At 37.3% G+C, this 144,179-nt stretch overlaps 2 protein-coding genes and 1 pseudogene across 3 annotated transcripts; 2 read left to right on the top strand and 1 right to left on the bottom strand.

Moving 5' to 3' along the window:
* Positions 1 to 41,322: 41,322 nt before the first annotated feature.
* Positions 41,323 to 41,983, bottom strand: LOC122673847 (annotated as a pseudogene).
* Positions 41,984 to 48,928: 6,945 nt separating this feature from the next.
* FAM126A (family with sequence similarity 126 member A) lies at positions 48,929 to 138,852 on the top strand. 2 transcript variants are annotated; one of them, XM_043871858.1, is made up of 12 exons: positions 48,929 to 49,114; positions 88,447 to 88,525; positions 94,026 to 94,127; positions 98,416 to 98,595; positions 99,458 to 99,538; positions 100,061 to 100,176; positions 100,555 to 100,650; positions 113,845 to 113,961; positions 116,909 to 116,996; positions 117,470 to 117,629; positions 132,836 to 133,955; positions 135,135 to 138,852. In XM_043871858.1, the coding sequence occupies exons 2-11, from the start codon at positions 88,475 to 88,477 to the stop codon at positions 133,408 to 133,410; spliced, it is 1,566 nt and encodes a 521-aa protein (XP_043727793.1). In that variant the 5' UTR covers positions 48,929 to 49,114; positions 88,447 to 88,474; the 3' UTR covers positions 133,411 to 133,955; positions 135,135 to 138,852. The 2 variants fall into 2 exon arrangements, with proteins under 2 accessions (XP_043727793.1, XP_043727794.1); XM_043871859.1 differs by lacking the exon at positions 135,135 to 138,852 and adding an exon at positions 131,744 to 132,039 and having other exon boundaries at positions 132,836 to 132,971.
* On the top strand, positions 133,958 to 135,083 carry LOC122673962 (28S ribosomal protein S22, mitochondrial). The gene has a single exon (XM_043871860.1). It carries the CDS (start codon positions 133,971 to 133,973, stop codon positions 135,048 to 135,050), a length of 1,080 nt encoding a protein of 359 aa, XP_043727795.1. The 5' UTR covers positions 133,958 to 133,970; the 3' UTR covers positions 135,051 to 135,083.
* Positions 138,853 to 144,179: the final 5,327 nt, after the last annotated feature.

The raw sequence follows: 144,179 nt of genomic DNA, 5'->3' as shown, positions 1-144,179 counted from the left end.
TCCAGCCCCTGGCCAGGCTGTCCATCCTGAAAGCACTGTGGGATCATCTATCCCATTGCCACAACAGGTCCCATGGCTAGCTTCTGGCTCCCAACTCTGTGTCCATGTCATGGGTACCACAGCAGGTTTTGGTGTGCAAATTAAATTCTTTCTCTTTCTTTCTCCCAGGGAGGGACCTCAGCACTGAGGCCTCCTAACCTGTTGAAGTGGAGCCATTAGGCATAACTCTCCCAGAATCCCACATGGACAAGAGTATGAGTTTCTCACTGTCCACTTTCCCTTCCTCTGATCCCTCTTTCCCTTCTCACCATCCCCCAGGCCATAAGGATGGTTTTCTTTTACTTCTTCTCTATCACATCTTCTTTCCACCCACCTATAGAGTAAGAAGTTTCTTGGCACAGTGTTTAAGCAAAATAGGAAAACCTCTATGATGTGGTTTGCCAAGTCTAGCTCCTAGCATGCTAAGTAGGAGTCAAAGAGAAGTAGAAAAAAAAAAAAAATTCTTCACCTTGACTGTTTCTCATTGTAAAATCCTAGCTTCCATGTCAGAAGCTGCCTGTTATTTCTTTCATTCCTAATTACCACCCGTTCCCAAAGATGAATGTTTAGCTCTTTAAAGAGAAGGTCGTGACTAGAAAAAGCAAAAGAGAAGAGTATGTGGATTTTTCAAAGTTCAGCTGCTGTCACACTGACCCTTTGCTTGTCAGTACCCAAGTTGAATAATATTTTAGCAAATCAGATTTGCATTCCACTCTTAGGTCTCATATATTCTTAGACAACATGGTGGAGCACAGTTTAGGATATACATGACCTGAAGGTTGACATTTACTTTTAAGTGCCTGTGTGCTTTGAGGTTGGGTGGCAGCCAGGAGTGATGAGGCTTATTCAGGAATACGAAAGAAAAGTTAGCTATCTCCAAATTACTTGTCACTATAGGCTAGGCAGTAGGAATCATTTTCATTTATCACCCATCCTTAATCTCTGATCAAAAGAAGTCTCATTCGCATTATTATGTTTCCTGTGCGGTTTTATTATGTTTATTATGTTTATTATTATTATGTTTATTATGTTTCCATGGCGGTCAGACTCTGGGATATACAACTTTAGGACAATGAGTTGCCATACTGTGGCATTTGTCATCTCAGAAGGAGATACTGCCTAATCTCCTGGTTGACAGACATCTGGGAAGATTAGAAGCACTGTTCTAACAGAAGCCATATGGGGGGTGTGTGTGTGTGTGTGTGTGTGTGTGTGTGTGTGTGTGTGTGTGTGTGTGTGTGTGTGTGTGTGTGTGTATGTGCGCGCGCGCGCGCTCAGTCGCTCAGTCTTGTCTAACTCTTGGAGACCCCATGGACTGTAGCCCACCAGGCTTCTCTGTCCCTGGAATTTTCCAGGCAAGAATACTGGAGTGGATTGCTATTTCCTACTCCAGAGAATCTCCCCAGCCCAGAGATGGAAACTGAGTCTCCTGCATCTCCTGTATTGGCGACCAGATTCTTTACCACTGCGCCACCTGGGAATCCCAATAGGAGCCATAACTCACAGAATTAATCCTGCTCCTACTCTTCAGGGCTTTTAAGAAATGGAAATCACTTCATACAGGCTCCTATCCAGAGATGAGTGTTGTAGAAACTCCTAGAGGAGTTTCCAAACCAATTTCTAACTCCATCAGGACTTGATAAGATCTGGGAAATGAACTGATTCCTCCAACGAGAAAATGCTACTGTGTCTGTTCCATTACTGTGCTGGCACCCAGGGTTAGCAGAGATACGTTGATAAAAAAAAACACTTTGATAGCATCATGTCCTGTGGAATGATACTCTGAGGGTTATAACCTTCTTGGTAGAATATTTTCTCCCTTATCCATATCTTTGGGCCTTTAAAATCCTTTCAAAACTCAGAATCATATTGATATAGACTTTATGGGAAAATCCAGACTCAGATTATCTAGTCAAGAGCAGAACTGCAAATATTTTGCAACCATTCTAGGCAAAATGAGAAACAGCATTCTAGGGACTGGTCTCTGCAATGTGAACTCAGTTGTCATGACCATGAAGCCAGTGAGGATAAAATTATGTGTTCACATCTCCAGTCATTTTGACTCAATTTCATGGCTTTATATGAGCATTCCAACCCCAAGATGTTCCTGATCATAGCAAAAGGAAACAATGGCTGAGATGATGTCTCCAAGTTCAGATCTTACTGATCCCTTAGACAGAGTCTTTCCTGTTCTAATGACCTAGGGAACCCTAACTTACCATGGCTGAAGAATCTCAGCATTTTCAGTTTTGTTGTAAACCTCATTAAATTCAGCTACCGGTTACAGCTCACCAATGTTAGATATTATATCTGGGCAGAGGTCTCCACTGATCCTTGATCCCAGGTACCAAATCTGAGTGGATTCAAACATGCTTGGGCCCCAAGAAGAACCTCGAGAAGATTGAGTATTTTTTATGAATAAAACAGAGCTTCCCAGGTGGCTCCGTGGTAAAGAATCCGCCTGCCAATGCAGGAGACACAGGAATCGTGGGTTCAGTCCCTGAGTTGGAAAGATCCCCTGGAGGAGGAAACTGCAACCCACTCCAGTATTCTTGTCTGGAAAATCCCGTAGACAGAGGAGCCTGGTGGGTTACAGTCGATGGGGTCACAAAGAGTCCAACACGACTGAACACAAGCGCAAGCATGTATGAAACAGTGATCTTCCTCAACTACATAGGGAGTGGGCGTTGCCCCTGGAAGGAGTATTAAACAATTTCCAAGAGAAAATATTCATTTATAACATTCATTTAATAGTATAATATACCTTGGGAACTGGATATTGAATGAACATTTCCTGTTATCTCAAAGTTTTAGCAGAAGCTTTGCAAGGGAGGAAAAATTGTTCTCTAACCTCTGCAGTTCTTTCAGCTGGCCTATCAGCTAAATTAACATAAGAAAGATGAATAGGAGATAACCAAATATAATTACATATTATGGGAGTCCCACAAAGACAGTGAGATGTTCCTGACAGTTAGACAATTGAGGTTTTGATGCCTTTCTGAGCTAAGAAGATGCGGGTAGGGTCCTGGTACTTCTAAGGGAAGGAAAACAATTCACCAGAAGATGGCAAGAGCAAACGTTAGGTAAACAAATGTTTGCCTTGCTATGCAGTTGAACAAATGGGCCCTGCCGAGTTCCTCCCAGCCCATCACACTTAGCCCACATTCTTTGTAGTTACCTCTGGTGATGGTTTTCTTCCTGGATCAGGTCCTTTATCTAAATTCTTTTAGGCAGATGAGGAGGGAGAGAAACTCTTCCTAAGTCTTTTGAGCCTCTGTTGTCTTCAACTCAAAATAGTCCATTGGCCACACTGGCACATTTTGGGGAGGCTTGTTCTGAATCCCTTCAGTTTCAAAGGCCAAGAATAATACAGCAGGTACTAACAACTTTCACACCCTGAAGAAAAGACAAGGCTACATTAGTATGGCTACATCAGTATGCTGCCATTGCCCATGTCCCACTTCAGGCTATCACAGAAAATGGGGGCCCTCAAGTTTGAAAGAGATTTGGGAGGAGGGTGGAGTTCTGTACATTTCTTCTTGCCTCCAAGAAGGAGGGATGAAGAAGGGAGAGACTGAACCTTCATCTGAAGCCAGCACAATAGTGGAGCCACTTGAAGAACTTGGCATATGTCCCTGGAGTTGGGGCACAGACACAACGACTGATGCTGGACTCACACCTGAAAATTCTGAAGTTGATGGTTGCACCTGGATTTGACAGGATAGACAGTGTTTCAGCAGGTCAGAAACACAAGCATGTTTCCTCTGGGCTAGAGTGGATGCTGCAGATTAAATCTGGGCATGGGTTATTATCTTGAAATTGGCCATGCCCAAGAAACCTCCTGATAAGGGAGAGGGAACCAAGATGGGAAGAAGCTACAGATGAACTTTCAGATGCGGAAGTGAGAGGGTAACAGGCAGGAAGGCCAGGGGTCTCCAAATGGAGGAAATAGGCTGCAAGTATCAGACGTTTTTTCTCTCTCTCTTAAGTGGCAGGAGGAAACAAACAAGTGTTAGATTTTTTTCCCCTTCTCTATACAAATTTAAAGAGGTTTCTCTTAAAATTCTGGGTTTTAAAATGGTTTTAAGATGGGTTCCATCATCATTGCAACCCCGGAACCATAAGTCGTGGTTCCACCTGAACTTAATTAACTTTTCTCAGCCCTTGAGCTAACCAATGCATTTTTCTTATGGAAATGTTTGTCTTAAGCTCTGTTAGTGAACTATGTACTTAACGTTCCAGCTAAGACTCAGAACTGCCTTGACAAACTAGTATGTTTTGCTCATGCAAATATTCTCTTAAGCTATATTAATGAGACTGTACTTGCTTGGAAACCTGCCTTTCTTCAAGATTCATGTCAATCGTTTTATGGCCCGGGATGACTAACCTGGTGCCAATGTTATCTCAAAATGCATGTTGTGGATGAGGGGCCCATGCCAGTCTCTGAGTTTTGAGACATCGCCTTTCTGTAATTAGCGGACTGTAAGTCAAGGCTATGGTTTTTCCAGTGGTCATGTATGGATGTGAGAGTTGGACTGTGAAGAAAGCTGAGCACCAAAAAATTGATGCTTTTGAACTGTGGTGTTGGAGAAGACTCTTGAGAGTCCCTTGGACTGCAAGGAGATCCAACCAATCCATCCTAAAGGAGATCAGTCCTGGGTGTTCATTGGAAGGACTGATGCTGAAGCTGAAACTCCAATACTTTGGCCACCTGATGCAAAGAGTTGACTCATTAGAAAAGGCCCTGATGTTGGGAGGGATTGGGGGCAGGAGGAGAAGGGGGCAACAGAGAATGAGATGGCTGGATGGCATCACCGACTCAATGGACATGAGTTTGAGTAGACTCCAGGAGTTTGTGATGGACAGGGAGGCCTGGTGTGCTGCGATTCATGGGGTCGCAAAGAGTTGGACATGACTGAGTGACTGAACTGAAGTAGCTATATAACATCGGGCTAAAGACTAGTGGGGGGCACTCTTCCTGCCCCCTTCTGATATCTATGTCAGAAGCTTTCTCTCTTTTATACTTTAATAAAACTTTATTACACAAAAGCTCTGAGTGATCAAGCCTTGTCACTGGCTCCAGATTGAATTCTTCTCCTCCAGAGGCCAAGAATCCCAATGTCTTTTGTGGTTCAGCAACAACCTTTCAGAAGCAAAGTCAGGGCCATCTGAGGATGCATCACCTACAATAGATGTGGAGACAGCTGGTCCCAGATGTAGGTGGGTGCAGAGGAGGTAAGGGTGCGGCTTCACCAGAGATCCCAAAATGGTGCCCCAGAGGGAAAGAGGGTGCTTTTGAAAATTAGCACAGTCAGATTAAAACTACTGGTCAAGGACTGTTCCTGTGCCTTATGTTTCTCTTTCACCCCTGCTCCAAACCTTTAAGAGATCTTATATGGCAGCCAGCAGGTGGAGGAAATGATGTGAGACAGAAGAAGCAGAGGCATTACTCCTGCAGGTCTTGATTCCATCCTAGCAGAAAGGAGGCAAAAGAGACGTTTTCAATTGGATGAGAGTTTAAAGTTTTGATATTTCATTCAATTGAATTATTTAAGACCTGAAAATAAGGAGAACATTCTTTTCTTACCAAGAATGGCAAGAAAAAGCTTTGAGATCTGCTAAAGGTTTTATCCAAGGGACAGAAAAGAACAATCAGAGAGGATTTGGAAGGGCAGTGGGGAGAAAAAGACTATATTGTTCTTTGCTTGCCCCCTGTGGAGTCTGGGTTCAGTTGTAGTTGTTCAGTTGCTCAGTACGCTGGTTATAATTTTAAATTTTAATATATATATTTTATATATTTTTCCTAAAGCAAATTACAGAAAGAGTTGAGATACTTATTGTGGTGACGCAAGAAGGAAAGAGCAGATAAAACCAAGGAGGGTCTTAGAATGCAGGAATGGAAAAACCAGACCCTTGACATCCTTCCCTCCCCCATGTTGTAACTATTAATGGAACACTATAACCTGTTTCCCCTCCTACCCCATAGGGAGAAGGTATTTGCCCTACTCTTCCCCTACCCAGTATTACATGCCTCATCCTGGAGGAAACAGACAGAACAGGCTCCATCTTGAAAGCAGGACTCCATCTTGGGCCGGACTGTGGACTTTGAGCTATATGTCCAGTATCTGTGGAAACAACATGCCAACTGGAAAACCAGACAACCCCCCCACCCCAGCCCATGGAAGAGCCCCAGGGCTTGTACCTAGACTCTCCATCACCTGAAAGAATACCCTTATTATTTGTGTAACCAAATAGAATCATAAATTCTATTATGCTTATTGGGGTATGACCACAGGCCTATTGATAATTGTCCACTGTTAACTACCTAGACCTAAGGCATATGAATCATGGGTTAACTTTGTATCTTTCTTTCCCTTTGTTCAGACTAGTTTCAGGGAATTTGGAGAGGTGGGTTTGGGCACATACACTTAGGGTTTATAAGGTTTTCACAAAAACTGGTCAGGGTCCTTGGCTAAGAGGAGACTCTGCCTTGGGCCCGCCAGTGTAATAAACTACACTCCATTATCTGCAATGGCCCTCTGAGTGAGTTTGTTTCCTGGAACGCGTGGCTACAACAATTCAATTAGCAAATGACCGGCAAGACCCCTATCCCACTCCTTGTACCCTGGCTATAAAAGTGGACTAAGGACCCCTGTTCAAAATCAGATCTCTCTTGAGCTGGCCCGCTGTCCTAACACCGTATCCCACTCTAACATACTTTATTTCCCTCTCATTCTCTCACATCTGGAAATTCTTTTCCAACCTGCTCTGGGACCATGACACTTATGTATATTAAAGGGGGCATGATATAGTGAACCACTAAACACAGTCCTGATTTAGATAACCTACTATACAACGGGCTTTCCTGGAGTCTCAGATGGTAAAGGATCTGCCTGCAGTGAGGAGATCTGGGTTTGATCCCTGGGTCGGGAAGATCCCCTGGAGAGGGAAATGGCAGCCCACTCCACTATTCTTGCCTGGAGAACCCAATGGACAGAGTAGTCTGACAGGCTACAGTCTGTGGGGTCACAGAGAGCCAGACATGCCTTAGCGACTGAATAGCAACAATGTGCCAGTATCCGCATGGTCAGAAGAGAGAGGCTCAGAGATGTTAGATACACTGCTTAAGATCACACTGCTGTCAAGTGATGGAATCCATTCAAGTCCATATCTGTCTCATCCTAAAATTCATTTTCTTTTCATTCTTTTCCTATCCTAATGTATGAGGAATGTTTGGGATATTTATTATAAGCCAGAGTTAATTGTTTTATTTATTTCCCCATAATACATCACTTTCACAGAGAAATTTAGGGACTCTTCTAACTTCACCCATAAATTTTAGTTTAGAACCGAATGGATTATGGTTTGAATTAATTAGGAAGGTTTTGGTTGCAAGTAATGGGAATAACTGGCTAAACATGGCTAAACAATGGAAGTCTGTTATCTTATATAAAAACTCTAGAAATGGGAAGTTCCAGAATTAATAATGCTTGAGCTCTTGATCAGCTACACTGCAATTTTCTTATTTTTCTCCTCATGCTCATAAGATAATTGCTAACATTCTAAACAGTATGCCCTCATCAGACATGAGCAAAAGGAAAGTGTTTTCTTTTCCTTTGACTCTGTTGCAGCCACATGTTCTGGGAAACAAATTCACTCAGAAGGACAATGCAGATAGTGGAGTGCAGTTTATTACACCGGCGGGCCCAAGGCAGAGTCTCCTCTTAGCCAAGGACCCTGACCAGCATTTGTGAAAATCTTTTATACCCCATGTGTATCTGTCTGAACCCACCAGCCCAAATTCCTTGAGACTTACATAAACAAAAGAATGGTAAATACAGTCCCAATAACCCCATCATTCACGTCCCATGTGCTTAGACAGTTAAACAATTAGCCAATAATCAATAAGCCCGAAGTTACACTCCGATAGGTACAGAAAATTTGTGGCCTGTCTGGAGGAAGGGGTGATTAGTGTATGTGTTCTCTTAGGTGAGGAGTAACCTGGATATGATCTTCAAGGGTCCCCCGTCCGGAGGGGGTCTTACCCTTCTGTTGTCGTTTCCATTGGCACTAAAGACAGAGTTCAGAGTCCATTGGAGAGGTGGCCGAGAATGATCAGCATGAACAGGCCTAAGATGGAGCCCAGGTCCTATGAATTCCTTCTTCAACTCTTTTTTTTTTTCTTCTTTTTTTCCCTTTCTCTCTCTCTTTTTTCTTCACCTCTTTTATCAGAGAATTTAAAAAATAACCTTCAGTTGATTTTCCATTATAATTAATTGACCCCAATTGTGTCACTCTTTCATCCTTAAGCCAGTGAACTTAAGGGAAATAAGATTATCAGTACTGGCTTAGGCCAATTATGATTGATTCCCAGAGGCAGAATTGAACTTCCCTGAGCATTTTGCTGCCTGATGCTTAATGGAGTTTGGCTTTCTGGTAGTGATGGAGAAAGGAAGAAAGGCAGCTGGACCCACAGTGTCTGCTACAGGGTCGTATGCTGAAGTCTACTACCAATGAATGGCTCTTAACGGTGGATCTGCATAGGCAGTGTCACTGCTGAGTCACTGTTGCTTATGGGCTGGAGACGACACTCCTCAATAACTACTGCTTCTCTGTCATCCCTGATCTGTTCGCTTAATGCAAAAAGTTAAGTTCAAGTTTCTGACTTTGCACTTGTGAGAAATAACTGTCATTCTTTGGTATATGATGTTTTTCCTAAAGCATATTATTATTCCAAATTCTTGGTGCTTTGCTTCAAATGTTTTTGAAGAAAGAATAATATGAGTCATCTTTCCCAGGGTTGAAAATGTGAATACCTTCCTTTGGAAACAGCACACAAATATGTAACTGAAAATGGCAAGCATTCATCGTTTTGTGTTCCTGGTACAGTAGTAGAGCAGTAATATAATCACAATAGTAGTGATTAATAATAATGATAGTTACCATTTACTGAATGGTGCAGCCAGTCACTGGGCTGAGAATATTTTCACACACATACATTTTTTTTGGTTTTTGATTGAAGTACAGTTATAATTGATTTATAATACTGTGTTAATTTCAGATGTACAGCCAAATGATTTAGCTATATTAATATACTTCGTACATATATACATATATATATTTTTCCAGGTTATTTTCTGTTATAGGTTATTATAAGATATTGAATATAATTCTCTGGGCTATACAGTAAATCCTTGTTGCCTATCTATTTTGTATATAGTGATGTGTTTCTGTTAATCCCATACTCCTAATTTACCCCTCCCCCCTCTCCCCTTTGGTAACGATAAGTTTGTCGTCTATGTCTGTGAGTCTGTTCCTGTTTTGTAAGTAAATTCATTTGTATTAATTTTTAGGTTCCACATATAAGTGATATCATACAGTATATTTCTTCTCTGTCTGACTTACTTCACTCAATTTGATATTCTCTAGGTTCATCCATGTTGCTGCAAATGGAATCACTTCATTCTTTTCTATGGATGAGTAGTATTTCGTTGTATATATATGTACCACATCTTTATTCATTCATTGTTGTTGGATACTTAGGTCACTTCTATGTTTTGGCTATTACAAATAGTGCTGCTATGAACACTGGGGTGCATGCAGACATGCATTTTTAATCTTCATAACAATTATGTGAGATAAGGTAGAACATCCTCATCTTACAGACAAGAGAGGTTCTGAAACATGCCCATTTCTACTCAGCCGGGAGTTAGGCTTTGAATCCCATCAATGACTCAGAGCGAGCCTGCTAAATGCAGGTGGTGTGAGCTCTCACTAAACTCACCAGCTACAAGTGAAGAATGAGAGTGTGGAAAGGAAGTGGGAAGCGAGACATCGTATAAAGGCTGAAACTGATCACCATGGGGGAAAATTCAAAATTCATTTGTAAGAAGACAAATCTCAAGTCGGAATTTTACAGAAACATTACTGTATTGTCAAGGCTGTCTGTGAATGCTTAGTTGCTTCAGTTATATCTGACTCTTTGCGACCCCATGGGCTGTAGCCCTCCAGGCTCCTCTGTCTGTGGGATTCTTCAGGTAAGAATACTAGAGTGGGTTGCCATTTCCTCCTCCAGAGGATCTTCCTGACCCAGGGATCGAACCAACATCTCCTGCATTGCAGGAGGATTCTTTACTGCTGAGCCCCCAGGGAAGGTTCAGTTCAGTTCAGTTCAGTCACTCAGTCTTGTCCGACTCTGCGACCCCATGGACTACAGCATGCCAGGCCTCCTTGTCCATCACCAACTCCCAAAGTTTACTCAAGCCCATGTCCATTGAGTCGGTGATGCCATCCAACCATCTCATCCTCCGTCATCCCCTTCTCCTCCTGCCTTCAATCTTTCCCAGCATCAGGATTTTTTCAAATGAGTCAGTTGTTCCCATCAGGTGGCCAAAATATTGGCATTTCAGCTTCAGCATCAGTCCTTCCTATGAATACTCAGGACTGATTTCCTTTAGGATGGACTGGATGAATCTCCTTGCAGTCCAAGGGACTCTCAAGAGTCTTCTCCAACACCACAGTTCAAAAGCATCAATTCTTCGACACTCAGCTTTCTTTATAGTCCAACTCTCACATCCAAATATGACTACTGGAAAAACCATAGCTTTGACTAGATGGGTCTTTGTTGGCAAAGTAATGTCTCTGCTTTTTAATATGCTATGAAGGTTGGTCATAGCTTTTCTTCCAAGGAGCAAGCGTCTTTTAATTTCATGGCTGCAATCAACATCTGCAGTGATTTTGGAGCCCCCCAAAATAAAGTCTCTCCCTGTTTCCATTGTTTCCCCATCTATTTCCCATGAAGTGATGGGACCATATGCCATGATCTTAGTTTTCTGAATGTTGAGTTTTAAGCCAACTTTTTCACTCTCCTCTTTCACTTTCATCAAGAAGCTCTTTAGTTCTTCGCTTTCTGCCATTAAGGGTGGTGTCATCTGCATATCTGAGGTTATTGATATTTCTCCTGGCAATCTTGATTCCAGCTTGTGCTTCCTCCAGCCCAGCGTTTCTCATGATATACTCTGCATAGAAGTTAAATAAGCAGGTTGACAACATACAGCCTGAAGTATTCCTTTTCCTATTTGGAACCAGTCTATTGTTCCATGTCCAGTTCTAACTGATGCTTCCTGACCTGCATACAGATTTCTCTAGAGGCAGGTCAAGTGGTCTGGTATTCCCATCTCTTGAAGAATTTACCACACTTTGTTGTGATCCACACAGTCAAAAGCTTTGGCATAGTCAATAAAACAGAAGTAGATGTTTTTCTGGAACTTTCTTGCTTTTTCTATGATCCAACGGATGTTGGTAATTTGATCTCTGGTTCCTCTACCTTTTCTAAATCCAGCTTGAACATCTGGAAGTTCACAGTTCACCTACTATTGAAGCCTGGCTTGGAGAATTTTGAGCATTACTTTACTAACATGTCAGATGAATACAACTGTGTGGTGGTTTGAACATTCTTTGGCATTGCCTTTCTTTGGGATTGGAATGAAAACTGACCTTTTCCAGTCCTGTGGCCACTGCTGAGTTTTCCAAATTTGCTGGCATATTGAGTGCAGCACTTTCACAGCATCATCTTTCAGGATTTGAAATAGCTCAACTGGAATTCCATCACCTCCAGGGAAGGTTATCTGGGATCAGATCCAAGCTTAACCATTTACTAGCTGCAGAGCCTGAAGCAGATTATTTCTGCTGTCACTGTCTCAAGGGTCTTCATGTGTAAATGGAGATAATAATAGTCCCTACTTCATAGAACTACAGGGATGATTAAATGAGTTAATGGACACAAACCATGAAAACAGTGACTGAAATTTAATGAGTCATTGAGCAGATGTTGTAATAATGGGGGAGATAATGTGAGTCAGATGAGCTTAGGGTCTGAATCCTGACTCTGTTACTTAGCAATTGTGTGACCTAGGCCAAAATATCAGACTCTCAGTATCAAATATATGGCTTATGTTAATAAATAGTTTTTAAGAATATGACCTGTTTTAGTAGTATGTCTACAATATTACCCCTTTCTCTATAATCATTTCTTCCTATTTTGATAAGTCTAATTAACAACAAGTGACTTATTAAAATCAGGTTGATGCTGCTTTGAGTATAGCAACTCAGATTTCTCTACCTTAAAGATAAGCAGATAGTATCTCAAATTAATGTCTGGCCAAAGGACTTTCACAAGGTAAACATTTAGTGCTGAAAGGAAGGGGAAAGGTTAGTAAAGGTGCCAATGATCTCGGCGAGGAAGCAGTGAGCAGTGGTGTGAAGTGAGATCCAGGAATTGAACCTGGGTAGCCTGGATGGGGCTTCCCTGGTGGCTCAGAGGGTAAGTCATCTGTCTGCAATGCGGGAGACCTGGGTTCGATCCCTGGGTTGGGAAGATCCCCTGGAGAAGGAAATGGCAACCCACTCCAGTATTCTTGCCTGGAGAATCCCATGGACGGAGGAGCCTGGTAGGCCGCAGCCCATGGGGTCGCAAAGAGTCGGACACGACTGAGCGACTTTGCTTGCTTTGCTAGCCTGGATGAAAACCAGGAATCCTAGTCACCAGATCAGCAAGGGTTAGATGTTAGAAGCTATTTTTTCCCTGGAGCTTTGTCCCCAGTAAAACATGCATTATTCACAGAAGCAGGTACAGTAAACTGTAAAAGCAGGTACAGTGTTTATTATTAGAGACAGCACAACAACCGTTGGGAGAACACACAGAGAAAGGGTTTTTTCAGTTAAGACAGAGCGAGGCAGAGATGCACACCTGGAGAGAAAGGGTGTGGGTGTCCTCAGTGAGGAGGAATGCAGTGAAGAGGCAGTAAAAGTCATTTATGTAAGTCAGTTCTTCCGGGTCTTTGTCTTCTTTCAGGCCAATTATCTGGTTTCTTTCTCTAAACCTTAGCTACTCTGAGACCCTCCCCTGGCTGCTCATGCAGCCCTCAGCCAAGACTGATCTGGAAGTAAAGGCTTCTGGGAGGAGCAAGACTCATCATGGTGGCATTATACCCTGACTTTGACCCACAAGGAGGTTTCTGCGCATGTATAGTGTCTCCCTTGTCCCAGATAAGGGGAGAGCGGAGATTCCTTAATCCTTTACCCAAACAGGGTTTTGCCCCTCTTTGTCCTTGCCATGACTATTACCTTAAGGTGTTTACAAGAGACAAACACTGGCTATTTACCTTGTTTCTGCTGTTACTTCCATTTTGCAGAGCAAACAGGAGACTGGTTGTAAATACCTTAAAGTGGAGCCCACCAATGTCTTGTCTCAGAAAATGCTAACAGTTTTAAGTATCCAGCCTGAAGCCTTCTTCTTCGTGCCCGTGAAATGTAAACAGGAGGCCAGTTGTGAATGTCTAACCTGAAGCCCATCTATCTCCCACATCACTAACAGTTATCTACTAGGTATTTCACCCTCTGAATTTCTCAGCAAAGGAATCTAGATACTGAGTAACAGGCAAACACACCTGCCTAGTTGCTGTTGCAGATTGTAATAAATACTTTTAAGCAGAAGTGCTGCTGTGACAGTGCTTTTGGGCAATTCCAATACTTTCTTCTTCCAAAATCATTCCTCCTTCCTATCTTCAATAGATATGTAAGAGCACATTAGTTTCTTTAGAGTCCTGTTTTTTTGACCAGAGGCTATAAGAGTGAAATCTGACAGATGAATTCGTTCCAGAGTGTTATAGAGAGTGAGCAGAAAGAACTGCAACTAACAAAACAAGATAAATGCATTTCTAACAGGAGTCTGGGAAGGTAGAGATGTTAATATAGGTAGAGGTCTTAAAGGAGACTCTCTGAGGCTGGTCACATCTCATGAGGTCTGCTCTCCATCAGAAAGCTTCCCTTGGCCCTGGTGGACTAGACTTCTGTATATACACACCCAGCAAGCTAAGCACAAGCTAGGACTCCAGTGGGAGAGCAGAGATCCACTTCCTTTGGCTTTATCTCTTCATTTGGGGGCAGGGTCTTTTCCTTAGACACAAACCAAGTACATTTAGTCACAGCAAAATAATATCTTTACACCTAAATAATATGAGCAGTTATAGCTATAAGCTTAATTTGTGTGCGTGTTCAGTTGCTCAGTCATGTCCAACTCTTTGTGACACCTATAGACTGTAGCCCACCAAGCTCCTCTGTCTGTGGAGTTTTCTAAGCAAGAATATTGGAGTGGGTAACCATTTCCTCCTCCAGGGGATGTTCCTGACCCAGGGATCGAACCTGCATCTCCCTCATCTCCTGCATTGCAGATAGATATTTACTGTTGAGCCACCAGGGAAACCCAAGCTTATCTTACTATTATTTACTTTTCCCCCGGTTACCTAAGGTTAGGCCTGCTCCCTGGTGAAGACATGAAGGTATTTTGGGAAAAAAAAAAGACCCAAACTTCAAGTAATTCAGGCCAGAAGACAAACTTCTGTTTTGAAATTGCTCAAGCTATGGCCCAAAGGTTCACCTCCCTTTGAAATTTATGGGGAAGGATTAAAAATATTTCTACTTTGGTAAGCACCAGGGGTTCAAAAGAGGACTTGTAGGAATCATGATTTGCTAGACAGCTATTCTGCTTTCTAAGATAAAGTGAAGATCAATTTTTAAGCCTAAGACTTTTTACAATGCAACTGACAGGCCAAAAGCAATTTTCAGTTTTTCACAAAGATCCAGGGAGTAATACTCTCTACCACACGATTAAACATTTCTTGGCAACAGCTTGCTAGATGGGCCTGAGAGCTCTTGGCGGAAGCCATCATTAAATCATCCTTCTTCCCTCTATCACATCAGCAAACCACAGTTGATTTACAGTACTTTCTGAGAAAGGCAAGTCTCAGTCCGAAGGGATATCAAAATGAAAAGCACACCAAATGAAGTGTTTAATTTCATCAGCCCAAGAATTAAGTACAACGTTTTTTTCTCTGTAGTGTTTATAATAGCCTTCTGTTAGACAGACTTGATTACACGAGTATGTAAAAAGTAAACTTTTTGCATAGAGTATGTGGGCTCCCCAGGAAGATCCACTGGCGTAGGAAATGGCACCCCACTCCAGTATTCTTGCCTGGAGAATTCCATGGACAAAGAAGCCTGGCAGGCTACTGGGCTGCAAAGAGTCAGACACGACTGAGCAAACCCCGCTACCCCAAAAGATTATGTATCATTTAAAATTGTAGCAGAGAATAACATTAGAAGGTAGACTTGTTCAATTCATCCCTCATAGGACCACATGCACTTTCTTCACTGTAACAAATCATATGTCAGTATGACAGTTTATTTCTTCTTATTTTTTAAATTAATAAACTACTTTTTCTTTTCCTTTTTTTAATTGTTGGGGCATAATTGCTTTACAATGTTGTGGTAGTTTCTGTTGTACAACACAGAGAATCAGCTATACGTATACATATATCTCCTCTCCCTTGAGCCTCCCTACCACTCCTTCAGACTACTTTTTCTTACAATTGTTTTAGGTTTATAGAAGAATTAATCAGGAAGCACAGAGCTGCTATACACCTCCTTCACTGCCTTCCCTTCCCTCGAGTTTCTCCTACTAATAAGATTGTGCATTAGTGTGATACACTTGTTGAAATTGAGCCAATAGTCATCAACTATTATTGATTCAAGTCCATGGTTTACCATACTATTCACTCTCTCTGTTGTCCATTCTCTGGGTTTGAATAAATGTATAAAGATAATGAATGACATACCCATCATTACAGTATCCTACAGAATAGTTTTTTGCCAGCCCAAAATATCTCTTGGGCTTGTGGTTTATTTTGAGCTGAAAACAATCAAGGCCAGAGAGACTTAGGAAGAAACTTTGACCCAGGTGGCACTAGTGATAAAGAACCCACCTCCAATGCAGGAGACCTAAGAGACGCACTTTTGATCCCCGGGTCAGGGAGATCCCCTGGAGAAGGGCACGGCAACCCACTCCAGTATTCTCGCCTGGGAGAAACCCATGCACAGAGTAGCCTGGCAGGCTACAGACCACAGAGTCTCAAAGAGTCAGACATGACTGAGAGACTTAGGATGCATAGCATGCATGCATTCGTTGCCTAAAGAATTTAAAGGGTCTGTTTCCAGACTAGAGATATCACTAGCAATATATGAAAAGAACATGGGTGAGATGTGATGGGGGAAATTTGGCAGGGCCTAAAGATCAGAGTCCACTCTGTGTCCCCTTGCCATTGAGTGGTCCAGCATACATTTGTTTACCAAATATTTGCTCTTCCAACTTTATGTGAATTGCCTTCCTCTGCTTTCAAGTCCCAAATTACTACCCCCAATATACTCTTGTATTTAGCTGAAGACGACATTTCAGTGAGGGTTTCAGTCATTTTGCAGAATTACTCAGTTTTCCTGGGTCTGTCCCATGTACACGTTATTAAACTTTTGTGTGATTTTTCTCCTATTAATCTGTCTCATGTCAATTTAGTTCTCAGACCAGCCAGAAGAACCTAGAAGAACATAAGAAATTTTCTTCATCCTTAAGGTTCATCCAAGTCTTTGCATGACTTAACAGTTTATTTATTTTCATTGCTAAGTAATGTTTCATTGCACAAATTCCAACCATTTGTTTATCTTTTGTTTGTCCATTCTTTATCGCTAAAGGACATCTTTGTTGCTTTTGGAAATTATGGATAAAATTGTTACAAAAATCTGTTTGCAAATTCTTGTGTGAACATAGGTTTTTAACTCATTTGGGTAAATACCAAGGAGCATGAGTATTTGGTCATACATAAACGTATGTATACATAAACGGGAGAAACATCAATAACCTCAGATATGTAGATGACACCACCCTTAATGGCAGAAAGTGAAGAAGAACTAAAGAACCTCTTGATGGAAGTGAAAGAGGAGAGTGAAAAAATTGGCTTAAAGCTCAACATTCAGAAAACTAAGATCATGGCATCTGGTCCCATCACCTCATGGGAAATAGATGGGGAAACAGTGGAAACACTGTCAGACTTTATTTTTCTGGGCTCCAAAATCACTGCAGATGGTGAATGCATTCATGAAATTAAAAGATGCTTACTCCTTGGAAGGAAAGTTATGACCAACCTAGATAGCATATTAAAAAGCAGAGACATTACTTTGTCAACAAAGGTCTGTATGGTCAAGGCTATGGTTTTTCCAGTGGTCATGTATGGATGTGAGAGTTGGACTGTGAAGAAAGCTGAGTGCCGAAGAATTGATGCTCTTGAACTGTGGTGTTGGAGCAGACTCTTGAGAGTCCCTTGGACTGTAAGGAGAGCCAATCAGTCCATCCTAAAGGAGATCAGTCCTGGGTGTTCATTGGAAGGACTGATGTTGAAGCTGAAACTCCAATACTTTGGCCACCTGATGTGAAGAGCTGACTCATTTGAAAAGACCCTGATGCTGGGAAAGATTGAGGGCAGGAGGAGAAGGGGATGACAGAGGATGAAATGGTTGGATGGCATCACCGACTCAATGGACATGGGTTTGGGTAAACTCCGGGAGTTGGTGATGGACAGGGAGGCCTGGTGTGCTGCGGTTCACAGGGTTGCAAAGAGTCGGACACAACTGAGCGACTGAACTGAACTGAACTGAAACGTATGTTTAGTTTTATAAGGAACTGCAAAACTGTTTTCCAAAGTGACTGTAACAGTTTACTTTCCTACCAACAACGAATGAGAGTTCCTGTTGCTTCACATATTTGTTAGTCTTTGGTGTTGTCCATGTTTTGGGTTTTAGCCTTTCTAAAGGTACATAGTGACATCTGATTGTTTTATTTATTTATTTATTCATTTATTAGTCTGCACTGGATCTTAATTGTGGCACTTGGGATCTTTAGTTGTGGTATGTGGGATCTAGTCCCCTGACCAGGGATTGAACCTGTGCCCTCTGCACTGGTATATGTGCTGCCGAAGCGAGCACTGCCCTCTGCGTTGGAATCAGAGCCTTAGCCACTGGACCATCCGGGAAGTCACTCATTGCTGTTTTAATTTGTCCACATTCATATTGAAGTATCTTAAAGCATATTGCTCCCTCCTGAACTGGGATTCTTAACCTGGAGGTGAGAGATGGGATTCAGGACCTTTGTGAAATGGCTTGTAAAATTGTATGTGAATTTTCTGGAACATGGGATCTATTTTTATTGTTAGAATTTATGAGCTTTATCAATCACAAAGATGAAGGGCTACCATTGTATTCTATTATTTTAAAAAAATGTAAATCACTGCTACAATATTATCAGATTTCATGCTTTTAAAAGGTTGTGAAAGTAGTGAAAGTGTTAGTCACTCAGTTATTTGTGACTCTTTTTGACCCCATGGGCAGCATCCCACCAGGCTCTTCTGTCTGTGGAATTTTCTGGGCAAGAATACTGGAGCAGGTTGCCATTTAAAAAGGTTACTACCAGCGATTACGTTCATGATCTTCCAACACATTTGTGGAGCATCTTGTGAGAAGCACAATATTAGGTACCAGAGAGTCAAAGATCAAAACCACATGAGCTTTGTTCTTAAGAAATTCTGGCTAGTGCAGCTCATGTTATCAGTCAGTAATCATAAAGGAAAACTCAAAGACTGCTATGTCGTATTAAAATTACCTCTGGATGTTCAGTCCTACTTGTGCCAGTAGATGTCATTGTAGTCTAGGCCAGCTCACTGATCAGCTACCTCAAAGACAAGGAATTCAGATTTTTTTTTTTGTCTTGATGCATGAGGTACATACATAAAAGTCTTCATGCAGATTTCTCATGTAGATTTCTTTCTCTTACTGACACATAGAACTGCCCTAAGTACAAAACTGTGGTTATTTTGAAAGTTAAAGGAGATTTTAAAGCCTAACTAAAAAATATTTCTGCAAAAAGAATATACCTAACCAGTACTATTGTAACGCATAGTGTAATGTGTATTTTGAGACTATTATGCTTTCAATATGATCTTGAGGCTTATTAAAGCTTCCATAAAAGAAAGCAACAATTATTATTACTTACATTTAATACAGTTTGGCTATTCTCCTGTAAAACCCAAAGACAAATGGAATAGTTCTAGCAAAGTGAAAGATTTAAATTTTAGTATTTATGACATATATGTTGTTTCAGAGAGTATTATTCTGTTCTGAAATAAGAGTTATGTACAAGGAAAAGCTGTACAAAGTGTAGCTTTTTCTAGTGCTCATTCATTCATTAAATAAATTATGCTAATGCTCAAGATTTTCCAAGCCTAGCACTAGCCTTGCAAATACAAAGATAATAAATTATATGCCATGTCCATAAAGAGATTATATTCCAGTGTGAAATAATTTTTTTTAAAGCAAAAATTAGGGTAGCAATTACAGAGACGCAGACAATTATATTTAACATGTGTTTTTTGGCTATTCTCAAGCCAGTAAGAGACAAATGAGGTAGGTATATTAATATACAACTGTGCTGAGACTTAGAATCTTTTCTTTTATACTAAGTGTCTGAGGTTCTAGATTCAGTTAATGAACCAATGAGTATGTCTACCTTACTGCTTGTCATCCATATCCTAAAGAAGCTTTGTTGATGCACACTATTTTTCATATAAGGAGTCACTATGGGGGACTTACCCAGCAGTCCAGAGGTTAAGATTCCGCCTTCCACTGCAGGGGTTCAATCCCTAATTGGAGAACTAAGGTCCCACATGCTGAAGGGTATGGCCAAAAATTTAAAAACAGAGAAAAGGGAGTCGCTTTGAAGAGGCTGTTTTGTTTTTCAATGTTCGTCAAGTAAGTGGGTATAAATTGAAAAGCTGTCTAATTTGTACTGGGATGGTTGACATAGGAAATGGTTTTTATGAGGTCAACGTTATCATGATACTGAAATCAGACAAAATCATTTTAAGAAAATAAAGCTATTGACTAATATTGTGCATAAAATTCCCAGCAAAGTATTGTCAAATCAAATCCAACAATATAGATAATGCATATCCAAAAAGGATAATGCATCTTGTTTAAGGAAGTTTGTCCCAGGAAAGTGAGTTGGCTTAATATTGTAACAAAATCAATGTAATTTACACTATCAATAGACTAAAGATGAAAAACTGTATGATCATTCCGATGGGTGCAGAAAAAGCATTAAACAAAATTTGACATTTGTTCATGGTATAAACTCTAAGCAGACTAGAAATAGAAACTTACTCAACTTAATAAAAGATCTATGAAAAAGCTATAACTAACATACTTAATGGTGAGAGACTGGGTGTTTTCTTCTGCTTTCAGAAACAAGGGAAGATTGTATACTCCCATCATTGCTATTTACTGCCCTATTGGAGGTTGTAGCCAGTGCAACAAGGAAAGGAAAAAGATGCAGAGATTGAAAAAGAAGAAATTAAGCTGTTTCTATTTGCAGGTGACATGACTGTCTACATAAAAAATCCCAAAGAATTTACAAAATAGCTTCTGTAACTAATAGGCGAATTTAACAAGGTTGTAGGATACATGCTCAATGTGCAAAAATCAATTGTGTACATATGTTAGCAAAAGTTGGAAGGTGAAATAAAAAGTACCACATCACAATAGGACTAAAACCATGAAATACTTTGTTTAACTTTGTTTGTTAGGTATAAACCTAACAAAATATGTGTCAGTTTTATATGCTGAAAACTATAAAATATCGGTAAGTATTAGTTGCTCAGTCATGTCCAACCTTTTGCAACCTTATGGACTGTAGCCCACCAGGCTCCTCTGTCCATGGAATTCTCCAGGCAAGACTACTGGGGTGGGTAGTCATTCCCTTCTCCAGGGGATCTTCCCAACCCAGCAATCAAACCCAGGTCTCTTGCGTTAAAGGCAGATTCTTTACTGCCTAAACCTTCAGGGAAGTCCAAAATATTGATAGTAGAATCAAAATCCCTAAAGAAAGAAGTATCTGTGTTCATGGACTGGAAGACTCAATATTGTTATGATTCCAATTATTCCCAATTGTTGTAGATTCAGTGTAATTCTAATAAAAATTTCAGCATTCTTTCTTTTCTTTTCTGGAAACTGGCAGGCATATCTTAAACTTATATAGGAAAGTGAAAAGGAGAGTCAAAACAATTCTGCAGAAAAATGGCTAAAATAAATGAAAGGTAAAACAATTATGAAAAAAGATAAAAGTTGTAAGAATCACATCACTACCTGATTTCAAAACTTACAAGCCACAGTAATCAATACAGTGTAGTACTGGCAAAAGTATAGACACAGAATAGTCAAGCAGACTACACCAAGAGTTGTCAAACTACAGCCTAAAAGCCTAATCTGGCCTGCTCTCTGTTCTGAAAAGAAAGTTTTGTTGATGCAAAAAAATTGTCAGGCTTTTTTGTTTACATATTGTCCATGTCTGCTGCTAGGCTGTAATGACAGGGTCGATTAGTTACAGCAAAGATTGTAGCCTGCAAACCTAAAATCTTATCCATTCTTTTACAGGAAAAATTGGCCAAACCCTAGAACAGAATCCAAACATAAAACAACTCATACATGATCAACTCATTTTTGACGAACATGCTGAGAAGAATATGCAATCATGTGATGTAGAAATTCTAGGCTTTCAGTATGTTGCTGCTGCAATAACAGATGCTGGACATACATGTACAAAAAATGTGAACCTTGACTTATACCTTACACTATAGTAAAAATTTAACTTAAAATAGACCACAGACCTAAATGTAGAACCTAAAGTATAACATTTCTAGGAGGAAAGAGGTGAAAATCTTTGTGAATGTGGGTTAGGCAAAAATTTTGTAAAGAGCATCCAAAAAAAAATTCAAACCAAAATAGAAAAAGTTGATAAACAGGACTTGATCAAAATTAAAAACATCTACTCTTCAAAAAACAATATTAAGAAAATTAAAGAGAAGTCACAGACTGGAAATAAATATTTATAAAACACTATCTAGTAAAAGACTGATTTTATTAACGTGTTGCTGCTGCTAAGTCACTTCAGTCGTGTCTGACTCTGTGCGACCCCATAGACGGCAGCCCACCAGGCTCCCCCGTCCCTGGATTCTCCAGGCAAGAACACTGGAGTGGATTGCCATTTCCTTCTCCAATGCATGAAAGGAAAAGTGAAAGTGAAGTCGCTCAGTCGTGTCCAACTCTTAGCCACCCCATGGACTGCAGCTCACCAGGCTCCTCTGTCCATGGGATTTTCCAGGTGAGAGTACTGGAGTGGGTTGCCATTGCCTTCTCCATCATTAATGTGTAAAGAACTCTAACAACTCAGTAATTATGAACAGACAATGTCATTTAAAAAATGGAGAAAATATGTGGACAGACATTTCATGCATAAATTCATACATAATGAAATTTCATGCATTTCATAAATTAAAACCACAATGAGATATCATCATAGATCTCTTAGTGTTGGTGAGGGGTTGCTGTGCTAGTGGAACTCTTATACACTGTGGGTAACATGAAAAATGGTGTAGCTACTTTGAAAAAAGAGCATGACAGTTTTTTATGAAGTTAAACATGTTCTTTCTACATGACCTAACTCATCATCCAGGTTTTTACCCAAAAGAAATACAAATATATGTTTACAAAAGACTTGTACATAAGTGCTTATAGAAGCCTATTCATAACCATCAGAAAAAAGATGCAAACAACACAGATGTTCATTATGTGTGAAAGGATGAGTAAATAACAGTATGTCTGCAATGTGTACACACATACTGTGATGCATTCCATACGATGGAATTCCATACCATGGACTATGACTCATCAGTACAAAGGACAGATGTCAAATGCGTTACGCTAACTGAAAGAAGTCAAACTTATCAGGCCACATGCTACCTGTCTCAACCTATGTGACATTGTGGAAAAGTTAAAACCATAGGGATAGAGGTAGGCCAGAGAGTGACCACAAAGGGGTTCACGGGAACTTTTGGGAGTGGTAGAAATGTATTCTATCATAGTTATATGACTGGATACATTTGCCAGAATTCATAAAATCATACATCTGAAAGGTGAATGTGGGGAATTCCCTGGAGGTCCAGTGGTTAGGCCTGTGCTTTCAGCCTTGAGATGCTGCCAAAAACAAAGGTCAATTTTACTCTCTGTAAATCATATTCCAGTAAGTCTGACTCTTAAAAATGGCCAGGGAACTTCCTTGGTGGTCCAGTGGCTAAGACTCCACACTTCCAATGCAGGGGGCCTGGGTTCGATCCCTGGTAGGGGAACTAGATCCCACATGCTCCAACTAAGACCCAGTGCAGCCAAATAAATAAATAAATAAAAATGAATTTTAAAAAGTGGCCATAAAGTAAAAGAAGGATTTCAAGTGAAAGTAAAAAAGCTGACTATCTTGTGTTGGGAGGAAATTCAGAATTCAAGCTAGAGATTTAATTTAGAAGAAATTCAGAAACCCATATAAGCTTTCGCAGAGTCAAACTTTTGGATCTGTGAGGTCTCTGGGCATATACCTTATGAATATCAAGGGGCTCTGATATATACTATAAAGTACAAGAGTCTAATAAGAATCTATTTTTCACATGAGAGATTTACAAGCATTTAAGGAGGAGTTTGGTAACTCTCCCTAGAGGATCAGGACAAACCTAGTAGAGAAAATGATGTTACCTCTTAAGTAGCTTCTTAAAGGAAACTGAAACTTAAAGGAAACTGTTAGCCACTCAGTCGTGTCAGACTCTTAGAGACCCCATGGACTATACATAGCCCACCAGGCTCTTCTGTCCATGGGATTCTCCAGGTAAGAATACTGGAGTGGGTTACCATTCCCTTCTCCAGGGGATCTTCCTGACCCAGGGATTGAACCTGGGTCTTCTGCATTGCAGGCAGATTCTTTACCATCTGAATCACCAGGGAAGCCCTCTTAAAAGATGAGCCAAGGATAAAATTGAAGAGAAAGGCGTTCTAGACAGAAAGAATAACCTAATGAACTAAGGCTTGAAGGAGGAAGGTGTAGTAGGAAAGATAGCTTTTTTTTTTAGCTTTATATTTCACAGAAAGGGGTGTGTGAGTTAGTCTCTCAGTCGTGTCTGACTCTTTGTGACCCCACGAGCTGTAGCCCACCAGACTTCTCTGTCCATGGAATTCTCCAGGCAAGAATATTGGAGTGGATTGCCATTCCCTTCTCCAGAGCATCTTCCTGACCCAGGGATCAAACTGTGGCCTCCTGCATCACAGGCAGATTCTATACCGTTTGAGCTATAGGGAAGTCTTCATAGAAAGATAGGTATTTTTGAAAGATTTAAGTACAGTTACTCATTATATTGAACTTTTAAACTTTTCTCTTGCTTAATTTGTTCCCTTCATTTATTGCACGTGTTTCTGAGCACCTACTTCATGCCATGTACTGAGTAACATTTAAGGAGTTAAAGATAAATAAGCTGGAGTTTCTGTTCTCTAGGAGCTCATGGGATCTCTCTCTTTCACACACACACACACACACAAGTTACTATTATAAGATTTTAAACAGGAGTATATGCATGCATGTGCAAGTTGCTCTGAGAATAGAGGGTCTGACTCAACATGGTGGCTGTGAGCAACTGGTAGTGAAAGGCTAAGAAACCAAAAGCATACTGAAGTATGAGCAAGGTTTGTCAAATAAACAGGGAACGAATGTCTTGTAAGACAGAGGGAATAGCATGTGCAAAAACACAGAAGCAGAAGAAAACATGGCACTTGTAGAAAATGGCAAGTCATTTAGTAAAGCTTGAGAGCAAGGGACAGGGTGCATTTGAATGCACAGATGAAGAGGAGATGTGGTTGGAAGTGCAGACAAGGGTTGTTTCCAAGCTAAGGCATTTGAACTTGTTCTGCAGAAAATTGAGAGCTACAGAAATATTTTACCCAGAGTAATGAAATGATCAGATTTGAGTGTTAAAATGCTGTTTTTGCCAGCATTTTGCAATATAATTAAATAAAGAAGAAACTGGATATAAAGAAACCAGTTTGATGATTGCTGCAAAAATTTAATTGTAGGATGCTGAGGACTTTGCCTAAGGCATCAGAGAGATAAAACTGATGACTTGGGAATCAGTTAAAAGTGTGTGGGGAGAGAAGTGGTGAGGGGAAAAAAGGGAATGCGATGTCTACCAGAGTTCTGTCTCTTGAGAAACCTGTATGCAGGTCAGGAAGCAACAGTTAGAACTGGACATGGAACAACAGGCTGGTTCCACATAGGAAAAGAAGTACGTCAAGGCTGTATATTGTCACCCTGCTTATTTAACTTATATGCAGAGTACATCATGAGAAACGCTGGGCTGGAGGAAGCACAAGCTGGAATCAAGATTGCCGGGAGAAATATCAATAACCTCAGATATGCAGATGACACCACCCTTATGGCAGAAAGTGAAGAGGAACTAAAAAACCTCTTGATGAAAGTGAAAGAGGAGAGTGAAAAAGTTGGCTTAAAGCTCAACATTCAGAAAACTAAGATCATGGCATCTGGTCCCATCACCTCATGGGAAATAGATGGGGAAACAGTGGAAACACTGTCAGACTTAATTTGTTTGGGCTCCAAAATCACTGCAGATGGTGATTGCAGCCATGAAATTAAAAGACGCTTACTCCTTATTATGACCAACCTAGATAGCATATTAAAAAGCAGAGACATTACTTTGTCAACAAAGGTCCGTCTAGTCAAGGCTATGGTTTTTCCAGTAGTCATGTATGGATGTGAGAGTTGGACTGTGAAGAAAGCTGAGCGCTGAAAAATTGATGCTTTTGAACTATGGTGCTGGAGAAGACTCTTGAGAGTCCCTTGGACTACAAGGAGATCCAACCAGTCCATCCTAAAGGAGATCAGTCCTGGGTGTTCATTGGAAGGATGATGTTGAAGCTGAAACTCCAATACTTTGGCCACCTGATGCAAAGTGTTGACTCATTGGAAAAGACCTTGATGCTGGGAAGGATTGGGGGCAGGAGGAGAAGGGGGCGACAGAGGATGACATGGCTGGATGGCATCACCGACTCGATGGACATGAGTTTGAGTAAACTCTGGGAGTTGGTGATGGACAGGGAGGCCTGGCATGCTGCGATTCATGGGGTCTCAAAGAGTCGGACATGACTGAGCTACTGAACTGAACTGAACCAGAGTTCTGGTTTGAGTAACTGAATGGTAAAGCCAGTAACTGGGTTAAGTTATTATAGAAAAAGGAGCAAGTTATAAACATGACAACAAACGTGACAACAATAATCATTTTTATTGATCATTATTAATAGCAATCACTTTTCACATAAGAGATCCATGTGACTCGGATACACACATAATTAAATAAACTAAATTTAAGTACAACTGTAAACTAGAGAAATGTGTCAATAAAAAAATTCTGGATTCTATTCTCCTCTTCCCAGCCAAGGACATTTTTCTTTCCCCCTTTCCATTCAAATGCTGAAGCAGAATGGAATCTGAGACCTTGCAAACCATGTCCAGTTTATCCTTGGATCATTTTACTAATGATGCAATGGTTACCTTAGAAATGAGATAAATGGAAAGTTGTTTTCTTTTGTGTTTGGGATAATTGTCTTGTTGCCTAGGAAAAGTTTTAACCTCCGGCTCTTGATGAAAGGGTACCACCTTTTGTTTTCTTAGTTTACTTCTTTTTGCTTTGAGATTTCCATTGAAATCTCAAAACATGTTGTTCCAAGTTTCTTTGAAATGCCTGTGTCTTCAGTGTCTTGTACAATTATAACAATACTTACTGTCTACTTTTATCAGGCACTGTGTGAGGTGCATTATAGATAATATTTCTTTTAATTCTCAATATTCTTATGAGGTACAAGTTAATTATTTTAAAGATAAAAAAGAAGCTCCATGAGTTTAAGAACCTCTTTACTAACTGGTTAGTGAAAAGAACTAGTATTTGCACTCTGGTTCACCTGCCTCTGAAGCCTTTGAAATTTCCATATGGTACACTCATAAAATTTATATATAGAAAAGCAAAACTTTTTAATGGAAAATTTTAAACATAAACAGAAGGATAGAGGATAATATAACACTATTTACTCTTCACTCAGCTTCTCCAATGATTAATGTATCGCCAATCTAGTTTCATTTTTACACATCTAATTTTTCTTCACTCCCTCCCTCTACCACTGAACTATTTTGTAGCAAATCCCAGGTATCCTATCATTTCATCTATACATATTTTTGTATGTAGCTTTAAAAGAGAAATATCCTAAAACAATGGCAACAAAAACTAACCACAATACCATTATGACACCAAAAGAAGTAAGCGATAAATTCCTTAACATCATCCTTAACATCAAATATACAGTGTTCATATTTCCCTGATTATCTTAAGTATTGCTTTTTAACACTTGGTTGTTTGAATTAGAATGATTGGAGCTAAATTTTACTTGAGGTACATTGTTTAAACTAGTTAAAACTCCACCTCATTTGGTCCATCTGTCATTACACCCACAGACACAGCAGGAACTTCCTGGCAAGTTTGTAAATGAACTATGGAATCATTTACAGTAAGTTTACAATACTTTCAGACTTGCAGGTCTCTCTTTCTCTTGTTTTTATTGAAATATAATTGATATATAGCATTACATTAGTTTCATTATATTTTTATAATAGCATTATATTAGTTTCATTATATTTTTTCAATATAATGGTTTTATATTTGTATGTACTACAAAATGGTCATCACAATAAGTCTAGTTAACATTTATCACTACATATGGTTAAAAATTTTTTCTTATGAGAACTTTTGATATCTAATTTCTTAGCAACTTTCAAATATACAAAACATTATTATCAACTATAGTCACCATGCTATATATTACATCCCCAGGACTTAGTTATTTTACACCTGGAAGTTTGTAACTTTTGATCCCCTTTACCTATTTCTGATATAGACCAAGACAGACATGATTGGAAATCAATCCTATTGGCTATCTGTGTAAAATGAATCATTACTTTGGCACTTGAGCCAACGTAAAAAAAATTCACAGTGTTTATCTGCCTAGGACCAGATCCAGTATCTTGGATCCCTTTGCTAACTGCCTCAGAAACAAGATGAATTAAATGAGTGCAGAAGTTGAATGTATATCTTCCATCAGATTAAAATGTCACACAGTAAAAAATGTAAGAGATTTAGTTCCTACACAACATCTAATAATGCTCAAGTATCAGAACTGGCTTTATAGTGTTCAAGTTTTTGGATTAGGTGATGTTTGTCTCTAGTTTCCTCCTTCTCTTTGTCTTTCTTCCCCAATTCCCTTGTGTGTTCCCCATGTCTTCCTAGAGACCTCTAATAAAGCACTTATTTAGGCCTGGTGTGACTCCAATTTCACCTTGTCTCTAAAACTGTCCATCTTTCATCATATCCTCCAATCAAAACCCCTTTCCTCAAGAACAAGCAAATGCAGTAGAAAACCTATGGACTTTGAAACTAGGCAGTCATGGATCAGAATCCCATCTCCATCACTCTGTGAACTTAAGTTGGTTAACTTCTTTAGCATTGGTTTTAAGATTAAAACTTCTGATTTGGAGTCCCTGATTTGGAGGCAGGGGAACAGCAGGGAGGGGAGCAATGGTATTGTGCCTGGGACTATCCATACCAGGATCTGGAGAGGAAAAACATTCTAAATATTCAAGTAATTGGTGTTTTGTAGCCAGGCTAAGGGCAAGCAGAGGTTGAGCCAGGACTGCCTGGGTGGAGCTTCTTATTATACAATTCAGCACATTGTTCTGGGGCCCTTGCTGGCACACCAGAGGCGAGTCTTATCCCAGTAACTACTAAGTGAGACAGCCAAGTTCTCTAGGGTCTGAGAGGCAGATTTTAGAACGGCACTTTGGAGGGCCCTGGGGTCCCAATGATGATGGAGAAAGGGGTTTTCTATTTTTGTTCTATATGTTATGCTTTATTCAGTCTTATTTGTTGGGTCTGAAGGAAATATCATTTGGAAAAAGAGCAGAGAACTTTGCTACTACCACTGCTACTACTACTCTTGGAGAAGGCAATGGCACCCACTCCAGTGCTCTTGCCTGGAGAGTCCCAGGGATGGGGGAGCCTGGTGGGCTGCAGTCCACGGGCCACAAAGAGCTGGACACCACTGAGTGACTAAATCCAAAATTTGTTATTCTTCAAGCTGGCAAAATTAAACAGCCTACCATGAACATTAGATTTTAAAGCAAACATCAGAACTTCTTAGTTTTCAAGTATTTGAAAGGGCTGTGTTTTCTAATTCTATGACTTTTCACCATTAAAAATGATGTGATGATAGAGCCACAGAAAATTTGTCAGTGAAACAAGTTTTTAAATCCCATGGGAGTGATTCATGAACTATTAACTACACACACCCTTCTGAGCTTGGAGGATAAAATTCTTTTTTCCTTAATGTAGCTGATTCAAAGGGAGCAGTCTTTCCTTGGGAGCCATGGCTTTTCTTGTCATGATTCAAATAAATAGCTTTCCCCAAACTCTGTCTGTGGGTGTTGTTACCCCTCCATTTGGGGGGCACTGTGAAAGGAAAGAATGGACTCCTTACCTCAAAGAGATAGTTTTATTTTGAGATTAACACAGGTTAAGAAGACTACTCCTCTAAATTTGGAAACAGTCTTCCAAATTCAAATGTAGACGCACATAGCCCACTTGAAAAAACTTTGGGAAGAGATTGTTAGGATAGTGTGGATATAGGGGAACTGATAGTGTGGATATATATAGTCTAGTGTTGTTCTTGTCCTGGATGTGGTCTTCTTTCTGTTCTTATATCTTCTGGGTTTTTATATCTAGAAAAATTTCAGCCAAGAGTTACAGGCAGAATTTTTCCATTTCTGGTATAACTTAATAAGGACACTTATGAATGAAAATATTTGGGGAAATTAATAAACAAATGTTCTAAAATGTTTCCTATTCATTCAGCAGATAACATTTCCCACCAGGCAATAAGCAGAGGAGGAAATGAACATTTATCGAGTATCTATTATAGTCCAGGCTCTGTGCCAAGAACTTTAAATGTATTATCTCCTTTAATCCTCACAAATGCTATGCAAAATGTTATTTTACAGATTGGAAATTAAAGTTTCAGAGAAGTTACATAACTTTCCCAAAGTCATATATCAGGAGAGTGGTGAAGCCAAGATTCCAATATAGCCTAAATGAAAAGCCCACATTCTTTTCGTTATGCTAAAATTTGTCTTTCCTAAAAAGCATAATGAACTCAACCATAAGAAACCATATGAATTACAGAATCACAAAGAATTAGTTTGATAGAGATTAGGGAAAGTGGGCCAGTACATGTGGAATAGTGGCTTAGCAGGTGTACTGTGAGGTCAGATAGACCCGAATTTCAGAGATTTTTCACTCAGTAGCCTACTGAGATGGAGGCAAGTTACAGACTTTATAGCCTGGGGCTTCCCTCATAGCTCCGTTGGTGAAGAATCTGCTTACAGTATTCAACCCGGATTTGATTTCTGGGTCAGGAAGATCCCTTGGAGAAGCAAATGTCAACCCACTCCAGTATTCTTGCCCGGGAAATCCTATAGACAAAGGGGCCTGGCCAGCTACAGTCCATGGGATTGCAAGAGTCGGATATGACTGTGACTAAACCACCACCACCACAGACTTTATCGGGGTTTTTCTTTTTTTGAATTTATTAATTTATTTATTTATCCACTCACATACCTATCCATGTACCCACCCGCCCATCTATTCCCCCATCCACTCATCATTCCTGAAGCTATTTTAAGTAGTCAATGATAGCATGCTAAATAAAATCCTTGGCAATGTGTGATTCAGAGTAAGTGCTAAGTAATCGCTGGCTACAGTCATTTTTGCTTTTGAGAATTTGAAGACTTTGTTTCAACACCCTTACAGAAGTAAAAGCTGGGTTTCAGAGAGTCCCAAGTTAATTTCTCAATGACACTGGCTTAAACAGTGACACAATTAGAATTAAACCTCAGCTCTTTTGAGTTCTGATATATTCTTATTGTCTTTCCAGGACACAGTACATTCACCAGAGGATTTCGAGAGAGTTTTGAAATAGTCATCTTAAAGATGATCATGTTTTACAACCCCAGTGGAAGAAAATAGTTGAAACCAGGGTTTTTTTTTTTTTTAAAGAAATCCAGGATGTGGACACTGTTAGTAGTTCAATAGGCATAACTTCCACCTCCTCCTTCTTAACATAATCCCAGTTTGGTCCAGGTGTCTACTCCTTCCCCATCTCAAAGAGAGATTCTTCTTAGTCTAAAGCAGTGATCCTCAGTCTTTAGAATACATGGCATGTTTGTTAAAACTCAGATTGCTGGCCCCTCCCCTCAGCATTTCTGATTCAAGAGAGCTGGAGTGAGGCCAGAGAATTTGCATTTCTAGTAGGTTTTCAGGTTCCCGGCAGCTGGGAACTGCTTAAACTGCTGATCTGGGGACTGTCCTGTGAGAATCATTGGTTTAGGACAATCAGAGTCATTTCCCTGTTCTTGGAGTAGCCAAGCTTCCCTGGTAGCTCAGTGGCAAAGAATTGGCCTGCCATGTAGGAAACCCCAGTTGGATCCCTGGTTGGGAAGATCCCCTGGAGAAGGAAATGGCTACACTCCAGTATTCTTGCCTGGGAAATCCCGTGGACAGGGGAGCCTGGTGGGCTACAGTCCATGGGGTGGCAAAGAGTTGGACATGACTGAGTGACCAAGCACTGCACAGTAAATTGCCCCCATCAGACGAAAGGCAAAGGTGCACATCCCTTAGTTGGAAGATTTACTCTTTCCTGTTGCAGTTGAGTAATGAACAGTTATTGCTGGCACCCATCTTATCATGCTGCTGCTACTAAGTCGCTTCACTCATGTTTGACTCTGTGCGACCCCATGGACAGCAGCCCACCAAGCTCCTCTGTCCACAGGATTCTCCAGGCAAGAATGCTGGAGTGGGTTGCCATTTCCTTCTCCAAGCATCTTATCATGAGTCTCAGTAAACAGACAGTGGGGCAGATGGCAGAGCAGAGAGAGGGATAGGGCCCAAGGCTGATGAAATCACTGAGACACTGAATTACCCGTCAGAGACTTGATCTTCCTCTGTACCTCCTGGTATGTGAGGTTACGCAAATTTCCTTGTTTAAGCAACTTCAAATCACAGCATCTGTTACTTTCTCCATGCTTAACCACTCGATGTCAGATATATTCCTAAAACTCAATGAAATGATACTAAATGCATTTGAAATCTGTAACATTTTAATTTATTCAATCTCTTCCTCTTCCAAATAACTGATAACTTTGTCTTTCATTAATGAGATAATACATATGTAAAGACAAATCTATTTCTATGCTTTAAATGGCAGAAAGTGCTCAATAAAAGCATGATCCTATTCTTAATGCTTTCATGGTATACTGTGGGCAGGAAAGACAATTCTCTTTCACAAGATTTGATGTGATTCGTTAATAGTTGTCAGTGAGAAACAAACTCTGGTACATCCCTAAATTAGGAAACACTTGAGATTCTCAGAGAAGATAAATTTCTTCTCAGGAAGCTTAGAAGATTATTCACATAATCGTAACAATTGCAGCTTGTTAGAACCTCCATTCTGTTTATAAGCTGAAGTAGGAGCAGAAGTGAAATGAATGACTTCAAATCTCCTTCATGCTTTATGTTATTACTGTAATTACAACTATGGTAAGAATATTAAAAATAAAAAAGCAAAATCTCAACAAACTATCTCTTTCTTCTGACATCACAGAACTGGAATATATATGTATATCTATTTATCCAGTTTATTTCTTCCTTGTAGAAACATGCCATTCATTGCTTGTGACTCTAAGCAAACAAAATTTTTATCTGTGGTTGTGATACATTTCCATATAAGACTTCTTTGTGTGAAGGGTCATTTTATTGTGGCTTAATCATTCAGTTCTCCTTCAGAAAATGTATGTCACCCCATGACAGAGCCCATCTAAGTCTTTAAGTTATTTTGAAGCGGAGCAATAGCAAATTTTTTTTTTAATAGGAAGTTTTGAGTTTTTCTGTTTCCTTTAACCAGAGATCATGATGAATAGTAATAATAACCTCTCTTGCTACTTATTCTGTGTCAGGCATTGCATAATTTATAGGGACTAGCTCATTTTATTTAATCATGAATTCATTCAACAAACATTTGCGGAACACTTAACGTTTGCCAATCTGGTGCCATATACCATATAGACCATTTAGACCATTTTCAGCTAGATTTTTCAACAGGTTGGAAAAAGAGTAGTGATCTGACTTCAAATCCTAGGGTGAGAGCCCTGTTTCCCAGGAAGTAAGAAAGAGATGAAGACGATATAAATCATGTTTTCTCTTTCTTTCTTTTGGCTGTGTCCCACGGCTTGTGGGATTGAACTCACGCCGCCTTGCAGTGGAGCAGAGAAAGAGCAGAGTTCTAACCACTGGAATTCCCCTGTCCCTGAGTTTCTGTTCCCAGTATGATAGACTATGTTTTCTGAAGTTTGTTCCTTGATATTTCCATAAGAAGATGATAATAGGAGTGATTTTTAAAAGTTCCATGACCAAGAATTTTATGGGGAAATGTGGGGACTCAATCATTAAACAGATTTCTTTACTAGAGGAGTTCTTAGTACCTTTAGTATGCTTTGGGGCTTTCCAAAGAGGTTGTCCACAGGATAATAAAGCCACATGTGGCTTTATTTCTCAGACTTATTTGATCATAATGTTCCCCAAACCTGTACCCCCACAGAAGGCACAGTGTTCAGGATCCTTGGCACACACTTTATAAAAGACTCTTGTAAGGTATTTCTGCTTTTAAAAGTTTCTTCATTCCTCTTTCTACTTCAAATAAGACTTTCTTCATTCCTCCTCCTACTTCAAATCTCTCTAGTGCTCTCAAAGCTCCAGGTTTTTTCCTCCACAAGGGCAAACTCCCCACCTCCCTGACAATCTTACATGTCTTCAGTACATCTAGTTTTTCAGAACTCACAGACATTTCTAGTAAAATCTGAGATATCTATGAAAGACATTTAGCCTCTCAAATTTCTTCATTCCTGGATGATGTAGTGGCCTCAATCCACAAGGAATGGGGAAGGAAGGAAGAAGAAGACATAGGGGAAAAGGTTATAATCAGAAAGGCTAAAAAACTGTAAATTTCAGTAAATAGATGAAACTTGGCACAGTCCTTCTGAAAAACTGCCAACTCCTGACTGAAACTAAAATGTATAAAAATTGGAGTTATGCATTGCGTTTATCTTGGATGCAAAGTGAAAGAGAAAACTTGGAAACTGCCTGCTTAATCTGGTCACGTTTCAAAGTCAAGTCCCATAATTATTGTTGGAGAAGATGGGGAGAGGGAGGGGGTGGTCTTTGAAACCTGGACCACGTAATTTGGCATTTATGTTAGCCAAATAACTTAACCATTTTCCTACCTGGATTTCTTCTGTGTGACCTGTGAGCCTGCATGTTGCTGTGAGTTGCTGCACTGGTAAAGTCCACTTGAAAAACAGCGGTGTTTGTAAAAATCTATAATGGAAAAGAATCTGAAAAAGAATATCTATCTTATATAGATATTTATATATCTTTATATATATTTATCTTTAAATATATTTATATATATAGACATATATATATACACACAATATATGAAACTAACATAATATTGTAAATCAACTACAGTTCAATAAAAAGGAAAAAATTATGGAGGCAATAAAAAAAAAAAGGAAACCTCTTAACTCTGTATACCTTTCTCTCCTTCAAATAAATACATCCATCAGACCTCATCATTCTCCAGAAATGAGAAAGAGAGTAATAGCTAGCTAGCATCAGGTAGGGAGAGGGGGGACATAGGGAGTTCTTGAAACTTGAAACTTCCTTTCTTGAAGAGAAATTTTTTTTATGAGCCAGGATCCTGGTAGGAAAGTGAATTCTCCACTCAAAGTTGTTCAGTGGAAGAGGTTTTAGTAAAAGGAGTGTTTACAGTGATGAGGGCAAGGTTAAGGGAGCCAGTAAATATGATAAGGTACCCAGGGACTAGTGACAGGGGGAAGCTATCACCATTAGTAGGTCTGAGGGGGCAAAGAGAGTAAAGGTGCCCCATAGAAGCTGGACTTGTGGACCCAGCACATCAAAGCAGGAAGGAGTAGGGGGAAAAAAAAAACCTCTCTCTCTATCTCCTTCAGCTCTCAGTTCTGCAGATATCACCTACTGGCCAAACTCAGACAGAACCAGAGAGCAAAATAGTGCAGGAGATGCAACGTGAGTAGTGAGAGCCTCCCTGAAAACACAGCGCACAAGGCTTTGGGGAGAAAATGGAGAATAACCAGGCATCTCTTCCCATAATCTAACTTCTGGGTAAAAACTTCGAGCAAAACCCCAGTATGTCAAATAAAGGAACATTTTACTTTTAGCACAGAGTCCAATCCCCTCATTTTATAGATAAGAAAACTGAGACCCACAGAGCTTGTGCAAAGCCACACAAGATCACTATGAGGTTTCCAGCCCAATTCTGTCTTTAGTTCCACAATGCAGCTTTTCCACCTGGCCATTTTGCACCCTTCAGACCCTCTAGGCCTACTAATTATCTTGTTTCTCCCTCAAAATTTAGTTTCTCAGTTCTCCTGTGTCTTCTAGAGAAGGAAAAGAGAGATGAAGATTTCATCTCTGGGCAGATATATGCCACCAACACCAGGTTATTCACCTGAATAAAGTGCAAATTGCATAGAATTGAAAATGTGATTATATTTAAGCTCAACTATAGGCCCTTGGGTAAGCTGGGTGGCTAAGAAAAACCTGGCTCACCTGGTCAGCTTGTCCTTCCAATTGCGCCATCAGTGTTTGAGAGAGATCTGAATGGGTAATTAAGGTGGCCAAAATGCCAGGCCTGTTTTAACTTCAGTGGCAGGGAATTCAGGCCACTTAAGTTTCAATACTTCAGGGTCAGCCTTAGGGAAAATTGGGAAATGGTTGACCTTTGCCTTAAGTTGCTTCATGCTCACTCCCCCTTCCCAGATTGCTTCCTCCCCTTCACTCCCGATCAAAAACTAGTTACCAGCTAAGTCAGGAGCTGGTCTACCTGTCCCCTTAAATGTTCTGGAGTTTCAGACTGTCTCGGCCTCTGGGGCCTGTTTTGTCCTTTAGGATTTTCCTTTCAGTGATTCTTCAGCAGATCTGCTAAACAAAGGTGTGTCTAACTATTCTAGGTTGTTACGCATCCTGTTTACATGTTACTCTTCCTGAATACTCTCCCCATATTCTCATTCCTCTCCACTGTTTGCACATAGACAGCATCCCAACAATAAATAGAGCCTACAGTGGCATGGGTTCCCCACGTGGCACAATGGTAAAGTATCCAGCTGCTAATCCCTGGGTCAGGAAGATCCCTGGAGAAGGAAATGGCAACTCACTCCAATATTTTTGCCTGGGAAATCACAGGGACAGAGGAGCCTGGTGGGCTCCAGTCCATGGGGTTGCAAGTCAGACACAACTGAGCAACCGAACGTGGACATGCAGAGTGGCACATTCATACACTCAAGTCAACCTGTGACAGGCAGCAGGGAAATGTCACCTAGTACCTCCTTTTGACTGAGGTGCAGAGGAAAGTAATTTGCAGTCTCTTTTTCTAGAACAGAAAAGAGCTTCTCACCGGCCCCTATTGCTATCTCTGGAAAGAATTGCCAGGTGGAATTTGAAGCCAGATAAACTTTTCCTTGGCCTTCAAAAAACCTCCTTTTCCCAGAGGTTCACTGACATTTTTAGAGAACCTGTCCTGTGAGTCAATCAAATGAAGATCTTTCTAGGAGATTTCTATTTCTCAATACCATCAAATACCTGTCAAAGTTCACTTTTCCTTTGCTCATGAGGACTGGTATAATAGGTATCAGTATTAATGATCCTCTGATTTTATGGCTGATAGGTTAAATTATTTCATTGTGGGAACTGTCATCAACTATTTTCAAGCTGTAAAATTTGAAAAACCAGCTGGTTTTCACTGTTTATACTCAACTCCTTTCCTCTTTCCCTGCCCTTGCTGGCATATTCTTCCAGTAATGTTCTCCCTGGAATGTCAGTGAAAATACACTGGCACTAAGCCAGCAGATCGGACCAGAAATAACCTAGTCCAGAAAAACCTCTCACCACCATCTTCTGACCACGTGATTGGAGACAACGAACATATGTAGTCTCAGATTCAGAGAAGGAACTCAATGAATGACTATCAATCTTGCAACTAGTCAACAAACAGGGCCTGGAGATCTGATGCATGGTATGGGGAATATAGACAACAGTATTGTATTATAATCATCCAACTTGCTAAGTCTAGATCTAAATTATTTCAACAGCAAGAAAGAAATAATAATTATGTGACATGACAGAGGTGCTAACTATAGCTACAATATAATCATATTACATAAAAATGTATCAAATCAACATGTTATACAACTTAAATTTACAAAGTTGCTTGTCAAATATGTGCTTCCCAGGTGGCACTATCGGTAAAGAACCCACCTTCCAATGTAGGAGACATGAGATATGTGGGTTTGATCCCTGGGTCAGGAAGATCCCCTGGATGGCAACCCATTCCAAAAATCTTGCCTGGAAAATCCTGTAGATAAAGGAGCCTGATAGGCCACAGTCTGTGGGGTCACAAAGAGTTGGACATGACTGAAGCCACTTAGCATACACCCACATGTCAAACATATCTGAAGTGAAAAAGGATTTTTGATTCTGAATCCACATTTGACTGAGCAGTGATTTGCAATGAAACAGACAGGCAGAGATTCTTTAAAATTGCTGAACATGGAAAGGTCTGCATTAGTTATTCAGGAGATGCAAATTAAAACCACAATGAGATACCATTATCTATCTGCTAGAATAGCTAGAATTTAAAAGGCTGATAATACAAATATTGACAAGGATATGGCACAACTAGAATTCTCATATTCCACTGATAGATATGTAAATGATACATTTACTTAGGAAAATGATTTGATAGTGTCACGGTAAAGGAGAGCATAAGCTGACCCTATAACCAGAAGTTCCACTCCTGGGTATTTACCACAAAAGTACACATACTTGAGCGCTGAGAGTCACATAGTATAACAATGCTCCCAGCAGCATTATTTGTGACAGCCCCCCTTTCTGTGCTGCTCTTCTTAGTCGCTCAGTTCTGTCTGACTCTTTGTGACCCCATGGACTGTAGCTCGCCAGGCTTCTCTGTCCATGTGGATTCTCCAGGCAAGAATACTGGAGAGGGTTGCCATGTCCTCCTCCAGGGGATCTTCCCAACCCAGGGGTTGAACCCAGGTCTCCCACATTGCAGATGGATTCTTTACCATCTGAGCCACCAGGAAAGCCCAAGAATACTGGAATGAGTAGCCTATCCCTTCTCCAGGGGAATTTTCTGACCCAGGAATCGAACTGGGGTCTCCTGCGTTGCAGGCAGATTTTTTTTAATCAGCTGAGCTACCAGGGAAGCCCAACTTCTGACAACTACCCAAATGTCCATCAGCTGCAAAACAGTCAGATACATTTTGACATATTCATATAGTAGGATTCCATACAGCAATAAGAATGAATAAGCTATATCACAACAAGAAACATGGATGGAACCCAGAGGGAAAAGAAAGCCAGACTCCGGAGTATAGATTCTGTATGATTCCATTTATATCAAATTTAATAAGCATAGCTACATTAAAGTAATAGGAGTCAAAACGGAGGTTATCCATTTCACACCAGTCAGAATGACTGCTATCAATAAGTCTACAAACAATAAATGCTGGAGAGGTTGCGGAGAAAAAGGAACCCTCTTACACTGTTGGTGAGAATGCAAACTAGTACAGCCGCTATGGAGAACAGTATGGAGATTCCTTAAAAAACTGGAAATAGAACTGCCATATGACCCAGCAATCCCACTGCTGGCGTACACACCAAAGGAAACCATTATTGAAAGAGACACGTGTACCCCAATGTTCATTGAAGCACTGTTTACAATAGCCAGGACATGGAAGCAACCTAGATGTCAATCGGCAGAGGAATGGATAAGAAAGCTGTGGTGCATAAACACAATGGAATATTACTCAGCCATTAAAAAGAATGCATTTGAATCAGTTCTAATGAGGTGGATGAAACTGGAGCCAATTATACAGAGTGAAGTAAATCAGAAAGAAAAACACCAATATAATCTACCAACGCATATATATGCAATTTAGAGAGATGGTAACGATGATCCTATATGTGAGACAGCAAAAGAGACACAGATGTAAAGAACAGTCTTTTGAACTCTGTGGGAGAAGGCAAGGATGGGATGATTTGAGAGGGTAATGTTGAAACGTGTATATATATTATCACATGTGAAGTGGTTCACGGTCCAGGTTCGATGCATGAGACAGGGTGCTCAGGGCTGGTGCACTGGGATGACCCTGGGGGATGGGGTGGGGAGGGAGGTGGGAGGGGGGTTCAGGATGGGGAACACATGTGCACCCATGACTGATTCATGTCGGTGTTCAGCAAAAACCACTACAATATTGTAAAGTAATTAGCCTCCAATTAAAATAAATAAATAAATTTTTTAAAAACAAGGTTGTCTTTGGGAAGGAAGGAGTGAGTGGTGATTGGGAGCAGGCCCATGGGAGCTTCTGAATTGTTGTCAGTTTTTTTGACGTGGATCAGTGGTTGCATTGTTCACCTATGACAATCCACTGAGGCAACGTATTTTTGTTTTCTCTGTTTTTCTATATATATGTTATACCTCAATTAAAGCAAAATTGCAATTGCAGAGCTGGCAGGACTATTCCGCATCAACATATCCTGTCCCTCCTTGACCCCTTTAACATTTTTTATTTTCATCAATGATCCACCTGATTCTTCTCATCTCCACATAGCATCCTACTGCCCATGGAGCTTCTTAGATACTGTCCCAGTCTCAGATATCTACGTTCCTGCCATCTGCCCTCCCCATTGTCTTTCCTAATGCCTTGCTTTGTCTTAGAGATAGGATAAAATAATCTCTATATATTTTTTTGGTTGTGCCCTGGGGCTTAAAGAATCTTGGATCCCCAACCAGGGATTGGCCCAGGCCATTCACAGTGAGTGTGCACAGTCCTAGATGGTAAAGAATCTGTCTGCAATGTAGGAGACCTGGGTTCAATCACTCGGTTGGGAAGATCCTCTGGAGGAGGGCATGGCAACCCACTCCAGGATTCTTGCAGAGTCCTAATTACTGGACTTGGTTAGGGAATTCCCAATCTCTGCTAAGTTTTTTTTTTTTTCTATTACATATTTCATTTCTGTTTAATTAAGACATTTTTACTTTAACAGAGACAATGACCAGTGACAAACTAGAATGCATTCATAGGAAGACAGGCTAGTTGAAGAATTAAATAGAATGTTTATTGAACAAATGCAGAATAAATGAACTAGGAGGTGAGGTGGTTTTAACCTGAAGATACAATGAAGTGAAGTGTGAAGTGCTAGTCGTTCAGTCGTGTCCAGCTCTTTGCAACCCCATGGACTGTAGCCCACCAGGCTTCTCTGTCCATGGAATTCTCTAGGCAAGAATACTGAAGTGGGTTGCTGTTCCCTTCTCCAGGGGATCTTCCTGACCCAAGAGTCAAACCCGGGTTTCCTGCATTGCAGAGAGATTCTTAACTGTCTGATCTACCAGGGAAGCCTGAAGATACAATAAACAACTTCAAATATTCAGAGGGCTGTCACACAAAAAAATGCAAGATTTGTTCAGTATCTCTCCCAAGGGCAGAACTTGACACAAGGGATAAATATAAGCAATCAACAGGCTGCAGGACAGCTGTACAAAGTGTATCACTTAATAGCTTCTTTCCCCAATAATGCATTCCACCCATATACTTTCTTCTTCTGAAAGGAAATAATACAAATGAATACTTCCCATGAATGTCTTAAGCTCATTCTCATGGCAAGTCCTCTGTTGCCAGCAATGGATGTAGTCACACTCTCAGAAAAAAAATCTAAAGTTAACAAATTGTTTTACTAAGGAAATGATCTTTTTATTCCTCAGCTTTCAGTGTTTTATATTTGTGATTCTTAGCAGCTGAGAGGAAAAGAGCATATTCTCCAAAGAGGATGAATTAGGGTCCTCAGCAATTCAGATACTGCCCCTGGGGATAGTCCGCCTCAAACTGTCGGTGCAGCTATCAGCCTATGGTACAGATGGGCGTGTGATGTGCACTGGGGCAGGAAAAGACAACTGACAACCACTGTTCTACATGAAGCAGGAAGGCAGTATTCTATGAGTCGGTAGGAAATATAAACTGACTGCTTAATACTGATGGGCTCCATCAAAACTGTCAAGTATTAAAAAATGAGAATTGTTTCAACAACTGTTATAATCTAGTTTATATTATATAGGTATTTTCAAATATTTAGGAATGCTAAGGTGCTTAATCCATCTGATAAAATTGAAAATAAACACTTTACGTTTCTCTATTTGTCAGTATTCAGGATTCAGAAGGTGGATCTTGAACTCAGAATGATAAATGATAAGGAAAGCCACATAGTTGGTGAGTCAGGCTAACTGCCGCTCATTGGGAATGGGTGGAACAGGGGCAGGCTGTGATAAGGGAATAAACCTGTTAAAGGAATATCCAGGGCCCCTGCAAGTGGCTTTTTGGGTATGACCATCCTTGTGGTGGAATCAGCCTGCCGTCCTTCTCTAGTATACCTTTCACAGCCTCTTCCACTGGAAGTCCAACAAAGGCTGCAAAATAGCAGGTGACGATAGATGTATATGCTTGAGAGACCAGGGAGAAGGCTCTTCTCCAGGTTGCATCTCTAAGCACTTCCATGATTGGCTGGACCATCTCAGACCACTAGTGAGCTTTGATGGTGGAATAGATTCTGGGGAAATCTCTCTGCCAAATTCTTTGTCCTACTGACCAAGTTCAGAATTTGCAGGTTTTATAGCATATAGTATATTTTTTTCAAAAGTATCCTGCATTATTCATGTTATTATGGAGCAGATACAAATTTAGAAGCTGACCATACACTGGGGGTGTAACAGTTTCTCCTGGAGCCTCAAGCTCCTGGTTCTCCCACTGATCTAGCAACTTTCTGAAACTGAAGGAACTTGCCGCCATCACTGCCACTGGCATTTTCCTGGCTGGTCCTCCCCGCAGAGCCAGACCCCAAACTCTGCTAATCTATTTGTGACCAATGTGATATCTTCTCTTCCTAGTATAATTCAAATTTGAAAAAAATCCTTGAGAATGACTTTAAGGATTAGTATCACGATTCAAACCACAGAGGTAGAGGTTTTGGGACGACACCTTTGAAAAGACACAAGGGTGCTGGGCCTGGACATGTGTCCCGTGCCTGTGCTGAGGACTTGCCTCGAGTAAACAGAGAAGTCTAGAGAAGGTGTTCCTTGTTTTTGCTGACATAATGGGTATCAAGAGAGAACAGCTTGACGGAGGACTGAGTCACTTTAATATGATGGTGGAGGAAAAAAGGGTGATGGGCTTATCCTTACTGAACACTGGTTGAATTTGCTCACTGGAACTTTTTTTTTTTGGCATAAATATCAGGGTGTGGTGATAGTGACTAAGTAAATGAGAGCAAAGTTGAAAAATAGAAGTATTATTCTTACATTGGACTCTCTTAACTCAAGAGTCACAGACCAGAGTGAACGGGTTGGCAAAACTCTTTGGGGATGCGCCGCTTCCTGCCTCTCTTTGTTACCCTTCTTGCAGCTGGGCCTCGACTTCCCAGACTCACCTACTCTTCAACCAGTACTTGTGCTTGTTAAATTGCTTCCAGGGTAGCACTGGGCAAGGGAACCAAGGAAGTGTGCGGCTCTATTGATGCCTCTCTTCTCTGGGTGAGAGATTAAGACATGAGAAACAGTTTTGGAGCAAAACTGTTCAATCAATTGTTCAACAATTGATACATAATGAAGTGTTACACTGCATACAACCGAAATACTCATCTGATGAATGCAATGAGTAGGCTGAAAAGCAGAGAAATCAGGTTTCCAGTTGGTGTATGGATATGTAGATAGGTGTGAAAACCTGAAAGAGATTCATCAACCAAACGAAGACAGAGGATGAAAACTGCTGTCTTTTTAGGTTCTCCTTTTATCTGTGTTCTAAAGTTCCTCTTTACTATTGTGGGGCACCCAAAGATGGCACAACACCTTTCCACTTCCTCTGGGAGCTGTGTTTGTCACAGTTGTCTATATATATTTTCTGTGTTTTCTGGGACCTCATTTGGAAAAGAAAATCTGCATACAAGTTTATGCGTCTCTTAAATAAGCACTGATGGGGTCTTTTGCTTCTCAGCAATAACAAGAGCTTCTCTGCGGGATTTATGAGAGCACTTTAAAGAATTTTGAATAATTCATTGGCTAAGAGTAAAAGAAAGAGTGTTTAACTGAGGTTTGCTTGGGCAGAATTAACAATAAGTGATGTCCAGTCTGCTGCCTTTTCACTGTAAAAATAATGTGCCTTTTTTTTGGTTGCAAAACTAACACCTGTTTATTATAGAACATTTGGTAAATTAAAAACATATGTGAAGAAGAAAATAAAATTCAGCCATAATTTCTCCATGCTTACATGTCCCTGACATATCTCCCAGACATGAATATTTGCACAGTTGTGACCATGTCATATTGGAGTTTTGTACCCATCTTTTTCCCATGTCATAAAATATTTTTCAGAAACATGATTTATAAAACCTGCAAAACAAGACCCCTTCAACAATAATTCTTCTAGAAAACACTGGTTAATAAAATGTTTTAGAAGATACATGTGGATATTTTTTATTTCTAATCACTTGAGGGTAGTAGTTAGTAATTAGGCTTTCCACCCCTATCTATATGACTTTTTAGAAATATGAACAAGATTGGCTCTACTGCTAAAAGATAAGAGAAAAAAAGATTTTTCCCCTTAAAATATCTGTTACAAAGTTATTGAACTTTTAACTTATGATTTTTTTTAAGCTATAGAGAATATTGTTTTCTTTCTAGGATGTTAGTCCTAGAAAAACCTGGAACCAGCCTTGGAGGATAAAATTCTCTTTGCAAAATGCAGTTGATCCAGCTTCTTTCACTTGTTCCATGATTCTGGAAGACTGCTTATTGGTTTATACAAGTATGGCAGGCCCCACAATTTACTTAGAATGTCTTAGGTGATGCAGAGGGGAACCTTGTAGGACTCTGGAAACAGCTGCAGTTGGTTCTTACAGATGTTGAACACAAACACTGGGAACCGGAGTGATTCAGGGCAGCAGGGGAAAATGGGTTATTTCACTGTTCCCTCAATAGCAGAGTTGCATTGGTCCCCATCTTTATTATGGTGACTTGTTCTACCTGGGCTCTACTTCTACCACTCCTTTGTTACCAATTACTTCATCCCCTACTTTGTACGTCTCTTCTCTGCCTGATGGCTTCAGTTTACTCAGGACTTGCCCCTCTCAAGGCCCCTCAGGGCTTCTTTCTACACCTTGAGAAGCCTTTCTACACCTAGCTTCTGCACCCACCACGTGATTGACTTTCTCTTCCCATTTCCAGTTCATATTCTTGAAAGAGAACGGGCTTAGGTAGTCACCGCCACCCTTGTTTGGGTGGAGTGTTCACATCATTAGGCCTGGCTTCCCTTGACCAGCATGGTTCTAAGAAGGGGGTTGTGTGGTGTAGATCATGCCTGTGGCCTCTGCCGGAGGCACTGGCTGAAGCGGCATTCTTAGGGGAATCTGGCATGGCACAGCAAGACAGAATGAACTCTCAGCACATTCTTTTTGTTTTTAAGTTTTTTAAAAATATGTTTTAACATGCTTGCCACTAATGTAACACATTCTTCACATTTTTTTTCAAGGTAAAATTCTTTTAACTCTTTCACTTAAAATAGTCATGGTACATAGAAACAAAGAATAGACTGGTGGTTACCAAGGACTAGAGACTGGGGGAAATGGGGAGTTACTACCGGTCAAAGGGTACAAATTTCTAGTTATGAGATGAATAAGTTCTGGGATATAATGTACAGCATGCTGACTACAGTTAACAGTACTGTATTGTATACTTGGAAGTTGCTAAGAGGGTAGATCCTACATGTTCTCATAACAGCAGCCAAAAAGAAAAGAAAGTTAACTATATGAAGTAGCAGAAGTATTAACTAATCTTATTGTGGTAATCATTTCACAGTCTGTGTATATCAAATTATCATGCCACATATCTTAAACTTACACAACGCTATATGTCAACTCTATCTCAAAAACTTGGAAGAAAATTGTCATATTACCCAGATGTTTTACAGTTAACTTTAATAGAAATATATTTGAGCTAAATTTTTCTTAAAGTTTCTGAAATTTAATATCACAAAATATATAATGTTCAACTGGCTTTATAATGTTCAACTGGCATTTAATAAAGTTATTTGCAAGAAGGTAAAAACATTTTAATAGTTAGTGTAGAATTATGCCGGTGGATACTAGAGACTAGCAAAGATGGGTAGTTAAGGTTTGGAATATGCTGACTTTCATAAAGAGGTTAAAAGCATTTTCCTTTTGAAACAGAATGTTCTTGGGCATTTTCCTAGTGCTTTGCTACTAAAATATAAATGGTTATGTGTAACTGTTAATTGCAGAGTGTTACTGTTGGAAATTGTTTTTGTGTGCACAAATTGTGACAGGAGAGTGGACCGCAAACATAAACTTGAGTTTTGGTTTTACTTTGACTTAGAAGGAAGGTGACTAAAATTGCCTTTTGTATCATCTTACCACTGTAAAACAGGAAGTGAAGTCAGCCAATAAATTGCTTCCTCTCTTTTTGCAGAAAGGAAACAAATATATAAATATATACAGGCAGTCTCAGTTTCTTGCCACTCAATCCATCCTATGTACAATATTGATTTAGTGTTAGTGAAATGTTATGATGTCATTCCTCTGTTTACAACCCTGGGAGTATGTTAGATTCACTTGGAAAGCTTTTAAAATAAACTCTATATCCAGGCCCTGTACCCCAGTTTTCTGATTTATTTGATGTGGATATTTCTATTTTTGAAAGTCATCCCAAGCAATTCTAAGGAACAGACAGGAAGCTACTAGGCAAACTGACAGAATCTGAACATTGGAGTTGGCTTTCAAGGCACTCTATTGTCTTCCTTCAACCTAGCTTGCCAGGCTCTGGCCAGTTCAAAGGCTTCCCATGTCCTCTGTACGCTGCTTGTATTTCTGTTCTGTCTCTTTTCCAGGAATTCCAAGAGTTTCCTTCTCACACTTTCCGAATTCAAATTTCTGCCCATTTTTCAAGACATGGCTCAGTGTTTACCTCCCTCTGTGATGCTTTGCTTTCTCCAACCACCCTCACCTGGAAGGCTTGCTCCCTGATCTGAAGTCACACAGCAGTTATTGCCTAGCACTGAACAATGAATCAGTCATGTACTGCTCTGTGCCATCTCTCCTATTGTTGTGATAAATGATGAAACTTTGCTCTACTTTTCACCTCTTTGTTACCCAAGGACCTATACTATGAGCTTCTGGCATTCCTTTGTATGCTTGACAAGTTGGTTCTGTGTATAGTGCAGGAAGTCAGTAGGTATTTGCCTCCATTTCCCATTTCCAAAGGTGTGGTTTGGCACTTTGTCTCTGCTGGAGTCTTGCCCTGCTCCTACTGGGCCTTCTTGCCAACAGACTCTCTGGCTCTTTAAATCAGGCCAACATATCCAGTGGCCCAGAGGGCTGATTGCCAGTAAAACTGATTGCGTGTGTATTCCTCTGCTCACCCTTGCTCTCTCTCTATTTTTTGATCCAGCTGAGGTTTTGGCTTTCTTTCCCTCTCTGACCCTTCACTCTCCTACTCCCTATCCTCTCAGGACTTGATGGCAGAATTCAAGTTCCTGGGATTTGACTGCTTGCCTTCTGTGAGAATGTTAGAGTACGACACACTCTCCGGATCTTCTTATCCCTCTTCCTTCAGCCAACACTTCCCCTAAATTATACTGCCAATCCTCCACTAGTACCCTGGTCTAGTGGAGGTGAGAGTGACAAGGAATCTAGTGACAAGGTTCCTGTCAAAAGAGAGACAGGCATTGTCTTTAGGATTCTCACCCTCTAAAAGAAAACTGATTGTATTGTTCACATGATTATAAGCTTCTGTTGGTTCATGATTGCCTGTAGAATAAAGCGTAAGCCTGAGCTGTTCAATATGGTAGTTATTAAAATTCAGATAAAAAATTGAGTTTTTCTTCTGTTCCCAGGTGGTGCTAGCAGTAAAGAACCTGCCTGCCAATGAAGGAGATTAAGAGATGGGACTTTGATCCCTGGGTCGGGAAGATCTTCTGGAGAAGGGCATGGCAATCCACTCCAGTACTCTTGCCTGGAGAATCCCTTGGATAGAGGAGGCTGGTGGGCTATGGTCCATAGGGTCGTGAAGAGTTGGACACAACTTAAGTGACTTAGCAAGCATGCTGTGCCATATTTCAAGTGCGGGATAGCCACTTGTGATTATCCTATTGGACAACACAAATATAGAACATTTTCACCATTACAGAAGTCTCTGTTGGACAATGCTTATCTACATACCTTAGTGTAGATCCTATGGCCTATATAATCTCTCTTTGTAATGTTTTGTTCTAACTTAATTTTTGGCTGCTACTTACCTTTCAAGCCTACCAACTTTCTCAGTGTTCCCCAGCTACTCAGAGCCCTTTCACAGCTCTGCATCTTTGAACTTGCTGTTCTTGCTTCCTGAAATGTCTTTTGATTTTCTTCTCTGGCAAACTCCTATTTCCCTATTTTTTTTTTTTTTAATTTATTTGGTTTCACCAGGTCTTTAGTTGCAGCATGTGGGATTTAATTCCCTTACCAAGGATTGAACTCAGGCCCCCTGCATTGGCAGCTTGGAGTCTCAGCCACTGGACCACCAGGGAAATTCCCTATTCACCTTTTTAAGATCCAACTCAAATATTACCTTGTTTGTGAAGTTCCCTGACTTTCGTAAACACAATAATTTTTCCTGTGTTCCCTTGGCTCATTGAACCTGGCTCTGTTGCGCTTATCACCATATTTTATTATTTGCTTATAAATCTGTCTATTCTCTTGGATGACAGATCCTGATTGTTCTATAGATCTACCCTAATGAATACCTGAAGTTGTTTGCCTGATGCTCTTTCAATATTAAGTAATATGTTTTCTTACTGTGGGCTTGCTATTTATGTGTTTGCCATGTTTGAAAAGATCTTGGTGCTTTAGAAGTTCTTCTTTCTTAAAAACTAGAGTGGCTTCCTGTCTTTCAGGTTGAAAGTTCATTTTCTTTCTAATTAATTCTGATGAGACTTGAGAGGGATGTGGTAGGAGAAGGGTGACAAGGTCAAAAACAGAGTAACTATATGTAGGAAACAGTTTGGATGTGCTTAGGTTCCAGTCGTTACATAAAATATTTAGTATCTAGGAGAAGAGAACGGAGGGAAGATGAAGGAAAAAAAAAAAAAACAAAAACAGCTGATGGAACGGATACTGTGGAATTGTGTTTGACTTTTTCCAGACTAAGGCCAAAAGCAATGATGTAAGAGGAGAAGAGTTTTTATTACCATTTTGCAAAAACGTATTTTATTACCATTTTCCTCCTCCCACCCCCCACCCCCCACCTCAGGATTTGATAAGATTTTGAGAAATTCTGGTGACTCAAATTACTGTGAAGTAAATCCTCCTGACCAAGAAATAAAGAAATTAAAATATCAATTAGTTTCTCTTCTGCGATTACGGTGAACGTCATTCCGAAAGGCTTATTTTCATCTGGAAGAGCTGTAAATACTAAAGGCTGAGTCCAACAGACCTTCTCTGATCACTATCGCCTAGTTGCAGCTTCAATCTTAACAGTCAATCATCTCCCCTTGGGGACGCCGACCACGCCTTATCGCTTAGACCACGCCCACCAAGTCTCCCTCCCGCCCACCTCATGGCCCCGCCCCGGGCCTAGCAAAAGAAGATTTTCATTGGTGGAGAAGTTGCTCTGATCCCGCCCCAGCGGGCGGCGATAGGCCGAGCTGGCGTGGGGCGGTGGTGGTTGGCTGCCTGGGGACGGGTCCCTGGTCTTGCCCGTCAGAGTAGCTGGCGGCAGTGGCGGCTCTCGGGACTGGGTTGTCAGTCAGTGAGCGGAGGGGGAAGATGGCTCGCCAGGACCCGTTCTGCTAGGAAGAAGTGGGGGGGGCAGGTGGTGCTGCTTATTCGGAGCAGTAGCCGTCGTTGTCGTTGCGAGACAGACAAGTCGAGGTTCTGGAGGTCGAGCTCTGGTAAGTCCCGCAGAGAGAACCGCGCCGGGCCCTCAGGGCGGCCGGCGACCGATAACTTTTTTTGTCAGGGAGGAGCCGGGGCGAGGCGACGGCGGGGAGGGGACCGGGACTTTGTCCCCGGGGCGGCGGCTTCGTTGGGGGTAACGGCTCCAGCGCGAAGCGCCGCGGATGAACGCTAGACTCTGCTGGACGCCCAGGCGTCCAAGGGTCTGAGGGGAGGAACTCGGTGGTAGGCTGCGGCCGGCGGCTTCTCGCCCCGAAGTTGGGCGCAGCCCGCCTGCTGCCTGGGCGGCGGCAGCTTTGTGCGCGAGGACTCGGGTCTTTCTCCTTCCCCGGCGAGGAGCCTTCCGACCTCCGGGCGTGACCTGGGTGCAGCCGCCTCGCGCGGACCAGCAGCCCTTCAGCCGGGTTGCCTGGGGTGGGACACCCCCACCGCCCTGCAGCGGCTGATGCTCCGGTCCGACCTCTTCTATCCCTCCCACCCCTCCGACTCCTCCTTGCCACTTCAGCGAGGCTGCAACTACCCGTCCAGTCTAATGGCCAAAATGGTCACTGTCGCCCCCCTCGTCTTTGAAAGCAACATTCTTCCCCGTTCCCCCACAAGTCGAAGAGATTCACAAAGCAGCCACGATTCCTTCCTTGGTTATTTACACTGGTGAGCTCTTCATCAGTCCTTACCCTCTTTTTATTATGAGTTAGTCCTCCCCAGGTGGTGGTGGTTTAATCGCTAAGTCGTGTCCGACTCTTCTGATATACTCAAGAATCGTCAGGGTTTTGTCCGAAAATTGTAGCATTGAAAGACCCGCCGAAGTTTGCACGCTCTGGCAGAACTGGGTATCCCCCGCTTCGGTGTGCACAGGTGTGCGTTGTTCCCTCGGAGTATAGACGTTTCTGAAATTTTAAAATTTTGCCCTGGTAGTTTCGTACTGCACAGAATCAGTTCTCCGATACATTATCACACGCCGGCAGCCGCTCGGCTCTTCAGGTAGGGGGAGTTTGTTCAGCGGGCAGCTGCTGCTTATCTTCAGAGACCGTCCTACCGGCTGTAGGGCCAGGTTGTCCTTTGGCAAATTATTTGTCCTTGGATCACACAGTAGTTTTTGTAGCAGGTATGCCGCCTCTTTGGTTCGTGTATCACTTTACAGTTTGAAATTTTCAACTTTTAAAACCTTATCTGCATAAAGTCATAAATATTGGTGTAAAAAAATATATATTGGTGTAACCCTGAGTCAATGTAGTAGTCCTGGGAGGCTTGTTTCCCTAAGAACATTCTCCTAACATCCATAGATCACTGCTCTGAGTGCCTCCCCACCCCTTCCCCCAATTTCTAAGCATTTTTCTTTAGGTTAACACATTTTAAGTCTCAGAGCACCATATTTTTGAAGTGCAGGCAAGAAAGAAGAAAGAAAGAAAAAAAAATCTTTAGGATATGCTTGGCTGGCCAATAGTAGCTTCAAAGCCGGCTGTTGTAATAATTCATTTCAACAAAGTGGCAAGGGAGAAAATAATTGCCTGTTTTGGAAAATAAATTCTGGATTTGGCGTATTTATCCTTTTTTGATTTACTATAATTATAACAACAAAGGGTTTTAAACCCTCTTAGTTACCAGCATTCACAGTATCTGGGTATGGACATCAGATGAAGCATTGGTTAAGTCAGTGTGTTATCCCTGCTGTGCTTCGTTTTTTTGTTGTATTCCTGTTTGATGAAATCTGCTCTCCATTGCATTTTTAGAGCAGTGGTGTTTTGACAGTCAGAGTTTAATTATATCTTGTAGTCAACTGTTTTATTCAGGATCTTGTTGCCTGATATTTATTTTATAATGAATATTAGGAGATCTTTTAAAAAATGTTAGTATCAAGACCATTTTGGCGCTATCAAGTTTGTGTCTTGTAAATAATTGAAATTATATCAGACATAAATTTGCATTACCCCAGGCCGAATAGGTATACAAAATGAATGTCACAGCTCTTGTCATCAAGGAACTTACTATGTCATATACAAGACAGGTAAGTAAAGTAACAATTATAATACTCTGTGATGAGTGTGAATAGAAATTTGCCTAGCATTGTAGGTGATCAGAGTAGGAGATGGCTAACTCAGCATGGATGTATGTAAAGTTGGGGGCACATAGTAGAGCTTTAAAGTATGGTATAATTTTGCCAAGTGCACAAGGTGAGTGAATACCTTTCCAGGAAAGTAGAGTAAGTGAGAAAACAAGGAGGCAGGAGCAACCCTGGCAGTTTAGAGAAGTCATTGTTGGTGACAAGTCCAAAGTTAGTAACATTGGTCCTGACTTGAATGCGAGGGTTAGATGGGAAAACAGTGGAAGATGAGAACAGTGAGGGTGATGGAGGGCCAACCCAGGATGTTGTATCCTTGGCTAAGGGGATTGCATTGAAAATGATGAATAAGAAACCACGTAATGGATTTGTGTTTTGGATTCTAATTCTGGTAGAGTGAGGTAGAACCTGATAGATCCTGTCACCTCAGGAAAGAAAAGAGGAAGAATCAAGAATCTTGAGGGTTCCATTGATTGGAAATGAGTTGCACGTAGATAGAGGGAAGATGATGCATTCTATTTTGGATTTTTTGAATTTGAGGAAACTATGGGACATTCAGATGAAGATGTAGATAGGTGTTTGAATGTAGGGTGTGAAACTTGTAAAGGAAATCAGGAATAGAGGGAAAATGGGGGGGGTTGAATTGAAGAAGCTGTATTGACTTGGGTATGTTGAAATGACTCAGATTGGAAAAGACTTTAGCATAATAAAAAGCAGAAATTGGAGAATAGACAAATAAAAGGTAGATAAGTGGAAAAATAGTGTGAAAGAGAATTAGTTAGAAAGTATTAGTTAGAAAGATAGGAGGAACTTCAAGAAGGATGCCAAGGGTGGAGAAGTTTTCAAATAGAGGAGGAATGGGTCAACAATTTTGAAGGCTTTAAACAGGTGTCAAGTAAGAAGAGGACTCCAGGGACCAGTGAATTTGTCAGGAGTTCATAGGTGACTTTAACAAGTACAGTTTTAGCTGAGTAGTGGCTCAGAAACTAGTCTCCAGCAGACTGAGAAAGAATGTTGTTTGGTCCGACTCTTTGTGACCCATGGGCTGTAGCATGCCAGGCTTCCCTGTCCTACACTATCTCTTAGAGTTTGCTCAAACTCATGTCTGTTGAGTCCATCCTGCCATCTCATCCTCTGTTGCCTCCTCCTTCTCCGGCCCTCAGTCTTTCCCAGCATCAGGGTCTTTTCCAGTGAGTCGGCTCTTTGCATCAGGAATGGATGATGAAAAGTAGACATGCTTGCATGAAGCATTTTAAGAAAACTAAGGAAGGAAGAGAGAATGACAGCCTTAGAGCAGTGGTTCTCAATCTTGTCTACACATTTTCAAATCATCTGAGGGAGTTTTTGAGTCCTGATTTCAAGGGGGAACCCCTATACCAATTTGAGGAGTGGAACAGGACCCAGACTTCAGTATCTATTTCAATAGCTTTATGGAAGTATAATTGGCGTGTAATAAACTACACATATTTAAAGTGTGCTGTTGAATGTTTAACATGTTTATATTCATTAAACCCATCACCACAATAAAAATAATGAATATATCCATCACCTCCAAAAGTCTCCCAGTGCCCCTTTGTAATCTCTCTCTCAATCCCTGAAACCACTGGTCTACTTTTTATTACTATAGATGAGTTACATAGATATTTCACAGTTCCTTAGGAAATTCCATAGGCGTAGTTGAAACTGCTGCAGAGGGATATGAGTTGAAGGGATATTGTGCTTGGATTTTTTTTTTTAATATGCATAAGGAAAGTGAGAAGTAAGAGGAAAAATGAGATATCTATTGGAACTAAGTTCCTGAGGAAATAGTAGATGGAATTCAGAGCTTTGACCAGTAAAGAAAGGAAGACAATATCTTTAACAAAGAGTATGATATTAAAGATAGTGTATTTTTTTGCTATCAGCATCAAGGTTGTCATCATGTAGTATCAAGATGGGTTCTCAGTAGTACTCAGAAATAATTAGCATCTTAGTGTTATGAAAATGAATGCCCCGTAGAAAAACCCCTTAAATGTAGGCCCTGGCACTAGCATGTAATGCTTTGTCATTTTTTGGAGGGGAGCAGATGGAATTAACAGTTTGACTATTGCTTACTGTTGAGAGCCAAGTACTGCTTGAATCTTTTTGACCCCCTTGGAGTTAGGCTGCATGTCCGTCCTGGGGAAAGAGAACATTTAACATTTACAAATCTCCTGTTTAAAGCATCTTTGTTCAGAAGAAATCCTGCTTATTTGCCCTTTGGATATATGCCTTTTAAACACATTAGAGGAAAAAAATCATTCTTCTCTCTACCAAGGGAGACATAGAAGAGTTGTGATTGGAAATTGTCAAAGGCCCACACTTTGTATCCCGAGAAAGGTAGTATCTATATTCCACACTGTCCCTTCCACCTTTTTTTAAAATTTCAGGCTCAAGTTTTAGATGTAGGTGAAAGCTGAGCCCTGCTGGTTCTGAGGTCCAGGGTTTGTTCATCACTTGATTCTTACTACCTTTGGTAGGAGCTGAAAGCAAATAGTTAATATCTAAATGTTATTTGACATTGCACTTGACCATAAATAAAGATGGGAGTGAAAACTTTTGTCTGATTGTTTCCTAGAGTTCTGAAAATCTCTTTGATTGTATTGTTCAGTTACTAAGTTGTGTTTGACTCTTTGTGACTCCATGGACTGCAGCATGCCAGGCTTCCCTGTCCTTCACTATCTCCTGGAGTTTGCTGAAATTCATGTCCATCGAGTTGGTGATGCTATCTAACCATCTCACCCTCTGCCGCCCCCTTCTACTTTTGCCTACAAAATCTTTCATTATGATTAAAGTGTAAAAATATGATCAGATATAGAGAGGGTAGACCTCCCTAGTTTTGGTGCAGCCTATGTAAAACTCAGCAGTGGCCACAGGACTGGAAAAGGTCTGTTTTCATTCCAATCCCTAAGAAAGGCAATCCCAAAGAATGCTCAAACTACCGCACAATTGTACTCATCTCAACGCTAGTAAAGTAATGCTCAAAATTCTCCAAGCCAGGCTTCAGCAATACGTGAACCAAGAACTTCCAGATGTTCAAGCTGGTTTTAGAAAAGACAGAGGAACCAGAGATCAAATTGCCAACATCTGCTGGATCATCAAAAAAGCAAGAGAGTTCCAGAAAAACATCTATTTCTGCTTTATTGACTATGCTAGAGCCTTCGACTGTGTGGATCACAATAAACTGTGGAAAATTCTGAAAGAAATGGGAATACCAGACCACCTGACCTGCCTCTTGAGAAACCTATATGCAGGTCAGGAAGCAACAGTTAGAACTGGACATGGAACAACAGACTGGTTCCAAATAGGAAAAGGAGTACATCAAGGCTGTATATTGTCACCCTGCTTATTTAACTTATATGCAGAGTACATCATGAGAAACGCTGGGCTGGAAGAAGCACAAGCTGGGATCAAGATTGCTGGGAGAAATATCAATAACCTCAGATATGCAGATGACACCACCCTTATGGCAGAAAGTGAAGAGGAACTAAAAAGCCTCTTGATGAAAGTGAAAAAGTTGGCTTAAAGCTCAACATTCAGAAAACTAAGATCATGGCATCCGGTCCCATCACTTGATGGGAAATAGATGGGGAAACAGTGGAAACAGTGTCAGACTTTATTTTTTTGGGGCTCCAAAATCACTGCAGATGGTGACTGCAGCCATGAAATTAAAAGACGCTTACTTCTTGGAAGGAAAGTTATGACCAACCTAGATAGCATATTAAAAAGCAGAGACATTGCTTTGTCAACAAAGGTCCGTCTAGTCAAGGCTATGGTTTTTCCAGTGGTCATGTATGGATGTGAGAGTTGTACTGTGAAGAAAGCTGAGCGCCGAAGAATTGATGCTTTTGAACTGTGGTGTTGGAGAAGACTCTTGAGAGTCCCTTGGACTGCAAGGAGATCCAACCAGTCCATCCTAAAGGAGATCAGTCCTGGGTGTTCATTGGAAGGACTGATGCTGAAGCTGAAACTCCAATACTTTGGCCACCTCATGCGAAGAGTTGACTCATTCGAAAAGACCCTGATGCTGGGAGGGATTGGGGGCAGGAGGAGAAGGGGACGGACGACAGAAGATGAGATGGCTGGATGGCATCACTGACTCGATGGGCATGAGTTTGAGTAAACTCCGGGAGTTAATGATGGACAGGGAGGCCTGGCGTGCTGCGATTCATGGGGTCGCAAAGAGTCAGACATGACTGAGCGACTGAACTGAACTGAACTGAAAAGAGTAGAACTATCAGTGTTAACATGATTTTGGATACTGTTGTTACTAAAGTCAAAGCAATATTGTAAACATTCTGTATTTTCTTAGTTACTAATTCAATATATAATAATTGTAGGAAGTTTGGAAAATTCAGGAAAGCATAAATGATAAATAACATCTATAATGCCTTTATCCATTGATGGGCTTCCCAAATGGCACAGTGGTAAAGAATCCATGTGCAATGCAAGAAATGCAAGAGACGGTGGTTCGATCCCTGGGTTGGAAAGATCCCCTGGAGTAGAAAATGGCAACCCACTCCTGTATTCTTGCTTGGAAAATTCTATGGACAGAGGAGCCTGGCGGGCTATAGTCTGTGGAGCTGTAAAAAGTCAGACATGAATGAGTGACTGAGTGTGTGTGCACCTGTTGATAATCATTTTTAACACTGGTGAATATCCCATAGATCCTTTTTAATGGGATTTACTCTTTTTTTTTTCAACAACTGCCTCCCCCCCGCCCCCCACATATTGTACCTACTCTTTTGTTTGTTATTGTTGACACTGTTTTGTTTCTAGGTTATTTTTACACAATTGAATGAATGCTTACCTGAGTCAATAAAGCATTACTCTTTTATAGCATACCATCATTTTAAATGTGTGGCTAGTAGTCCAGCATTTGGATTTTCCATTGCTTATTTAACCAACATTTCAATTGTTAAAAATTTAAGCTATTTCCAATAATTTGATGGATTAATCATTGCTTATATCTTTTATTAAGATAAATTCTAAAGTTAAAGGATACACATAATTATTTTTGATAGATATTAATAGATTGGTTTCCAGAAAGTTGTGATAGTCATTTTTATTAATTGTGCTTGAGAATGCCAGCAATCTCTCCATATTAAAAAACTGCTATTTTGATATGAAAAAAATCTCTAAATTTCTTTGTTTCATTTGTTATTAGTGACTTTAAATATTTGTATTCTTTGTGAATTATCTATTAATGTCCTTTGCTTATTATGCTATTGGATTTTAAAATACCGAGTTATAAAACCTCTTTGTATATAAAACTGTTAGGTATTGGTCAAACTGCAATGCAGATATTTTCTCCACTTTGTCATTTGCATCCTAATTTTGTTTTTGGCTTGAATTTTTAATTTTTAAACAAATTTTTAACATTTAGTGTTGCTAAATCTATCAAATTTTTCTTTTATGGTATCTACCTGCTTAGACTTTCTTGTGTTTGCATATTCTATAAGTAATTACTTCTTTTTCCTTATATTACTTTGAGAGTTTAAAAAAAAATTTACATCTTTAATCTATTTGAAACGTATTTTAAGGTAGAGCGGCAAGTCAATTATTTTATACTATTTACTGAATAATTGTCTTTCCCCAGAGATTTTCTGTTCTGCTTCATTTGACTATATTTTTTGCTCCAATAATTCCAAACAGTTCTATTTACTGTAACTTTTTAATGTATCTTACTATATGGTTGTGTGAATTCCTATTATCTTTTTCAAAACATTTCATAATTTCTCATTTTTTTCAGATTACCTTTAATCCAATTTGTTAAGAAAGAATTTAATTGAAAATATAAACTAATTTTTTAGAGATAGCTATGATATCTTATGATCTGTTTTAGAGATAGCTATGAAATACTTTACAGTATTTTCATCATTTCTTCAAGTCATCTTTTATGACTCAGTGTTTTGTAGTTTTCTTCATGTGGTTCTGCCTATTTTTAAAGTTGACTTTTGGTATTTTAAAATCTCTTGTTGCTATTGTGAGTGAAATACTTTTTCATTGTATTTTAAAGAGGGTTACATCCTCCTGATGGAACATAGAAAAGTTGGTGATTTGTTGTACTATTTTCTAATTAGTCATCTTATGAAATTCTGTTTTTTAAATTTATTTTTTATGAGATTCTTAATTGTAATAGTTTCTATTGGATTTTATAATAAGGCAGTTACAGAATTTGTAAATGATGATAATTTTGTTTTCTTGCCAATATTTAACCTTTTCTTTTTTTAAAAAGAATTACACTGATTAGGGTGTCTAGAAGATTGTTAAATTATAGTAATGAATAGTGAGCATCTTTGGCTCATTTCTTATTTGAATGAATGCCTTTAGGGTTTTCATAGTTGTGTATTCTTTTTGACAGTTTTTTTTTTTTTTTTTTTTTAGTATGTTAAGGAAGTAGTCTTTTATTCCCCCTTTTTAGAATTAAGTTTAAATTGGATCACATAAATTTCATAATATATGATTATATGGCTTTTCTTCTTTGCCTGTTGTTTGATGAATCATATTAAAAGTTTTCCTAATAGATTTCACCAGTTTTGTCTCTTTGGCATGAAGACAACTTGGTAATAGCATACATCTTTAAAGCTAGATTTGATTGCTCTGTAAGATCTCTAGTGTTCCTTTTGTATTGTCTTTCTCAGGTTTTGGTTTCTGAATATGCTAGCTTTGTGAAATAGAATGGGGACTGATAAGTTCTGGCACTGTCTTCCTTGAAGGTCTGAAGTAATACAACTTCCTTGCTAACACTAGCGAGGGAGGCGTTCTCCATCCCCCTTCTGATGTCTGTCAGAAGCTTGCTCTGTCCCTTTTCGTACTTTAATCACACACACACACACACACACACACACACACGAGGTAGTTTAAAAACACACACACACGAGGTAGTTTAATAACACACACACACACACACGAGGTAGTTTAATAACACACACACACACACACGAGGTAGTTTAATCACACACACACACACACACACACACACACACGAGGTAGTTTAATAACACACACACACACACACACACACACACACACACACACACACACACACGAGGTAGTTTAGCTATATGAAAATGTCCAGGTCTTTTTGAATTGAAAACAGTTTGTTGATATTTTAATATCTGCTACTTTCTAAGTGAGTGAGTGAAGTCGCTCAGTAGTGTCCGACTCTTTGCTACCCCATGGACTGTAGCCTACCAGGCTGCTCCGTCCATGGGATTTTACAGGCAACAATACTGGAGTGGGTTGCCATTTCTTTCGCCAGGAGATCTTCCTGACCCAGGGATTGAACCCAGGTCTCCCGCATTGTAGGCAGATGCTTTACCATCTGAGCCACCAGGGAAGTCCACTTTCTAAGTACTTTGCATAATTGATTTCATTTATCTGTGTACAACTTGGCAAGGTAAGTATTAGTTATCCTTATTTTTCAGATAAAGAAACTGAGATGAAAGAGATTAAGATACTTGTTCAAAAGCAACAAACAGTGGTAGAGATTAAACTCAATTCCTCTCTGATGCCATAACTCATGATTTTTAATTATCCTAATTGCTTTCCTAATTAAGACGCTTTCTTTATTCTTTGTTACTGAGAAGTAGGCTTAATTATTTTATTTGAATGTTTTATGAACTGTTTTCCTCTTTGCCCAATTAGTTTCAGTTTTTGGTAACCCTATCATAATTATGACTCGTCTGTTCTGTGTTGATATCATATTTTCTGCTGTTTCAACAAACAGTCCAGTATGGTTATGATAGAAGATACTGGAATGGGAATGGGATGATATTTATTTAATGTACTTTATATAATTCACATTTTAATGTGTTGGATATTCAAGATCAGTTTGCATTCCTAAATACTGTTTGTACCCAGTAAAGAATGTTAAGCACAGCACATCAAGGAGCTTTAGTACTTTTCCATTCTGGTTTAAATATTTGTCACTATTGAAGCTTGCATCACGGTAGCCTTTTAGTAGTAAATGTTAAATGATACTTGTTGGTGTGTGCTTTCTGGAACAAAGGGTCTTTTGAGTAGCAGATGAACCGTTAGTTGCCTTCTCATGTAAACGCGTAAACATTCATTCAGTTATTTGCACTGGACCTAAGGAAAACAGTACATATGAGTTTTCTTAAGCTGTACAATCAAAATTATTTGAGGTTTCAGCTATTTGGAAGATATACATTATTCTTCTATGAAGGAACTTAGAGGCTTGAAAATTTAAGAGAATCATGTAAGCCTTAAAAATGCTTAGTTTGGGCAAGCAGGTGTAAGTGCTGTTTCTATCTTTTTGAGCTCCTCTGTTTTTTTTCCCCTTTAGATGTAAGTCATGTTTAATTAATTCATTATTGGTTGTAATCAACATACAGACTATAGTCACCACCTTTCACTGATGAGAAGCATGAAAATCTGCTAGTCTGACCTGGCGTTTATATACTCTTGATCTGAATGTCAAAGTTCCTGTTGCTTTGTTAATCTGTAGATATTGTGATGGACGGAGTAACCACATAGTCCTCAAAGCAGTACACACTTTAGTAGTTTAGAAAAGGGAGAGACTATTTTGGGAAATTATGAAACTTTGAGTGGATTTGGATAAAGGAATGGGGTGGAAGGTGGAAGTATTTTAGAAATAGGTGAGAGGAGACCATCCATTAAGTATGAAAGTAGAAATATGCAAATCAAATAGACTATTAGAGAAGTACAGAAAATCAGAAGAATGGGTTACATGGATGATAGAAGTAGGATATTGAAGTCAGTGAAGTCTTAGTAGGGTTTCAGAAAGGAAGATCCTTGTGGCAAGGTTAAAGAGAAAGAATGAGTACTGAGACAGAACTAATAGAATTGTCATTTTTGAAGTCATGGAGAGTGTATGATGAGAACCAAATAGATATTGTAAAGGGGGTTAAGGAATAAATTGGTGTTGGAATAATTGGAGGCAGTGGCAGTAGATAAGGCTACTAAATCAGAAAGTTAATCAGTGAAGAACAAATAAAGATTGAAGTATTGTAACTGGAGGGTATTAGAAGCTAATGAAACTTCTCTCCCAATTCCATCCTAATCCCTTAACCCGCTCTCCACAGATCCTGAAATGCATTTTGTTCAGTTGAATGAAATGCAGATTGTCCAACTGAAAATATTTTGTTAGTGATAGAGCTATGGTCATGGATCATCTGTGATATGCCAGTGCTTTATTTATATTTAATCCTTAGAACGTTCCTGTAATACAGATGTTATTACTTACTTTTCACAGGGGAGGAAAGTTTAAGTAACTTGCTGGAAAGTGGGTATAGGTTTTTTGGGCTCTTTGTGTGTGTTTGTGTGTGTGAAATTTGAACAAAATCTGTACTTTAGTTAATAATACTGTATCACATGTTAATTTCCTGTTTGTTTTTTTTTTTTTAACAACATAGTGTTTCTTCATATTCTCAGAATTGGATTAGAAGTTTCAAGCTTCATTCAATTTATTTTTAAATCACTAAGGTAATAAATTTTCTAGACTTTTAGCAGTAATACTAGATGCCAAAATACATGGAACTATATCAAAGTTTTTAGTGAATATATATTAGAAGTCTAGCATTCTATCCATACTAAGTCAAACAAGTGGAATCAAAATGTCATAAATTTTTTAGACATGCAAAAATTCACAAGTTTTCTAAAATATACCTATTATATTGTACATACGATTTATATGTATACAAAGATTTTCTACTATGCTTGATAAAGGCTTGAGAAAGAATAGCAACAAGAAAAAGATGAAGAAATTGGAAAACGTAAACTAAATGAAATGGGAGTACTAAATATGGAATACAAAAAATGAAACAAACTAGATAAAAGTAAAAGGTCGTCATAATCCAGTGGTTTTTAAACTTGATTGCTCATTAGAAATACATTTGGAGCTTTGGAGAAAAAGAGCAATAGCTGGGCATTTGTGTTTTTCAAAAAATTACAAGATAATTCTGATATGCATCTGGATTTTAAAAAGTGATTACAGGTTTTCATATTAAATGGTAGTTTTAGTGATATAGAATTCTATTATTTTCTGCTGACCAATCATGATATAATGGTATAAAGAGAATGATAGTTACATAATCATAGTAGTAAAAGATGTTTATCAGTTTTCATAATCCATAGCCAGACAATAAATGAAACATAATTACAATTGCAAACTATAGTGAAAACATGATTAACCAGACAATAAATAAAACAATTACAATTGCAAACTATAATGAAAACATGATTAACCTAACAATATAAAATAATTACATACAATTTGGGGGGTCAAGTAGAGTGATGTGGTAAGTGGAAGTGCATACATGCACATGTTTTTATCCACCCAGCCAGTCTATGTCTTTTGGTTGGTGCATTTACATTTACAATAATTATTGATATGTATGGGCCTATTACCATTTCCTTAATTGTTTTGAGTTTATTTGGTGTAGGTTCCTTCCTTCTCTTGGGTTTCCTGCCTAGAAAAGTTCTTTTAGCATTTCTAAAGCTGGTTTGGTGGTGCTGAATTCTCTCACCTTTTGCTTGTCTGGAAAACTTTTGATTTCTCCATCAAATCTGAACAAGAGTCTTGCTGGGCAGAGTATTCTTGGTTGTCGTTTTTTCCCTTCCCTCACTTTAAATATATCATGCCATCTCCTTTTGACTTGTAGAGTTTCTGCTGAGAAATCAGCTAATAATCTTATGGGAGTTCCCTTGTAGGTTGTCGTTTTTCCTTTGTTTCTTTTAATATTTTATCTTTGTCTTTAATTTTCATCATTTTGATTACTGTGTGTCTCTTGGTGTTTTCGTCCTTGGGTTTATCCTGTCTGGGACTCTGCACTTCCTGGACTTGGTTGACTTTCCTTTCCCCTGTAAGGGAAATTTCCAGCTATTATCTCTTCAGATATTTTCTTGGGTCCTTTCTATCTCTCTTCTCCTTCTGGGACCCCTATAATGCAAATGTTGTTATGTTTAATGCTGCCCCAGAAGTCTCTTAGGCCGTCTTCATTTTTTTTTTTCCATTCTTTTTTCTATATTCTGTTCTGTAGCAGTGATTTCCACTATTCTGTTCTCCAGGGCATTTATGCATTCTTCTGCCTCAGTTATTTTGCTGTTGATTTCTTCCAGAGTATTGTTCATCTCTGTTCTTTAGTTCTTCTAGGTCTTCTGGGTAAACATTTCTAGCATCTTCTCCTTTCTGTTTCCAAGATTCTGGATTTTCTTCACTATCATAATTCTGAATTCTTTTTCTGGAAGATTGCTAATCTCTACTTCATTTAGTTGTTTCTCTGGTATTTTTCTTGTCCCTTCATCTGGGACATAACTTTTTGCTTTTTCATTCTGATAAATCTGCAATGTGGTTTTCGTTCTAGCTGCTGCAGGGTTGTGGTTCTTCTTGCTTCTGTCTGCCCTCTGGTGGATGACACTAAGAGGCTTGTGTAAGCTTCCTGACGGGAGGGACTGGCCATGGGAAAAATTGTATCTTGCCCTGGTGGGCAGGGCTGTGCTCAGTAAAACTTTAATCCAATTATCTGCTGATAGATTTGTCCCTGTTAGTTGTTTGACCTGAGGTTGCCCAGCTCTGGGGTCTCCCACCTCTATGGTAGGGTTAATGGTGACCTCCAAGAGGACTTACGCCAAGGGGCACCTTTCAGGGCTGCTTCTGCTAGTGCTCCTGTCTCCATGGTGACCCACCGCTGACCTCCATGACCCACACCTCCACAGGGGACCCTCCAACACTAGCAGGTAGGTCTGGTTTAGTTTCCTGTGGGGTCGCAGCTCCTTTCCCCTGGGTCTTGGTACATTCTAGATTTTGTTTGTGGTGTCTCTATTTTCCCCAGTCCTGTGGAAGTCCTGAAATCAAATCCCACTGGCCTTGAAAGTCAGGTTCCCTAGGGATTCCCAGTTTTTTGGAATCTTTTCATTATGCCATGTTGCTTCTGTTATTGAGCTGTGTTAAAACACTTGGAGAAGGGGGTGGTTGTCAAAGGAATGTAAGGTATGATTCCTTTCCTCATAGAAAGAAGTGGAAGATAAATATTAGTTATGTTTGCTGTAATTTGTGTTAACTATTAATATATTTTCTATTTTAAATGTTTCATAAAAGGATTCCTTTCAATAAACTCTTCTATCATATGTATGTTATTTAAATTTTAACAGTTTTATTTGGAGATGATATTTATCTGTGATAATTTATCTGTGATAATAGTATGTTGAGGTTAAAGGAAGGACAGTCCAAGAAAGATGATGTCAAGAAAAGTAAGGGGAAAATTTGTTCTTTCCACTGTGAGAGCTACACATATGTTATACAGTTTTCAGTAGCACTTTCTTTTTTTTATTTTTAATTTTTTAAAATTTTTTCCAGTAGCACTTTAGAAAGACCAGCTTCTTTGTGGAAATTGTATTGAACTGGTCGTTGGATGGTAATCAGGGCAGATATTTTTCATGACACCAGGTTATAAAACTCCAGAATTTATTGTAATATAATGTGATTTATTAAATTTGGGTTTATCAGTTAAAAATTGGTTATTGGTTAAAAAAAATTGGTTATTGGTGACAGAATCCAAAGATATTTAATTTTCTGTTATAAGCCCTTTCTTCAGAAACACTGCATAATTGAATAGAAATACTTAAACTACTATAGGGATTAAACATTCTTACAGGACTTTCAAATACTTTGAAAGAACCAAGATAGAAATTTTTTGCTGTACTAATTTTAGTTTCACATTCAGCTGCAAAGCAACATCAGTTATACTACTACCATAAGGCTTAACATTATTAGAAACTTTATTGAAAAAATAAGTTTATAATTCAGCCTCTGCTAAAGCAAATTGACTGTTACCCCCGTGAATCAACATGATCTTACTGAACTGCTTATTTTATCTTTGGTTACTGTAATTTTTTAAACCAAGGAAAAGCAGCTGTATTAATAAGACCCACTGGGTTTCTGTTGAGGCGAGTAGGAGTTTGTAGTGTGGTCAAGATGTGTGCTTTTATTATTATGGCTCTGTTAGTACACATCACCACCATCAACTGTGTTTATTTGCATTTTATCATTATAAACCCGCCCCCCGCAGCCCCCGTGTGTCCTCATCAGTTTCTAATTGAACATCTGAACTTCTCTTGGCAGACATCACTAATGGTTGAACATCTCATTCCAATTTTTGAAAGGGCAGTGACTCACCCTAAGACATCAACCTAACCCATGAGTCACTTCAAATTTGTTTAACATTTCTCTCTCATTTTTCTCTAACACTAGAAAAAGGAAAACTGCTGGTTAAGAATGCAAAAAAACGTTGAAGGAATTAAAGTAGAGCTGTGCTTTGGAAAGTGTATTTCTTTATGCTGTTATTTTGGGGAAAGAGAAAGAGGGGCAAGTGATAGCAAAATGATTGCAAGATAATATTTCCACTAGACTTCCTTCAACATTCCTTCTCATTTTTCCTCATAGTATTTGCTTTTATTATTTTGTTTGCTTATACCCTGATTTGCCTTGATTTGTTTCAAAAGGGATGAAAGGACACTCATTTCTGCCGTTTAGGTTTACTCTAATGGTTTCCTCTAATGGCCTCTGAATCCCTCAAGTCAGGAGTTATATCATATTCACTTTTGTAAATCTAGCATCTAGGACTTAGAAGACATTTAATAGTTTATGAATAAATAGATGATATTTCAGCAACTCTAGTACAAGAGATTAATTGCTGCAACCCTAGTTTATTGCATGTAGCTTTGATGGTGTTAACAGGCTGAACCCCCACTCCAGCCCCTCTTTCATATGTTGAAGTCCTAATCCCCAGTACCTCCTAATGTAAATTTGTTGGTAAGGTCTTTATTTAGGTAATTAAGTGAAAATGAGGTAATTGGGATAGCTCCTAATCCAATGTGACTGGTGTCCTTATAAGATGAAGAAATTTAGGTATGACTTTACAGATAGAAGATAATGGGAAAGCACAGGGAGAAGATGACTTCAAACCAAGGAAAAAGGTCTGGAATAGATCCTTTCCTTAACGACTCTCAGACGGAATCAACCCTGTTGACACCTTGATTATTAGACTTTTAACCTCTGGAACTGTGAGAAAATAATTTCTGTTGTTTAAGTCACTCAATATATGGTACTTTGTTACAGCAACCATAAGGAACTAATACAGCTAGTTTGAATGCTTGGTTGTAGCAACATCTCAGATACTCTTAACTTGTCCATCTCCAAGAAGCAGTTTGCTAAACTCAGTGCCAAAACGTTAGAACTTTTTAATCTTCCCCTAGGCAAGGCAAGGGAGAGAGAAATTTGTATAGCTTAATGGAGAAGGTAATAACTGTCTCAAATAAATAAATAGATAACTGTTTGTCTCCTTCCATCTCCTTATAAATACAGTCAATGGCAAGCAGCTAGCTCATTCTCTAGTTCAACTGAATTTTGTTTGATTTGGCATGGAGGAAGTATTTATGAGTTATTTATGTTTTAAGTGTTCAGAAGCTTCTGCCAATAAACCTGGCTGCTTTTTCAAAGTATGGAGATGGAAGAGAAAGACTGAATAAAATAGTTTTTATTATGACATTAATTTGAACTAATTGCTTGTACATAATCTCAGCCACCTTACTTTGCCTGTGTTATAATAATAGCAGGGCAGAGCACTGTGTCTTTTATAGTGTTTTGAGACACTTAGTTGAAAGAGAAAATTTTGGACCTGTACAAAAAAAGAACACTTGCTTTTTTATCATTTAGAAGTAGTTTACCAGAGTACTGAGAATAGGGTAAACTAAATAATCAAATTGAATAAAAGTCTTAGTCCTAGATTAAAAAAAAATTATTTGCAAAACAAACAACAAAACCCTCCAATTTATGGGCAAATAAAAATTGTAACTTAATTCCGGCATTTAAGCTTCACTTAGCATGACAGACTCCGTGGACATGAATCTGAGCAAATTTCTAGAGATAGTGAAGACACAGGGGCCCGGTGTGCTGTAGTCTGTGGGGTCACAACTTAGCGACTGAACAACAACAACATATCCACACAGTCTGGAACACCCTTATTAACAGTCTGTAGTTACTGTGGTAATTATCAGTAATATACTTTTTCATTCCCTTTCTTTACCTTCATTCTAGTTGTTGAGAAAAGCACTGAAACCAAGAATTTTCTCAGTCACATGCTACCAAGGGGCAGAGGTGTGTTTCCCTGTAAAATGAAGAAGACTTTTGCTTGGTTACCCTACCATGTTTTTCTGTGACCCTATAGTTCTCAGCTTGGCTGCAAATACAGAATCACACATGTAATTTATTTTCCCCTATCAATTTATTTTGAAATGAAAATATTCTAGTTTTCAGTTTAGTATAAAAATATGAAGAAGTAAAAGATAAAAGAGTAAATTATTCTAAGAGACAGTGTACTGTAAACTTTGAACTGTTGTGTGCTGTGGGTAGGGATTGTTGAGAGCATGAAGAGTGATTGAGAAAGGGGACTCTCGAGTTGGGCTGCTTGGGTTCTGATCTTAACTCAGCCACTTATTAGTGTGTGACCTTGGACAAGTTATTTCTTTAAGCTTCATCTTCCTTTTTTTGTGAAATGGAGATTATTTTAATTTACCATTTAAGAAGGCTGTGAGTATTAACTGGAAATTCCCGTAAGCACTTAGCAAAGTGCCAGATACATAAGGGCTTGAGAAATGTTAATCATTATCCCAACATCATCCTTGGACATCTGTTGTTGACACATTTGACTTGCACTGTTTTCTAGACTATATTCCTGATGATGCCAGTTATATCTGGACCATAAAGGATCTAATGGTCCAGTACCCCTGGGAAAATATTTCATTCTAAACATCGTTCTTGGAGGTTCAGGACACAGATTTAGCACATTAAAAGGCATTGAGAAATCCTTTGATTAAAAAGAAAGAAAACTCTTTAACTTTCTTGAATAAAATTTTCACAGGAAAAGCCTTTTCTTCTTTGGTACTACTGTTAATATCTTTTGGAACACTTTTAAGAACAATTTAGGAAGCACTGCTCAAATTATAGTGCATTTACCTGGTTCAGTGCATTAATAAGGACAGTGATCTTTTTATTTTCCCTGATTATTTGTACTCTACAACAAGAATATGATGTGTACTTGAAAGGAGCCAGGAGTTTGGTATTCTTCTAGTATTTCTGTAACTGCGTGGAAGAGTGATCTTATATTTAACTTGTATATGTGCCTTGATTTCCTAGTGGGAGATGGATAGGTTATATCTTCAGAGTTGTTTCTTCTACCTCAGAAATTCTGAATTATTGGGCTTCGCAGAGATTTCAAAGAATATATCTTTCTCCCCTTTAAACGTAACAAAATAAATGAGAAAAATGATTGTAAGCAGCTAGTTATGTTAAAGATTTGTCATTGAAATGACTTGCCTATTAGATTTAACTTTTTTCCAGCCTTAATACCAACTTAGTCATACAGCCAGCATTGCAAATAAGTTATGTGAATAGGAGCTATGTTCCTGACAAGTTCAAATGCTGTATTTGGTTAAAAAGTTGAGGTTTTTGTTTTTAAACAAACTTGATTTAGATTACGTTGTCATATTCTGATAAGTTTGTAGCCTAACTTATTTTAAAAAATCGTAAAATCTGTCCTCAAATAGAGATAATTTTTAACATACAGAAATTTGTTGCATTTCTTTATACCAGCAAGAAAATATCATAAAAGGAAAGTTGAAAAAAATCCTTTAGAAATTACGCCCATAAATAAATAAATAAAATGCTTAGGAATAAACCTGACCAAGGAGTGAAAGAGTTATATGCTGAGAATTATAAAATATTGATAAAGGAAATTAAAGATGATTCAAAGAAATGAAAAGACTATGCTCTTGGATTAGAAGAGTTAATATTGTTAAAATGGCCGTATTATCTAAAGAAATCTATAAGATTCAATGCAATCCCTATCAGATTACTCATGACATTTTTCATAGAACTAGAACAGATAATCCTAAAATTTGTATGGAACCATAAAAGACCCAAAGTTGCCAAAGCAATCCTGAAGAAAAAGAACAAAGCTAGAGGCATAATAGTTTCAGACTTTAGACAGTACCACACTTGATTGTCTGTAGTAATCAAAATAACATGGTATTGGCGTAAAAACAGACATATAGATAAACGGTATCAAATGGAGAGGCTGGAACTAAACCCACACACCTGTGGTCAGTCTTTGATAAAGCAGTCCAAAGCATGCAGTGGTGAAAGGACAGTCTCTTCAGCAAGTGGTGTTGGGAAAGCTGGATAGCTACATGGAAATCTTTGGAGTTAGAATACACTCTCACTCTCTAAGCAGAAATGAACTCAGAATGACTTAAAGACTTAAATATAAGATATGACACCATAAAACTCCTAGAAGAGAACATAGGCAAAATATTGTCTAACATAAATCGTAACAATGTTTTATTAGGTCAGTCTCCCAAGGCAGTAGAAGTAAAAGCAGAAATAAACAGGACTTTCCAGGTGGCACAGTGGGTAGGAATCTACCTGCCAATGCGGGGGCTGTGGGTTCAGTCCCTGGTACAGAAGGATTCATGGGGCAGAACAGTGGAGCCCATGCACAACTTCAGAGCCTGCACTCTAGTGCCCATGCGCCTCAACTGCTGAGCCCCTGTGTTTCAACCACTGAAACCTGCGCACCCTAGAGCCAGCAAGCTGTGACTACTGAGCCCACGTATCGCAACTACTGAAGCTCCTGTGCCTAGAGCCTGCATTCCAAAAGAGAAGCCACTGAAATGAGAAGCTCACGCACCACAGTGAAGAGTGGCCCCCCACTCTCTGCAACTAGAGAAAGCCCATGGGCAGCTACGAAGACCCAGTGCAGCCAAAAATAAATACTTCTTTTAAAAAAAGCAAAAATAAGCAAATGGGACCTAATCGAACTTACAACTTTTTGCACAGCAAAGGAAGCTGTAAACAAAATGAAAAGGCAGTCTATGGACTGGGAGCAAATATTTGCAAACAGTGCAACTGACAAGGGCTTGCTTTCCCTAATATACAATCAACTTACGCAACTCAACAGCAAAAAGAACAAACAAAATGAGTAGAAGATCTGAAATGAGCAGAGTTCTAAGTAGACATTTCTTCAAAGAAGACATACATATGGCAAATAAGCATGTGAAAAAATGTCTAACTTTGTTAATTTTTAGAGAAATGCAAATCAGAACTACATTGAAGTGTTATTTCATATCTGTAGACTGGCCATTATTAAAAAGTCTACAAATATATGCTGGAGAGTGTGTGGAGAAAAGGGAACCCTCCTACAATGTTGGTGGGAATGTAAATTGGTGCAGCCACTGTGGAAAACAGTATGGAGGTTCCTCAAAGACTAAGAATTGTCATATTATCCTGCAATCCCACTCTTGGGCATGTATTCAGAGAAAATTCTAAATAAAAAAGATAAATGCACCCTAGTGTTCATAGCAGCACTATTTATAATAGCCAAGAACACGGAAGCAACCTAAATGTCCATTTATGATGAATGGATAAAGAAAATGTGTTACATATATATGATGAAATACTGTGCTGTGCTGAGTTGCTCAGTTGTGTCTGATTCTTTGCAACCCCATGGACTGTAGCCCTCCAGGCTCCTCTGTCCATGGGAATTCTCCAGGCAAGAATATTGGAGTGGGTTGCCATGCCCTCCTCCAGGGGATCTTCCCAACCCAGGGATTGAACCCAGATCTCCCACATTGCAAGTGGATTCTTTACCATCTGAGCCACCAGGGAAGCCTGATGAAATACTATTTAGTCATAAATATAATTAAATAATGCCATTTGCTGAAACATGGATGGACCTAGAGATTTTCATACTAAATGAAGTAAGACAGAAAGAGAAAGACAAATACCATTATATCATTTATATGTGGAACCAAATTATATAGGTCCACTTAGTATGAAACAGAAGCAGGCTAACAGACATAGAAAACAAATTTATAGTTACCACAGGGAAACAGTGTGGGGGCGGGATAAATTAGGAGTCTGGGAATAGCAGATACAGACTACTGTATATAAAAAGGTCAAGTTCCTACTGTATAGCACAGGTAACTATATTCAACATCCTGTTATAAACCATAGTTAAAAGAATATATATATATAACTGAATGTATATAAAATTGAGTAGATACATACATGTAAACCATTCGTCGGTGACCTGCTTCTGGGTTGGGGTTTCGTATGTAGCAGAGCAGCTCCCTCATTGTGGAAAGCCTGTGACACAAGGGTTTGAATAAATTTTTTACTCAAAGGGCTTCCCTGGTGGCTCAGCTGGTAAAGAATCCGCCTACAATGCGGGAGACCTGGGTTCGATCCCTGGGTTGGGAAGATCCCCTGGAGAAGGGAACAGCTACCCACTCCAGTATTCTGGCCTGGAGAACTCCGGGGACTCTGTAGTCCATGCCGTCCGCAAAGAGTCGGACGCTACTGAGTGACTTTCACTTTCATACATGTATATGTATATATATAACTGAATCACTTTGCTGTACACCAGAAGCCCTCACATCCTTGTAAATTAACTGTACTTCAATTAAAAAAAATAATAGCTATACCCCTCTACAGACAATAAAGATCATTTGTCAAATAGCATTTCCCTAAGCTAGTAGTGATACTTATATTTATTTATCATACTGTAATTTAGAGTGTTTTCACATGCTTTATTTTCTTTATTTTTCTGTTATGTGTGGTAGGTAGGACAGCTATTATTTTTTGCGCAGAAAATTTAAATCACTTAAACTTTCTGAGCCTTAGTTTCCATGTTTGCCTGGTCTTGGAGTAATTGGTGGACACAGAATTATGGCCCCAGCTGCTGTTCTTTGGCATCCTTAGAATATTGTGTACTGTCACCCATTCAAATTTCTTGTATTAAAAATTTCCTATTAATGTATCCTGGTGTTTTAAAAATCCTCTTACTGTTTTTTAAGTACCTGAATTTCTGTATGTAGTCATATCTCCCATCCTTGTTTGTCCAGTTCATTTTTTAGAGTTAGCTATGTGATCTTCACTTAATTTTCATTCAGCTTTACCTTTTGAGATTAAGTGCATGATACCAAGCTGTCACAAGAGTGTCCTTTGTATAGGTATTAACATGACTAAAATGTTTATGTCTGTGAGTGTGCAAAGGGTGAGAAGGAATTGTCATAGGTTGTCTGTGGTAGTGATAGTTCTTGTTTGATTGTGATCTAAATAAGCAAGCAGTTTTATTAGCTATGTAGGTTTATGTTTTTTTATTGGATTATTTATTTTTGAAGAATTCAGAAATCTTTTCGTAAAGTAACCTGAAACTTTTGTCCTTTGAGCTGCATTGTCAGCATCTCTTCATATCATTTCCATAGCAGCAAACTTTGATACTTGAACATTTAAAATATGACATGCCAACTTAATGACAGAATTCATGTAGGTAAAATTAAATTAACGCTGAAGGAGAATAAAAAATTTAACTGTTGTGTGGGATGAACTTTAGATAACTGTTTCAGATGGATTATTAGAAGTGAAATAAACAGAATGCAGAGGAAGACAATGGCTTTCCTAAATACTTGAAATAAGCAGTTATAATTAAAAAGAAAAAATGGAAGGTGTAAAAAAAGCTCATTTATAATAACAGTGTGAACTAAACCCTATTAGATAACAAAATGCACAAGTAACCTTAGACCCAGCAGTGTTCTTGAGTCTATCCTATAGAAGTACTTGTAGAAATATAAGAAAGTTTGTCACAGCATTTTCACATAAAAAAAAATGGAAACAACCATTTTAAAGGACTGAAAAAAATTTCAAAACTGGGCAATATCTGTAACAATAGACTTAGCTAAAATTGTAATATTCAGAATTTTTTTTCCCCCCAGGAAAACCTAATTTCTCTAAATGTGTCTTAATGGTGTTTTAATTATCTGTTACTGTGTAACAAATTACCCCAAAACTAAGTGGCTTGAAAATAACAAAGATGTATTTTTCTCATAGTTTTATGGGTTGACTGGATTCAGCTGGCAGTTTTGCCTTTGCATAGCTAAAAGCAGTCGAGCTGAAATCACCGTGCAGCTGCATTCATCTGGGAGCTTGGCTGTGGCTGAAATCCCCAAGATGGCCTCTCATCCTGCAGGGTCTTTCTTCATGTGATTCTTATTCAGATGAGCCTTTATAGCATGGTGGCTACCTTCTATGATGGTGTTTCAAGAGGACATGCCCTAGGTGCAAACTTCTATTTAGCCTCTTCTCATGTTTGATAAAGGCTTCTGGTCAAAACAGGTCACATTGCGAAGCCCAGCATCTGTGTGGAAGAGAACTACACAAAGGTGTATATGATAAGAAGGGCTGCTTGTTGAAGGCCCTAAATATAATAGTAATAGTCACACACATAAAGAAAAGTGTCCAGGATATGTTAGATGGAAAGGTTAAGGCTCTGTGGATTCTAAGATTTCTATTTTAGAGAGGAGAGGGGAGTCAAAACACCAACTGATCATCATATCCATATCAGTTTGAATGCAGAAACAGTTATAAAGGTCCACCTCTGTTGTGTTAAGCCAAGACATTAAAGAAATTTGAAAAAATGTGAAACAAGACCAGTCACTCTTCTGAGTAATTTTTTTGTTTAGGGATTATTAAAAATAAAGATGTTGATACATAATAGGCTTGTCATTGTAATATTTAAATTTTATCATCAAAAATTTCAAATATTGTAAATGTCAGTAAATATATCTACTGTAAAAAAAAAAAACCTCTTTGGTGTTCTCAATACTTTTTAATAGTAGACAGGTTTGAGAACTGCTGATTATATATATACTTAGAAGAAAGTTTGAAATAATACAGAGTAATACAACAGCATTTTCCTTTGAGGAGTGGGATAGAAGCAGTGAGAAGGATGAATATTTCTTTTAATTATGTGAAGAAGATTCAAGTGTAACAATGAAAAGATACTTTAATAAAGAAAAATATTAGTGGAAATGAAAGATTAATGTTCTATGAAAGTATTTATAATTTTTTTTGGTTTATTTGTTTTCTTGATGAAAATTTTATAGTTTCTTGGTATTTTCATAATAAGCAGAGCCCTTGTTTTATGCTCTACATTATTGATTTTGTGTATTTCTCATAATTTTATCATGATTCTAGCACTTGTAATTATTCCTCTATAAAACATTTTCCTTCTCAGTATCCTCCCCATTTCCTCTGCCATCTGGATTACTGGCTCCTGTGGACACAGATCACATTTTACTGTTCTTTTACTAACAATACAAAGTCATAGAAACACTTTGTATTATACTGAGTAGGCACTCAAGGCTTGTTGAATTATTAATATTGCAATTTTAATATATGATAATATTGGTTTTTTGCATGTATAGAAGTACTGAGTAAATTATACACATGACTGATTCTCATCCTATGTCTGTTTTTGTCTAGTCTTGTTCTCTTTTTTTCTTCCCAGTCAGGCCCTGTCTAGCTGCTGTCTGGATAAATTGTATGAGCTAGACAGGGGATGGATATATAATCTGTCAACTTGAGGTCCTGGTCCAATGAATATGTAAAAAGCATTACTGATCACTGTACTACTTAACTTATACAATAATGACATCAGTGAATGGTTTTGAGGTAACTTTTGTAGTTTGAAACTTTTATAATGTGTCAACATAAACTTTACAGTTTGTGTCTTAGGTGTCAGGGTATCACGGACTTTGATTTACTGAAGTAATACTTGAATCATTTAGTATGTACTGTAATTATGTTTTGTAAAAAATGCTACAAACATTTTGGAAAAATCATAATTCAACTAATAATTGCCCTTGTAGATTTCTTCCCAGTATTAAATTTAAAATAATTCAGTTTCTGATTCTTTTATTTTGTTATTATATTCCTTATTTTTATTTTATTTTTAATTACTTTTTATTGGAGTATAGTTGACTTACAATATTGTGTTAGTTTTTGATGAACAGCATAGTGAATCAGTTATACATGTACATATATCCACTCCTTTTAGATTCCATGCTATTACAGAGTATTGAGTAGAGTTCCCTGTGCTATACTGTAGGTTCTTATTAGTTGTCTATTTTATATATATAGTAGTGTATATATGTCAACCCAGTCTCCCAGTTTATCTCTCCCTTCCTTTCCCCCTTGATAACCATAAGTTCATTTTCTACATCTGTGACTCTGTTTCTCTTTTCTAAATAAGTTTGTCTGGTACTTTTATTTTTAATGAAATGCATAACTTCTATTAGTGGAATCTAGAATTCTTGTAAAGATATTCTTGAAAAAATTCTAGTAAGATTTTTTTCTAAGTCAAGGTCAGTCAGTTAATCCATCAGTCTTTAAACAAGTCAATCAAATGATGCTTTTGTGGCTCACAGATGTCGTGCCATAGTTCTCTCCTGACAGTTTGCCTTGCCAGCCCTTCATCAATGCAGGCCCTGAGTATTTCCTGGGAAGGCTATAAAAAACTGAGGCATAAAAGGAAGATACAGTAGAGAGGAAAGGCATAGGCAGGCATGGAGGTTGGAATGACAAGATGCATTTTGGAGAACAGCAGTAAGTAAAATTTAGATAGATAAATTGTGGCTGTATTATAAGGGGAGCTTGAAGAGGTAGAAGATCTGACAAATACAATATGGAAAAGTGTCATAGTATGTTTCAGGAGAAAAGCAGTGTTTTAGGAAGATTAGTTTGGTGGTAATATGTATAGTGCCCTGGAGAAGAAACAGGAGCAGGAAGGCTGTGTGATTGGAGCCTACAGAGGCAATAAAAACCGAGACTGAGGGTGTTGCCGTAGAGATGGAGAGCAGATGGCATGTTTGACAGGCATTATGAAGGATGAAATTTATTTCTCTATTCAACAAATCTTTATTGAATACTTGACTGTACATATTCCTGCTTCTAGTATCTGAACTGAACTTTGCCTGTAATTACCATACAGTCTTAAACTTTTAAAGTTATGTACACTAGTGGTGAAGTTCTTCATAATATTCTCTTTTCTGGTGATTTGTAATTAAAAAAAATAATCTTACAGATCTTTTGGCCACCAGATGCGAAGAGCCAACTCATTGGAAAAGACCCTGATGCTAGGAAAGGTTGAGGGCAGGAGGAGAAGGGGGCGACAGAGAATGCGATGGTCAGATGCCATCACCGGCTGAATGGACATGAGTTTGAGCAAGCTCCAGGAGATGGTGAAGGACAGGGAAGCCTGGTGTGCTGCAGTCCATGGGGTCACAAAGAGTTGGACATAACTGAACAAAATGAAGAGCAAAAACTTTTTCTTAATCTTCCAAAATAATTTGTACTTTATTTGATTAACAAATTGAAACCAGCCACTTAATTATAGGTATAAGAAATCATCTGGCAGGCAAATGGAAAGTTCTTAACCAAAGGGCTTTATTTTTTAAGAAACCTTATGTTTTTATTTGTAAAGACTAAGAATGTTCTGGTGTATAAAAATTCTTTTCATTATAGTCTTGTAATACCAGCTATTACTGTGCCATACTTCTAGCATCTTGTTAGTATGATTTCTGCATCAAGCAATGCATAAAGTAGGTTGTTGGTTTAAAAGAAACTGAGGACTTCCCTGGTGGTACAGTGGTTGAGAATCCACCTGCCAGTGCAGAGGACACAGGCTGGATCCCTGGTCTGGGAAGATTCCACATGCTGTGGGGCAATTAAGCCTGTGTGCTGCCAACTGCTGACTTGGCATGTCTAGTATCCATCAGCTGCAACAAGGGAAGCCACTGCAGTGAGAAGTCCGTTTACCGCAACTAGAGAAAGCCCTCTTGCAGCAACGAAGTTTCAGCACAGCCAAAAATAAATAAATAAGATTTTAAAAAAGGAACTGAAAAGCATTGATACTTTAAGTTCAAGGTCATTTTCTCTGGTTAAAGCCAATGAGGGGGCTTCCCTAGTGGCTCAGACAGTAAAGAGCCTGCGTGCAATGTGGGAGACCCGGGTTTAATCCCGGGATTGGGAAGATGCCCTGGGGAAGGAAATGGCAACCCACTCCAGTATTCTTGGGCTTCCCTTGTGGCTCAATTGATAAAAAATCCCCCTGCAATGTGGGAGACCTGGGTTCGATCCCTGGGTTGGGAAGATCCCCTGGAGAGGAGAAGGGCTACCCACTCCAGTATTCTGACCTGGAGAATTCCTGGGACTGTATAGTCCATGGGGTCCCAAAGAGTTGGCCATGACTGCAACTTTCACTGAGTTTCTTGATTATAAGAACTGGAAAATTTCCATTTTAATGGAATTGTCTTCATTGACAACAAGCAAAAGTAATTTTTCTTGTGTTTTAATTGTAAAAACTCTCTGACTATATTGCCTATGTCATTTTTTTTTTTCCCTTTTTCTCTATTAGATCCCAATGAAAGCGCTGGCTTTCAGTGCTTTCATTTCATTGGAACTATTTGTTTTCTTTGTTGTCTTCTTACACAGTCATAAGATTCATTGTTATAATTCTTGTATACTTTGATTTTCTCCTTGATATTTCTCCTGTTATCTGTTTCAGAGATTCCTATTTCATTGGCTGATCTGGAACTTTGTTCAGCCTAGGCCCCTATTCCTTCTCCGTTCTAAACATTGAAAATAGATTTTTATCATGTATATGTACTTAGTTTGGTGCCTTCTGTACTTAGCCTGTGTCTACTTTGGGAAAAGTTACTTATTTTTATTGCACTAATAATTTCTTACATGTGGATAGCTTTACAACATATCTCTAACCCCATTTCCTTACTTTTCCTCTAGTACAAAATTCCTTGCCTTCAGGATCACTTTTATTGTATGCTATGATGTCAGCTATGATGGAGAGCTAATATAACAAGGTAAATGTTATATTTAAAAAACAATGGAATTCAGGGCCCAAATCAGCAAAGTTTCAAAGGTTTGCTCACTTATTCATTCACTGAGCAGATGTTTATGTATCTGTGATGTGTGAATCAATCTAAAATGCTAAATTGTCACTTAGATTCTTAAGAATTGATTGGTTAAGTATAAGATAGGAGTGACCTGGTTTGGAAACAGTTTGTATGAAAAAAGTCTGGAGGTTTAACTGACTCTAAGCATATGAGATCTTTCTGTGAGACATGATTTCAAAGGGAAGTTTAAAAAAAAAATTAGGTTTTCCTGATTGAAATGTTGTGTCCTGGTATTCAGCTTGTTAGATTTCTCCTGGGATATTATATCTGTAGTAGATTCTAGATATGTTTACTGTTTTTGCGCACACAAAGCCCCTTCAAAATAAACTTGCATCTATATTTGTCTATATCTTTGATCTCAACTGTTGGACCAAGTGGAGATATCTGTCCTCAGGTTGGCCAGTTTCCAGGTTGGCTTTGAGTTGTGGGCAGGATCAAAATAAGGAACTGGTACAGAGAATTACTTGAAGAATTTAGTTTTGGGAATTGAGAAATGCTGATGTGGTGCGGAGGAGAGTATGTGTCTGGAGCATAAAAGTTGTGATAGGACTAGGATAGCTATAGGGGACATAGACAAGATGAGTAAGTTAGAAAGGCATTCAGCAAATAAAGAATGGAACATCATCACTCTGAAAGCAGCCTGTGTTCATCCTGTGCTTTGAGATGTGGCTATTGGACACTTGGGTTTTGTAGTCTTATGCATATATCCCTTTCTGTAACTTTAAGATGGTACATTGTTATAACATTTTACTCAACTTTTTTTTGAATAATTAATCTATATATCGATGTAGGATGAGCAGGGACTTTAAGAATTTTTCTAGTTTACCTTTCAATTTTCATGAGACTTTATAAAATCCTAGACAGATGAAAAATCTATCATAGTCTATAATTTTGGAAATTGTATGTTTTCTGTTAAAATTTACATTGGGGCTTCCAATAATAAGGGTTATTAATTAATTGTTCTATCAAACCTGAATCACTATTGTATCATTTAAAATTTTTTATTATTTCAAAATTTGCAAAGATCTATACTGTAAAGAGGCTTCCCTGGTGGCTTAGAGGGTAAAGAGTCTGCTGCAATGCGGGAGACCCAGGTTCGATACCTGGTCGGGAACATCCCCTGGAGAAGGAAATGGCAACCCTCTCCAGTACTTTTGCCTGGAAAATCCCATGGACAGAGGAGCCTGGTAGGCTACAGTCCACAGGGTCACAATGAGTCGGACACGACTGAGCAACTTCTCTTTCCTTTTTCCCTTTTCCTATACTATAAAGAGGGTTTCCCTGGTGGCTTATTGGTAAAGAACCCACCTGTCAATGCAGAAGATGCAGGTTTGATCCCTAGGTTGGGAAGATTCCCTGGAGAAGGAAATGGCAACTTACTCCAGGATTCTTGCCTGGGAAATCCCATGGACAGAGGAGCCTGGCGGGCTACAACCCATGGGGTCGCAAAAAGAGTCAGACACAACTTAGCAATTAAACAACAAGCAGTACTATAAAGAAGAAAACCAAGATGCAACATCATTTTTTTAACTGAAAATTTAAGTGAAATCATTTGATGTCTTAGGAAAATCCAGAGGTGCTGGTATAAGGATATGTACAAAATGAAATAGTTTATACCTAATGAATAAAAGCAACTTTTACATAGTGTATTGATGACTGTGATGGTTACTCTGATAAGCTGGCTCTGTTGATTAAGCATAGCATTTAAGATAAGATAGTTATTAATTGAGTTTTGTTTTGCTTTGTGGCTATGGACTTTTCCAAACTTTGAATTCTGGCCAACTATATCACAATGTCTCATCATTAACAGTAGGATAGGCAGAAAGTATACATTAGCAAAATGTAAACATGTTAATTGAACATTCATAGGTTATGTCCCATTTATAATAAGTTTTACTACAACTTTTTAGAGAAAAATCTAATTCCTTGATGGCAGGGATCATGTTTTGAAAAATCTGATATTCTCTAATAAGAGCACACTGCCTTGTATGAAAAAGGTATACCCTAGATATTTGATTAAGATGGTGTTCTGGTTATCTGTTGCTGCCTAACAAATCATCCCCAAATTTAGTGGCTTCAAACAGCAAGTATTTTTGATCTCTCACAAATCCGAGCTTGACTAGATTAATTATAGCATGGCAGATCTGCTTCATGTTGTCAGCTGAAGCTATAGTCATCTGGAGGCTTGGCTTGGTTGGAATATCCAAATGGCTCAGTCTTGTGGCTGGTACTTGGTACTGACTCTCAGCCAGGGTCTCGGTTCTTTCCCTTGCAACTTTTCATGATGGTATGGTGGCTGGATTCTAAACACATGAAAGTGGAAGCTGCATAATGGTGATGTAGACATAGAGAACAGACTTGTGGACTTGGGGAGGGAAAGGGTAGGACAAATTGAGAGAATAGCATGGGAACATATAATTTGAAAAGTGAAAAAAGTGAAAGTGAAATTTGCTCGGATGTGTCTGATTCTTTGCAACCCCGTGGACTGTAGCCCACCAGGTTCCTCTGTCCATGAGATTCTCCAGGCAAGAATACTGGAGTGCGTTGCCATTCCTTTCTCCAGGAAATCTTCCTGACTGGGGATCGAACTTGGGGTTCTTGCATTGCATGAGCCACCAGGGAAGCATATACATTTTCCATGTGTGAAATAGATAGCAGGTGGGAATTTGCTGTGTAACACAGTAAACTGAGCTCAACCCAGTGCCCTTGTGACAACTGCGGGGGTGGGATGAGCAGGGAGATATGAGGGGTGTTCAAGAGGGGGGATGTATGGACGTATGTCTACCTGTGGCTGAGTCATGTTGATGTATGGCAGAAACCAACACAATACTGTAAAACAATTATTCCCCAATTGAGAAAAAAAAGTGAAAGCTGCAGATCAAGTCGCAGCATGTGTTCACTGCATTCTTTTGGTGAGAGCGGCTCATGGGGACAGTCCAGATACCAAAGTTGTTATTGACAAAATTTTTTTTTTTTCCTCACTTACATTATTTGAGTTCAAATCAGATATCCTTTCCCCGGACAAAAGATTCTTCTGAAGTCCTGGAAGTTTTGAGAAGAATAGGAAGCTGAAAGTGGGGAATGAGAAGAGGGATTGCTACCTTTCTTCCAGTTGTCCTACCTTTCACAAAAGAAATACACTGGCCTGGTTGCCATAATACTTTGGTTATCCCAGCACAGTTGTATTTGTCCTTGAGGTAGGCAAAAGATGCTGAATTCGAAAGACATTTGCCATAGTCAAAATCTCTGCTCTGTTTTTAATAACCAGATATTTTTGATTTGTGGGGAAAATAGGCCTAAGTTATGGGTCTTTGGAAAGATTTCCGACACCTCTGCTATGGCTGTAAATTCTATTCCCCCCGTGCCCTGAGAGGAAGCTGCTCACTTGAGAACACACGTGGACACGAGGCAGCCAGCACCACTTCTTTTCAAGCAACACCAGGTGCCCCTGTTTCATAGAACTCTCCAGTTGTTGGTCATTTTCTAAGCAGTAAAATCACTGAGATTAAACTAAGTTTATTCTATAACATAATCTGAACATTTCGTTCTGCTCTGTTTTCCTAAAATTCAACTAAGAATCTTGATAATCTGATAGCACTTAATTTACTTGTAATGGCCCTATTTCATAGTACAGAAAAGTTAAAACTTTGTGATATGTTATTATCTGCCCACAGAAATTTGTTTATTCTTTAGATTTATAGAAACTTGATTTTCATGACATATAAAGCAAATGGTTTTAGAAGATTCAGTATTAATTTCTAGTTAATACTTCATGATGCATGAGAAATAATAGTAAATATATTTTTTAGAGTTTTGCAGTGAAAATTGTAAGTATTCTTTTTTCTTTTTGTGTTCTTCCTTAATTGGATGAGAGTAAAATGTAATAAGGTATAGACTTTTTGTGACAACACTTTTATGATATGTTTTCTGGAAAGTTTCTTGAGGAATTCAGGAATCATTATCAGGGTTAAAATTAAAATATAATGCAGCGACTAAAGAATAAGAGATTTATAAATGTTTTATTACATACTGAAAATATAAAAAATTAATTTCACACAGACTAACTCTGTGATCTACTGCATTGAATCTTAGCAAGCTTTCTAATACAATTTTAAATATTCTTTTCCAAGATATGTTTGAGAAAAATAGGAAGTTAGTTACACAGTATGAAATACCTAATTTTGTTCCTTTTGCCTTTAAGAAGAATAAAGATTTTTTTTTAGTGTGAGAATATATTTTAAAATATTACTTGAGATATCTAATTAGTTTTCTAAAACTTCAAAGTTACATAATCAAGACTGCCATAAATGTTAAAAGATTACATCTTAGATATGAAATGTGGGGGTGAGATAGCGACTGTAGAGAGCTTCTTGCTGAGTGCTGGTAGACAGAAATAGTTTTTAAAACCCTGTTTCAATTTTGTGGTCCGTTTACTTCTTGTCCTAGCTAGTCGTTAGTCGTACCTTTAGTCATAACTGTTATTCATCAGGGAAGCCAGGACTAATGGAGAGATTTTTTAGAGTGTTGCAATGTGTGGGAAGGACAAAGAAAAACTTCTCTCAGCTGGCACACACTCTTGCTTTTTCATCTTCTGTTTCTCTAGATACTTATTCTACATTTTATAAAATTCCATTAACCACTTCCTTGTATAATGCATTATTGTTTCCGGTCTCATTTTAAATATTTGTACATTTTCTATTTTTCTTAATATACTTTTTCCTTTTATGAAATTTTAAAAAACTTGTCATCTAAAAGAATTTATAAGCTTTATCGTATTTAGATTTGTTTCAAACTGGCTTGACTTGGTAATTTAAAACTGCATGAATGCCAGTTGAAATTTTTACTTTTTATAATTTTATGGTATAGTTAAATATTTCTATGAAATTACAAATTTAATTAAAAATATTTCTATATTGTGCTGAGGATTTTTGACCCCATGGAAAGACAACGAAAATGCTTGAGTTTATTACTGTGCTTAAAACACGACTAATGATAAGTAAACATGATTTGAATTTTCATTCATGTTTGTAATTTAGTACTATAATTATTTCCCTTTTTTTAACTTTCAGCAACTAGATAAGAAATCTCTTCATAAATTAGCTTTTTTGTCACCTCCGGTTAGTGGAGAGAGTAAGGTGTAATGGAAGAGAATTTGCTCCTTAGGTTTGCGAAGCCCTTGCATAATGAAGTATTATGAAAGTATTGAAATTGAAGCTTTAATAACAAATGGTGTAGAACGTTATCAGAAGATATGAATATGTGCTTGTGTGTTGATGTACTTTAATGGTTTGTTTTTGAATACAGTATCTTTTGGATTGGATCCTAGAATAGAAATACATCAGAGCTTCAATAATTTTTAAACAATTTTGAATTTCTAGAAAAGTTGCAAAGATCGTACAGAGAATTCCTGTGTACTCCACACCCAGTTTCAGTTTCTCCTAATGTCATGTTATCATTGTATATTTGTCATTACTATTACATTGCTGTTAACTAAATTTCAGTCTTAATTAGAAATTCACCAGGGCTTTTTTTTTTTTTTTGGTGAACTGTCCCTTTTCTGTTCTGTTCAATATGATCCAGTCCAGGTGACCATATTGCATTTATGGTCGTGTAGTGTCACCTTAGGCTCTCTGGCCTATTAGAGTCTCTCGGTATTTTTGATTTTTCATGACCTTGTTCATTTTGAGGAATATAGTTCAGATATTTTGTAAAATGTCTCCAAAATTAAGTTTCCTCTAATGTTTGTATCATGATCATACTGGGTTTATTGCTTTTTAGAAGTAATATCACAGAGATAAAGTAAGTGCCTTTCTCATCATATCAAGGGTACATGATATTCAGATGCCATCATGGGTATTGTTAACCTTGGTCAAGCCAGTGTTTATCAGATTTCTCCGCTATAAAGTTACTGTTTTCCCCTTCTCAATACTCATCTTTGGAAGCAAATCACTATGACCAGCCCATTTTGGTCCATAGGGAGACATGGACTAAACTTTCTGGAGAGGGACGTATCTACATATATTATCTGAAAGCAAGGCTTGTCTCTTCTTCTTTGATATTTGTTTATTTAGTCATTTATTTATTTCAATATGGACTTGTATATTTATTTTATACTTTGGATAATAATTCACTACTATGTTGTTTGTTCTGTTGTTCAAGTTGTTCCAGCTTTGACTGTTGGGTGTTCTCTCAGGTCAGCTCAATGAATTAATACTAATATTTAAAATATTTTAAAAAATGGTCCTGACCTGAATTTTTGGTTTAGGTTATAATCATATGACTGAGTTGCTGAGACAGGGAAGAAGACAGTATTGCTGGAGGAGATTTTTAGGAATTAAGAGTTCACTGAGTGAGAAGAAAAAACCCTAAGATATTAAATAAGAGTAATTTGAAAGCATGACAATGAGCCGAGCTAAAATCATCTAGAAATGAAGGAGAGGGATGACTGGAGGGGAGGGATTGATTGATAGATGACAGCTACATGCGTTTTGGAACAGCGTTGGGTGGATGGGAGAGAGGGAGATTGATCTGAAATGGTAATATTACGTTTAGGGCCAGTGGTTTCTTCCAGGGATATGAGAGGAAAGGCAGTCACTCTTTGAGAAGCTTTCAGGGAAAGCGGGTATCTTCAGAGAAGAGCCAGGCTTCTTGTTAGAACAAGAAGAAAGTGACATTCAGAAAACTGTTGAGGGTTTAGAGGGTTTTGCTGGTGACAGATTGTTAATTTCAGAAGGCTCAGCGAAAGAGAACTTCCTTCCAGAATTAGAGTGGAATAGGAGATGGGGATGAAATAGAGGGCCTGCAAAGAGCTATGAACATGTGCAAGTGTAACCTGGGAGCTGTAGTTTCTAGTGGTTCCTGACATCAACAGGGGGAGGGAAAATGACATTAATCCTGATGGACCTGCTGTGAGAAGTGGTGGTGGGGCCGTGAGGGTTCAGGGCAGAGGAGGTGCTCTGGAGGGCTGTTCTTTTGGGCTCTGCAGAGGAAGGCAGAGAAGCATGCGGAGGGACAGTTTCACTGAGTATTCATGTAAACCTAGATCTGCGGTTGAGGGCTCCCATTTGACCTCTAGCAAGTGAATAAGAGGCGCGGGGTGGTCTGGTGTTACTACTGTGTAATTTGCTGTTGTTCAGTTTCTATGTTGTGTCTGACGCTTTGGACTGTAGCATGCCAGGCTCCTCTGTCCTCCATTATCTCCAGGAGTTTGCTCAGACTCATATGTCCATTGAGTCGGTGATGCCATCCAACCATCTCATCATCTGTCGCCCCCGTTTTCCTCCTGCCCTCAGTCTCTCCCAGCATCAGGGTCGTTTCCAGTGAGTCAACTCTTCGCATCAGGTGGCCAAAGTGTTAGAACTTCAGCTTTAGCAACAGTCCTTCCAGTGAATATTCAGGGTTGATTTCCTTAGGATTGTCTGATTTGATATTCTTGTAGTCCAAGGGACTCTGAAGAGTCTTCTGCAACCCCCAAATTCAAAAGCATCAATTCTTCCTCGCTCAGTCTTCTTTATGGTCCAACTCACATCCATACATGACTACTAGAAAAAAACATAGCTTTAAGTAATATACACACAGAAAAATGCACAAATCATCTGTTCAGTTTGCTGAATTTTCACAAAATGAACACTCTTGTATAACCAGCTCTTATCTCAATTACTAGAACCCAAGAATTAACTCCTTCAAGAATAGCCACTCTCCTAACTTTTAACACAATTGATTAATTTTGCCTGTTCTGCAAGTTTATATAAATGTAATTATATAGCATGTACTCATATTTTTTTCCTTCCATTTCCCAATATTGTGACCTTAATGTAGTTACAGTTTGTTTATTGTCATTGTTGTATAGAACTCCATGTATGATATACTATAATTTATCATTTCTACTCTTGGTGGACATTTGGTTTCTTTCTAGTTTTTGACTATTTATAAAAACTGCTACTCTGAATGTTCCTGAACACATCTTTCAGAGACATACATCCACATTTCTGTAAGGTATATTTTTATGCATGAAATTGTTAGAGTGTACATGTGTTCAATTAGAGGGTATTAACAAAGTTTTTCCAAGATGCTGTATCAATTTACATTCATGCCAACTGTGTATGAATATTCTGATTGCTTCATATCTTTTTCAACATTTAGTATTGTCTCTTACATTCTCACCGTGTGTGTGTGTGTGTGTGTGTGTGTGTGTGTGAGTGTGTGATATTTCCCTGATGACTAACAATCTTGAGTACCTTTCATATATTATATTTCCATTTGGATAAGTGATGTGTTTGCTTTTCCTATTGAATTTTCTGCCTTTTTCTTAATAATTGATGAATTCCTTCTATTTCTGAATATGAGACTTTTGACAGAATTGTTAGTATCTTCTCCCACTCTGGTTTTGCCTTTTCATTCACTTAGTGGTATCTTCTGGTGACTAGAAGTTCTTCCTTTCCCCTGCCCCCGTTTTACTGAGATATGATTGCCAAATAATTATGTATTTAAGGTATACATGATGTTTTGTTATACCACAATCAAGGTAATTAACAAATCTATCACTACACATAATTACCAATTTTTATGTGTGTAGTGAGAACACTTAAAATCTACCCTCCTAACAGATTTCAAGTATACATTATTTTATTAGCAAATTTCAAGTATACATTATTTTATTAGCATGGTTACTATGCTGCCCATTAGGTTACCAGAACTTACTAATCTTATAACTGAAAATTTGTACCCTTTGGCCAGCATCTCCACATTCCTCCACCCCCCACCCTCCCCCCTCCCAGCCCCTGGAAACCATGACTTTACTCTCTGTTAACATGAGTTTGACTTATTCTACACACAAGTGAGACCTTGAAGTATTTGTCTTTATGTGTCTGGGTTATTTAACTTAGCGTAAGATTCCCAGATTCATCCATGTTGTTGCAAATGGCAGAATTTCCTTCTTTTGAAGGCTGAATAATATTCCATTGTATGTTTGTGTGTATATCGTATTTTCCTTATCCATTCATTTGTTGGCAGACAGAAATTCTTTTAATGGAGTCCAATTTATAACAATCCCTTCATGATTAGTGCTTCTGTGTCTCTTGTTTAATTTTTTTTTTTTTTGCCTACCCCAAGGTTTTGAAGGTATTCTTTTATGTTCTAAAAGCTTTGTTTTGCTTTTTAAAATTAGATCTGTGATCCAACTGCAACTGCCTTTTGCATATGGTGTTAGCTAGTTAGTTATGGTTCTCTTTCTACCCCCTATTCCATGTAGCTGTCTAGTTGACCTAACCCCATTTTTTATAAAGATTACTCTTTCCCTACTGCATTACATAGTCATTTTGGTCATAGGTCAGATCATCATGTATGTATAGGTCTCTTTCTAGCCATTCTGCTCTGTTCCATTGGGTTTTATTGATAGTAATAATATGATAATACCACACTGGCTTAATTACCATGCTTTTAGTAAGTTTTGTAGTAAGCCTTAATATTTAGAAGTCCAAGTCCTCCAGCACTGCTGTTCTTTAAGATTGCTTTGACTATTCTCAATCCTTTTGCATATCCCCCTTGATTTTAACCTTTTAAAAGTTAATTTTAATTAGAGAATTATTTTGAACTTTTGTAAAAATTTTATCTTCCCAATTCTTTGTAACTTCTGGTTCTATTTGTGATTGCTTTCTGTCTTAATTTACTAGATGAGCAATGGATAAGTAAAAAAGAAAACTCATGTGTACTTATATTTACCTTGCTTCATTTTGCTTCACAAATGTGTATAACAGGATAAAAAAAAAAGTAGATCTAGGTAGAAAGAAAATAAGGGAACGTGTGTAATATAATATTATAAATAGAATTAATCCTAGCCACTTTTTTGTGGGTAGAGTTAGGGCAGAAACTTTGACTCCCATTTTATTAAAATCAAAGCAAAGAGAATCTGCTAGGAGATTCACAGTATCCATAATATAAAAGCAAACCAGTTACTCTAAAGGAGAATTTTTCATTGAATTGAAAACCAAGGATGTGAATATTTTGCTCCTTTGAATTTTAAAGGGGATAACATATGATCAAGCAGGGTTTTCATAACATTTTGGGCATAAACTCAAAGTGTGGTTTATGTGAATGAACAGTACTATAAAATGAATAATACAGTACAAATAATGTGGTTTTTTAATAGTTTGGCTTGATCAAAGGATAAAATTTAGAATAATAAAAGGGCTATTTTTTAATCCTAAAAAAGTAAAATGTATATCTCTCAAGTAATTCTTCATATATGAATAAATGAATCAACAAATGTATGTATTTTCTTAACCATTTTTAATAGAAATTAGACAATAGAAACATTAGAATGTATTCTTTGCAAGAACCTGTGTTGTTTATTTAAGATGTATCTGTATACTTTGATAGACAACTAAGCAAAAGTTGTATGAGTTGATCGTCTTCAATAATAGTATTGCGTAGTAAAACAACACTTTTATTGCCAGGTGCTTTTATTTACATTTTTTCATTTAATTTTCACAGTAATCCATTGAAAGTATGTACTGTGGTTTTCCTATTTCATGAATGAAAAAAGGAAGGCAAATAACTTGCCCAAGTTTATACTACAAGTAAGAATAGAATTAAGATTCAGTTTCTGTCAATTTTGCCTCAGTTTCTTCTACATGATAATTCTGATGAATATTAAGAAGGTTAATGCAGGGTTTGTGCCTGACTTAGGAATTTAGCAAGTTCAGATAGAACTAATAAAGTTTTCCCTCAAGAAACAGTCCACTCTCTTACAGATGGAGGTGTGAAGAAAACTATATTGTATGTTGACAGAAGTTTTGCTTGAGATAAATTTGTTTTGCATTTCCTTTAACTTCCTTTTTTATTATTTATACTTAAGTAAATTCCAATCTTATGAATAGCTGTTATTGCATATAGTCATTATTTTGGATATTACCACTTTTACTTCTGTTTTATGAATATTAAGCTTCCAGGAAACCAAGTGGCTTGCCTAGATAGTTATTGTACTAAAGAACTGAAATATAAGCAAATTAAATTTTCTATAAAGTCGTTTGGATGCATGTCTTTTATATTTTCACAATTTTAAGATGTTTTTTTAAGTTCCATTATCTCTTTGGAATTATTTAATTTAAACTAAGGAAAAATGTCCAGTATGTTTTGCAGCTGACATTACTAAAAGCTGAATGAAAATTGAAGAGCTAATTTCATCATGTTATAATCATTTATACTTTTGTTATGATTCTTGCATTTCAATGCTGTTTGTATACATTGATTTTTGATAGTAACAGTAATTTATGTTTGAAACTTTTAATTTCTCAATAAAAAAGTAGCTAAATTTTATAGGATCACTTCTATCCTTGGTAATCTGACTATAAAGAAAATGTATTAAATATTTTAGCATTTTTCTATGTTAATTTTCAGGTTGAAGATTTAGAACAGATGTGGAAAGATGTTCACTTCAGAGAAAGGGGTTGTGGAGGAATGGTTGTCGGAGTTTAAGGTAATATTTACTGTTTTACTATAATAACTATATTCCAAAGAAGTTTTATCTGGGTTTTAAATTCCAGTGGCTTTCTTTTTTAATGACTGAAAAGCTAAATATCTGTGGAAGCAAAAGAATATTCCAAAAAACTTATTGGGGAATTATTTACACATAATAATCTTTCTGAGGAAATTGATTTCTTTGCCAAGTGGTTTAAAGGTTTGTCTTCTCCCTTTTATGGCAACATCACAAAGAATGATTCAGGTCTCTGAAAGTTGATGTCACTCTCCCTAACCACCGTGAACGATTCATGGCTGAAATGTTTCTCCCCGTTTGGGGCGGCAGGGGAAATGGACGTGATCAGCGATGAGCAGAAGATGGGAAGATACTTGCACAACTTTCTATCAGTGCCTCTTTCTTTAGTTGGCTAACCCAGTGCCTGTAAAGGGGTATATAACTTTTGGTTAGTGGATCAAAAACAAAACCTCTGTTTGGTTATCTTACGAACTCTTCTCTATGATAGCTAAAGTTATGTTTCTTTAACCAGTTAAACTGGAGCTTCCCTGGTTGCTCAGTGGTAAAGAATCCACCTGCCAATGTAGGAGAGACATGGGTTTGAACCCTGGGTAAGGAAGATCCCCTGAAGAAAGAAAGGGCAACCCACTCCAGTATTCTTGCCTGGGAAATCCCATATATAGAGGAGCCTGGTGTGTGGTAGACCAAGGGGTTGCATGACTTAGCGACTAAACAATAACCAATTAACCACCTTCTTTTTGTCCTCTGTCTCATTGTTACACATAATTATGTCAACTTCCTGATCAGGAACCATGAAAAGTTTGGGCTGACACTTTGGTTTTTGTTTTTTTATCTAGCTTGATTAGCCCAAGACCTTGGACAAAAGTCAGAGTTATTAGCTTGCTTCAATGAGGGACACCATACAATAGTTACTGTGTAGGCATCTCACTGAACAAAAAAATAAAATCATTACAGGATTTGGAGGAAAGGTGTTCAGATGAAGTTTAAATGAAATAGTATTTTGATAGGCTCAAGACAAAGCAGAGCTATGTGTAATGGGGTTAAAATCAGACCTGGATTGTGAAGTGGACCCATGGTCATATTGTCCTTAGAAACTACAAAGTTAACATCTGTGTGGAATGTTGGGTTCAGAAACCCCTAATCTGAAGCCTGGTTCTCTGTGTCTAGGTGACTGATATCCTCCAGGCAGGAGTCGGATATTTCATTCTTATCGATACATGTTTAAAAAGCAAAACTTTTGATATCTCTGATTTTAGATAAGAAAGCTCCTCACTGAGTAAGAATACAGAAGTCATTCAAAAATGGAGGTTCGAGAAGGAGAGGACATACGTATACCTATGGCTGATTCTTGTTGATGTTTGACAGGAAACAACAAAATTCTGTAAAGCAATTATCCTTCCATTAAAAACTAATTTTTTTTTTAATGGAAGTTTTTATGACACTTTTCAGCTGTAGTATGTCCTTGAGAGAAGCAATGTTTCCTGTTAATTTTGTAGCTGGCTGTAGCCGTTGTTGTTATCTCATCCTGATGAATGAAAAAGATTTTCATTTTGTCAGCTTCTGTAGTCATAAATTATCTTTCCATGGATCCCCTAATTCATAGAGTGATGTAGTTATGCATGCACCTATAGAAGTTCACTGTCTATAGTCCACTGCATACAGTGCCGTCTATATATTTTAACAGTTTGAATAAATCTGGTGTGTGCCTTTTTTTCTTACATAAGTTGTCTTGTGTTTTTAAGCTTTTTTTCTGTTTCATGAGAGTTTAATATGGTTCATTATCATGCTTATTTTGGCAAGTTGATGAAAATTGTCAAGTTTAACAGCTGAGTACCACTTCTGGGATATTCTTCTGTTTAATGGTGAAGTAAAATTTGCAAAAGGAAATATAGCCATTAAGCCATTTTTCAAAATGGGAGTTGTGGCAAGAGGGCATGATGAAGGATGGGGAACATAGAGGAGGAGTCAACTATTAAGGCAAATAATTGAAAGTTATGGCTAATTCTCTTCCCTTATCATCTGTTTGTTTATTCTCTTCCATTCCTGGGAAGTAAACTTTTTCATTGAGAGAAGAGAAGTAAAATCCTGGACCCCATGAACTGAAAAGTTATTTAACTTTCCCCTAACCATCCAAAAGTAAATATAGTCAATTTGATATAACAAATGATACAAATTTTTGTCAAGTATAAGGGAAGATATTTCCTACTCTTTGGTTTAATATGGTAGGCATTTCTGAAAATTATCTTGATTTGTGTTAATGTGCATTGAATTCAGCTCTGTTTATGTTTGGTAAAGAGGTTAAGGTTACCAGACTAGGTTAGCAACATACTAAAAATAATAGAAAATAGGAAAGTACATAAGAACAAATCTCTTACTTTTAAAATTAAAGTATCTTGTCTTTTGAAATGATTCGTGATGTTAGTTACATATTTTGGTTAAAATATTTAAGAAATAAAATTTAGAGATTATTTATCTGTCATTCTATCTGAGTTTCTGCTTGGTTGTTTAATTTAATAATAACCGTGGTGCTAATAAGCCAAGGTCATCATGATTGATAAAATAAGTGGTACAGGGTACTTGAGACTGAGAAGTCAAATTTTTCCTCTAGGTGGTTTTCCAATGTTGGACAAATTGCATAATTTCTTTGGGTTTCAATATCCTCACCAGGAAAACTGAAATAGGTGGTGTGTGAAGATGATTTTAGCTTTACACTTTTCCATGGGTGCAGCCTGAACCTCACTCAGCATTCTCTCAAATGCACAAGATGACGTAGTTTGTGTTGTGCTTTTTTTTTTTCTTCTTTTTTCTTTTTTGCCTTTGGACAAACTAGCATCTACTCCAGCTTTGGGCCCTCATTAATATTCTCTTAGTATACCAACAAAGTGATTAGACTCAGACTTCATTATTTTAAGATTTCATGAGTTGTTAGTTCAACCTCTATATTTCAAATACTTATTTATAAAGTGTTATCTTATAGATTGTATTGTGTTTTTCTTAATGTTATGTGTAGATTTATATAGCAGATTTTTTAATTTTCTGGTAGTCACTGAATCACAATATGTGACTCAAAATCTAGTCTTACATGTAGTGTTGTTGGTCAGAGTTGTTTTATTTATTGGTTCTCTATCCATCTGTCCATCTTCATTAATTCTCTTCCATCTAACCTGTATCACTTCCTTATATTTTATAAAAGCCATCTGCCAAATGATACTTTAATATGAAGCATCTGTCTTCAAATTTTGCCAAGGCTAATTTCTTACCATACTATCCCATTATTACTTCTTTTGTCTCTAGTTCTGCCTTCTTCAAAGTGAGAAAACTTAACTAGTACTTAAGAAGGCCAGTACCTTTGAACTAGTACAATGTAAATTTAAAGGTTTGTTGTAATGATATTTAAATCCATAGGCTCTTTTAGATCTTAAGGTTTTCAAAGCACTGTTCATAAACACAGCAATTGTATTTTCTCTCCTTCTATTGACAAAAGTTAACTTTTCTCACATTCACAAAATGAAATAATGACAGAATTTTTTTTAGGAGACCTTTCCTCTCATTTAGCAGTAGTAGCCTAGGCCCAGAATATTTTCTAGAACTTGTCTTTTCGGAAAAGAACTGTGCTGTTACTTTTGGCTATTTCACAAAAAACATTTTACCTCATGAGGGTTAATTGGTACATAACTGAAAATTGTAATTCACACTTTTAATGACTGTTTCAGTTTAGGCTAGATAGTGCATGTAAAAATCTTTTTATTCACTAATCATTTTTTAAGATTTATTTTTCAATTCACTTAGTTTGAAGTTTTATGTTTAGACACACATGTGCACACATGCACACACACACACATTAATGTGTTTTATGTATATAGCTTAGGTTCATTATCTTCCAGGCAATTAGACATCTGTTGTTTACTTGACAGTTACTCCCTTTTATATAAATTCCACCAGTATTAGGTTACTCTTGATCAAATAACAGAAATGGAATGTTGCCTGGAGATGTAATGTTGTTACATGCTTTTGAAATATTGAAGAAAGCCCTAATCTCCTCTTTATGTAAGCAGTTGCAGTGAAACTCTCTCCTCCCCACCCGAAGAATGGTGGAAGGTTCCCAGATAGTTCACATTTACTTAACCATTCTGGTAAACAAAACTGTCCTATTACATTAAAAAAACAGTCTATTCACTTATATATCCTAAGGTGAAATGTGACCTATTTTTCAAGAATCTACTGAAGAGTAACAGCGACAGTATTTATTTCTTATTTTGTTCATCTATTATGTAATGTCTGCAGCAAAGATTTGAGTACAAGGCCTTGTGCTAAATCCTGTGGGTGGAGAGATAAGATAGTTCTTGCCTTTGAGGAATTCACAGTAAAGTTAAAATGAATAAAATATCCTTATTATAAACATGCTGTTTGATTTTCTATGTCTATTTATGCATACATACACCTATATACACTAACCATAACCCATTTTAAATCATAAAATACTAGGATATGGGACATGGAAGAAATGATGTATATCTTACAATGGCTATTAGGAGTATCTTGAGACATCATATCTGCTGCGGGATGAACATTGTTGATTAGTTGGTTGGTTGATAGAAATACTTTTCCTAGGAAAAAATAAAGACTTGGAAGACAGAAATTGTTAAAGAAGGTCATACTCTAGAAGGATAGGTTTTTGTCATTTGTTATAATGAAGTTGTTGTTGTTATTGTTTTCAGATTTCCCTACTACCTTTACCCAAAACTGTCTGAGTTACTACTGGAGTTTTATCTCTTCCCATTCCTTTCTGGTCATGGTGTCCTTTCTGAAAGGGTGACCCTGCCAAACTGTGGTTAGTTGTTGACATTTTAAATGGCATTAGGGAAATTTGTTGGTAGTGTGGCTATCTTCTTCTCCGTTCCAAGAAGTAGAAACTTCCCCCTAGTTCTGTAAAGGAGAACAGTCTTACCTAACAGTCATTATATGATCTGTGGCTTTAAGGTTTGAAACATTAGATCCTTACATAACATGTTTATTAAGAAACAGAATAAAATACTGTTAATGAGATTGGTAACGTGTATGTTGCTACAAAAAAATCTCTGGCTTTACAAATGATTCGTATTCTTATTTCCAACTCCAAACTCTGATCAAAGATGCATTGTTGATATTAATTTGTATCCCTGTTGATGTTGAGGATTAAATGTATCTTTTGTTTTATTTTTACCATTTTTTTTGTTGAGATATTGTTCACATAATGAAAAATTCACTGTTTTCAGGTGATAATGCAGAGGTTTTTGCTGGTTTTAAAATGTTGTGCCGTTAACACCATCATCTAAGCCTAGGATATTTCCATCACCCCCAAAAGAAAATCTGTATCTAGTTAGTCACTCTCAGTTCTACCTCTTCCCAATTCCCCCTCCCCCTGACAATCTGCTTTCTGTATTTGGATTTACCTATTTGGGACATTTCATAAAAGTAAAGTGTATTTTTCAAATTTGTTTAGACGCTACCGGAAACATCTTTACCAAATTATGCTACAAATTTGAAGGAAAAGAGTTCTTTAGTTTCATCTCTCTATAAAGTTATCCAGGAGCCACAAAGTGAGGTAAGTACTCTAAGTACTCTCAGAGTTCATCATGCTAATAGTTTTCATTTGATTGATTTTTAACTTCTTGTGAAATGTAATACATATATTTTAAAAAGTAAGATAAGTAGAGTTTTTAAAACTGTAATATATATTTTGGAGTGTTTAACTGATTCCTTTTGAGAAATGAATAGAAAGGTAAGAATACTTTATATTCAGAAAAATGGCAGAATAAAAAAAAATTATGATAAAATGAGCTCCAATGTATCATCTCTCAGGCCAAGAAATAGCATCACCATATTCCGAAGCCATCTCTGAACATGTTAGTGCTCATCTTTCTATGTATTATGTATGTGTCTGTCTGTCTCTCCATCTGTGGGGATAATCTTGGAGAACCTGGGTCACTGCATTCATTTATTCATTCAGCAAATATTTGTGTGTCCATTATGTGTCAGCTGCAGTGCTAGGCAACAGAAAACTCAAACAGAAAACTCATCAAAGATGAGCAGCACATGGCCTGTGTCCCAAAAGAGGAAAGGGAGAAAATAAGTAAATACATACTTTCAGCACAATGCTTAACTGAGTCTGGATGGATTTGCACACGTTTCCCAGGTGTAGAAAGTTAAAAGTAAAAGGACATTGCAAGCTGAAGGGAATAGCATATGGAGGACTGAGAAAATGCACGAAATCTGAGTAGCTAGTAGTTTGGTTCTGGTGGTAAGTTTTTCCCAGCCCTTGCTGCTTTTCTCTGCCTTCCCCTCTCCTGCATTTCCTTTGCATTTTTAGATAGCAAATTTAGTTTGAAAGTGATAAAGTGAACTCTACTCCCAGATTCTGGTCCTTATAAATCCTACCATTCATAGTAGAAGTAGATAAGGATTGGAAATGGTGAGGAAAGTCAAAATGTATGGCATGTGGATAAAAGCAAATAATCTAGTTTTTAGCCTGATAAATGTTGTAAAGACAGTGTGTATCCTGTATTCTTAAAGAGAAAACTCAGTCTTAAAATGTACTCAGAAGTATTTCTCAGATATAACAGTATGATCTACTTTTCGGGCTTCCCTGGTGGCTCAGCTGGTAAAGAATCCGCCTGCAATGTGGGAGACCTAGGTTCGATCCCTGGGTTGGGAAGATCCTCTAGAGAAGGGAACGGCTACCCACTCCAGTATTCTGGCCTGGAGAATTCCATGGACTGTGTAGTCCATGGGGGTCACAAAGAGTCTCCTTTTGCTCTTTAGAATATTTTGTATCTTAATGTGGAGATACAGTATTCCTGAAAAGTTGATATCATTGTCTTTTGGCACATTTGAAATATTGATTCTACTTTATTTGAAATCTGGGAAATTTGATATTTGGATTTTTGAAAATAGTACCTTTTCATTATGTGGTTAAATTCATTTGATAAATATTCATTGAACACATAATAATGTGTCAGAAATCACTTAGAAATGTACAAAGTAGAATAAATTCTTTATCTTATAGATTAGAACTTATATTCTGGTAGGTAAGATAAACATTAAACAAACACCTAAATGTATAATAAAATGTCAGTGGTAAAACTATGAAGATAAGAAAGCAGAGTAGGGGAAGTATATGTTGGGACTGAGGAGGTGATGGTTGAATGAAGGTCTGAATGAATTAGAGCAAGAAAATAAAACTGGGGGCAAGAGCTTTCCAGAGACGAAACAGCACAAAGGCCCTGAGGTAAGTATGTGCGTCAGGCTTAAGAAACTCTAAGGAGGCAGTTTATGGATGAAGTGAAGTTTCCTTGACTGGTGCTTTTAATTGACTGTAGCTTTAAGATAGGCATAGGATTAGAGGCTAAAAATGCTTAGGTTTGTTAGGAAGCCAGCTGTTTTTTTTTTTTTTGAAGGGGCCACATGAAATCTTTTTGGTGTTCTAAACATAGGGAGCCCAGAGTGAGAAGTCAGTTCACTGGCTGCTGGCACCTAAATAGTAGTCCCCTCCAACTTCTCTGTATCTTTGTCTTACCCATATATTTTCAGTAATTGTTCAATGAAAAAAAAAGTTTGGAAAATTCTCTTGTAAATTTACCCAAAGTTAGCTTTTTCCCATCTTCTTTAGTCATTTAAAGGCATTTTATGGTACATTTCTTATTACCATTAAAATTCTCTTAAGATATAGATTCTTACTTATGAATGGATGATTGTAAAAATTCATTTATAACTCAGTTGTTATAGAATTTATAATGTATTTTAGAAGGTAAAAAAGGTACATGATGATTAGACTATAGAAGGCCATTTAGCATATCAAAATTATTAATACTTGAAGTACAATTCTCTCTTAATAGTACTATGAAACCTACCTAATCAAGTTTAGTAATGTTTCCTTGAGAAAATACATTAAAAAATTTGAGCAAGACACTAGGAATGCAGCATATTCTAATGCCCCATTATTTGTCTCAAATATAATCAGGTTAGATAAGTTCAATACTGCCTGTGTTTCCCACATTGTATGTTGTCTTATTCTTTTCTGACATTTTTCAGGTACGTTTATAAAGTAGTTAAAAAGTCTTGGCTTCAGTCTGACCTTCCTGAACTGTGTGATTATTTCTGGTTTTGGTAGCTTCTTTCTCTCAATTTGCTTAAGTAGAAAGAATACATTGTTAGGGTAAAGACATTGCACCCTATAATATTGTGGGAATTGAATGGGTTTACATATATGAAAGTACTTTGCAAGTGTAAAACCCTGCATAAATATTGGTATTTATCTCTAATGGTTTGACGTACTTAATTTCATCTAATCTTATTGCAGTGTGTAACTGCTACATCCATTTTGAATCTATCTTCGTTTGGTTCTGCTTTCATAAATCAAAACTCTGTTTTAGATGTTAAACGAATTTAAAAGACAGTTTGGAGTGTTTTAATTAAAATTGATTATGTGCTCATGCAGACTATTGAATAAATTTTCAGCATAAAGTTTTATAAGTTTACAAATATTTGTTAGACTATATTAATTGATTTAATTAAAGATTCCCTGGGTATTTAGAGATGAGCAATGTCACACCATAATTTACAAGATTATTGGGACTGGTCCACAAAGAAATTTAAAAAAATTCCGTTCTGAAAGCTAAACATTCCCATAGCAGTCTTTCTTCCACTACCCACCTCTTCATTCTTCTAAATTAATTCCTACCCTAAAAACTTTTCATGCAGTCTTTAAGTGGCGTTACTTTGCCTCTGACCCTTCTGTTTCCCGTTACCTTTGCCGTGCCACAGTGGACACCTCTTGCCCTCTAACAACCATTTTGAGGATGGAAATACGTTCTTGAACTGTAAGAAGATAGTATTTCAGTAGGAAAGACCAATTTTGTCAATGTTTATTTTTGTTGTTGTTGATGTTTATTGAAGTACAACTTTTTCTTTACCTTGCATAAATAATTCTGACTTTAATTTTATCAAGTTTACTTTACATATTGAACTTTTTTGAAATCAAGGCATCCACTTTAAATCAGTTTTTGTTCCTTCCAATTATTTGCAGTAGAAAATCTGTTTCCTAAGTTGATCTAAATCTATTGCCTAAGTTGAGGAAGTGAATGAACTCCTGTTCACTGAAAGTATAATAATAGCCTGTTTGAAAAATAGTTTGAAAAATAGCCCTGTGAATCTCTTGACATATTTGTGGGTGACCTGTGTGTGATTATTGTATATGCTTTAAAGATACACTCATCTCTATTAAATGAATACCTGTGGGGTTGTTGGGAGAAAAATGGTTATCAGTAAGTCCAAATGACGTCTAAAACAAAATGACAGAGGTGTTTAGATTGTCCAGGGGCAATTAGTCATAGTTACAGTAAGAAACTAGATCTAGGGGCTTTATGTTATTCAGCTACTCTACATACCAGTCATTAGAGTCAGATGCTACCTAATTATAAGCTCAGGAAGGCCGGGTGACAGTAACTACCTAAGATTCCCATTTCAATTTCTCCAACTCAGTAGCCAGTCATTTGTATATTGGCATGTTTTATCTGGAAGAAAGGATATTAAGGAAGAAAATTTATTTATTTTAGGACGTTAAAAAGATACAGTTTTAATAACAATGCTACTTGAGAGTTACAGAATGTTTTAAACTTTACAGAGTACCTGTGTATACACTTAACTTTGCAGTTTGGCCTTCCACTAGAATTCCTGGTTTACTAACTAGGTTAGCTGTGAATAGTCTTGCTGCCAAAAATGGAAATGGTTGCATATTTCAGTAATTACCAATCAGGAAAATGCTTTATGTTTTATATATCAGTGTCATTCAAATACAGTCCAATCCTTCAGTTAATGTTTTGTCTTTCTTCCAGTTGTTGGAACCTGTCTGTCACCAGCTCTTTGAATTCTATCGCAGTGGAGAGGAGCAGTTGCTTCGATTTACGCTGCAGTTTCTTCCAGAACTGATTTGGTGCTACCTCGCCGTCTCCGCCAGCAGAAATGTGCACAGCAGTGGATGCATTGAAGCTCTTCTTCTAGGGGTTTACAATTTGGTTTGTATTTAATGGAGTTAACAAAATGTTTTAAAAGCCAAATATCAGCAAAAATGAATACATAATAGCAACTATTTTTCATTTTAGTAGAGCTAATGTTTGTTTTTTTAATTACATCAGATGACTCATTGCTCATTCTCCCCAAAATAACCTTATGGAGGCTAAAGGCTGTATGGCCAGACATACAATTATGTAAATACACATTTTTACTGATTGGAGACCATTTAAAAATCAGACCATTTAAATTCTTTAATGGAAATATTTGAAAATATCAGTGTTAAATTTTTAATTTTTTAAACTTAAAAGCTACTGTCTATAAATTATTGTGACTTTCACAAAAAGTTTGGAGAAAAGATTTAAATTAAGATCTACCACTAATAATTATATAAAATCTGGACTGTCTCCAAAGCTCACACCATGGATTTAATATATAGTTTGCATTACTGATAATGTTTGTATATAATATTAATATTATATTAAATATTTTAGATACATACTCAAGGTTTGTACTTTTTTAAATGGAAAAATAATTTAAGGATCATTTTGTAATATGTTTCAGGACTGTGTTAATTGATTTAGAAAATGGAACTTTTTACATGAGGAAAATCAAAGATAATTAAGACAAGACATCTGCATTTCAGCCTTAAAACTATATTACTTACATTTTAAGGAGAAGGTTAACTCCTAATGTTTATGAATAATGGATTATCATAGTTTAAGATTTTAGTTGACTTTAAAATTCCTTTCTTTTCAGGTCTTTTTTATTTTCACTAACAATTTATGTGTAAAAAATAAATATTTAAATTTATGTGTAAAAAATAAATATTATGAGACATTTTCTTTCACTTTCTTTTGTTTGTAGGAAATAGTTGACAAACAGGGACATAGTAAAGTATTGAGTTTTACGATTCCATCTTTATCCAAACCATCTGTATATCATGAAGTAAGTTACATTTTTATCAAAGTAAGTTTATTAGTCCTAAGATTTGCAGTTGCTGTAAATTAGGGTTTGGTTGGTTATTGAGGTGAAAAATTTGATCAGTTTGCTAGTACCTTAAAAAGTATAAAATTTCACACAAAGTATTTTGCTATTCCCAAAGTAAATGGGAAATCAAAATCATTAAAGTTTAAACTAAAACCTGATTGTAAAAGATCTATTAAAAGTATTAATTTTGAATATTTTTCCCTTTATCTGACAAATAAGATTAGATTTTATGTGTGTGTGTGTGAATTATGTATTTCTGGGGTAGAATTTTTGAAGTTAAACTATTTTATATTTCTATTTGTGGTTTGTTTTTAGTCATTTGTTAAATCTTTGAGCAGAATGCTTAGTAGGCAATCTGAATATTTCTGAGATATATGATGTTTATAGCAGTCATTCTAAATATATATATTAGTATATATATTCTAAATACCACACGTTAAACAGAATGGCTTTTTCTTTATTCACGTGTCTTGTCTTTAGCCTTCTAGCATTGGGTCCATGGCTCTGACGGAGAGTGCCCTATCCCAGCATGGTTTGTCAAAAGTTGTGTACAGTGGACCTCACCCCCAAAGAGAGATGCTGACAGCACAGAATAGGTATACCGTGGGGACATAACCTACTGTTCTACCATGCAGACTTGTAAAGAAATTATGTCAGTAGATTTATAAATAATGTTTAACGAGTTGTGTATAACAAGTTTTAAAATGTGGAGTCATTTCATACAAGAGAGACACCCCATCTTCCCTGTTTGTCACTTAAATTTTGTTTTAGATGTCATCTGGCGCATTGAATTTTTAAGGTAATTTTCGTATGACTGTTACTTCTTTTTCCTTTTGGTTTTGTATTCTTGTTGGTGTGATTATATTGGACAGGTCTGTTCTGTAACACAATACCCCTCCCCAGTGCTTGCTTAATTATAACTGACTTCTTGGAATTCTCAAGATTTGTAAATAACTCTTTTGGTTTGTTTTTAGGTTTGAAGTGTTGACATTCCTTTTGTTGTGTTACAATGCTGCCTTAACCTATATGCCCCGTGTTTCTCTTCAATCACTGTGTCAAATTTGTTCAAGGTAAATTCAAATGTTTTTAGTGTTGAAGTATATGAATCTAGTATTGCTTGTTTGTTACATATCTACGTTATTTTTTGTTTAATCATTTGTTTGAAACACTAAATAAGTTAATATGAAGCTGCACCTAGTCAACATACAGAAAACTCTCTAAAGACACAATGAAGTCATAAAAAACACAACAAAAAGGATAAAACTGAATAACGATTCAATGGAAAATTTTGATGAGAAAAGGCTTATACTGTACAGTTAAAAGTATGGAACTGTTATGACCTTTCAGTTTTTGACATGGTTTCTGTTTTGTTTGCTTTTTATCTGTCTATCTTATCTAGTTAGTTATTTTTATTGTGTTCTAATTTGGTACCAAGAAATAAATAGGAGATACTGGTTTTTATTTTTATTTTTTATTATTTTTTATCTTTTTTTGAGATACTGGTTTTTAAACTTTTCTTGTTAAAAAAAAATTTAGGCAAGAACTTGGTTAAGTTCTTGATTATGTTAAATTATGATGATTGTTGGGTATTAATATATGCAAATATTTAAGAATTCTGATTTAAAAGAGTATTTAATGATAGTATATATGGTGTGATTTCAACATTAACTGAATATGACCAGAGTATTAACAGTAGCTATGTCTGCTTGGTGGAATTATAGTTTATTTTAATTTTTTTCCTGTGTGATTTTCTGTCATTCTCTAAATTTTCTGTGTTGAACATGTTACCTTTCTTTTGGCTGTGCTGTGAGGCTTGTGAGATCTTAGTTCCCCATTCAGGACTGAACCCACACCCTCAGCAGTGAAAGTACTGAGTCCTAACCACTGAACCACTGGGAAGACCCTGCCTTTTTTTTTTTTTTTTTTTTTAAGAAAAACAAGACAGAGAAAATGCCCTTTGTAATTCAAGTAAATAAGGGAAAATGTAGAATTCAGGAACTTGTAAAATAATTTTATATTTGGCAAACTTACTTAGAAAATGTAGCTTTGGGCAATTAATAAGAGGGAGGTTGCATAGAGAAGCATAATTTCATTGCCTGCCCCTTGGAGGATGGTACCAGTGTGCCGTCACTCTCAATTACTGACTCTTCCTAATATGTTTCTTGTTTTAAATATTTTAAAAGTGGAAGTGCCCAGGGTTTTTGAATTTCACAGATCTATAAAATTTCAGAAAAGTTGAAGTGGGTATTTACATGGTGTTGCCAACTTTTTCTTTTGTCAAGTCATTGTGGTATAAATATCTTCCATCAACATCATTTAATGAAAGGAGAATATTTTTTCACCCGAAAGGGGTAGAGTGGAAGGCTAGGACAACAGTTTATAAGTTAAAAGTGGGAAGTTTAGCACTTTTCATTTCTCATTTCAGTATGGTCCAGTGAAAATGTTACACAATAAGATGAGTGTAAGAACCAACACTTCAGAAACATTGGCTTAAGGAGTAACTCGATGCTGGAACTTTCACTTGTGGAACTTAAAACATACTACTCTAAAGCAGGGTCTTAGGTGGTAGGACCCAGGGATGTGTGTGTGTGTGCATGTGTGTGTGTGCATACAGATGTTCTACTACATCCACCTAAATGAGATCCACTGTTGATATTTTACCGAAATTACTGATGACGAAGTTAGGGGAAAAAATGTGTTGCTGGTCCTGTTTAACTCCAATGGACTGTTTTCTAAAAAATTACTTTTATCTTCTGGGTAGAAAATAGCTAGTATATCAAGTTTACCAAAGCAGGAAATTAGATAACCGTTTTTAAGAATACAAGTAGGGGCTGATTTTGAAAACAAAGAGAAACACAGATTACTTTAAAACTGTCTACAGGATACTGGCCAAAGAATATTTTAGTAGAAACGTATTAGGTTAACTCTGTGCCACAAGAAAACTCAAATGTATATTCACCAGCTATAAGAAAATGAAGGAGAGAAGAGATTTATATAATTCAAAAGACTTAAAACTGTTTAACAATGCTAACTCTTATGGCACAGACATTCATAATAGGATCTCTATCAGACTTATCATTTCCATCTTTTTTAGTTTGCTTTTGTTTTTGTTTTAGAGTCTCTATTATTGTATGATTTCAAATCTACTTCTCTTAATTCCTCATTTCCTTAGTCATTTATCAGATATTCTTTAATTAAGGTGTACATATTTTAAAGATGTATAGATAAAAGTTAGAAAGCACTAGGATGGGCTTCCCTGGTGGCTCAGAGAGTCAAGAATCCACCTGCAATGCAGGAGACCTGGGTTCGATCCCTGGGTTGGGAAGATCCCTTGGAGGGGGGCATGGAAACCCATTCCAGTATTCTTGCCTGGAGAATCCCCATGGATAGAGGAGCCTGACAGGCTACAGTCCATGGCGTTGCTAAGTCAGACACAACTGAGTGACTAAGCACACAGTATCCAATCAAGCAAAGCCTAGTCCGTAGCTAGGGAAGGGAAATTGGTTATAGAACTGAGGTGATATAAGTTTTAAGTGATTATATAGTTAAAGTATAAGAGCTTCCTGTTGACCTCAGTCCTGATGCAGGTTTTCCTGAAGAATAAAATAAAGTGATCACACTGTGCTATGGCTAATCAGGTTGTCTTGGCCCTGTGGCAGTTGTTTCAGGTTGCTGCTTCATTTGGTTGTTGTTAATGATTATGCAAAATGATTGACTAGTCTATCTAGGAGGACAGACTCATAATACAGCCATAAAAATTTCTTGGAATATATGAGCTAGGTTCAGTGACAGATGTGTTCCATTCTATTTTTAACCTTCTGATTATAATGAGTTGTGGAATTAAAACAATCCTGGACACTTCCCACCCTCCACTTATCTATTCTACTGGGCAAAAATCTGTTCAGTTAACTATAAGCTTTGCTTCTTGATTCAGATTGATGGCCAGTTTGATGCTTGTATTTTCCTCATACGTAGTGTGCACAGACCCCTGAAAGGGGAGATCTGAAAGGAGGCTAGATTGAATGAATTTTAGTCAACAAGTTTTTATCTTCTACTAGTACTAAATATTACATTGTTGTTGTTTAGTTGCTAAGTCACGTCTGGCTCTTTTGCAACCCTATGGTTTATAGTCCACCAGGTTCCTCTGTCCATCAATTTCCCAGGCAAGGATACTAGAGTAAGTTGCCATGTCCTTCTCCAGGGGATCTTCCCGACCCAGGGATCTAAACTACATCTCCTGCATTGCAGGAGAGTTCTTTACCACTGAGCCACCAGGGAAGCCCAAATAGTACATATGACCCTCCTAAAAGCAACATAGCCACCAATTCTACAGATAAGTTTTATTAGTACATTCCTAAGTCTTGTAAATTTGTGAAAATATTTTTCTTTTCTTTGAGCATCTCTTTTTTTTTTTTTTTTTTTATTTCAACTACAGAGGGCAGGTCTTTATTCCCAATCCCAATCCCCCCTCCCACCTCCCTCTCCACCCGATTCCTCTGGGTCTTCCCAGTGCACCAGGCCCGAGCACTTGTCTCATGCATCCCACCTGGGCTGGTGATCTGTTTCACCATAGATAGTATACATGCTGTTCTTTTGAAATATCCCACCCTCACATTCTCCCACAAAGTTCAAAAGTCTGTTCTGTATTTCTGTGTCTCTTTTTCTGTTTTGCATATAGGGTTATCGTTATCACCTTTCTAAATTCCATATATATGTGTTTGTATGCTGTAATGTTCTTTATCTTTCTGGCTTACTTCACTCTGTATAATGGGCTCCAGCTTCATCCATCTCATTAGGACTGGTTCAAATGAATTATTTTTAATGGCTGAGTAATATTCCATGGTGTATATGTACCACAGCTTCCTTATCCATTCATCTGCTGATGGGCATCTAGGTTGCTTCCATGTCCTGGCTATTATAAACAGTGCTGCTATGAACATTGGGGTGCACGTGTCTCTTTCAGATCTGGTTTCCTCAGTGTGTATGCCCAGAAGTGGGATTGCTGGGTCATATGGCAGTTCTATTTCCAGTTTTTTAAGGAATCTCCACACTGTTTTCCATAGCGGCTGTACTAGTTTGCATTCCCACCAGCAGTGTAAGAGGGTTCCCTTTTCTCCACACCCTCTCCAGCATTTATTGCTTGTAGACTTTTGGAGAGCAGCCATCCTGACTGGCGTGTAATGGTACCTCATTGTGGTTTTGATTTGCATTTCTCTGATAATGAGTGATGTTGAGCATCTTTTCATGTGTTTGTGAGCCATCTGTATGTCTTCTTTGGAGAAATGTCTGTTTAGTTCTTTGGCCCATTTTTTGATTGGGTCATTTATTTTTCTGGAATTGAGCTGCAGGAGTTGCTTGTATATTTTTGAGATTAATCCTTTGTCTGTTTCTTCATTTGCTATTATTTTCTCCCAATCTGAGGGCTGTCTTTTCACCTTGCTTATAGTTTCCTTTGTAGTGCAAAAGCTTTTAAGTTTCATTAGGTCCCATTTGTTTAGTTTTGCTTTTATTTCCAATATTCTGGGAGGTGGGTCATAGAGGATCTTGCTGTGATTTATGTCGGAGAGTGTTTTGCCTATGTTCTCCTCTAGGAGTGTGTTTAATACGAGTGTGTTTAATAAATGGCTTACCTTGCCTTTTGATGTTGAATATCAATATTAAATATGAAACTATACTAAGCTGTAAGTTAAACTCTCCCCCGTTGTCTAATCAACTGTACTGATGTTGTTCACTTGCTGAGTCACCTCACTGAGTAACTTGAATATGTACTGCTAGGGATTCTTGATCTGTGTGTTTTTTCCTGTATGAACATTCCTTGTTTCTGAGTCAGCCTTCTGATCACCTAATAGATTTCGTCTTGTTTTCTGTCTGTTAAGGACACCTTTGTGCAAAGACACCATCCTGTGGATTAATTTTTGTGACTGATGAGAGAGAGGGGAACAGGCTGCTAGCACAGTGTATGCCACTTTGTTATCATTCAGTAAAGGACAGCTATTATGTATTGTGACCCAGTGATGAGCACGCATTTCCACTATAGATGCACAGACACTCTTTCTTTTTCCCCCACCTGTTTGAAGTTAAAATCCGTTCTAGAGCATACCTTATACTAGGTCATTCCTTGTTGAAGGAACCTACCATTGACTTTTCATGGCTTATTATTTAATTTGTAAACCGTCCTATCTTTATAAATCATTCCTTTACAACCCATTTGAAATAATCTTTCCTCCAACAACTTCAGTACTAGTTTTGTATATGGTACTCTCTTTAGGAAAATGAGAGAAGATGCAGCCTTTACTAGGCTCCTAATTTCAAAGAGCAGAAGCATGAGAAAAGAAAAGTGCTCATTGCTGTATAGGTAATTCTTCCATTTTCTCTTTTCTCCCTTATTCTTCCACTTTTCTGCTCTCCTGGCCTTCTCACCTCCACTCTTCTCACTATTTAAAAAGCAGAGCAGAAAAGGAAGAGGTTTTGAAATTGGTTAGTTTTATGTCATGGTATATGCTTTATCCAAATAGATATGGAATAGAACTGGACAGAATTTTAAATATTTCTCAAGTTAAAAAAATAGAAAAATTATTGTTTCCCTTTTTTTCTAACTAATTTCTACTCACTGGTCTTATGAGCTAATGATGGTAGTAATCTATTTTTTTTCCTACTTTAAGTTCTAAATAAATAGTCTCTCCAGTCAGTCCCACTGGAATTGGACTTTCTAATCATTTTGTGGTTTGTAATTCAGTACATTGACAACAATCTCACAGGTTTTCTTTCAGTCTAAGAATGAGATAGTAGTGTCTCTCAACAGAGAATGAGAATCATGACAGTAATTTTCCTCACTTACAAATTGATACTTAGATCTTCTCCCCAAAATATGTTGACAAAATATGCCTTCCAAAAGGAATTTAATTTTTTCATGGTTTATTATGAATTTGGGAGGTATCTATATGTGACCATGTTGTTGTTTAGTCGCTCAGTCGCATCCACCTTTTGCAACCCTGTGGACTGTAGCCCACCAGGCAGGTGGATTCTTTACCATTGAATGACCAGGGAAGCCCATATGTGACCATCAGTTCAATTCAGTCGCTCAGTCATGTCCGACTCTTTGCGACCTCATGAATCGTGGCACGCCAGGCCTCCCTGTCCATCACCAACTCCCGGAGTTTACTCAAACTCATGCCCATCGAGTTGGTGATGCCATCCAGCCATCTCATCCTCTGTCATCCCCTTCTCCTCCTGCCCCCAATCCCTCCCAGCATCAGGGTCTTTTCCAACGAGTCAACTCTTCGCATGAGGTGGCCAAAGTATTGGAGTTTCAGCTTCAGCATCAGTCCTTCCAATGAACACCCAGGACTTATCTCCTTCAGGATGGACTGGTTGGATCTCCTTGCAGTCCAAGGGACTCTCAAGAGTCTTCTCCAACACCATAGTTCAAAAGCATCAATTTTTTGGCGCTCAGCTTTCTTCACAGTCCAACTCTCACATCCATACATGACCACTGGAAAAACCATAGCCTTGACCAGACGGACCTTTGTTGGCAAAGTAATGTCTCTGCTTTTTAATATGTTATCTAGATTGGTCATAACTTTCCAAGGAGTAAGCGTCTTTTAATTTCATGGCTGCATTCACCATCTGCAGTGATTTTGGAGCCCAAAGAAATAAAGTCTGACACTGTTTCCACTGTCCTCCCATCTATTTCCCATGAGGTAATGGGACCAGATGCCATGATCTTAGTTTTCTGAATATTGAGCTTTAAGCCAACTTTTTCACTCTCCTCTTTCACTTTCATCAAGAGGCTTTTTAGTTCCTCTTCACTTTCTGCCATAAGGGTGGTGTCATCTGCATATCTGAGGTTATTGATATTTCTCCCGGCAATCTTGATTCCAGCTTGTGCTTCCTCCAGCCCAGCGTTTCTCATGATGTACTCTGCTTATAAGTTAAATAAGCAGAGTGACAATATACAGCCTTAACATACTCCTTTTCCTGTTTGGAACCAGTCTGTTGTTCCATGTCCAGTTCTAACTGTTGCTTCCTGACTTGCATACAGGTTTCTCAAGATGTGACCATAGAGGAAGTTTAATACCGCAGTAGGGGTTAGGTCACTCAGCTGCTCTTTTGTAAGGTCGAGTTCTTATGTTTTGGATTTGTAAAGGGAAATCAGATAACTTCAGGATAAACCTCTAGTGATTAGAGGAGTCAAGCACTCATGTGACATGTAGCTTTATTGTTGGTTTTTGCTTTGTTATATATCTTAATGTAAATTCAGTGAAAATAAAATAAAATCTGTGCAAAAAGAATATCTTTGAAGAGAGCAATCAGAGTACTGAAGAGTAAATCAGAATTCTTAAGTATTAAAAAAAAAAGAATGGAGAAGAGAAGGTAAAGAGATGCCATTATCAGTTAATGCTGTAGCTATTAAGACTAGATTATTTTGGATGTGGCTCAATGTCGCCTCCTTGGAGAGGTCTTCCATTATCATCTTTTCTGTAGTAGCACTTTCCCACCCACCCCAGTTTATTTCCTTTTAGTGCTTATAACACTGTTATTACCCTGTTTGTTCATTTGGTATATCCTGTCAACTGCTGGACTATCATGAAGTCAGGAACTTTGATTTTTTCCACTGCTGTCTGCTCAGAGTCTCCTCAAGAGAAAGGTCTGGCATACAGTAAACTTAGTAACTATTTGTTCAGTAAATGAATGAAAGATGATCTCTTTCACTTGAGATTTGTGATCCAATAAGTACAGTTACAATTAAAGGAAATAATTAAGTTTTAGTTTTTTCAAAATCTTTCATTGATAAAGGAAAAATTCTTGAAGTCACTTGCGGCAGTTGGTGTAAAGTTTTAGTAGCTATTAAAAACTATCAGCTAAAAAACAAACAAAAACCCCTAATGGCTATGATCTGAATGTTTGTGTTCCCACCCACCCCCAGATTCTTATGTTGAAATCTTAATGTCCAATGTGATGGTACTAGGAGGTTGGGCCTTTGAGAGGTACCTCGGTCATTCATGAGGATTCCTCTTGAATGGGGTTAATATTCTTAGCCAAGAGATACTACTGGTCTCCCCCTCCCCTTCTGTCATGTGAGGATATGGCAAGAAGTCTGCAGCCTTGAAGAGGGCCCTCACCTGACCATGCTGGCACCCTGATCTTGTGATTTTAGCCTCCAGAACTTTGAGAAATGAATTTCTGTTGTTCATAAGGTACTCAGTCCGTTGTGTTTTGTTATAGTAGCCCAAATGGACTAAGACACTAACTGTCTGCATTTCTGAATAAAGAAGTAAATAAACCCTGTAATACATGACTGCTTATCTCCTTAGGTAGCTAGTAGAGAAAATGAGAGGACCTAGATTCCTATATCTTGTGTAAAGTGAGAGCTCTGGCTCTTTAGTTCTTACCTAAAGTAAATTTAACAGTTGATTGACCATCCTAGACCCAAGGCAAGGTTGTTTAAAAAAAAAAAACCAAACTGTGTAATAATAACAGTAAATGGTTTCTGACCATATTTTCTTTTCTAAACCATATACTTTCCTTCCTGATTTCTAAACCTATGTATCCGATTCAGTAAACATCTTCACTGAAATGTCCCATAAATATCTTATGAAAGTTAGAATTCTTTCTCTTATAACTGACTGATATCTGCATAAAACTGCATTATATCATTGGGAAAATTTTTGGCTCCTAGTATTTAGAGAAGACTTCTGAAAGTCCCTTGGACAGCAAGGAGATCAAACCAGTCAATCTTAAGGGAAATCAACCCTGAATATTTGTTGGAAGGACTGATGCTGAAGCTGAAGCTTCAGTATTTTGGTCATCTGATGAGAACAGCTGACGTTTTGGAAACGACCCTGATGCTGGGAAAGATTGAAGGCAGAAGGAGAAAAGGGCGTCAGAGGATGAGATGGCTGGATGGCATCACCGATGTAAGGGACATGAACTTGGGCAAACTTCGGGAGATGGTGAGGGACAGGGAGGCCTGGCGTGCTGCCGTCCATGAGACTGCAGTGAGTCAGACATGACTCGGGGGCTGAACAACAACAACTTGGGAAAAGCAGAGATGGAACTTACCTCAGCTAGATTCAGAGGCTCAAATAATGTTAGGTTATCAACTCTTGGCGTTGTACATTTTTTTTCTGACAATAGGCTTCTTTCATGTGGTGAGAGCAGTGACCACAGGCAGCTAAAAACTGACATTGTCTACCTTTAGTGAACTCAGCAAAAAAGAACGTCTCTCCCAGGTTCACTGTGAAAAACAGTCCAGCCAAAGTTTCTGATCATGCTGTCTGAGGCTTGAATAAACCCTTCTAGGGCCAAGTTGTGTAGCAGTATTATTGGAAGAATACTGTATGTATCAGTTTAAATATTGGTTGGACTGTTTTAACAGAAATAACGGTAACTTAAAGGAAGTAGCTATTCACTTTCTTTCACATAAAATCCCAAGTTAATAGATGGCCTGAGGGCAGATTGGCTCTGTTTCTAAAGTGTTCATGCTACTTCTTTCTTGGGATTCTGCATTCTCTTCGGTGTCCCTCTTCAGTGTCTGTATGATGATGGATCACTGCTATTACATCTGCCTTCTATCCTGAAAGTAGGGAGAGAGTGGAAGGCAAGCAGCTGCTTTTTAAGGGTACAACTCAGAAGTCGCACCACTTCAGTTAACAAACCGTTGTCTAGAACTAGTCACATGATCAGACTTACACTAGGAAGGCTAGAGAATATAGGCTCCATCGGGTGGCCATTGTTCTAGCTAGAGCTGGTTGGGAAGTGCGGAGGGGTGTGTGCCTTTATATACATTATTAGAAGGAAGAAGGGAAAAATAGATCTTAGAGTAGTGATCTCTTGTCACAGGCAGTTTCATTGGCAGCCTCACCATAATCACATGGCTGTACCTGATTTTATAGGGGAAGACTAGTTCCTAAAGGTAAGAGGGATAGAGGGATATTAATGGAAGATATCGGAGGTAAAAGAGAGAGCATGACAGACAAAAGTAACACCTGTATCATATACCTAAAAATAAACACATCTGAAACTTAGCATCTTTTGAAACAGTATATATTTGTCCAAATTGATTTAATGGCTGCCAGCCAGTCAGCTGTCCAAACTAAATGTAGGGCTAATTACACACTTCTCTTATTCTTTCCTTCTCAGTCCCTGTTGATACTTAATTGATGTGACTCCAGTCCCATGGATTCTCCTCCCCACAATTACTTCTTTAGTTCAGGCTCCCTTCCTCTCACTCATGGGATATTTGGACACTCTCCTCTCTAGTCTCCAAAGAGAACCTGAGTGATATCAAAAGACCAATCTGATCATGTCAAACCCTTGCTTAAAACAACAAAACAAAAATCTTAGTTGCTTCCCATTGCCTTCATGATAAAGCGTAGCAGGTTATAAAATGCTGACTCCTAACTAGCTAGCTTCTCTTACTTTTTAGTGTCCTAGCATTCTATTCCTACTAAAATCCTACCACTCTCCTCAATATCACACTGTTTCATCTTTCTCTGGTTTTGCCCTTTACTATATTTTCACCTAGGGCTTCCCTGGTGGCTCAGTGGTAAAGAATCTGCCTCCAATGCCATAGACGTGGGTTCAGTCCCTGGGTTGGGAAGATCCCCTGGAGAAGGAAATGGCAACCCACTTCGGTATTCTTTCCTGGGAAATCCAAACACCGCTTTTTCTTCAAGGGGCTTCCCTCGTGGCTCAGACGATAAAGATTCCGCCTGCAATGGGAGCCTTGGGTTCAATCCCTGAGTTGGGAAGATCCCCTGGAGGAGGGCATGGCAACCTGTCCGGTATTCTTGCCTGGAGAATCCCCATGGACAGAGGAGCCTGGCGGGCTGCAGTCCATGGGGTCGCAAAGAGCTGGACGTGACTAAGCAACTAAGAACACACGTAGTTCAAAGAAATCTCTTTCTGGGAAACTTGCTCTGGCCCTCTCCTTCTTCCACTAGCATTTACTTCTCTCTCCTTTTGCTACCTCTGTCATCTTAGTCATTGCAAATATTTGTTGACTACAGTCTTTTTGATTTGATTATGAATCCCTGTGGGACCTATATCTTTTATCTATATCCCTAGTGTCTGACACAATATAAATCCTTAATAAGTATTTATTGAATGAATAAATGAATTGAGAAATCTTATCTTTCATATAATGGTTCTCAGTTATTTACTATCATCCCTATTATAAAGGTGTAAAGTGTAAGAAGAAATTGTTCTAAGTTTGCTTCTTTAGGTAATAAGAGGAGTCTCTTTTCTTATTTGCGTATAAGTTTTTATAATATAAAACAAAATTTGAGTTTTTATTTCATGGAGAGCTGATTTTTCTGAGCTTCTCTCAGGCGGCTATAACAAAATACTGTAGATTGAGTGGCTTAAACAATAGTTCTGGAGGCTGGGAAATCCAAGGTGAAGATGCCAGACTTAGTTCTAAGCAAAGGCCCTGTTCCTACCTTACAGGTGACTGACCAGCTTCAGATGGCTGAGCATCCTCTGGCCTCTCTTCCTCTTTATATAAGGTCACTAATCCAGTAATGGTCCCCACCCTCATGACCTAGTTACCCTCAGGGTGTCCCACATTCAAAACCATCATATTGGGGAATTAGGGCTTCAACATACAAATTTTGAGGGAAAGGAAACATTCCGTTTTTAAGTATCCCTGCTCCCTCTTACTCTTGGTTCTAAAGAATTTTAAGATCCTGTCAATATCAAATGAGTTTATATTTATTCTTTAAAGTTGCTTTGAATAAATGATATCCTCAAAGGGGATATTTTTTGGAATTGTCTGTGGCATACCCGGACATGTTTAAGTGAAGGCTTAGGTTCATTGAGTAGACGGAATATTAATTTCCAAGTAGTAATTGAATGGAGGGGTAAATTACAGGCTGTTTTCTAGTACCATATTAAGTGAAGGTTGTGCTGGTAAGAGGTGATGTGGGTGGTGGTGAGAGGTGGGCAAAATGAGTGAAGGGAGTGAAAGTGTAGAAACTTCCAGTTATGAAATAAGTAAGTCCGGGGATGTAATATACATCATAGTGACTGCAGTTAGTACTGTACTGCATATTTAAAAGTTGCAAAGAAAATAAATCTTAAAAGTTCTTACCACAAGGAAAAGATTTGTAACTGTGTGTGATGGATGTTAACTAGACTTATTATGTGATCATTATGCCATATATACAAACATCCAAACATTTTATGGTATATCTTTAAAATAATATGGCTATATCTCAAGAAAGAATAATAAAGTAAATATTAAATCAGATAATAAAGCAAAAAAAAAGTGAGGGCTGTGTTGTATCAGTCACACCATATTATGAGAAAACAACTGGTTTCCAATTTTATTAGAGATAGAAGCTTAGTGTTTATTTAAAAGCAGTGCATGTGGGTCATAGAAAATTTAGAAAATACATATAAATGTAGAGAAGAAAATAGAAAACTCTGTGTCCTTGTATATGATTATTTTACAGTGATATGCCTTTCACCTACTTGTTTGTTATAAAATGGGATAGGATACATGGGTTTATAATTTTTTCCCTGTCATTTAAATTGACTTTCAAAACATGTTTATTTCATATTATTCTCTGAATGATACATATAATTGGTCCCCAGGGTTAGACTTTGAAGTGGCTTTGTATTTACTAAACTAAATACTCTTTAAGTATTCTTTACTAAGATTAATACTTCTTGTAGTTTCTTTTAAAAATGTTAGTAAAATCTATTGGTCTGTAAGATTCTACCTTTGGTGTCATGTTTAGACATGTGAAGACTAGTATTTTATTTTTTATTTATGGTATTTTAATAAATTTTTCAGTCTGTCTGAAATTTATTAAATGTACTGTATGAAGTTTGAGTATAATTTTAGAATATTTTTTTGGAGCCTGCAGTTTATGTCAAGAACTTTGTCAGGAATAGAGGATCATATCACTGTGATCTGTTCATGCTAAATAACACTGAGTTTCATGTTTTTTATGATAACCAAAAATCATTAATAATACGATCAATAATAATGATTGAACAGAATTAGTGAACTAACTCTGAGAATCTGGTTCACTTATTATATTTTAACATACCTCTAGCTTTCTACATATTTTTCCAGTCTAACTTACTCAGGAAAATGTTATAGACAAATGTTCTGTTTTGAAAGATTCCTTGTTTCATTGCTATTTGGTTTGTAATGAGAGCATACCTTGTATATTGTTAACTTACAGATGTTACAAAATATATTATCTGTATTTTTACTAATTTTGCAAATATATTTATTTTGGTCTTTCTAGAATCTGTGTTTGTGGATATCCTCGACAACAAGTAAGAAAATACAAAGGTATAAGTAGCAGGGTACCAGTTTCTTCAGGATTCATGGTGCAAATGTTAACAGGAATTTATTTTGCCTTGTAAGTTTATTTCATATACAAACTTAACCTTTGATCTCTTTGGAAAATTATAGTCTTATTTTATTGTTACTGCATTATAAATGCAGTATAATAACATTTTTGTGAAAATATGAATCAATATCCTAATAAGTTTTATTATTTAAAATAAATCTTTTAATATTCTAAAGAATATATAACCAACTAAAACACTTTGTCATCTTTAATTGAAAGACAGAATGAAAATTATTGATACGTAAATACACTCACAGTTTCTTTTGTCATTACTTATTTTTATTTTTTTGCTGTAATTTCCAAATAGCATTTTTCCCTAATGAGTATCTTTTTTCCATTTCCAGAAATTTTAATTATTGAAAAACATCTTAAAGTCTCTTTCATCACAAAGTTTATTATGAATATGCTACTAATTTCTAAAATCAATGATATCTTGTTTGTTGCTTTAGGTGTTAATACTTTTCCTTGAACCCGATCTTTTACTTTCTAATTCTCTTACTGTATATATTATATTCGCTTGATACCCTAATTTTCCCCAGTAGATTATAAACTTCTTCCTTTTTTTTTTTTTCCTTTTGGCCACACCACACAGCTTATGGAACCTTAGTTCCCTGACCAGGAATCCAACCCACATCCCCTGCATTGGGGAAGCATGGAGTCTTAACCACTGGGCTGCCAGGGAAGTCCTGATTATGAGCTTCTTAACTGAAGGAAGAATTTATGATCTTTGGACCAAATCTGATCTGATCCCTTTAAAAAAAAAAAAGTTTTATTGAAATGCAGTGACATTCATTTATATATTGTCAGTGGCTGCTTTTGTGTTACAGTGACAGAGCTGACCCCACGAACCTAAAACATTTATTATCTGGCCCTTTAAGAAAAATTTTGTTGACTCGTGTTAGACCAGTAATATTGCTCCAAAGCTCTTGGATGTTCTGATCTATTTTGCTTTTTCTCTTTTTTGCTGTGTTTCTGATTGAGTAATTTCTGTTGATCTGTCTTCATGTTCCTCGATTCTTTCCTTGACTGTGTTAAGTCTACTAATAAGCGCACTGAGAGCATTCTTTATTTTTAGCCTTTTCATTTGGCTTTTTCTTATAGTCCCTATCTCTGCTGAACTATCCATCTATTCATGCATGTTGCCCCTCTTTTCCACTAGAGACTTTAATATATTAATCTTAGTTATTTTATTTTCCCCAGTAACTGTAGCATTTGAATTTGGTTCTGTTGTTCTTTGTCTCTTGACAGTGGGTTGTTTTGCCTTTTGCTTTTTGTGTGCTTTGTAATATTTGACCATCATTTTGTTCACGAGTAGGACAGTAGAGATTGAGGTAAATGTTATTTATGCCTAGAGATGGATATGCCTCTTTTCTAGTATACTAGTAGAGTTATTATAGAGAGGAGTGAGCTGGGACTGGATTTCATTGTTGCTATGGTTACCTATATTGCACCACCTACTTCAGATTCCTTTTATGTTACCTGGTACTTACAGCTGGAGAGTTTCTCCTCAATATTCTTGCTCTATCCTCAGCTTTCAGCTTTCCCGGTGTGTCTGTACCTCAGAGAGGGTCTCTCTCCATGTTCTTCCCTCTCCTCTAGCAGTAGAGTGCTGTTGCATGTTTCTGATATGTACTAGCCTGGTTCGGGATGGTGGGGAGGAGGAAGTGGTATTTTCTGTTGTTCTGGTCTAGTCTCATTTCTAAGCAGGCCCTGTGTCCTTGCTTATCAGGGTAGGAGTTCCTCAGTGGTCCTGACTCTTCCCTGCAGGTAGAGGTTTTTTCTTTTTCTCCCCCTCACAGCCAGAGTTGGTCTTTGCCTCTGCCCTCGGGGTGAAATGGTTTGCTGGTCTTTCCCCAAAGGCTTTAAACTTTTGTTCTGCTGGAAGGGTCTGGCTGGACCTTGGTGCCTTTTTGGCTGTGGCGGCCACTGTTCCTTCAGGCCTGCGCTGCCAAGAGCAGCTTTCTCTGGTCCCCTGCTTTGTGCTTAGCCTTTCTTATGAGTGCCTAAATGTGGCTTGTGAAGAAGAGCTAATGAGTGGGTATGAATCCCCTTGTATCTACTTCCAGAGTGTCTGTACTCTTGTCTGGCCCACACTTGGCTTTTAGGAATTTGTTGAAAAGTTTAGCTGAATTTCTCTTACCCACCTGCATTGTGGCCTGAGTCTCCTCAAGGGCACTTGACTGCTGTTGAGTGTTGGGCTACTTGGTTGCCCTGTGACCATAGCTCCTTGTTGCTTTCATGAGAAGTTATGATTTTTTAGATTACGTGGCTTTATCTTGTGTTTAGGGTGAGAGCAATGCTCTTTCCATTTTTTAGGCCTCACTTGTACTCTTGATGTAATTCACACTCCTTTATTTTGTTGTCGTATGAGAAAGCCATTATTTCTCTGTCCATTCCATCATTGAGCCAGTTTTTAGGAATGGTTTGGCCATATCTTTGAAAGTTAGTCCACACACACTTTTTCCTCTAATATCTCTGTGCTATGTGTAGCATATATCATATACACTTCTAACTGACTATGTGAATGCAAAGAAATAACTACTTAGGATGCTGCAAGCCACAGTAGTTGTAGATTTTCATTAAAAACTGTGGGAGTTACAGAGTAATTTGACCATAAAGTGTTCTGAACATTATTCCAAGGTATATAATTTATTATGCTCTGACTTGCTTTGAAAGTAAAATGCTTTGAAATTGCCTAGCTTTTTGGGTACATGTTTTATAAATAGACATGTTATTTAGAGAAGAAATGCATATCTATAAAATTTTCTGTTAATAGACTTTCAGATATAATTGAAAGGAATTCAAAGATTTAAAAATACATTTTTAATGAGGGTAGAATGCTAAGAAGTGTGCTAATATGATCGATTATTTTCCTCATTAAAGATAAACAGTTTCTCATTATATCTTATTTAATTTATATAGAATTAATTTAAAATAATTGTACTTAATTTTATAGTTACAATGGAGAATGGGATCTAGCTCAAAAAGCATTGGATGATATTATATACAGAGCCCAGCTAGAATTATATCCAGAGCCATTGCTGGTAGGTGCCTCACTTATTTATGTAAATTAAAATTTCTCAGCTTAAAACTATAAATTAAGAAGCCATTTGGAGTGCATTAATATATTATTAATACTCAATGATTCATGCTCCTGTTGTAATAGAAAACTTTTATACTTGAAAAAGGTATACATAATTTGAAATTTTCATTAAGCTAACTTCTTAGCCTTATAGTTCTTTTCATATGTAAGAATGTTCTCATTAACATGCTAGAGCTGCATTTATTAATTAGCATTAGGAAATATAATTTAATATTTTGGAATTCTAAATTTCATCACATATATTTTTAACTGTGAATTTTGTTCTTCTTAATTTAGAGGATTTATGTATCATCTTATGATATATCTTGGAGGAATTATTCTTTTTAAAAACCTGTTAAAATTTAGCATCTTGTTTTATCTGAGTAATAATACATCTATTCAATGACAATCTTAAACTATATTTTTCCTTCTTAGGTTGCCAATGCAATACAAGCTTCATTGCCTCACGGTGCCATGAGATCTAGTAAGGAGGGTACAAGGTGTATTCAAGTTGAGATCACACCAACTTCCTCTAGAATATCAAGAAATGCAGTAACCAGCATGTCAATAAGAGGTCACAGGTGGAAAAGACACGGTAAGAAACAAAACACTCTTCAGATTAGAGGATTGTTAGTGCTGTCCCCTTCTTTATACTTAAGGTGCTGTAACTTCTAAATTTAGTAAATAATATTATAGTGGCATGGAATAAAGAGCTGTTGGATCACCTTTAGCTTTTCATTTACTATCCATGAATGGCAGTCATAGGAAAACAGAGCCCTTATGTTACACATATGGATGAAAATTTATTTAAATGTTGAATTAGCTTTAAATTTTATTTCAACACAATAGGACAGTAGGAAATACATGTTTCGATTATTAATACATTTTGTGTTTCTATCCACAACTGCTTCCAAATATTCCTTAAGGTTCTTGATTTTTGAACTCTTCAGCAGGTATACTTGCATACAAGAATAGGACAACTATAATATAGGGACTTAAACATTTTCTTCTGAAAGTCTTAGTAAAGAATCCTATAGTATTGATCCAACTCTAGATATTTCTATATTCTGGAAGTTAATTTTCTTGCAAGATTATTTGTTTTATTATTCCTCCTTGATTGCTTCATTTTATTCTTTAAATATTCTACTGGAAGTTAATTTTATTTACCATGACCTTTTCAGTTTTTTCCATCACTCTACTTTCTCTCATACCTTATTTTTTATTTGATTTCTTGTTCTTTTTATAACCCTCCTCCTACCTAGAAGTTGTTGTAGTGGGCGCACATCTATGTAAGAAGACTACTATCACCTTTCTAGAAGTTAACCACAGAATGGGAAACAAAAAGCTGCTTCTTTGCCCCAAGCAAGCATATGTATTGGTGTAAAACAAAATCCACTGTTTTCTTCTTCCTACAAACTGCAATGAAAATGGTAGCTCCTTTAGTATATTTGATAGTTCCAGTTGTCTCTATGATGTCTATAGAGAAAATGCAAAAGTGCGATGATTCACTGTGAAATAGAAAGTTGATAGCAGTTGCCATTGTTCCTCGCAGGGAATCTAGAAGGCTGTATGTCCAAAAAAAAAGATGATGGTATTCTCCAACTTAACCAATGATCATTTTCAGTCTTGTCTTTTTTTAAAGTGGTGTAATAAATTCCTGAAAGTCCTTTAGGAAGGCACAAAAAAGTGGAAATATGTTTGCCATTATCAAGGCAAATTATGCTATTGTTTAAAATATAGGGTCTAAACATGCATCAGTTTCTTCAGTGAAATTTATGCTACAGTTTGACTAGATGACAGACAGAAAGTCATTTAATTAGATATCACCATGTTACCCTAGAGGTCAGTTTTTTATTTGGGCACTAATAGGTGAAAATAGGCACAGAGGTGATGAATCAGATTGTGTGGGTCCATTATGGCCATAATTGCTCAAAAACTACCACTACAGGAAATGCAGCGATGAATTTTAATTCCTTTTCCACTGTTGCTTCTTTCTATATAGGTGGACGTATTGGGAACTAGGGGGAAAAATATAGGTCTTGTAGTTAAAAATGTGAAATATTGAAATTTTAATGCTTAATTGTATTTGTATATATGTACATGTGAAAGAGGAGGTTTGGATATGTGTTCATAAATGCATTTACCAAGATAAGATGTGTACCCAGCAATAAAATAGAAACCATTTTTCAGAAATATTGTATAGCAGTAAATTACCAAAACAAGAAAAGACTACTTGAGTATACTGTATGCACTAGATTTTTACATATCTTCCAGATTTTATTTTGGCTACCACTTGAAGGGTTGGCACAGTGTCTTAAGGCTCCAGCCTCATAGGCTCCAGCCTTTCTCACTACATTTATTCAACCTTCAAAACTCTGGCACTTGGGCAACTCCTATTTATGATAATAAAAAAATCAAGGATGAGGATTTAGAAGAGAATGCACTATGAAAAGCAAGTCAGATGCATGTAGCAGAAACAGAATGTAGCTTAGTCTTGACCATTCATCTGCAGTGTGAATTCTCTTTATCCAGTGGACTCTAAAATATTCCTAGGCCAAGGTCCTTGTTTATCTCCACAGGTAGACTACATTCTCCCTTTATAGAGCAATCTTGGCTTTCCTTCCAAGAGCAGTATTTTTCATTGTTTTGCTGAACTGAAAGCTTTTCTGTTTTCCATCACCATGGTCCTGATTCCTATCTGAACACCTTATCATTGTTCTGGCTCTAGCTGACACTGGCTTCTTGTGGGGAAGATAAGTATCTTTACTATAGTTTGTAAATATTTAGATAATTCTCAATTTGTAAATGAATTTTTAAATTAAATGTGTTTATATATATTATGTTTATTATATTCACATATGAATTATATATAAATTATAAATGAATTTAATTTATACATTAATTTTTGCAGAAACAGTGTTAAAGGGCTTGTGGATTCCAGGGTGATCCACAAAAGACTTACTCTCATAATGTTTCTAAAGCATAGCACTGTAGAATGTAAGGTTAGTTTATGACTATGTGAAAACACATTCAGAGTTTCTTTGTTTGGTGGAATGCTAAATGCATTTTGTGTTCGACCTATATCTCTTATCATTCCCTTCCAACACCAACCCTCCCAGAAGGAAGGATTTCTTCTCAGACCCTGAACTGTATCACATGGTAGAAACATGGAATATGCAACTTGAACTCAGTGATGATGAGGGTTGGGATAGGAGAAGGGACATGAAACATGAATGTTAAGGAATATTCTTTTTTTTTCTCCTTGCTTCTTCCCTTGTTACTGCCAGTGCTGGGAAAGAAGAAAGCAGTTGTTCTTTTTTTTCTTTTCTTGGATCTCTTCCCTTTTTCTTCTTATTTTAAAAATGAGATATAATTGACATGTAACATTAGTTTCAGGTGTACAGACAGGCATCAATATATGAATACATTGTGAACTGATCAGTAAAGTAAATCTAGTTAATATGCATTTCCACACATAATTACCTTTTTGCCCCCTCGTAATGAGAATTTTTAAGATCTACTCTCTAAGCAACTTTTAAAATACACCATACAGTATTATTATTAACGAATAATCACCATGCTGTACATTACATCCCATGATTTATGTTTTTATAACTTGAAGTTTGTATCTGTTGATCACTTTGACCCATTTCACCCGCTACCATTTCCCACCTTTGTTCTCTGTTCTCTGTATCTAGTTCAGAGTTTTTGTTTGTTTTTTAGGTTTCACATATTAGGAAGCTCACATGGTGTTTGTCTTTCTCTCTCTGACTTATTTCTTAGCATAATGCCCTTAAGGTCTATCCATATAGTTGCAAATGACAGGAGTCCCTTCTTTTTTATGAATAAATAACCTATCACATTTTTATTATTTATTCATTTGTTGATGGCTGTTTAGGTTGCTTCCATATTTATGTCTTTCTTTATTGCCTCTCTTCTTATTTCTCCATTTTCCATCCTAGCTGGGGAGGAAAGGGGCAGGAGTAAATAAGGTTACTGAAGCAGTCAGTCAGAATTTTGTTTTGTTTTTTTTGACTTTTTTTTCTTTACATCTCCCTATTTCATTAAGAAATATAGATAATTAAGCCATATAAATGTATTTGTTTTTTTGCATAGCTGAGTCACCAAAAATTGCACATGCAAACAAATACATTAAATTGGAACACTTAATCACATGTTTTCTTTTTCTTATTTGTAACAACAAAAAAAAACTATCTTTACAGCCAAAACCAATTCATATTTTAGTATGAAACTAATTTTGAACACTTTTAGTCATTTGCATTCAAAAATTTTTTTCTGAACTCTTTTTGAATGTATTTCAGTATTCTCTGAAGCTTCCCAGATCTGCCATTCTTTTGTTAAAGTTAAGAATTTATCTATAATTTATATATTAATGGAAAGCATTCTTTTGGAACACAAAAAAATTGCTTTAGCTTTAGCATTTCCACACATTTCAGAACATAGATCCCTTGCCATGACCTTATTATTGTTAAATAACAACCCAAATTTCTAGAGTTATATTTTGGCAAGTTCAATTTTTAAATTATTATTATTATTAATAGACTTTATTTTTTCAAGAGCAGTTTTAGGTTCACAACAAAATTGAGTGGAAAGTACAGGTTCCTGGATACCCTCTGACCACTACCCTTTATCAACATTCTTTATCCTCCCAACAGTCAACACCCCAAGCAAGAGAGATGTTGCAAGGCCCTGTCATTCTAATTTTGATGAGACAGTGATTAAAGAGAATGATTTTTAAAGAAAAGTTAGTTTCTGCTGATGTATTATTTTGGAGAGACATGTTTGACCATTGGCGTCTTTGCCTGATTTTCCCCACTTTTCATTTAGTTTCTTTGATATTGTACTGATGAGGCATAACTTAATGTTGTGTTTTCAGACTTTTGAAATTCTGTGTATAAATTTTTGAGAAAGTTTTAATGAATTTATAATTCCATGTCAATATATATGTTCAGAAACTAAAATTACAATGTAGAGTTGCTGCTTTTGACTTTCAAGGGTCATAGTTTCATAATTAACAGCTTTATTTATATATATTATTAATTCTTTCAAACATACTGTATTTCATTTAGTGTATATTTTTTAAACCTATATTTTCAAGCCACTTACAGATTGAGGGCTATTTAGAAGTCATAATTTGAAAGTAAAATGCAATTAGAGAATGATAATAATAGAAAAAAGATTTTTCAAAGCATTAAGTAAGGTAAGAGAAGAATGTGAGTAGATTATGACCATAATAAGAGTCAAAATGAAAATTCCAGTAATAAAGGTAAAACTGTGAAATAATCAATTTTTTAAATTAATAATAAAAATGCAATTTTATTTTCTTAAATATTTATTACTTTTAAAAAACAGAGCTAAAAGAAAAGCAGAAGGTATTTCTTTATAATAATGCTTCTTTTCTATAGTTATTCTTAAATGTTGCTTCTAAAGCTTTTTTCATTATCTACCATTTCAGCTATAAGTCCTATTTCTTAAATTCCTGAATAATTCTCCACAATCTATACTTATTTATTTCCTTTCACTTTTCCATTCCTTCTCTTCCAGAGCAAATTTAATTTCTTTTTTTTTTGTCTGTTTCCCCACCACCACCACCACCACCATTATGACTCACTCTTCCACTTTTTCAAATTATCTATACTTAGAACAATGCAGTCAACTTTCCTCCTTTCTTTTAAAATGGTATTGAAATACCCATTCCATAGAAGTCCCCTAACTAAGTTATAGTTGCAAATAATGTGTACTTATAATTTTTACCAGCTTGTTATCTGCTAAAGTCTTATCTAGTGAAATCCTAATTTTTTATTACTTCCTACCATTTTTCCACTAGTGCATTTGTGAGATAAGTGAGACAAGTCAGTGAAAAGCATTTTGGTATGTTTTAAAACACTACATAAAGCCTGATTGTTTATTAATTAAAAACTGTTTGCTTCATTTTATTAACTGAACAATAGTATTCTTGATAAGCTTTTATTAGCAAGCTTGCTATTTAAATGATCCTGTGATTTACTCTTTCATTGACTTTCCTCAATTTGAGACAAACTATGTTGAGTTTGAGTATATCAGACAAAAAATATGTGAGACATACATGATACAATGTGTGATACATATGTGATACAATAGTAATAATCAGTTTAGTGGTATCTTTAAAATTTCTATAACCCTGAAGTTTAGTACTCTAACTCTACTATCTGACATTTATATCACCATTACAGAAATATATCACCATTACAGTAAGGATTTTTTAGAATGTTGTTTTAATACCTGCTGTCTGCATTCCAAATTCACATGTAAATAGAATATATTGAACTTATATTCTCATTTATGTATGATTACAGCTGTTTGCAACAAGTAAGTATAACAATAAAAGTGATATTTATAGTCTAGATTCTTTCAGTTTTGCCCTACTTTTGGTCCTGGCACATGTTAAATGATTTATTTTTATAATATTGAATTTCATTATTTTGACTTAGGAGATCCAAGAGTACAAAGCTTTAGATAGTTAAAAAGAATTGAGGGACTTCCCTGGTGGTCCAGTAGATAAGACTTCACCTTCCAATGCAGGGGGTGCAGGTTCAAGCCCTATTCAGGGAGCTAAGATCGCAAATGCCTTGTGGCCAAAAGAAATCCTCCAAAACATAAAACAGAAGCTATTGAAACAAATTCAATAAAGACTTTAAAAATGGTCCATATCAAAAAAACTTGAAAGAATTATATATATTTTTAAGTCTTCTTAGTAATATCAAATCAGTACCCTGAGAATTTTAGAGTATTTAGTCAATTGTATGGAGTGTTTATGTGAAAAATGAAGCACAATACAGTTCACATAGATTGGATCTAAAGAAAGTGAAGTTTCATGTTGTTACAGCTGCTTTATTGCATTTCCAGCATTAAGTTTCTGTTTAAAGGATGTTAAGGTATTTAAATGAGTTTAAATTATTATGACAGAATTCAAAGATAACCTGTGATTATGTTTTTTTAAATGACCAAAACATGTGATTGATTTCAATTTGCTCAGCGGTTTAGTACTAACTTATTAGATGAGAAAAGAAATGGAACAATAGAAAAGATGCAGTTCATGTTGCAAAATAGTTTATTTAAAACCAGTTATTTTTAAAACCTGGTTATTGATTTTTAAAATGTTAATAAATTTCTATTATATAATATATTGATAAAATAGGGTAGTAATAACTTTCTAATGAACAAATCTGAATAATTATAAAAGGTATGCTTTGGAAAATCCCATGGACGGAGGAACCTGGTAGGCTATAGTCCATGGGGTCGCAAAGAGTCGGACATGACTGAGCAACTTTACTTTCACTTTCACTTTAGTTAAATATCTTTAAAAATTATTTAAAACGTTTAAGCTGATCTTTCTAGATAGTGCAGAAGGTAAATGCCATAAATCTTGGAATGAAACATTTATTTTGTGAATCAGATTTTATGATTTTATGAGTAAATCATTTGGGGAAAAACAAATTTGCCAATAATTATAAAAGCATTTTGAAAAATGCAGAAATGGTAATTTTAAATTAAAAAGTAGCAAACTTTAAAGAATTGGCTATTGGAATTCTGCATTTGCAGTTAGATATTTATAATACTTATGTTTTTATTTTTAAAGTTTCTTATACTTACTAAAGAAATTTAGAAAAGAAATCATTTTGAGAAACTCCATTATTTTTAGATTCTAAAATGCTATTTGAGGAGCAAACTTTCCTTTCCTGATATAGATGATAAAACATTTGGACCAAAAATAAGCATTTCCTTCTGACCAAACAGCATTGCATGAATTTTAACTGACATTTTTTATATTGGCCTTTTATTCATGGAAGACAAAATAACATATTAGGAAATATTAGATGACACAAGGAAAAAGGACATATTAACCAGAGAACTGAAATACAATTGACATATGTGAAATTAGACTTAAAGAGAAAGATAGTAGTCTTAGAATCCTGGCCAACTTTAGATGAAAACAAAAATTCTTAATTTATTTCTAGATAAAATAAAGTAAAATAATTTTCTATACAGAGAAGCAGAGTATTTAAAATTATTGGTTTTATGAGACAGAAACGGTTGTTTGTAAATAAATGATTATGTTCTATATTTTTTTACTAAGGAGGCCTTATATAATTCTTCTCGTAGTTGAAGAACTTATTTTTTATTTTGTTATTTATTATTGAGCTCTACCTCTTCCCCCCACCTTTTAAGTAGCATTTGTTACACAATGTACATGGAGGAAGAAATTAGCTTTTATGGGTAGTTTTTAGTAGATATTCCTTATCTGTTTTTGGCCTGTCTGGTTATGAGGAACTTTAATCATGAAGGATTCACCTGATCCAGCAGCAGTATTGCATTTCTCACAAGAGATTTTTTTTTTTAATACTTGAGACTTAGTAAAGATTACAGAAGAAGTTACTGAGAGTGATTGAATCACCTCACTGAGAGTGATTTAAAAACCTCAATAAGGAGAATTATAAAAACAAGTTAAAGACTTGACTGTTCTTTACTTAAGGAATTGGGTAGTATTTCCTAACCAGTGTGTCCATAAATAAGTTGTTGTGGTTGAGACTGTGTTTTTCTGTGTAACCCAGGCTGCTCTTCTCTTACCTGGAAGTTCTGGCTTCAGGACTAGGATGACTAAACCTCAGTCTTCGTTCATGCCCTTGCTCCGAGTGCAGCGCCGTCTTACCTGCCAGGACCTCACTCTGTGGTTCTCTGTCAGTGCTCCTTTCTTCTAATCTGCCTTGCAAATTGCTGGCCCAGGCTCTGGGTTTTTACATTGCTGTTTTTTCTAAACCAGGACACACTTTGGGCATAATATTTTGTGTAAAATGTGACTTCTTTGATAAAGATTACTAATAGAGTACCCAAGTAATTTATCTCTATACTTGTCAATGGCTATCTATTGCAGTCAGAACAAAGTTTAAGCTCTAACATTACGGCATAGGTGGCCCTAGTGACGCCTTATCTACCACTGTGACCGCACTTGAAGACCACTCTCACCTTTCCTTCTAACCTTTCAACCTTCTAAGACATTTCTACCTTGGGGGCTTTGTAGTAGCAATTGGGGACGTTTGAGCTGAGCTTTGAAGATTTTAAAAAGAGTCAGCTTAAACTCTCTTCCTCCAGATTGTTGTGTGCGTGCTAAGTCTCTTCGGTTGTATCTGACTCTGCCACCCTATGGACTATAGCCCGCCAGGCTCCTCTGTCCTTGCGATTCTCCAGGCAAATTGAATGCTGGAATGGGTTGCCATGCCCTCCTTCAGGGAATCCTCCCGATCCAGGGATCGAACCTGCATCTCTTACGTCTCCTGTGTTGGCAGACAGGTTTTTTACTGCTAGCACCAAGATTATTGTGTAGCCAGTGCTTTTTATCATTCAGATCTCAGCTCAAATATCCCTTCCTCAAAAAGGTCTTCCCAGACTATCCATCTGAAGTAGACGTTCTTCTTTACTACCCTGCTTACTCTTTTCCATTATTCTTGTCTTCACTGTATTTTCCACTATCTAAAATTCTCTTGTTTGCTTAATTCCCATTTGTAAGGTCAGTGTCTCTGTCTGGTTGGCCATTGTATCCCCAAAGTCTAAAACAGTGTCTGGTACAAAATAGGGGCTCAGTAAATAGTTGAGTGCATGAATGAGTGAATAAATGATAAATTTATACTGTAGACTGAGCAGTTTCTTTTTTCCTTGAAGAACAGTGCAATAACATAATAGTAAACTGGGTAGAGGAACATTCACTTATAATCCTGGTACTCAAAAAATTAACATTTTGCAGTTTTTTTCCCATATGTATATGTATTTTTCATAGTTATACTCTATTTAAATTATTTTTTATGTTTTGCTTTTGTTCAGTTAGGCTTGTCAAATATTTTCCCAAGTTCTCCTAGTGAGTCCATTTTTTAATGGCTACATAATATTACATTGAGCTGATATTCCATCATTTACTTAACCGTTTCCTTAATATGCTAAATAATTTGTTTCTAACTTTTTGCTATTATAGATAACACTGCAATGAATAGCTTAATGAATATAGAAAACATTTGTCTTCCATTGAATAGAATACATTTTAAACTTTAAACTGACATGATAGTATGAAATTGCTCAGGTATTTTATGACTTTTAAAATATATCTTATAACAGAATGTGTATAACGTTCTTCTGGGGTCTACTCTAAAATACTTGTCTTTATTGATGTTAATAATTGTATGATACAGATATTTGAGGTACAGATTTTGATTGATTTTGCAAATAAATTTGCAAGTGCCTTAGGGCATAACCAGATTCTTTTTTTTTTTTTCCAGATTCCTTTAGACTTGCAAATCAATCTGAGTATAGATTTGTGTAAATTCTGTGAATAATAAATAGTTCATTTGTTTAAATTATCACTTTCAGTAAAAAGGGCAACTGTGAAAAAAAATAAAAGCTAAAGTCAAATGAAGAGTTTCATGAGCAACAGAATGGAATAGATATTTGAGATTCTAAAACTATATGTGAGAGATATCACAACTTTTCATAATCAGCTTTAATGATATTTGCAATTTGTTTTACCTTTTTTTTCCTCTCAAAGCCAGAAGACATTTTGTAGGGAGAAACAATGCCCTTAACTCTCCTCATTTCTGTATATGGAGAGAAGGTGACCTATTTATAGAGGTTATACAAATAAAATATTCTCTGAGAAGTTTTTCTTTGGATGTTTTTTGAACTTTTCGAATTATTTGAAGTCAAATGTAAGTATTGTTTTTTATAGGTATAGAACAATCATGACACATTTTACATAAAATTTTGAATCTGGGCTTTTAAGCAGATTCTGTTTTCTTATGCATTTGTATTCCCTTAAAACATCTCTTTTATCGTCTTTTTCAAAAAAGAGTAATTCTTAACTATGTTATCCTCTGGGTAGACTTAAAACTATAGACTTAAAAATAACTCTTTCTGATGTGAACAATCATTTTACTAAACCTACATTTAGAGGCAGATACAGCACTTTTCCAAAACAAAGAGCCTGTGTTTTTCTTTGCCATCTAAAAATTCTTTTAAGCTGTGTGTTATTTTTTTGTTTTATCAAGTCAAGTAACACATTCTCAGCTTACGTTTCTCATGTCTTTTCTGTGTTCTTTCAACTTTATTTAGGGCTTCCCTAGTGGCTCAGTGGTAAAGAATCTGCCTGCAGTGTAGGAGATGTAGGTGTGGATTCGATCCCTGGGTTAGGAAGATCCCCTGGAGAAGGAAATGGCAACCCACTCCAGCTGGTTTCTTGCCTGGAGATCCCATGGACAGAGGAGCTTGGCGGGCTACAGTCCATGAGGTCGCAAGAGTCAGACACGACTTAGTGACTAAACCACCACCACCACACCTTTATTCTAATAATAATTTCATCGCATAACTGGAGACTCGTTCAACTTATCAAACAAATATTATTGGGCACTTACTTAATGCAAGGTACTTTCCTAGGAATGAGGTATACAGCAGTGACCAAACAAGAATCCCTGACCTCTTGGAGCTTACATCTGGTAGATACGGTAAATAAATAATTGTAGGTTGGAAAGTGATGAAGCGCTGAGAAGGAAAAGAAACAAAGTAGGAAAGACAGTATATGAAACATGGGTAATATTGAAGCTTGATGGGATGATCAGGGGAGATTTCATTGAGAAGGAAAGTTTTGAAAAAAGACCTGAAGGAAGTAAGAAGGTGAACTATGTAGCTATGTGGGGAAGAGCGTTCCAGGCCTAGGGAATAAAAAAAAACCAGTAAGTAGTTGTGTGTAGGAGGGGTGGGTCACAATTATATAGGGAAGAAGTTGGAGAAATAAGAGAAAGATCATGTAACAGATGTTTGGTTTTTTTCTAATTATCTATCTTTATCCTGTAATTTTCCTGAGAAATATACTTCTTTTATTTCCAGGTTTTCTTTCTGTGAATTTAATAAACAGTTTAGAAATTTTGTGGTTTTTACCATTTTTGAGTGATAATATACATAAATTGGGGTTTCCCAGGTGACACTAGTGGTAAAGAATCCGCCAAACAGTGCAGGAGATGCAAGAGACATGGGTTTCGATCCCTGGGTCAGGGAGATCTCCTGGAGTAGGAAATTTTCCAGTATTCCTGTCTGGAAAATTCCATGGACAGAGAAGCCTGGCAGGCTACAGTCCATGAGGCTGCAGAGTTAGACATGGCTGTGTGACTAAGCACACATAAATTTATTAAAGATTTTTGCCTGTGGAAGAACATATCTCATTTACCACTTGCCATTTAATTAGATGATTTTTAAAAATTAGTATTACTGTTTCTTGGGCTGTAGATCTTTACCATTTCCCCAGTAAATGTGATTAGTAATCCAACTGCCTAGTGCTATTTTATATAATATTCTTGTCATTTCTAGTTTTTCTTGCAAAATTCTAAATTTTCACCGTTGCAGCAGCATTTTCATTGATATATTTTAAAAAATTAACCCAATTTAAAATATAAATTAACCTTGAAGATTTTAACTTATTTAGGTTTTCTTAGAGATTTATTTGATCTTGCTGTGTATTCAAAGTAAATTGTTTGCTTTCTATGAAATGACCAGGAATCTAGGCACATAAGATTTTTTTTTAATTAAAAAATGTCTGTCAGAGAAGATTTAACTCAAATTGACTTTAATGAATTGAAGAGTTAGTATTTATGGTATGTTAGAATGGACATTTTGATGTCAACAAAAGATTCTACTATTTAGGTCCCCCAAACAGTAGTTGTTGTAACTGTTTCTGATCTTCAGTTTCCTTGTCTGTAAATGGGAATCAAATTGCCTGCTTCCAGGGGTACACCAACACATTGTTTTGAGAATATAATTGAATAATACATGTGAACGCTTTCAAGAAAACTATTAAGTGCCAATCAGTGTGGTAGCATTGTTTTCTATTCTGTTAGGCCACTTATGCTTATCTTTTAAAGTTTTGTTAAATTTTAGTAATCACTGGCTTTGTTAAAATTTGGATAACAAAGCAATTTATAATTATTTTGGACTAATGATCCTGTCAATAGATCTTTTGTGAAACTGCTTCTACAACGAAAACGGACAAGTCTTGGTTTCACCCAAGTGACCAAGTGCCATGCTGATTTTACTCTCAGTTGCAGTGGCCTCTGGCATTTACTTCGGTTAGATTTTACTTGCCCTCGCTTTGAAGACAGCTATTAGCAATGGGGAATGGGCTTGATTAGGAGTTCTGTTAGGGAAGCTGAAGCAGCAGTGTATTAAACACTAATACCTCACCAATATCCTTTGGCCAGTCTAGGAAAGGATTTCATTTAGGGTATATGCAGTCAAAAGTTCATGAAGCACTAGGTAATTGGAAAATTAATATGCCAACATATTGACCTACCAGCCCAGGGCAACATGAAGCTTTGAAGACCTTTGGAGGTGCATGTTGCTGCTCGGTAATGGAGTACGAAGGGCATCCATCTTTCAGAATTTGCCACACATTGGTCATGTGGGAAATTTATAAAATCCTAATGCCCAGGTCATAGCTCTTACTATTTAAGTCAGAATGTTGAGGGTGAGAGCCAGGCATCAGTAGTTCTTCAAGATGCTCAGCAAAGTGGGGACCCATGGGAATATGTGGCCCTGGCCTCCATTCTTCTACCTATTATTGTTTCACATGCTGTAGCTCCATTCAGTAGAGCTTGATGTTCTATCATGAAAAATATTTGAAAGTATTGGGTAACATCACTCACTCAGATTTGTGTTCTACATTTTTAAAGACTGCATACTGTTTTACATAGTCTTATGTTGTTTTGAACTTTAACTTTCGTTACCAGCCCATGGTAGATATATTCATGTTATTTTTTTCCATCTGTTACAAATATTTCCCTGACAACTTTAAATGAACCATGGCTTTGTGATTTGAGACACAAAACAATGTCTACAAGTTTTAACTATTTAGGAGTTTCATTGTTTTAATTACAAATTACCATTTTCAGAATAAGGGACCAACAAGCCACTTTGATTTTCCAAATCCATTTTTATTTATTTCCAGTTTAGTAATGAATTGTTACAAGTGAGCCTAAATTTATGGAATTAGTATGTCTGAGGGAATAGACTGTTTAATTATATCACAGCTGCATTAATATTTACTAATATACAAGATGATTGGTGTGTGAAACAAAAACCATACCTATAGTACTAACCGTGATATAAGTGAATAACCATTTTTCCAACGTCATGGTTCATTAAGGCAGACTTAGTGTAATCTAATTAAAAATAATTATGCAAGAAGAATTCCTAAATGGCTTGGGTTCCTCATGTTGACAGGAAGGAACTAGTTTTGGCTGTAAATCCTTGAAAACTTGCCTAAGGCTTGACATAAGTTCAAGTGGTCACAGTATTACCTTAAAAATAGTAAAAATTCTATTTTAAGTTATAAAAGAATTTGTTTCACAGTCCATGTCAAATATGTGTATGAAAAAATACAGAACATAAAATGATGCTCTGAGTTTTTTCATTGTCATTTGAAATTAAAGAACATGACCCCGTTTCTCCAGTACTGTCAGAGTATTGTAAATTATGGGAATTCCATCAGGGCATATATTTGGCTTAATACCTAACATTCAGTCGTCCAGTTTTTGTTGTGGATCGTTTGCTTTTCTTGTTTTGCATTTTTGTTTTGTTTTGTTTTCAGCCATCATTTTGTCTTATCATCTTCAATTCTAGAGCAACCTGACAACAGTAATGATACTACTGAATTGGGCATCCTTGTCATTCCTGAGATTAGTGTCACAAATGTGGCCGGAGAGAGAACCGGGAATGGGGAAAAAGGCAGAACACTAGGAGAGATTGATGCCCAGCATATACAGGGTGTACAGGAAACAGCCACAGATCCTAGAACTGAGAGCAAAGGCTTGCCAGAGATCAGGAGGCAAAAATCTGTAAGAAAAATGATGGAGGATGGAATAAACTCACCTGGCAGAGTGCAGTTTTAGCAGAGCACTTTATAGCTGCACTCCAAGGTATCTCATGGCAAAGGGTCACTGCTGCATGTTTTAAGCAACTGTTGCACAGCCACAAAAATTTTGCATGTCATCTAATCAAAATGCATGAATTGTGTGCTACAGTTTCTCAATGACTTAATGCTCTTTGGAATGGTCATATCTACTGTCTCTGAGTAAATTGTTAGGAAAATGAGGCAGAAAATGGTTTCCAGAATAATTTACTGCTTATGTTTTGAGATCTAAAATTACTTTTTTATCCTTGTATTTTTGCCATCTTTGATATGGAAGATAATATATAAAGAATTTTAACAAGTTTGTGGTTATGATATTTATGGTCTATATATTTTTCTTTTAGTAAGAAAATCTAGAATGTGGAGTGCAACCTTAAAAAAAAATCTTTAAAATACTTTAATAATATATTTTTTTAAGTTCCTTGGTATGATCTTTGACTTTACACTGCTTTGCTACTAGGGGAGAGTTTACCCCCTAGTTTTACTGTGTGGTATTTTTCTACTTGTCTCTGATCTCTTGCATGAAAAGTAAGAAAACTTTTCTAAAAACACAGTGGGGTGTGGGGCATGCTTTTTTATTTAATTTACTCTAAATTATTCTAATTTTAATGATAAACTATTGTTGACATTTTATACAATGTTTTGATTTATCCTTTGATTTTGGTCAGTAATCTGTTGCTTTACATATTATGCTAAAATTGTTCTAAAATTTATTAAAGTATATTTGATTTGGTACTAATCATGAAAAAAAGAATTACTTAAAATGTTTAATGTTAATTAATCCTTGTTATTTCTTTGTTTAGGAGATACAGAATTAACAGGTCAAGAAGAACTGATGGATATATCCGAAGTTGACGAGGGATTTTATTCCAGGGCTGCCTCTAGTACCAGCCAGTCGGGTTTATCAAACATTAGTCAAAATTGTAGTAACAAGACAAGTACAGGAAAGACTCAGAGACGGTCAGGAGGAAACAAAACTGGAGGAAAAGAGAAAGAAACTACAGGGGAGTCTTGCAAAGATCACTTTGTTCGGAAACAAACGCAGAGAGCCCAAAGTGAGAATCTCGAGCTTCTCTCCTTGAAGAGACTTACACTGACAACCAGCCAGTCTCTGCCTAAACCTTGTAGTCATGGTTTGGCTAAGACTGCCACCAGTGTTTTCAGTAAATCCTTTGAACAAGTCAGTGGGGTCTCGGCCCTGCATAACCCGTCATCTGCTGTCGGCTGTGGGGCTGGGACAGATGCCAATAGGTTTTCTGCTTGTAGTCTCCAAGAAGAAAAGCTGATATACACTTCTGAAAGGACTGAACTTCCAGTGAAGCATCAAGCAGGTCAGCAGAGACCTCCTAGTATTAGCATTACTTTGTCCACAGATTAGTTTGTAAGGGTTTCCTCATGTAAGCAGTTAATCTGGAAATACAACTTGGCTTCTTCATGCAAGTTCCCAGGGTCATCGTTCATCCCTGCTCCTAATGGGAGCCCTGATGTCTTAAATTCTGATGGCTACCTTGACTTTATGAAGGGAATAATGTCTAGGTTGTAGTAAGTTGAAATATGGTTTTGCTATTTCTTGGGTTATATTTTTTCCCCTTGGCTTGAGTCTTTTTTTTTTTATCTTGTTTCTGTTGCCCTAAGATTGACATTGTGATAGTACATTTTGACAGGTTGTGTGATCAGATTGGTTACATCTCCTGTAAGGTTGTGAATCTTTTTCTTTAATAACTCCTATTTTGGTAGCTATATATGTTTGGCCTTCAATGTAAAGGGAATCTGTGTATGGAAACCGTCTTTTCAAGGATGAGTCTAGGTACAACTCCAGGAATTCTACAGCCGGCTGTTTAGCAAGCCACTCTGAAAAACAGGCATGTGAGAAAACAAAAATGACACGTATGAAAAGTGCCTGATAAAAATGTTTGTAGCCAGGTGGCCCGGATAATCATGGCGACCCTCAGAGGGTCTTTGTTGCTGTGGAATCTCCATGCAGGTTCTCGCGGTGCCGAGCGAGTCTATTTCCGGGCCCGCGCTCGGCCCCGGCCCGGTGACCTGTTCCAGCCTCTGCCCGGGGTCTGCGGGGCGGGAACGCCATGCCGTGGGCTCTGTTCCGAGGCCGAATCTGGTAGCCCAAAGATCAAGAAACCTACTTTTATGGATGAGGAAGTCCAAAGCATACTCATCAAGATGACAGGCTTGGATTTACTGAAGATTTTTAAGCCAGCAATACGAGAAACGAAGCCACCAACTTACAAGCTAATGACCCAGGCACAGTTGGAAGAGGCTACAAGACAGGCGATTGAGGCAGCTAAAGTCCGATTAAAAATGCCACCAGTTCTGGAAGAGCGAACACCAATAAATGATGTGTTAGCTGAAGATAAGATATTGGAAGGAACCGAAACAGTCAAATATGTGTTTACTGATATATCATACAGCATACCACATCGAGAGCGTTTTATTGTTGTCAGAGAACCAAGTGGCACACTACGCAAAGCCTCTTGGGAAGAACGGGACCGTATGATTCAAATTTATTTCCCAAAAGAAGGCCGTAGAGTTTTAACACCAGTAATTTTCAGGGAAGAAAATCTTCAGACCATGTACAGTCAGGACCGGCATGTTGATGTCCTCAATCTCTGCGTTGCCCAGTTTGAGCCAGATTCTGCTGACTATATCAAAATTCATCATCAGACCTATGAAGATATAGATAAATACGGAAAGTATGACCTTTTACGTTCAACAAGACACTTCGGTGGAATGGCTTGGTATTTTGTAAATAAGAAAAAGATCGATGGTTTATTGATTGACCAGATTCAGAGAGATTTAGTTGATGATGCTGCCAGCTTGGTCCAGCTGTATCACATCCTCCATCCTGATGGCCAGTCAGCTCAAGAGGCCAAAGAGCAGGCTGCTGAGGGATTACAGTTAATTAAGGTCTTTGCAAAAACAGAAGCACAGAAGGGAGCATATATAGAATTAACACTGCAAGCTTACCAAGAAGCATTCATTAGCAGTTCTGCAGCTTCCTAAAAATATTGTTTAAATAAACTTCATTTTACTAAATTCAAAAAAAAAAAAAAAAAAAAAAAAAAAAAAAAAAATGTTTGTAGCCAGATCGTCTTGAAGATTAGTAGAACAGTTTACATAAAGCACTGGAAAATGCCTCATAACTCAGTACCCTAAAATATTATATGATTCCACGGAATGGGAAGAGGGGTTGCCGTCGTTTATTTGGAACATTTTATATCAAAAGTCAGGTTGCAAGTAGATGTGTTGTTTTGAAGTGTTTGATCTGGATTTAGCAGGTGAAAATCCTTTTCAGTTCCTAAGATGTAATAGGCCATAAAGCTGGCTTACCCTGCTGTTGGACTTCGGAAATACTGCTTAGTTTGGATTCCCATAATTCAGAGCACACATCATTGAAGACTTCACTGTAAATTTTGTACCTCAGCTCTAAAGATACCAGTGTTCACCGTGTTGAATGGTTTGTCTACAAATGAAGGAAATTAGGTAAATTTTTCATCTATTAAATATCATTGAAAGAAAATAAAAATAGTGAAATATGGACAAAAGACATTTATATATTAACTAATTTAGGTTATTTATGTTTGTGTTCTTAAATTTAAATTTTTAAATATAAAAAGTATTGAATGTGTTTCTTGTTTTGTGAACAGGCCTATTTTAAATGTTCTTGTTAAGATATGAAGAATAATCAGTGGAGTTGCCCCCAGCCAAAAAAAATAAAAATAGAAAGCTAATTTAACAGAAGCTGAACAAACGTGCATGTAGCTATAGAGGATCATGTGACTTACAAATGGATGTGAAAATTTGGTATCTGCTAGTGGTGGTAATTTCAGCTATGGTGAGGTTCCTTTTAAAGCAAGTGCTTAGTAATAATCTAGGGTAAGAGAGAAAAAAGCAGGGTTGAGAATGACAGAGTAAGTTGACTGGGGAGGAAGGCCTAGGGAGCTGTTCCCTTTTCAGTGGTTAGTACACAGTGTTTTCCTTATTCAGAGTCCTTAGCTGTGGCCACACAGAGAAAATGCTAGTTTTCATCTTGTACCTGTTTATGCAGAGCTCAAATATGTGAAAAAGTTGTATGTCTTGAAGACTGCTAAAGAATTTACATTATGAATGCAGTTTTGACTGTAACTACTTTGGCTGTTGTTTTAAATCTAATTTTTCAAAAATCATTAACTAGTTTTCATTGAGTAATCCTGAATAAAATATGGTTTTTAACATAAGTGAACTTGATATTTTTAGTTCCACTGGTAGAAATGAAATAAGATCTATTGGCATACATTATAGCTTAAAAAAAAAAAGGCAAGTCAACTGGACAGTGAAAGTTGACAAAGTATTAATGTACTAAGAATCCTGTGTTCAATTTAAATCCTGTGTACAATCACTGTGAATTTCCTATTGTCTTTTTGTAATTCTTTAACAAAGAATTTTTCCTAGGCATAGCTGCTAACAATCTTAATAGTCTTTAAGAGTCTTAAGAACTAATTTAAAAGATTGGCATTGGAAGCAAGTTAAGGTGCTTAGGAAATGTTGTAGATGGTTTTTGGGAAACATTAGTTTGAGGACACATTAGCCAGCATACAAAAGAGATCAGGTTTTAATGTTCAGCTGTTGTGATGGAACCTCATTTTGGTATTATTCTAGATCATTGTGGTCTGAGGAGCAGTAAGGAGCATTGGCATCACCTGGCAGAATTTCAGAGCCACCTTAGATCTACTGAATCATAACCTGTCTTTTAATAAGATCTCAAATGATTATTATGCACATTAAAGTTTAAGACAGTATCAAAGTGCAAACAAATCACTTAGCTAATATTTAGAATTCTCAGTGCTCTCACAACCCTAGATCAAATATGTTGGATACTATAATCCTCACTGTTTTTAACAGCTAATTAATTTTTTACAGTGTCAACTCACTTATGTCCCCTAATTCTAAATCTTTAATGAATCTCATTTGTTTTTACAGTAAAAATGGTTAATATTTTGTATTTTTTTTATAACTAAAAATGGAATCAGAGCTCTACAGTTTTAAGTATGAAAGGGGTACCACCCTTTTATACAGTGCACAGCAAATCTGCATGTGTTTATTCTTTTAAAAACCCTGAAGGATTACCCAAAGGAATGGTTCTGAATTTTTGCTCCAAGTAATTTGCACCAGTTGATTTTCTGGAACGTGGAATTATGTGGAGTTGTGTTAACAAGAAAATTCTTTTGTAGTATCTTTGATGCTATTTCAAATAAGGATTATACATTTGAAAATTTTTATAGCAATTATAAATACTGGGTAATGCTAACTTATTGTAACAATTGTGATTGTCTCTACTATTCTTGTCCCACTTATTTTTCCAAATTTGAAAGTTGGGGTGGCTTTTGTAGGTCATTTTCTTCTGAAGATGCTGATGTGACCATTTGGTCACAGACCTCTATATATTCAGAGTAATATCTTTTATCGCAAGAAGGATTCCGCACAAAACTGGGGCCTTGTACCCCATAGCTCAGAGGATCTGAGTAGACCCTGTAGTCCCATTCCACATTTTAAACCTCTGAAAGATTCTTGGAATTACCCAACCTCTCACTCTTCAAATACCCAACTACCTAGGATATTCTAGTGAAGCTGGATGCCAGATTTTGCCTTTTGGAATCCAAGTGGAGAGAGAAACACAGACTTAAAGGGAGTGTCCTAGGGCAGGTGAGCACCCTGGAATCCCTTGTTATACCACCATGGAGCTTTTAAAGGCAACTCTGTAGATTTGAAGAGTAGAAATTCTCGGTCCTTAAATGATTTCAGTGGTTTTGAAAAAGCAATATTTCATTGTTCTCTTCAATTATGAAGTAACTGCTTAGCAAAAATTATTCATTTAAAGACAAAAGAGTTGAAATAAAGGGAAATAAAAATTTTAAACCAAAATAGATAAAAATGATCCCATTTTCAGGGGATTTTGCCTGTTTGGAAGAATAAAATTAAAGTGTTGAAACCTTTACATTTAAATTATAAAGAAAAATACACTCAGACTTAATTTTCAGCAAATATTTAAAATAAGGCTATTTAACATTTGAGTCTATAGGCACTGTAAGTCTACACTTTATTAAAGGGAAGCACATCAAGAAAATATGTATGTTAAATAATGTAACTGAAAAAAATTTTTTTGAAAAGCCATTTAAAAAGAATAATTTGATGAGTACTTAAGCATTGTAGATAAAAATTAGTGTATTAATAGTGTCTTCCCAATCTTTGGATGAAAAAATTAACTCTCTAGTCCTTTGATTAGCATGAATTTATACTTTTAGATTAATTGCCTAGTAAAATTATATATAATGCTTTGAGTTATTCACATTTATATTTAATATTGATAAATTCTTCATCAGAGAATATAAGTATGTTGTCTTCTGTATTTTGTAACTTGTGCATATCTTAAGAGACTAGCAGTGAACATTTTAGAAGATGCTTTTGTATTTTTTAATAGTAGAGTTCTAGAGTATTAATGTCTTGATATAAAGTTTCTACTAGTAAACCCAAGATCTTGTTTCACATACTGTTGTGTACCTCTAATCTTTACTTCTAATTACGTAGTGATACTAATCTTTTCATAGTAAGTATATTTGTTTCTAATTGTATTCCTAGAGTTTACATTCCTAAAGAATAAATTATGACTTTGGATATTTTTATGTGCTCCCTACCTTTTTAAGGTTATGGAAATAAACTGGAGTTTAGTTTTTTGACGTTTTGTATATTTGTGTAATTGTTCTCCATATATAATACTTTTTACAACAGTGCTGCCTCTTGTTTTATTGAAATAAAAACAGAAAAAATATTTTTTCCAGATCACTTTACTCATTAAAAAACCATCATAAAATTTTGCAAAAGTCATGATGTGGAGGAAGAAATTAAAGAAGGAAAACTTAGGTGAGTTGAGTCATTGAGAGCTTTTGGGAGTAAGCCATAGGACAATGACATTTCATTCTTGGCTTTATGTTTTACATGGCCTATGGATAAGATGTGTGACAAATTCATTAGTATTCATCAAAAAGAAGATGAGCTCCATGAGTCATGCACCACTGACATTTGTCATACCAAGAGTACAGGCAACTTTAGATAACAATGCTTTGCCCTTTTATCTGTTGTATGAGTCTTTATCTCTTGAATGCAGAGATTATATGCCTCTTGGATAGGACTTTGTGCATTGTAGATATTGATAACACTTAATGAATGTGTGAGTTAGGTTGATGTTAGTGTTGGGAAAGAATCAAGGATAAGCTCCCCAATGTATTATATTGCAGTAAAATTTTAAAATTCCATTTACTGACTCTAGGAAATCTCCATGACATTACCTTGAAGAGGATTACTGTGTGTGCTTAGAAACAAAACTCTCTTAGAAACTTGAAAAACAAATCCTGTTGTATAGTTGATTATATATTTGGATAATTCCACTTCATCTAAAGAACTGAGTAATTTTGGAAATATTTCCTAAACTACTATTAGAGGAGCATTCACAGAGAACAAGAGAAGTGATTTTTGTAAATCACATGTTAGCCCTATGGAGGAGAAACTCCTCTAGTGACTTTTAATAATCCCCATAAATAGTTGACTCACTTCATAGAATTTGTAATACCAGCATAATTATTAAGAAAGGCTTTGACAGATAATTCTAGTCACTTGGTAATTTCCCTTGTGTTGTTACTGAGGTAGCAGTAATAGCTAATATTTTTAACTAAAATTGTGATCTCATTTAACCTTCAAAACAGTCCTATAAAATGATTAGAATCCCCATTTTAAAAAGAGGAAACGGAAGCTCTCAAAAGGGCAGAAGACTTGCCCAAAGTCACAGGGCTGCTGGGTGGAAAGCTAGGTCTTGTGACTCATTTTTTTTTCTCCATCACCTGGTAAAAGAAGATACTAAGTGATACTGTATTATATATTTGATATTCATTCATTCCATAAGTGACAGTTAAGTTTTAAGGTGAAAATAAAAGTTTTCTAAAAATAAATTATGATACTTTTTGTAGAACTTTAGGTAATTGTGTTCCATTCAATGGTAAACTGAATCCTAGTCAGTCAGATATTAAAAACATGGTAAAATATAAATTAAGATTTGGTTTATTTTTTTACCTGTCGAATAAGGATTTAAAAGATTGAAACTAGTATTGGTATAGGTGTTGGGAAATTTAAGTCCATTGGCAGGACTTAAATTGGTACAACTAAATTAATGAGCAACTCAGCAGGATCTATCAAACTTTAAAGTACATATGTCTTCTGAGCTAGCAACCCTACTCTTCTGTGTTTATTCCACTCTCTATATTTTTTGGAAATTTTAGTATAAATGTGCAAAGATATTCGTTGCAGCATTGCTTGTAATACAAAAAAAAAGCAGCAGTCTAAATAACCATTAATAGAGGGCTGGATAAATTATGGTGCATACATACCTATAGTGGAAAATGATGTAGCTGTGAAAAAAATGCAGGTTTGTAGGTGATGATTCAGAAAGATTATTTAATTATAATGTTCCCTGAAAAAAAAATTTCATAGAACAATTTCATTTTTATAAGACTTGTGTAGAACATTTAATATGGATATATATGTATTTATATATACATACATGTACATGTGTACAGCACATGTGCGTTTGCTGGTATGTGGGGAGAAAATACTTCTTTCTCTAAGTATGATCTCATGGTAGCCTGCATCAGGGAAAAAACGGTGCTTTTAAAAATAGAGATTCTGAGACCTTGTGCTGAACCCTCTAAATCAGAAGCATGGAGTGAAGCATGGAAACCTTTATTTGTAACAAGTTCTTCAGTTGATTCTTATGTAACCTTAACATTTGGTCTAGTAGCTAACAGCAGTGAGTTGATTATCTTTCTGGTAGCAGTCTGTAGTTAGGAAAAACAAATATTTTAAAAAGTTAATTGTTAAATTGAGGTGTAGTTTACACATAATGTTAAATTAGTTTCAGGTATACAACATAATGGTTCAATATTTGTATATACTGCAAAATGATCACCAAAGGTAACTGTAGTTAACATTCATCACAATACATGGTTTTTTCTTTCGTGATGTGAACTTTTAAGATTTACTCTCTTAGCAATTTTCAAATAAGCAATGCAGTATTAACTATGGTGATCATCCTGTACATTACATCCTCATGACTTTTATAACTGCAAGCTTATACCTTTTGACTCCCTTCACGTATTTTACCACCTCTCCACCCCTGCCTCTGACTTACTTCACTTAATATAATGCCCCTAATATCCAACCATGTTATCACAAATGACAAGTTCTTCAGCTTTTCTATGACTGGATAATATTCCTATGTACACGTGTGTATGTGTATAGTATATACCTCATTTTCTTTATCCATTCATCTGTTGATGGACACTTAGGTTGTTTCAGAAAGGACAAATTTCTTGAACAGATCTTGTGTTCTAGATGAGGCTTCCCCTAAGATAAAGCCAGTTAAAATTGATTAACATCATTAATACAGACCTGTTAGTGAAAAGTAAATTGGCTTGACACAGAGAAATGATTCTTTTGTATAGTACGTGCCAATTAAATGAGACATCCTTAAAAACAAAAATAAATTTTGTTATTGTTGAACTCTATCATCCGATGACCTAATAAAACAAAATTAAGTACTAAAACTTACTGTAGTAAGACGACGTGCCCATCACCTTCATAAGCTTACCTGTGTCTCAGAACCAAAAAATTAGCCATTTGTTGAGTTTTGGGATCCCCATGGACAGAGGAGCCTGGTGGCCTACAGCCTGTGGGTCACAAAGAGATGAATACGACTGAAGCAACTTAGCACACATGCCATCCTAAAAAGCCAAAGAGTCATGAAATTCTCCCTCTCTGTTCCTGAAGCCCAAACCCATGTAAACAAGCACTTTGCACGCTTACTATTAACACTTGAGCTTTGCCATGAAAAGTTATCAGGTGTAGTCTTTGATTAAATTAAAACTCAGGTACTCAAAAGTGAAGTCTAAACAGGTAAGCCCTAATTGAGTAGCTACTTTAACATTATAAAATATAAATACTAACATGAAAAAATGAGAGAAACATAATTTCTGTTGACTTTTGCAGATTTTTTCCTGAGTGAACATACTTCAGAGAGAATAGGCATACCTCTGAAATATTTTGTTATAGTAACTCACTAGATGTTAGCTAAAATTAGTCGGCTGGGAAAGCAACAGGAAAATGTAGTGATATATTTTATTTCCCAAAGTGATTTGATTGCTTTGGGACCTGTGCACAAATGGTTTAAGGCATACCTGTCAAAACAGGGAATTGATTGGATTTGGTAAAGTTAACGAAATGGTTTAGGATTGGTGGACACAGCAAACAAGGGCCTTGATGAGTCTTCATAAGTTAAACTGTTGTTTGATACCCCAGCCCTTTACCACGTGGGCAGATCATTATCTCCATCCCATAGGAACTTACGTAAACAAAAAATTAGATTGTTTCTGTCTTTTGGTTTGTTTTGTTTATCACCTTTCCTGGGCAAAGGTTTATTGGAATAAACAATTAACTCATATTGACTAGATGGGCTATAGTCTTATCTAAGCCATATTGACACTGATGGTTTCAGGTCTGTTTACCTCTCCCCATTCAAAGACTGTAAGTCAGTACTGTGAATACAGCATATTGGCATGTCTTAAATGACTTCTTAGGGTTCTACAGAAGCTCTCAGAAATTTCTTTTGAAGTTACCTGGTCAACCTAGGGGATCAAATTCTAGGGTTTGTCACTGCTCCCGGCAGATTGAACTCTTAGTAGTGGCAGTAATCAGGATAGCCTTGATGAAAGGAGGGCCATATTGTTGAGGTCCATATATATAGCCTTCATGCTTCCAGTATAGCCACTTTGTTCATAAGCTGATAGAACAAGAACCGGGATATGAAAGAAAGCTACGGACATCCTCAGAATTATCTTGACCATCTGATTACTTAGCATCTCCTTCAGATGGGGCCTTCATTGAGTATTTATGTAGGAAAGAACTATTCCTACAATCTGAGCCCACTGGAACAAGTCTCACCATAATTTTAGTGCCTAATTATTATCACTCATCCTCTAAACTTGTTACTTTCATGTCTACCACCTGGCCACCTATGAGTCATAAAATGGGGGCATATCTGCATCTTGGATATCTTTACCATCTGTGAAGAGCAGATAAGAAATACTGCTCAGATTTATTCTCCCTGTAAAGAGTTCCTCTCTTAACTGTCCCCCACCACCATTGCTGAGTGGGGCTACAGGGCCACAGTTACCTCTAACTCGTACCAGCATACTGTAAAGGTAGTGCTCGTATAGGTTTGATCCCTGGGTTGGGAAGATCCCCCAGAGGAAGAAATCGCAACCCACTCCAGTATTCTTGCCTGGAGAATCCCATGGACAGAGGAACCTGTCTGGCTACAGTCCATGGGGTCGCACAGAGTTGGACACAACTGAAACGACTTAGCATGCATGCACACAGCACGTGGACCATTTCAAGGCTCAACAATTCACTAAAAGGACTTACAGAACTCACTTGATGCTGTTCAACTTATGGTTATGGTTTATTACAGGAAAAGGATACAGATTATCTTCAGACAGTGAAAGAAGGGCATGGGGCAAAGTCCAGGAGAATTCCACGTGTGGGATTTTCATTTGTCCTCTCCTAGTGGAGTCCTGCATAACACCAACTTCTCCAAGTGATGATGTGTGACAACACGGATGGAGTGCTGCCAACCAGGGAAGCCCGCCTGAGCCTTGGTGCAGTGATTTTATTAGGGCTCAGTCATGGAGATGTGTTGGACCACTTCCATGACTAACTTCTAGTCTCCAGTCCCTCTGGAAGCCAAGCTGATGATGCATGGCCAGAAGCTCCTACCCAAAATCTTTCCATTAGACTATCAGTGTGGTCCAAGGCCCCAAGGTAAGCAAAGACCCTCTTATTAGGGAGGACATTCCACTGGCTTAGAGATCACCTCCCAGCAGCTCAGGGCGAAAACCAGACCTCTCTTGTGGGTAAGGTCAATTCTTTACTACCCAAAGCATGAAGATTGAATTCTGGCTGGGGTACAAAATGTATTTGAAGCTGAAAATGTGGCTAGTGGCAGAAAAGAGAATCACTGATACAGTGACAGTGGAGAAGGAGTTAAAGTCA

This window comes from Cervus elaphus, chromosome 18, assembly GCF_910594005.1.
Source record: "Cervus elaphus chromosome 18, mCerEla1.1, whole genome shotgun sequence".
NCBI classification, from domain to species: Eukaryota; Metazoa; Chordata; class Mammalia; order Artiodactyla; family Cervidae; genus Cervus; species Cervus elaphus.
The sequence above is the reverse complement of the archived record's forward strand: the minus strand, read 5'-3'. Positions and strand labels throughout refer to the sequence as shown.

Bases quoted from the DNA above. Each gene is read 5' to 3' on its own strand.
- FAM126A (XM_043871858.1), top strand. From the start codon at position 88,475: ATGTTCACTTCAGAGAAAGGGGTTGTGGAGGAATGGTTGTCGGAGTTT. The intron at 94,128-98,415 runs GTAAGTACTCTA...TCTTTCTTCCAG, and splicing joins TCCAGGAGCCACAAAGTGAG to TTGTTGGAACCTGTCTGTCA. The intron at 117,630-132,835 runs GTAAGAAACAAA...TTCTTTGTTTAG, and splicing joins TCACAGGTGGAAAAGACACG to GAGATACAGAATTAACAGGT.
- LOC122673962 (XM_043871860.1), top strand. From the start codon at position 133,971: ATGGCGACCCTCAGAGGGTCTTTGTTGCTGTGGAATCTCCATGCAGGT.